The sequence below is a fragment of the Panthera onca genome, chromosome B4 (assembly GCF_046562875.1).
Source record: "Panthera onca isolate mPanOnc1 chromosome B4, mPanOnc1 haplotype 2, whole genome shotgun sequence".
Lineage (NCBI taxonomy): Eukaryota > Metazoa > Chordata > Mammalia > Carnivora > Felidae > Panthera > Panthera onca.
The window spans coordinates 113,952,818-114,096,996 of record NC_138345.1 but is presented as its reverse complement, the minus strand read 5'-3'; the positions used below and the strand labels follow the sequence as shown (position 1 = coordinate 114,096,996).

The 144,179-nt window shown below is 36.7% G+C and overlaps 1 protein-coding gene and 1 non-coding gene across 3 annotated transcripts; both read left to right on the top strand.

The window, feature by feature from the left end:
* Positions 1-3,341: 3,341 nt before the first annotated feature.
* On the top strand, positions 3,342-3,447 carry LOC132660504 (small nucleolar RNA U13). Its single transcript, XR_009601843.1, has one exon. It is a non-coding gene; the product is annotated as a small nucleolar RNA U13 (small nucleolar RNA).
* A 23,205-nt stretch (positions 3,448-26,652) lies between these two features.
* EEA1 (early endosome antigen 1) lies at positions 26,653-141,326 on the top strand. Of its 2 annotated transcripts, XM_060656786.3 has the most exons (30): positions 26,653-26,934; positions 47,693-47,785; positions 54,629-54,754; positions 59,296-59,420; positions 60,008-60,062; positions 60,155-60,220; positions 62,341-62,380; positions 63,767-63,880; positions 64,590-64,711; positions 66,090-66,245; positions 73,326-73,442; positions 82,969-83,307; positions 89,264-89,413; positions 90,682-90,801; positions 99,138-99,341; positions 102,263-102,463; positions 104,634-104,747; positions 107,612-107,767; positions 109,500-109,639; positions 116,715-117,045; positions 118,135-118,236; positions 120,017-120,211; positions 126,108-126,290; positions 131,134-131,319; positions 132,982-133,113; positions 134,284-134,469; positions 135,420-135,658; positions 135,932-136,052; positions 136,896-136,994; positions 137,702-141,326. In XM_060656786.3, the coding sequence occupies exons 1-30, from the start codon at positions 26,911-26,913 to the stop codon at positions 137,822-137,824; spliced, it is 4,359 nt and encodes a 1,452-aa protein (XP_060512769.1). In that variant the 5' UTR covers positions 26,653-26,910; the 3' UTR covers positions 137,825-141,326. The 2 variants fall into 2 exon arrangements, with proteins under 2 accessions (XP_060512769.1, XP_060512770.1); XM_060656787.3 differs by lacking the exon at positions 54,629-54,754.
* Positions 141,327-144,179: the final 2,853 nt, after the last annotated feature.

Here is a 144,179-nt window from a genome sequence, read left to right as displayed (position 1 = left end):
ATGAACATAAGGGAAGGGAAACAAAAATAATATAAAAACAGGGAGGGGGACAAAACAGAAGAAACTCTGTGGAGTTGTATGGAGAACAAACTGAGGGTTACTGGAGGGGTTATGGGAGGGGGGAATGGGCTAAATGGGTAAGGGGCACTATGGAATCTACTCCTGAAATCATTGTTGCACTATATGCTAACTAATTTGGATGTAATTTAAAAAAATAAAAAATAAAACAAGTTAAAAAAAATTACAGGCAGTTATAACAAATAGCTTTATGTGACATCATGTTCTCAACAAAAAAAGTCCTTACAATGAAAGCAATTTTTAGTCTTTACCATAATCCACTAGCCTAAGACCCCATATTTGCCCATAGCCGGAATTCCCAGTAGGGGACTCTTGCTTCTAAATTTATGAACCAAATAAAATCATTTTAAATCAATCCCCCCAATTCCCTATTCCTAACAACATCTGTATTTTAAAATGTGGGCCATTACACTGATCTATGGTTTAATGTTTTGTCAGACAGGAAAGTAGAGGGATAAGAGAACAGAGGAACTGAGGGTATCAGAAAGAAAGTGAATAAAATGGAGATCTTACGTTCCTTAATGGAACATTTGCTTTCTATTAATGAGTAGTGTCTTTGTGTTTAAATATATCTGTAACTTACGTCAAATGACTTGGAAAATGATGTTTCTAACAGAACAGATCAATGGCTTGATATTCTGGACTGTTGAATACGTTACAAAGCTAATTTGTGATGCCAGTGTTAAAAACAAAAACATAAAACCCAAATGCTTAAGATTTCTTTTTCCAACTCATGTGCTGTCAGCCTTTCCGTTGTTACCATAACATGATTTTTATTAACTTCTTAATTTTCTTTCACTTGTACAATCAGTTCTAAATACCACGTTAAACACACTATCGAAAGACCATTAACCAATTGATGCTTACTCAGTTGTTAAAATGAATAAAAACCATTTTCCCTCTCCTCCCTCCATCTTTCCCTCACTTCCTCCTTTCCTCTCTTCTTCCACAAACATTTATTAAATTCTAACATGAGGCTGGAGCTCTACTAAGTGCACACATTTTGAATATCTAATACTTGGATTCAGGCGTATTTAACAGCTTTGTCCATGATGAACATGATTTAACATGATTCAATTGGTCCATCACAGTATCCCTCCAGAAACCTCTCCTTCATGTTTAAACTTCTTATTGGAGTCTAGTCTGATGTAACAGAATTGCCCCTACACACACACACACACACACACACACACACACACACACACACACACCATCCATGGATAATGACTCATCACCATGCAGTTCTTGGTTACTTTATTGTTCACTCCTCACTCCTCCTTTGGCTGAGAGCTGAATAAAAATGTACTCAGCTGACTCTTGAGTGAGTCAGTAAGCCTCCTTTTCATTTCCTAGTTAAGGCTGGAATAAGCAGTTCTCCACCCAGCAATTCTAATTAAACCCACAATTTAAAGAAAATACACGTAAACCTTAACATGTCAATTAGAATGGTTATAGGTTGTATCTAATAAAAAATGGGAATCTAACAAGTTCTGTGTATGACATATTAAACAAGACTGGGTGTATTTAATTCAACTGAATCACTGGAGACCTGCTTCCTCGTCCTCTGCTGTTTTTAGAAATGTTTTCCTTTCCTTAATTGTTTTTGATATTTATTTAGTAGACCACCGGGGTCTTCTTGAGTAAGGACCAAAGACAAACATTTGTTAGCACTGTGCTTAATGTTCACCAACATCCCACTGACACATGCAAAAGTATCCTGGAGAGGATTATTTAAGTTTGAGTTTATCTCAATCATTTATTTTAAAATAAAGTAGGAAATTCTGTAGGTTTAGCAGAATTACTTTATAAAGCCAAGTTGAGGGTAAATGTTAATAGATTGGATGTAGATGGAAGTTTTTCTGTTGATAGTAATTTAAAATACAGCCTCAGAGGTGTAGGAGATTAGTGAGAAGCAGCCCCATATTTTAATTTTTAAAAATTTTGTTTGTTAGAGAGAGAGAGCATGGAAGTGGAGGAGAAAGGCATGGGGGGGTGGGGAGAGATCTCAGGCAAGGCTCCACACTCAGCACAGAGCCTGACTTGGAGCTCGTTCCCACAATGCTGGAATCATGACCTGAGCCGAAATCAAGGGTTGGATGCTCAACTGACTGAGCCACCCAGGTGCCCCACCTCCCATATTTTAAAGAAGGGTTCTCTATACATATACACAGGCTTTATTATGAGTCTAGCAACCATCCCTCCCACAGCCATTAGCAGAGAAAGCGAAAGATTCAGTTGGGAAGATGCATCTTTAGAGAGACTTCCCAACAAGAGAGAGCACAATAGCATTTCTTCCCTACATGCATGGGACATTGCTCTTCCAACCAGAGCCAAGAGACGGAGGCAGTGAGGGAGCCACGTAGCGAATTGTGAGTGCTAGCCAGACAAAAATGCTGGATTCTCACTCCTTGGCCAGATGCTTGCCAGGCTTAAGGAATGTGTACACCTGCCCTGTGCTGTTACAGGAGTGGAAGACAAGTGAGTTTGGGGGGAAGGTACTGAGGCTTCCCTGGAGTTTGAGGAGAATAGAAAGACAGTAGACTGGAGGCTGGCTGGAACTGCCCCTAGTGGCTGGATGAGGACATAGGGTTCTACCATTCAGCTGGATAAAAATATGCAATGTTTCTCATGGACCTAGGAGACAAGGTGGACACTGTCTACCAACTAAGATAAAAAGGCAGGGAGAGAAATGGGGATATTTGAATTAGATAAAAAATTAAAGTTAATTTAGGCCAGACTGGAATTTTCTACAGCTGAAAATGAGACTCTTTTCACATCTGAAAGTGACCCCAAAGGTAAGGGATCTGCCTGAAATGTCATTGGGGGCAGAGAAGGGAGATATTATTTAAAGATAGTGGTGGGTGGGGGCACTGGGCTGGCTCAGACAGTAGAGCGTGCGACCCTTGATCTTGGGGTTGTAAGTTCGAGCCTCACATTAGGTGTAGAGATTACTTAAAAAAATTTTTTTTAATTAAAAAAAAATAAAATTAAGGCAGAGGGGGGAGGAGAAAAGCTGTTACTAATTATAATCACTGACTCAGCACATTTAATGGAGCAGTACATAATTTATTTTAAAAGGAGACTGTTAACACCACCTATGGAGTAATCTTGCCAAAACAAACAAACAAAAATTTTGAACCTGAGTTTAATCAAACGTCTTGAACCAACCACTAGATTATGGGAAAGATGGGAGATGGAAGAACAGGCTAATGACACCGGGAGGATGCCATCAGCCAATTGCAATTAGAAATACCACAAGACAGAACCTTTTGTATTTCACAAGTGTGATGATTGGGTGTTCAGCCACTGTGTGGGATGTGCTTCCTTCAAACTTTGTCATAACATAATTGGCACCTTACCCATCGGGGGCACCTGGGTGGCCTAGTCGGTTGAGCATTGGAGTTTGGCTCAGGTCATGATCTCATGGTTCGTGACTCAAAGCCCACATCGGACTTGCTCATCAGCACAGAGCCCACTTTGGACCCTCGATCTCCCTCTATCTCAGCCCCTCCCCTGCTTGTGCTCTCTCAAAAATAAATAAAACATTAAAAAAAATTTTTTTAATTGGCACCTTATCCATCTGATGTGAAAAGAAAAAAAAAATCCCACAGGGACAAAATCCCCTTCTTCTTCAACAAACACATTGGGTAAAAGAAAAAAAGAGAAGGGGGATTGTCATAAGGTAAAAGAGACCTAAGAGAATGTCTAAATATGTAATGTACACTATTTGAATTTTTATTTGACAACTGTAAAAAGATATTTGTGAGACAAACAGGGAAAGTTGAACTTGGATCAGAAATTAAATATATGAAGGAATTTTTGTGAATTTGAGAAGGCATGATAAGGCTATTATGTTTTTTCTTTTAAGTTCTCATGTACTAGAGAAACATTCTAAGGTATTTATAGGAGATGAGATATGATGTCTGGGATTCAGTTTTAAATACTCTAGGATAGGGGTACCAGGGTGGCTCAGTCAGTCAAGCGTTGACTCTTGGTTTTGGCTTGGGTCATGATCTCATGGTTCATGGGATTGAGCCTTATAGTGACAGCACAGAGCCCCTCTGCTGCCAGCGTGGAACCTGCTTAGGATTCTCTCTCTCCCTCTCTCTCTCTGTCCCTCCCCTCCTTGTGCATGCTCTCTCACTCTCTCAAAATAACTAAATAAACTTAAAAAAAATTTTTAAATAAAGAAAATACCATAGAATAAGAGAAAATAAAGTGAATTTGAATAGAGGATTGATGAAAAAATAATGGTAAAATGGGAATAGTTGTTGAAGCTAAGTGATGGGTACACGAATGCTTCATTAATTATACCATTCTATTTTAGTACATGGAAAATTCTCCATGATGAAAAGATAAAAATTAAATTAAAAATCTGTTTAGATATCAAGTTTTTTTAAAGGTCTGTGTGTAGCAGAATGTAAAAAGTTTAAATGCAGAAGTTCAACTTGGTTTTGAATGCTAGCTACAGCTGTTATGTGACCTTAGGCAAGCCACTTAACTTTCTAAGCCCCATTTTCCCCATCTGGAAAATGAGGAGAATAATAATGCCTATTATTATTGCTGCAAGGGTTTAATGAGATAATACACATAAAACTTAACAAAGTACAGGGTTTCTGCAAGTATTAGAGAAATTAGTAATCTCTGCAAGGAGGCACAGAGTAAGTGCAAATATTAGCTTAATAAGATTTAATTTTCACTTCTCTCTCTGGACCTATAGTTGTCCTGTTACTTTTAAGTCTGAAAACTGCAGTGCTGAAGTGAAAATGTGCTTAGGAAGAAATCCTCAGAGGTAGAGAACTGGGGTCTTACTCCCTTTTGAACCTGGTGTGTCATCTTTATGACTCTCATTAATGAGGTAAACAGCTCTTTGACTCTATATGTGCCCTCTGAGCATCATGGGCTTAACTTTCTGAAAATTCTATATTAAGATATAGAAGTGATTTATATAGCTCTGATTTGCCAACCATCTTTAAAAAAAGTTTTTTTTAATGCTTTATTTATTTTTGAGACAGAGAAAGACAGAGCATGAACAGGGAGGGGCAGAGAGAGAGAGAAGCACACAGAATCCTCAGCAGGCTCCAGGCTCTGAGCTGTCAGTATAGAGCCCGAGATGGGGCTCGAACCCACAAACCATAAGATCATGACCTGAGCTGAAGTTGGACGCTTAACCAACTGAGCCACCCGGATGCCCTGACCAACCATCTTTAATGAGCAAACAAATAACTAAAATATATATGCTAAAAATATGTATGTTAAAAAAATAAAACTAGAAATAAAAAAACCTTATGGGTTGACGTTTAATATTCTCATGTTGATGGAATATTAGGCATTAAAAATGGAAATCCTGAAGACCATGGAGTTATAAGGGATGAAATGTTCTGAGAATGTTTCAAAAATATGTAGTGTTAAGAGGTAAATGGAGGCATATTAAACTTTTTAAGTTTATTTGAGCAAAAATCCATTTGAATCTGGCAATGTCAAATGAGAAGTCTCTACCAACAGGAGTAGGGGGAAACTTACATAGATCGGGTGCAAGTGCAGGAGGAAAGCAAGGGAATTATTTGATTGGCTACAGCGTAAGCATTTGCCTTACTTGGAAAAGTCTATTTGGCTGTTTGTGATTAGTTGTCCTTAGGTTTTGATTTCTTAATCTTGAAGCATTTCAGGTATAGGTTTTGGCTTGCTTGGGTAGGCTGCTGAGGTGTTAAAGTCACCTCATCAATGACCTCTTTGTTTAAGTAATTTAGGCAAATAAATAAAACATTTGAACCCTAGAATAATATCGGCTACTTCACTGGGATCTTATACCAATCCCCTAGATATTGAAGTACTTGAAATCATTAGTAGTACAGGCTCTGGAGTTAGACTGTCTGCATCTGGAGTGCGTGGGCGGCTCAGTCGGTTGAGCATCAGACTCTTGATTTTGGCTCAGGTCATGATCCCAGGGTTGTGGGATGGAGCCTCCTGTCCAGCTTCGCACTGAGCACGGAGCCTGCTTAGAATTCCCCACTCCCCTCTCCCTCTGACCCTCTCCCCAGCTCATGCATGCACGCTCTCTCTCTAAAATAAATAATAATAATAACATAAATAAACAAACAAATAAATAAATAAAAAAGACTACCCACCTTCAACCACTGCTCAATCACTTCTTGGTTCGGAAAAGTTTATTATTTATTTATTTATTTATAAAAACGTTTATGTATTTTGAGAGAAAGAAAGAGTGCGCGTGTGCCCATATGGAGCGAGTAGGGGAGGGGCAGAGGAAGCGGGAGGGAGAATCCTGAGCAGACTCTGTGCTGTCAGCATGGAGCCTGATTTGGGGCTCCATCCCACGAACCTCAAGACCATGACAGGAGCTGTTAACCAACTGAGCCATCCACGAACCCCTGGAAGAGTTATTTAATCTCTCTGTCTCGTAGGATTATCATGAGGAATAAATGAAGTAATGTAAGGAGCTCTGAGCAGTGCTAGTAAGTGCTCAATTCATGTTACCTGTAAGCTGTCTCTTGGGTTACTTTGTCCTTGAAAAGTTATGATACACAAAGCAATGTAGAACAAGTAAGTAACCATTGCAACTTTATTTAAAAACAATACACAGAGACACCTGGGTGGCTCAGTCCCTCGAGTGTTGGACTCTTGATTTTGGCTCACGTTGTGGGACTGAGCCCCATACTGGGCTTCTCACTGAGCATGGAACCTTCTTTAGATTCTCTCTCTCTCTGTCTCTCCTTCTGTGTCCCCCACTCACACACTCTCTCTCTCAAATAAAATAAAATAAAATAAAATAAAATAAAATAAAATAAAATAAAAACAATACACAATGTTTGCAATGTTTAACAGAATGACATTTCTCAATATTGAAAAATTCTAGTTACCAAATCAAATCTTTCAAATCAATATGGATTCTCATCCACCAAAATAGTCCTCTATTTTATTTTTATTTTATAGAATAACAGAACATTTTACAACCACAATTAAATGTTGTTTTCTAGTCAAATCTATGTCTCAAGAAATAGTACTTTTTGGCATGAAAAAGAAACCTCCTAAACTAACTGTTACTTGAGTAAGTGGTTGGCAATACAAACGAAAGATGAGGCAAACATTTCTTTGGAGTGTTTATGACTGAACCCACTTCTGCAAAATGTTAGCAGTTAATAATGTCCCAAACAGAATAAAATACACTCCCCAAATTAAATACAATAAAATGGAACAAAACAAAAATAGATACAGCTCCCTTTAGACGGTTGACACAATGATTCAAGCCAACGTACTAATTGGGTTCAGCAACGTACTAATTGGGTTCAGCAAATACTTTGCAGGCTGGAAAAGTAACTTGGTCTTTTCAAGTGTCTTCAACTTTCCAGGTCACAGCAGAAGACACAACAGATCCCTTGATTCTATTCTACCTCATAGTATTTGACACCCAGATTGTCAAAATCGAGGGACAGAAAGCTTGACGTACTAACAATTCCTTTAACTTTCCATTTTAAAATGGCTCCACTAAGTTGGTGACACACTACCTTAAAGGTTTTCTTCCATATATAAAAGGATTTAAAGATGGTTTTTGTCGATTATTTCTCATCACAAGATGAAAGTATTTATTATTAGCTTTCAATTTGTTAAAAAGAAACAATGGGCCCCAAATAGTCACTTTTGCTAAGCCCTGCCAAGACTTAATACCTAACCTAATGGCAGTTCCAGCCTCTCCCAGGGGTGGAATTTTAATCCAATCAGTCTGGAATTTCCTGGTTAGCACCAATGAGGTAATGTGTCTGATGCATCCCTGCCTTCCTCTGGGGGAAGGTAACCCTGCTTGAAGCAATTCGCTTTTAAACTTCCTTGTCCCACCCTCCTTCTGCCCATAAAAACTTCCATTTTCTACAACTTGTGGAGGGCTCCCCTCTCTTTGCTATGTGGGGTGCTGCCTGCTTCCGAAGTCATTGCATAAAGCCAATTAGATCTTTAAAATTCAACTTACTCAGCTGAATTTTTTTAAAAACAAATTTCATCCTAGGATGTTATAATCCAATTGTGTTATATGTAGTAGTTTGTTGAATGAACTGTAGGGGAGGAAAACTAACTTTCCCTTCACCCTCTGAGTTGTTGGCTGAGACACCCTGTAATAAAAGGCAGATGAAGAGAAAAACAAATAGAAGTGTATTAACATGTACCTTTGTGTACACATGAGAGATGCCAGGGAGAAATGAGCAGCTTCCCAAGGAGGCCTAAGCTGCCAGTTCAAAAACCATATTCAGGGGCTCCTGAGTGGCTCAGTCAGTTAAGCATCCAACTCTTGATTTCGACTCAGGTCATGATCTCACTATGATAGGGGAAAATAGGATAGACTAGGCAGAGAGAGAAAGGATTGGCACCTGAGGTCCCTGGGTGGGGGAAGACACACATTTTGGAACGATGCTGGGAATGTCTGACTACAGCAAACTGCCTGAGCAGTTTGGGACCTTATCCCTGTTAAGAACGTAACAGACACCACCTACTCCCCCTCAGGTTCCCCTCAGGAATTTGACAATCAAAATACCTAAACCATAAAACTTATGTTACATGAGGGATAGTAGGACCAGTCTGACTCCTCACACAATGGAGTCGAGCCAATCAGGAATGGACAACCCAGCACCTAGAGTTGTCAAGCCAGTAAGGGTGGGGCCTGAGAAGGAACAAGGGGGAAGGAAGGGGGCGGTGACCAGAACCTTATAAAACAAGGACCCTTGCTTATAGTCCTGGGACATTCACCTTCAAATGTCCCCTTTCTGTTAAGAGAGCTTTCCTACTAATTCTTTCTTTCTAATCTTATACTCTAATAAGCTTTTGCCTGCAGCTCACTTTATTTTGTGTCCACCTCTTCATTCTTTGAAGTGGTAAGACAATGAACCCTGGGTACTGAGGTAAAATATCCTGCAACACCACGGTTGTGAGATCTCCATGCCCTGAGTGGGGCTGCTTCAGATTCTCTCTCCCTCTCCCTCTGCCCTCCCCTGGTCACCCACTTTCTCTCTCTCTCTCTCTCTCTCTCTCTCTCTCTCTCTCTCTCTCTCAAAATGTCTCAAAATGACAAAACAAAAGAAAGCAAAACAAAACAAAACCCATCTTCAGCTAAAGATGAAAGAAAAGCGGACAGATGTGTTGGTTGCTGGTAGGTTGTGAGACTTAAGGGAGATGATTCATCTTCAGAAATACCAAATAAAAGCTGTGCTGTCTAGTTAACAGCAGGTTTACAACCTATTGGAAATATTGATGAACCCCCTCCTCCCCACAATGGAGTCCCAAACCCTTAGACACTTTACTTCCCGATTCTTCCCCTCTCCTTTTTGAGGACTTATTTTTGTGGGCTTTACAATGAGCATGCACCAAAAAAACAAAGGGAGGAGGGAATTAAAGTCTCTGCATCACCTCAAGGAATGTACATTTGCTCCAATCAGACTACTTTTTGCCTTACGTGGGCACAGGTGTTGACTAGATTAATGCTGTAATCTCTAGTACTCAGCCAATGAGGAATGGGGGGGAGGGGCTTGCATGCTAGGAGATAAATTGTCTGCTGTAACTGCCCCAAGTGTGCCTGTCCCTCAGACACTCGCTCTTGTAAGAATGTTGATTAAAGCCTTGCTTCACTGCGCTCTAAGTCTCTGTGTCCATCCTTCGTCTGGGTCGGTGGGCTTATTTCTCACTGGGTGGGGGAGGGAAGCCAGTTCTGGGAGGTAACCAGGAAAAGCCATATTCCCTCTTCCTGGTACTGAGAGAGGACACTCTTACAAATAGAGACTTCCTTACAAAATGATAACTTATACCCTTTTTACACAGCATCTCCATCGGCCACTTTTTTTTTTAAGTTTATTTATTTTTGAGAGAGACAGAGACAGTGTGAGGGAGGGGCAGAGAGGGAGTGAGACACAGAATCCCAAGCAGGCTCCACACCGCCAGCACAGAGCCCGATGCGGGGCTTGAACTCACAAATTGTAAGTTCATGACCTAAGCTGAAACCAAGGGCTTAACCAACTGAGCCACTCAGGTGTTCCTGCATCAGCCACTTCTCAAAATAATCAGTTCTAAATAATCCTTCTGCCGAAGAGGTATATTTTGGGGTGACAAATCCTGCTATCTATCAGAACAAAATTCTCATCTGGATTTCAAGTTGAATGGGGCAAATTAACCATTGTTTTTGAAGGCCCCACCATGCTCCACACCTTGAGCAAGATGTATGAGGTTGAAGGGGATCGGAATATGCCACTTGAGTGTATTAATTATTTTGAGCTAAAGGCAACTGAGAAATAGCAGAAAGAGCCAGAGACGTTGAAATAAATTTCTGGGCCCAAGATGGAGCTGCTTCTGTAGGGGCCAGGGAGGGGTGGGGACTGCCATGTAAGCAAATCAAAGCTCAGATAACCTTTCCAGTGGGAGCCCGACCAGAAACATAGCATACCCAGTTAACCAGTCCCTTAATGCCAAGGCACCCATGGGCCTTCTCACTGAAATTGATGATGTGGCCCCCACCAATCAGATATTTTCTTTTTTTTTTTTTTAATAAATGAATATTCTAAATTTTTTAAATTTTTATTTTTTTAATGTTTATTTATTTTTGAGAGAGAGACAGAGCATGAGTGAGGGAGGGGCAGAGAAAGAGGGAGACACAGAATCCCAAACAGGCTCCAGGCTCTGAGCAGCAGCACAGAGCCTGACATGGGGCTGGAACTGAATGAACCGTGAGATCATGACCTGAGCCGAAGTTGGAAGTTCCACCGACTGAGCCACCCAGGTCCCCAGATGTTTTCTACTTGTCTCTTCCTTGTTCTTTGTTCTTTATCCTGTAAAAGCCTCTCGCCTTTTGCTCCATTTTGTCATTCTCTGAAACACTGTCCACTTAATGAAATGTTAAATAAAGTTCGTTCATATACCCTGAATTGTCCAATTTATTTTATTTTTAAGTTTATTTATTTATTTCGAGGGAGAGAGAGAAAGCATGAGCAGGGGAGGGGCAGAGAGAGAAGGAGAGAATCTGAAGCAGACTTTTCATGCTGTCAGCACAGAGCCCGACCTGGGGCTCCAACTCATGAACTTTGAGATAATGACCTGAGCTGAAATCAAGAGTTGAACACTTAACCGACTTAGCCACCCAGGTGCCCCAGCTTAAATTGTCTTCTTGAATCATCTTTTTTTTTTTTCAAGATTTTTAATGTTCTTAAAGTAATCTCTACACAATCTTGAACTCACAACACAAGATCAAGAGTTGCACACTCCACTGAGTCAGCCAGGCACCCCTTCAATCATCTTTTTAGCAGAGTTCTCTGCCCTCCCTCTTTCTGCCTAAAAGCAGGTTATAAACTTTCCTCCCGGTACCAGCTAAGGAAAGCTCTCTTTACTACTTGTTAAAAGATAAACTGAGGCTTATTAAAAATTTTAAGAGTTTATTTGAGCAAAGTTTATTAGCGTCGGGCAGTTCCAAATCAGAAGTGGTTAGCATTCTACCCACCTAGCTAAGGGCAAGACTTATATTTCCTATTCTTGGGGAGCAAGATTTCCTGTCCCCTTCAAGAGCCTGCTAGCTGAACTAAGAATCAAATTGGCATGAGACAGATTAACATGAGAAAACCAAACTTAAAAGTGTTATATATGGGAAATCCACATAGACGTGGAAATTCCAAAGACAGGCAAAGGAGGTGTGTTTGAGGAGGGGTAGGGGTCTGGGACTTCAAAGGGAAGGAATGCAATTCACAGGAAGATGAAAAAGAGTAAACATTTGGTAAACAAATATTTGCCCTGGGCTCCTGAAGGGCCACTCAGATAACATTCCTCTCTACTAATGGTTCTTATTCTGGAAAAGACCTCCAATTTAGATTCTTCTAGGTGATTTAAGGAGGGGTAAAAGTTTCCTTGAGCCCTCGGGGTCTTGATTGCCTTTAGCTCAAAATAATCCACATGCTGAAGTGGCCTGTCTGGGGGCAGCCTGCCCTTTCCCCACCATTTATCTGCCCGAGAAACCAAAACTCTTTTCCCTTTGCGTAGTCGCTTCTCAAAGTCACCCTTTATTAAAATGATATATAAGCCTGAAAATCCAACCGCTTCTTTGGGTTTTTCTCTCCCTCTTCTTCCTCTTCCTCATCCTCTCCTCTTCCTCCTCCTTCTTGTCTTTTTCCTTCATGAAGACCTTATGCACATATAAATGAGTATCAGTAGAAATGGTCTGCTTCGTCTGTTAATCTGTCTTTTGTTACTTTACTTTGCACATCTTCAGGTAGTACTTAAGATGAGAAAGTAGAGGAAACGTTTTCTCAAAATAAATAAACATTAAAAAAGACAAGAAGAAAGGGTGCATGGGTGGCTCAGTTGGTTAAGCTTTTGACTCTTCATTTCCGCTCAGGTCATTATCTCACGGTTGGTGAGATCGAGCCCTGTGTTGGGCTCTGTGCTGACGGTGTGGAGCCTGCTTGGGATTCTCTCTCTCTCCCTCTCCTTCTCTGCCCCTCCCCCCTGCTCCCCTGCTTTCTCTCTCTGTCTCTCTTTGAAAATAAATAAACATTTAAAAAAAGAGAGAGAAGGGAAAGGGAAAGTTTTTCTTCTTCTACAAGGCAAAAAGGAGAGGAGATGGTATTTCCCCAAAGTTGCCTTTAATTTTCTCACCAGATTACTTTGTTTGCTTGTCCATTTTATATATTGACTGAAATCTGCCAAATGAAATGCATTTTTGGATCTCATTTTTTAGTCAACTAACCTGTAAAAAGCATTGTCCTTAAAGCATTTTTTAAAGGTGTACCTTGTATTTTTTATGTAATCTTGCAAGTTCTGATATTAAATATATGTAGAACTGACAGCATGAATGAGGTGATTGCCCTAAATTATAAGGTTGATTTTTTTTTTCTCCTGTAAAAAGAAAAGAGGTTTTTCTTTTTCTTTTTTCTTTTTTGAAGTACAGATAGATATAGAGGAAGGAGAGAAAGTGTGTGAGAAAGAGCTCCTCTTCCACCCAGAATATTTTCTACATAATAATAATTTAACTATTAATAATAATAATAATATTAAGTAAAGTACTTTATCATCTCTTATTCCTTATTCATCCCACCTTTTCTGTGGCAAGGCATTTTCAGATTAGTATATTATAAAGGATCATTTATTTGAGTCCTGACAATAATATTCTACTTTAGATTTTCAGACAATTCTAAAGCAATTCATGCTCTTAAGCAATGTAGTGTTTGAAATAGATGGCCTCTGGAATCTTCTAGCACTGAGTTTCTATCAACTCATAAGGAGAGATGGAAGTGAGGTAGGTCTAAATTCTATACAACTTATCATTCTAATTATGCAGCCCAGGGAAGGCAACTGGCTGTCAAGAGACCTCGGGAAGTTCATTTACATTGGTAAATTTGCTGTGGTACAAGCTCTGAATCTTTGCTTTGCAGGCTCAGAACTTGAACTTTTGTCAGCACATTGAAAGTAAAGTTTTCTCTTGGCAAACTCATATTATCCAAGCTCACCGAGACTGAAATGTCATTTTATTAATTTACAGTGGGCAATAAAATATTCATGCAGATTGTTACGCTTGCATCAACAGGACTGGGGCATTTACTCTTTACAGACAACACTGCCTGGGAAGCCAATTATAATTGAAAAATTGGCAGGGGTGGGGAGGGGGTCTGTATTCAGAACAAGATGAGGCAGTTGAAGGTTGATGTACCTTAGGGACAGACTTGCCCTATAGCCTAGAGTGTTTTGAGACCGCCAGGGTCTCTTTTCCCCCAGAATAGGATTGAGTACAAAATTAGGGTGCACATAGGTTGGGTAGCTTAGTTGGGGGTATGTGGTGGGGGTAAGAGTTGGGCATGAGTGGGAATTAGACAAAGGGAGGATGAACGTAGGGAACATTTCAAGCATGTGTAATGACCAAGAGTAGGGGAAAGACTGATGAATCAGGAAACTGCAATAGTTCAGCATGCCTGAATTGTATAGTGCAAGGAAAATAATGTCAAGAGGTAAGAACTCAGAGGTAGCTGGGGCAAGAGCATGTGATGGCCTTGTAAGCCACAGTAAGGGATTTGAATCTGTATCCTCAAAATCATGGGGAACTCATGAAAAAATTTAAGCAAGGGAATAATGATGATCAGATTTGTGCTTTAGAAAGATCATTCCAGCAGCACTGTAGAGAATGAATTAGAAGAATGCAGACCAAAAACAGAGATGAGCTGGCATCTCAGGTTACAATGGAATGACTCAAAAAATGGGATGATACGAGATAGAATTTGCAGGACTGGGGGGCACATGGGTGGCTCAGTTGGTTAAAGCACCTGGCTCTTGATTTCGGCTCGGGTCATGATTTCCTGGTTCATGAGAGCCCCTGCGTGGGGCTCTGTGCTGGCAGCATGGAGCCTGTGTGGGATTTTCACTCTTCCTCTGTCTTTGCCTTCCCCCACTCACACTCTCTCTCTTTCTCTCAAAATAAATAAACATTAAAAAAAAAAAAAAAAGAATTTGCAGGAGTGGGTGATTAATTGAATATGGACAAAAATTAAAAGGGAACAAAGAAGACAATTTCTGGCTTGAGCATGCCAGCACTGATACAGGAACCCTGGAGGTCACAGGAAATTGGATGAAATTGTGAGCAGAAGAGGCAGAGAATGAGTCAGTTTAGAGTTTAGACATATCGAATTGAGCTTGAGGATTCTGTAGATTGAAGTGGTTTTGTCTAGCAGGCTATTAAATATTTAAGCTTCATATTTAGAGGAGAGAGCCAGACTGCAGATTTGGGGATCACCAGCAAATAAATAGTATGTAATAGAAACCATAAAAATGTGTGGTGACCCATTGAGAAGATATAGGAGGTAGGTAATAATAATAATACCAATCGCTCTTCTGGGTGCCTTCTGGCAACCTCCTTCCAGAGTTGAGTAGTTCTAGTACATGACTAGAGGCTTTGAGTCCAGGTTCATGACATGATTTGTTTTCACACAAGGCAACCTCTTGGAAGACTTACTGAGCTAACAATCACATAAAACAAAAACATTTCACTTGTATTTGTTAAACAGCCTTAAAGTAGCCCCAGAAGTCACATTTGGAGCAAGTCACTAGGTCCCGCCCACCTTCAAGGGAAAAATGAGAGCCTACCTTTTGGTGGGAGGAGTGTCAAATAATCTGCAGATATAGTTTAAAATCATCACAGTCAGGGAAAACAGAGGCTACATGTTTTGGAGGCTTTACCCCGTAAGTTTACTGTGAATAAGTGGCCTGAAATTTAATTCCTTCCTTCCTTCCTTCCTTCCTTCCTTCCTTCCTTCCTTCCTTCCTTCCAAACTCATTTACAGAGATTGGCTACCATCTTGTCACAATAAAAAAATTCCAAATTGAAAGCACGTATCTTTCTTTAAAAAAATTTTTTTTTAAACAATGCAAGTTTATTATCTTATGGTTCTGGAGGCAAGACATCTACAGTCCACTAGACTTAAGTCAAAGGTGTCTTCAGGGGTTGGTTCCCTCTGGAGACTCAAGGAGAGAATGTTTCTCTGCCTTTTCCAGCTTCTGGAGCCTGGCTGTACTCCTTGGCTCATGACCCCTTCCTCACATCATTCCAAGACAAGGAAACTGAAGGGAATCTGTGAAAAACAAGCTGTTTTTTTTTTTTCCTTTCCTTTTCTTGCTTCTATTCTACCTAAGACTTGCACCCCTGCCTTCCACATACCTTAATGTATGTCCTCCTTTTCTTTTACTGTTTTTAAATTTTTCTTTCTTTCTTTCTTTCTTTCTTTCTTTCTTTCTTTCGTCCTCTTTATGAAGGTCAAGAAGTTAAGGATTTCTTTGGACCCTTCCAGCCCAACAGACAGAATACCTACGGAGTGATCAGCTGAGGTCATCATGTACATTTTCTAAGACCCCTGGCTCCAGAGCATAAGTGGCATATAGAGGACACCTGAGCAAGGGCTTGTTCGCTAAGTTCCCGGATGCCTGTGAGGACATGTGCCCCAGATCATCATCCTCCATAAAAGCCCTAGACCCCAAGCAAAGACGACATTCATTCTTCTTTCTTTTCTGAGTCTCCCAGACATTCGTGTCCTCTGTATCTGCTCTCTCTCTTTAGGTCTTCAAAAAACTCTGCTCTCGCTTCCTGCTGGCTTACATTCGATTTCGATCCTGCATGCAGCCAAGGACCCCCCTTGGCTGGTCCGGTGGGACCCCCCCCCCCCCCCGAGTCCTTGGACCCGGCCTGCTGGCATCAGTTCCAACCCCTTATTTCCATTGTCACACATTCCACTTCCCCCTGTGTCTCAAATCTCTCTGATTTTTTAATTGTGGTAAAACATCCCTAATGTCAAATTTAGCATTTTAATTATTTTTAAGTGGACCATTCAGTGGCATACAATACATACACATCATCGGATAACCATTCCTAACATCTATTTCCAGAACTTTTTAATTGAAAAGAGTTTTAAAATGTTGGCCCTTATTATTATTATTATTACTATTATTATCATTATTATTATTTTGAGAGAGAGAGAGAGAGAGAGAGAGAGAGAGAAAGGAGAGAGCATAAGTGGGTGAAGGGCAAAGAGAGAGGCAGAGAGAGAATCCGAAGCAGGCTCCATGCCCGGTGCAGAGGCCGACAAGGAGCTGGATCCCACAGCTGTGAGATCATGACCTGAGCTGAAAGCAACAGTGGGATGCCTCACCGACTGAGTCACCCAGGCACCCTGACCATTATTTTTATCATTACCTTCAATGTGGTATATGGGAAGAATCAGAGCTTGGTAGGCATGGACAAGTTTCCAACTTCTGATCCTCAGTGAATTCACCTATGATATTTAGATAGAGTTGTAGACAGCATAAATGAGGTGTCTAGAACTAGGCCAGGCTCTTTGCTCTTAATAGTTTATTTAGATCTAGTGTACATGAACATATAGAATCCAGTTTATTTTCTTTTTTTTAAGGTTTTTTAAAATTTTTAATTTTGAGAGAGAAAGAGAGAGAGCAGAAAGAGGGAGAGGGGCAAAGAGAGGAGAGAGAGAGAGACAGAGAGAGACAGAGAGAGAATCCAGGCAGGCTCCATGCTGTCATCACAGAGCCAGACATGGGGCTCGATCTCATAAACTGTGAAATCATGATCTGAGCTGAATTGAGCTGAAATCTGATGCTTAACCAACTGAGCCCCCCGGGCGCTCCAAATCTAGTTTATTTTCCAACACTTCTCCAGAAGGAAGATAGCTCGACTCCTATTTAACGTGAGATCTTAACGGCCCGGCTTCCGGAGACTGAACTTGATCTGCTCGCTACGTCCACTGGCTCCCTTGCTCTTTGGCTCCTTGTTTGGCTGGACCAGTGGGAAGCACCTGCGGGAAATCCTGAAGGTGGAAGGGAGAGAGGACAGGACGTATACTTCCTTGGTATCCTCCCTTTCATGTCTAAGTGTTCTCTAAATATTCCTTTACTGAAGGTCACAGCTCCTGTCCTGCTGCCGCCAGTCTGTCGCATAGTTCTCCTTGAGTTCTGGTAATGGCTTCCTCCTCTTGCCCCTTTAGGCACTAGTCCAACTAGATCTGCGGGAACTCCTTCTGTTGCTAACAAAGGTGTGCTTTCCCATTTCTTACTGGTTTTCTCAACCTCTGACCATACCCATTTAAACATTTCCCTCCTTCAAAATATTTTCTAATTTTTTTTTAATGTTTATTTATTTCTGCGAGAGAGAGAGTGAGACAGAGCATGAGCCGAGGAGGGGCAGAGAGAGAGGAAGACACAGAATCTGAAGCAGGCTCCAGGCTTTGAGCTGTCAGCACAGAGCCCGACGCAGGCCTTCAACTCGTGAACCGCGAGATCATGACCTGAGCTGAAGTCGGAAGCCCAACCGACTGAGCCACCCAGGTGCCTCCAAAATGTTTTCAATTACACTTTTTCTTTCTGGGCCCCTGATTGATACGTTCCTTTGTTTTGTTTTTGTTTTTTTGTTTTTTGTTTTTTTGGGTTTTTTTTTTTGGTAACAAATCTTACTCAGAATTCTATTGTGCAAAAAAGATAAAAATGAAGCTGCCTCAGCTGATGCAAGGATGAATAATACAGGGCCTCAACTGCTTGCTTCTCCCCATCGACCGAGGTGACTTCTGAGAACTTAGGGTTTGGAGGGACACACTTAGAAAAACACTGGACTGAGAAAATCCAAGGAAATGCCAGCCCTGACCCATGTTTGGATGGCATCTCTCTACGAAACTCATGAAATAAATTCACCTGACCTCACACACACACACACACTTGGGAAACATGTGAGAGCACAGCTTTAGATCCTGGTTCCATTTCTACAAGGCATCTGCACTGTCTCTTATAGTAGTCCATGTGCCTTACTTATTACGTTTGGTTAGCTGTTTCAGCGGGGGGGTCTACAGGTTGGTTTCTCAGTTTAAAGGCTGATAAGAATGATGATTTGGGGGTACCTGGGTGGCTCAGTTGGTGGTCTCTGACTCTTAATTTTGGCTCAGGTCACGATCTCACATTTTGTGAGTCCCAGCTCCGTGGTGTCAGGCTCTCTGCACGGATAGAGCTGAGCCTGCTTGGGATTTTCTCTCTTTGTCTCTCTCTGCCCCTCCCCTGCTCTCTCTCTCTCTCTCTCTCTCAAAAATATACAAATACATTTTTTTTTAAAGTGATTATTTGGATTTGGCCTAACATCAATTTCACTTTGATTTACTATTGAATTTTTTCTTCAAATACACAATGTAGAGAATATTCACAAGATTAAAAAAAAAAGAGTTATCCTAGCTTGCCACTGTTTGCTTAGTTCCCAGAATGTGTGGTTTTGGAAAACCCATGCAGAACGAGAAGTCTACCAGGTCAGAAATCCCAACCATAAACTTTGGATTGGATGAACCATCTCAGCACTCAAGAGTTCTGCCCTGTTATCATAAATGGGAATTTTTGTTGTGTCACCTCTACATGATCCCCTGGTTTGTTTCATTCTCCATGAACGTGTGGTTTAAATGCAATTGGCCATGGCCTATCACATATATATTAAGGGCGTCATTTTTATTACATCTTAAAATATAACTATTATTTTGGATCTTCCCTAAACCTGCCTCCAAAGAAATTCAGTGGTGACCTGATACTTTTTTTGAGGTTAATCAAGTCAACTAGAATATGGAAAAAACCAATAGAGACTTCTGGAGAATTCACGTATCTCCCACGCGTTAGAAGTCCTTGCCTTTGCCTCCCTCCTCATGATCCCCTCAAAGGCTAAAAGAAGCACGATTGATAGTAGGCTTCAATTGGTTCAGTGCTGCTAATATAATTTGTTAAAAGTGAACAATTCAGTTAAGTTAAAAAAAAATCTACTTGATGACAAATAGCTGTCTGGTAGTCCTGTGTCTATACCTTAGGATCTCTAAACTATTTTTGTCTTACATATACAAAGCCATCATCTGCATTTTGCTTATTGTGTTGTGAATTTTCATGGATTTGCTTTGCTTCTAATTGCAAATGAATTATGTGGTTGTCACATGTTAAATTGACAAGAAGAAAAATGTTCTAATTTACAGAGGGTCAGGAATAGGTTGTTTCCCAGAAACACTGGGAAATTTTCAAGAGTCAAGCAACATACATACATACTAAAGGAAAAGAAAAACAATGACCACATAGGATCAAAAGATTATTGAACTGCTCTCAAGATTGTTGGATTTGGACCATATCTTCACAAGTAGGAAGATACTAGCTTGAGGTACTTTGTAAGGGAGCCATTATAATAATTGTATACCCTTCTATCTTAGTTTGCACTGCTGTAACAAAACTCTACGGAGCAGGTGTCAGAAATGTATCGCTCACCGTTCTGGAGGCTGGAAGTCTGAGATGAGGGTGCCAGCATGGTTGGCTGAGGGCCATCTTTTGACTGCAGACTTCTTGGATCTTCACATGGAGGAAGGGCCTAGAGAACTCTATGATTTCTTTTATAAGAACACTACTCTCATTCATGAGGGTTCCACCCTCATGACCTAATTACCTCTCAAAGGCCCTACCTACTAGTATCACCTTTGGGGGTTAGGATACATGTGAATTTTGGGTGGGGGCACAAACATTCAAACCATAGCCCCTTTCCTTCCTTTTTTCCTTCCTCCCTCCTTTCCTCCATCTCCCTTTCCTTCCTTCCTCCCTTCCTTCCTTCTCTCTTCCCTTCCTCCCTGCCTTCTTTCAATCTTTCCTCCTTTCCATCTTTCTTCCCTTCCTTCCCTCCTTCCTCAACAAATATTTATTGAGCACTGTTTAAATTATTGAGGATTCAGCAGTGAACAAGAGTCAAGGTCCTTATACTCAGGGAACTTACATTCTTTGGGGAGACATAAATAGACAAACAAGAAAAGTCAGAAATGATAGTTTTCTCTGCTATGCAGAGAAGTAAAATGGGTGATGGGATGGACTGGAGACCCATTAGAAGAGGTGATCCTTGAAGATATCTCTGAGGAGGTGACTTTTTTTTTTTAAAGCTTTCAATTTTATTTTATTTTTTATTTTTTTTTATTTTTTATTTTTTTTTTAGTAATATCTACACACAGCACGGGGTTTGAACTTAGAACCTGAGATCAAGAGTCACATGCTCTTCTGACTGTGCCTGCCAGGTGCCCCTGAGGAAGTGACTTATAAGGTGCCACGTGAATGCCGTAAAGTTAGCCATAAGATCTCAGGGAGCAACATTTCCTAAATCAGAAAGGTTGGCACAAAGGCAGGAATGACCTCTGTGCAATGGAAGAATAAAAGTTCAAAGTCTGGGGCATGGTAAACCAAGGGGAGAGTGTTATAAATGGAAGGCAGAGAAGTGGGCAGGACCAGATGGACAGGGTGCGTGAGCCAGGATAAAGTCTTTGGATTTTATTGTGATTGTAATTGGAAGCTTCAATGAAAAAGGACAGTGACATTATTTGATTTGCATTTTAAAAAGTTGTTCCTAGTTGCTCTGTAGTCTATGGATGATAGGGAAGTCAAAGTGAAAACAGGGAGACTGACCAGGAAACTCTTACAGTGGTCTCGACAGGAGATGAAGGTGCTAAGACTAGGGTGATAATGGAAAGAAGTGGCAGATTTAGGATTAGCTTTGGAGGTAGACCTGTTGGGATTTTCTTTCAGATGGATTGACTGGCGGAAGGGGAAGTGATAAGATAAAGAGAGAACTCAAACTCCAAGATTTTGGGTTTGATCCACCCAAGTTCCTAGTGGAAGTATATAGAGAGACAAGAAAACTGGCAGAGAAGCATTTTGATAATAAAAATGAAGCCGTTTTGTTTGGGCCATGTTAAGTTTGAGATGCTCATTAGACATCCAAGGAGAACTATGCAGATGGTTTGTTGTGGAGGTCTGGAAATCTGGGGAGAGGTCAGCACAGGAGATATAGACTCGGGGATCTTTGGGCAGACAGATGAAATTTAAAGCCAGGAGACTGGTTGAGATCACTTCTAGGCTCTGTGGGACAGATAAAAGGAGGGACCCTAGAACAGAGCAGGGACACTGTAACATTAAATTATGCAGTAGAGAAGTCAAAGGAGTCTGGAAGGAACGGCCATCAAGGAGAAAAGCCAGAAAGTGGATTGTCAAGGAAGCCAAGAGAATAAAATGATTTGAGGAGAGAGTAGTCAATTGTTCTCAGTGTCAGTAACAAAGTCAAAGCAATAAACTTGTCTGTGGATTTGGCAACAGGTAGGTCATTAGCATTAACATGAGTAGTCTCATTGGAGTAGGTGAGAAGGAGGCTTGATTGGAGTGAGTTAGGAAGAAAATGCAAGGTAAGACAGTGAAACCACTATCGGTGTGATAGCCATTGTGGACAAAGACCAGAGAAGAGAATGAAGGTGGGGAAAGGGTAGCAAGACTGCTACCAGATCATGTTCAGTGACTCTCTGAGCTCTGTGGTATTTTAAGTTCATTTATTTATTTTGAGAGAGGGGGAGCACAGAGAGGTGCAGAGAGAGAGAATCCCAAGCAGGCTCCCAGCTGTAAGCACAGAGCCCAGAGCAGGACTTGGGGCTGGACTCAGGAACTGTGAGATCATGACCTGAGCCCAAATCGACAGTTGGATGCTCAACTGACTGGGCCACCCAGGTGCCCCCGAGCTCTGTGGCTATTAATGTAAAATGAGCACGATAGCCCCTGTGGTACATATGTGTGCACCTCTAACAACATTCAGCTCCTCCTGTGCAGCACACAGTAGATGGGTAGTTGGGTTTGGGTTCTGCTAGATGAAAACAGTGGAGGAAGTAGAGGGAGGTGAAGGTGTTAAGTATATTCATAAGGGGGTGGGGGTGGCTATGAAGCTGGATCGTGGCTTTAAGTTAGGTTTTGGTGGAAATGAGGATGCTAGGGAAATGATTGATAGTAAGAAAGTGAGAGGAGCCAATGGAGTGAAGATCTTGATGGAGTCAAAGAATTAATGGAATATTAATGTAAGAGAGGTGAATAGATAGGGGTTAGTGGCCAGAGAGAGTAAGCAGTTATGTGTGGGAAGATGCTAAATTAGTGAAGATTATTCTTACATTATTATGTCTCACCCAGTGTTTATTTACTTTTGAGCAATTACATTCTCTAGTGTATTATTCCAGTCAGATCATAAGCTGCAGGGGAGCACACAAACTTTTGAATAATCCACCTAGCTGAGCAGATGAGTCTCTTATATTATTATTATATTAATTACATAATAATTATATTATTATTATATTAATTATATATCATTATTATATTAACTACATATTATAATATTATTATATTCCACAGGAGGGGCACCTGTCTGGTTCAGTCAGAATAGTGTAAGACTCTTGATCTCTGAGCTGTGAGTTCAAGCGCCACGTTAGGTATAGAGATTACTAAAAAAAAAAAAAAAAAAAAAAAGATTCTGCAGAATTCCAGTGTAGAAGGCCTTAGCATGTGACATTAACAAACAGCTTTAAACTAAATAAACTTTTGAAAAATAAACAAAAAAGAGAAACAAATGTCACTTAAAAAAAAGAAACTTGTTGGGAATGCAAGCTGGTGCAGCCACTCTGGAAAACAGTATGGAGGTTCCTCAAAAAACTAAAAATACAACTACCCTATGACCCAACAATTGCACTACTTGGCATTTATCCATGGGATACAGGTGTGCTGTTTTGAAGGGACACGTACACCCCCATGTTTATAGCAGCACTATCAACAATAGCCAAAGTATGGAAAGAGCCCAAATGTACATCGATGGATGAATCGATAAAGAAGATGTGGTGTATGTACACACACACACACACACACACACACACACACACACACACACACAATGGCCTATTACTCGGCAATCAAAAAGAATGAAATCTTGCCATTTGCAACTATGTGGATGGAACTGGAGGGTATTATGCTAAGTGAAATTAGTCAGTCAGAGAAAGACAAAAATCCTATGACTCCACTCATATGAGGACTTTAAGAGAAAAAACAGATCAACATAAGGGAAGGGAAACAAAAATAATATAAAAACAGGGAGGGGGACAAAACAGAAGAGACTCATAAGTATGGAGAACAAACTGAGGGTTACTGGAGGGGTTGTGGGATGGGGGATGGGCTAAATGGGTAAGGGGCACTAAGGAATCTACTCCTGAAATCATTGTTGCATTATATGCTAAGTAATTTGGATGTAAATTTTAAAAAAGAAAAAAGAAAATTAAAAAAAAAAGAAAAAGGGTTAAATAAGAAAAAACAAAAAAAATATGTTGATTTCACAACTACAAAAAACACTTGTTTCCTTTCTCTACTTACAACCCTTTTATTTTTTTAAGATTTTTTTATTTTTATTTTTAAGTAATCTCAACACCCAGCATGGGACTTGAACCCACAACCCTGAGATCAAGAGTCACACACTCTACTGAATGTATCAGTCAGGAACCCCTACTTCTAACACTTCCAACACCCAATGTGCGGGGTTTTATTCCACACCAGGTAATTTGCCAATTCTCTGGATAGCAGCTGGGTGTCTGTTGGGAAAATGAATAAAATTTTACACCGCAAGATGGCCGATGGGACTAAAACAAGCTCTGGTCTCTAGTTTAGAGACCCCTCTTCCGGGTTCTTTTTGCCCTGTTTGCCGCGCGAGTGAAAACCCATCACAGATATGGAAGCTGACAACTATAAATTACCCTTCCCCCCTTCATTCGGGGCTCAGATCTTGGAGAAACAGTCTCCTCTGAGACCGCTGGTGCTAAATAAATCTCCGATCCACCAAGATCTCCGAGTGCCTCTTGGTTTTTCCGCCAGCGTTCCGGCCTGGTTCTGTAACATGTCCTACAATTTAATTCAATTCTGATACAAACTACCTGGAGCCAGTGCAGACCCTCCAGGTTCAGGGCTCAGTCCACAAGATTGCCCCCACTTCAGACACCAGTCACAAGGTTCAGGTTGTCACCTTTACTTTGGACCAGTTGGCTATAAATTGGAGGTTCCCACAACACCCTCCTCAGGTTTGATAATTTGCTATAACAGCTCAAAGATCTCAGGGAAACTCTTTACTTACCATTACTGATTTATTATAAAAGATGCAACTCAGGAACAGCCAAATGGAAGGGATTCGTAGGGCAAGCTATGGGGGAAGGGGGAGGGGTTCCCTCTTCTCTGGGCATATCATTCTTCTAGTACCTTGGTGTGTTGGCTAACCTGGAAGCTCTCCTGGGTTTAGGATCTTTATAGAGGTTCTATTACATAGCTATGGTTGATTAAATCAATGACCATTAGTGATTAACTCTTTCAGTCCCTCTTCCCTACAGGAGGTGGGGGGGATGGGGGCCCTCAAAAATTGCAACCTTCTAATCATGCCTTGACCTTTCTGGAGATTAGCTCCTATGAGAAAGCTATCTAGGGACCCCCAACCACCAGTCATCCCATTAGCACACAAAAAGACACTCAAGGGGCACCTGGGTGGCTCAGACCCTTGAGCATTCAACTCTTAATTCAGCTCAGGTCATGATTCCATGGTCCTGGGATTGGGCCCTGTGTTGGGCTCTGAGCTGAGCAGACTCAGTGTTCCATGCTGATTCATTCATTCATTCTCTCTCTCTCCCTCTGCACCTCTCCCCTGCTGGCTCTTGCTTTCTTTCAAGGGTCTTAGAAGCTTTGGTGTCAGGAAGTAGAGTCAAAGATTAAATATTAGAACAAAAGATGCTTCTAGCATCCTGCCAGTCAGGAAATTACAAGGGTCTTACAAACTCTGTGTCAGGATCTTGGTACAGAGACCAAGTATATATTTATTATGCCACATAGTTTTATCACCCTATGTTGGTCAAAGTATTTCCCATGTTGTCTGAAAATAAAGCACCCTGTGTCTGGAAAGATGGAAAAGTGTGTGCTTTGCTATGTTTGTCTGGAAATATTTAAGTGCAATAATCAATAGTGATTAATAATGTATTAGTTTTAGGTGTGACTATTTTGTTGCACTATAGACACACACACTAAAACACAGAACATGTTTGGAATAGAAACATATTATATCATATGCTTTACACTTTAGAAAAAACACTTACATTAACTCATTTGAAAAATAGTATTTGCTGCATCTTTTCAAACAATCTGGAAGTACTTTCCAAAAAGCACTCCATTCATTGCTTGGGTAGGCAAGGTCAATTGCATTACTCCTTCTTTTCCTATTTAAATAATATTAAAGTTTTCTCTTCTTCTCAGGGTAAAACTTCTGAACCTCTTAGCTTGTGAATATTAGCAGAATGGTAGGACTCTGGAGCTGTGATTGTTGAGTTTAAATGATGACATGGTGCCTGGAAGTGAATTTGAAGTCCACGTCCTTGTTTTGGCACACTGTTTATCTGTGACCTTATTATTTTTTCTTTATGAAACATACGCATTAATGTTGACTCAACTCATATACCTATTATTCGAATAGGACTTAAAATTCCTTAGGAGAATGGGCCACACATGTGCTTTAGAAAGACAAAGTGTATCATGTTAGCGACATCAGTCCATTAAATGTTGTTGTTATGGTCCAGAAAGGAGAACCCTAAACTTCTCTTGCCAACTCAAATTCCAGTTTCTTCCTATCCTTTCTTCTGATTCTATACTTTCTCTTTGGCTGAAATTGGAAGCAAAAAGGGAGTAGAGAAAGGAAAGCAGGGGTTGAAGAAGAGGAGGAAAGCCCAACAGACAGGTTAATCCTGTCTGCGATTCTCTGCTTTCACCCAGGGGCTAAGCTCTTCCAGCAGAAATGAAGATGCAGTCCAGGCTCGGCCGAGACCAGGGTCACGTTGACAAATGTGACGAAGCAGCCTGAGTTTTGGTCGCAGGTGCGCACCCCGCAACCCCTCCACCCGCCGAGGTCTGGGACCACCCCAGGCCGCGGCCCAGGTCTCTCCATCCACCTCCCGGCGGGCACGCGGTCGGCGCGCGGGCACGGCCTCTGACGGAGCGCGGGCGTGCGCTCGGCGGCCACGGCGTCCCCTTGCCCGCCGGAAGGAGCGGCGGCGCCAGCGTCCTGCCGCCTGTCCGTCACGCAGCCGCCCACGCCGCCGTCGCTTCGGATTGGTCGCAGGCCGGGCCGGGCCCCTTAGGGCCCCGCCCCCCGCGGATGGACAGGCCGGGAGGGCGTGGCGCGACGGGCGGGTCCGCCCAGCTGTCAGTTACGGGGGCGGCCCGGCCGGCGGGCGGGCGCTCGCTGGCTACCTCGTCTCTCGCTCGCGCGCGAGCTCCCTCTCGCCGCCTGTGGGGAAGTCGGGGCCGCCCGAGCGGCTGCCGCCACCGCCTCGCCCCGACCTCCTCCCCGGTCCCTTCCCGGCTCAGTCTCTCCCGCCCGCGCACCCCCGAGTAGTGAGTGGTCCCGCGTAAGGTCCGGAGAGTCACCGCGGCGGCCCGGGTGGTGTTTAAACCATGTTTAGGAGGATTTTGCAGAGGGTAAGAGAGTGAAACCGTCTTTCCGGCAGCACGTGAGCGGGAGAGCCCGAGTCCGGGGCTGCGGGCGCCGCCGCCGAGCTGAGGAGCCCAGGCGGCGGCGTGGACGCCCCTCCTCAGCGCGGGCTCTTTCCTTCTGTAGGCCCCGCAGCCCCGGGAGGCGGTTAGGCCTCGGCCGTCCTCTCCGGGGGCGGGCCGCGGGGGCAGGGAGGGCGGGTGGGGCGGCGGCGGCGGGGCGGCAGGCCGGAGCCCGGGCCGGCGCCGAGTCCCCGGCGGCCCCGCGCGCCCAGGCCCGGCGCCGCGCTCCCGCGCGGGGCTGTCAGTGCGACGGGCGGCGGGGCGGGAGGGTGTGGTGCCGGCGCGTTCCTTCCAGCTCCGGGAATGGCAACGCAAAGGGAGTTAGTGCGTCCAGACGGGTGGAGAGCGCCCCGTGGGAGATCGCGGGAGGCTTGCTCAGCCTCTGCATCCTTCGCGCCCACCGCGCCCCCCAACTTTGCACGCACCTGCCACTCTCGGCTGGACAGTATTGCAGGGTAATGTGGTTAAACCCGGCCTAGCTCGGGCCCAATCGTGGTACCGACACTTACTGGCAAAGTCAGCTGAGGAAGAAGATATTACTCACTCTTGGAACCCCCCCCCCCCCCAACCCCCAGTTAAAAATGCGTTTCCCCCTCTCAGCCCAGGACCCTTTTTGAGCTCTCCAAGAATAAATTCGCAGTAAGCCTTATCCAGTGATATACGCATACTCCTTCACTTTCTGCCAGTGCTACTATCCCTATTGGAAATCTGGGGGAAAAAAAAAAAAAACAACAAAAAACCCTTAAGATATAAAAAATAAGAACATTGGAAAGCTGTAGGTGTGTTGTTTAGAAATCAGTTCCTGGAATAATAATAGGGCATATTTTCCTACAAGAGTTACTGTACTCAAGTTTTTGTTTTGGATAGCTTTTTTTTTTTTTTTTTTGAAAGTGATGGGGGTGTGCAACAAAATGTAAATGATTGAAAAGTTGGGGCCAAACTCATTAGATGGTTGCTGGGGAAGTAGCCTCACTAGTTCAAAGGACAAAAGACATTAGTGCGTTTGTAGTATTCAGCCAAGGAATGTGCCAAAGACAGTTGAGTCATCCACTATATGGAAAGGGAGTGTTCCTGGCTCCTGCATAGCTTTGTGAAATGTTCAAGTCATGTGAAACTTGGTCATCCGTCAGGGGGAGAAATAGTTAACTTTTGAATCTACCACCCCGTATTGACATTTGATGATTTTCTGCAGTGGTTTTGTCAGAGTCTTTTAAAATCTTGATAAGCCGATGATTTTGGCAGTAGCAAGGGCATGCCCTTTACCCTTGCCGTCAGTTCCTGTGTTCCATAGTAAAGACATCTGTGCATGATTTGCTTGTAGTACTTGGAGATTTTTCTTTTATGGGACCTGGAGGAACGGATTAGCTCATGCTTCAGATTGTGTTTCTGTCGTAGTTCCACATCTGAAAATTAGTTTGCTTATGGTCTGCTTTAAAGTTTATAAATAAAACAAAGTGTTTACTGACTTACCAGCAGCTTCTGGTAGGGTTGCCTGGCTGGCTCAGTCCAGGGAGCATGCGACTCTTGAGCCTGGGTTCAAGTTGTGAGTTCGAGCCCCATGTTGGGTGTAAAGATTACTTAAAAAAAAAAAAAAAAGATTAATTAAAAAAAAAGTATTCTGGCATTTATAGATTCGTTTTCAGAAATATGGAATACTTTCCAGTACTCTTGGTTTAATGTTGTTAAGCATTACCATCATATTAGGACTATTTTTATATAAAGACCACGTGTTGATACATACACATCAACTGTGACCGAAGTTTTAATTAAAACTGCAAAATTGGAATTTATTCTGGTTATTACTGAGATGTGGTATAGAATCATCACATATGACTTAAGTCAGTTGAAGACTGACTTTCTTAACCAACGCGTTATTGACATTTGTGACTGGATAATTCTTTGTTGTGGGGGGCTGTCCTTTGAATTCTGAGATGTTTAGCAGGATCCCTGGCTTCTCCTCACTTCAGACCAGTAGCACCCTTCCCCCATTCCCTTTCCCCTCGTGACAACCAAAAATATCTCCGTACTTTACCATATTCCCCTACGGACAAAATTGCCCTTGATTGAGAACCACTGTGTTAAATATGTATACTCTTTTATACGTATAAAATTTGAATTGTTTCTCAGTTACTTTTTGTTCCCTGTGTATTTATTGAGTGTCAGTAAATGTCAGACATATGCAAGGGGCTGGGAAACACTTGATAAATGGGTCCTCCCTTTAAAACTCACAGCCAGATAGAGGATGTCGACCATTTAAAAGTAATTACAGAGTGCCCTGGGTGCCACTCTGGGTCAGGGTGTTGGGACCATCAGGAAAACTTCTGGTAGGAGGGCATATTCCTACAGTATATACTTTATTGACTCCACAGGTGGTATTCACTAACGAGTATAACTAGAATCTTTAAATTATGTAACATGGCAACCATTTTATTTTACCCCACCCTGATAATCTTATTTCTCGGCGGAGGTGATAAGATATTAAGATGAAAGTTGCTAATTTAGGGATTTGTTTGAAATGGTCTCCATGCTTTAACATTCTCTTTTTGGATGACCTTTTCATTTTAACTGCTGTTATTTTCTTCTGAATAGTGTCCTTTAAAAAGCATTTTTAAAGAAGAAACAGACAATGTGCTTGCAGTCAGTTGTAACTCTGAGTCACTGAACATCACCAATAAGGTCCCAGGGTACTTTACAGAAAATGTTTGTTTTCTTCTTCCTTTTTTTTTTTTTTTTTTTTTGTTTCCATTAGCTTACTATAAGTTGTCTTTCTGAGGCTTGAAAGGGTCTGATTTAGAAAAAAAATTCTTTTTATGGTTGCTTCAACATGTATGTATTGACTATTTCGCTTAATGGTCCTTTGAAGAGAAATACGAATTTAAAGTGCTTGATGACCATGGGGCGTCTGGCTGGTTTAATTGGTGGAATATGCAATTCTTCATCTTGGGGTTGTAGGTTTGAGCTCCACGTTGGGTATAGAGATTCCTTAAAAATAAAATCTTAAAAAAAATAATAAAGTGCTTGACCAGACAGATAGATGATCAGCATTTAGTACTTTAGGCAGTATGTAAACTTCGTTGCTATTTCTTTCTTAAGGAATTTACAGTGGTTTAATTAGAGTATTAGATTTCCTTTCGCTGGTATATGCCAATAACATTGCTAAAGAAAAAAATGGACTTAAGTATTCTAGAATTGTAGAAATAAAAGGCTTTTTTTATGGTCAGCAGGTCTATTTGATTTTAAAAATGAGGAAGTATAAACAGATTAAGTGATTTATCTAAGGGCAACACGGTTAGTAGATGTCAAAACTGAGCCAAGAGCCAGATTTTCCCAACTCAATCCATTTCTCTTTCTCTGGTACCTTGTTGCCCTTTCCACTACTACTCAATTGATATGGTTAGCACTCTGCTAATCACAGTGGAAGATATTGGGAAAATATGAGACATAACTTCTTCCTCAAGGATATGATTAAGTGCCAGAGAAATTGGTACAGACAACGAAGGCTGTAGTGGTACAAAAGAGGAAAGATCAGAATGATCCTGTGTGAGTGGGTAGTCTCCTTGGAGAAAATGAGCATGAGGTGGGGTTTTGAAGAATGTGTGTGTGTGTAGGAGAGGTCTTAGGAAGGTTTCTTTTTCGGAAGGAGTTACAGTATAAGTAAAGATGCAGAGATGGGAATGAGTTCGTTCTTCCTGCCTTCCTCCTTCCTTTACATATTACTTTTCAGTAAGCAGATATTTGTAACACTTGGCTATGTGCTAGAAACTGGGGATACAACAGTGAATAAGATACAGTCCTTACACTCAAGTAGCTTACACCAAGTGACTTTTAGAAGAGATCTGTTTACAGCACAGAGAAATTGAGAGAAATTTACAAAGATAGTGTGACACCCCATTGTGGAGATTCTTGATCTTCTAGCTCATCCCTGTTCAATGCAAATGTGAATTTCATATGTAATTTGAAGTTTCTAGTAGCCACATTTAAAGTAAGAAGAGGTGAAAAAAAAATAAAGTAAAAAGAGGTGAAATTAATTTTTAAAACATATTTCTTTTGACCATGTATCTAAAATATTCAATATAAAAATTATGATATATCTTACATTCTCTCTCTCTCTGTTTTTTAACTAGGTATCTGAAATCTGGTGTGTATTTTGTACTAACAGCATATCTCAATTTGTACTAATCATATTTCAATTATTCTATAGCCCTGTGTATTGGGTGGTGCCGTTTTAGTTGAATGCATATTTAACTTTTAACTTTTTATTTGGAACTAGTTTCAAACTTACAAAAAGTTGCAAGAATAAAATAATAGGAACAAGGAACAGCTTTTAAAAATTTTTTTTTCAAGTTTATTTATTTATTTTGAGACAGAGAGAGAGAAAGGACAGAGGAGGGGCAGAGAGAGAGGGAGAGAGAGTGAATCCCAAGCAGGCTTTCAGATGTGGGGCTTGAACTCACAAACTGTGAGATCATGACCTGGGCTGAGATTAAGAGTCAGATGTTTAACCTACTGAGCACCTAGGTGCCACTACAAGGAACATTTTTCTCACTTTCTTCTCTCTTCTTTTTCTGTGTCTTTTTTTTTTTTTTTTTCTTCTCTGACTCATTTGAGGATCAATTATGGTCTTTTACCTCTGAATACTTCAATGAAGAATAGGAATATTTATTTACATAGCCACTGTATAGTTGCCAACTTTATAAATATACTTTGGTTCAGTTACTATCTATAATTCCAGTTTTGTCAGTTGATCTGGTATGTCCTTTGTAACATTTTGCCCTCACCAGTTTAGGGTCCAGTTAGGATTAGGTATTATATTTAGTTGTCATATTGCTATAGTCTCTTTTTATCTGGAACATTTCCACGGCATTTGTTTGTATTTATGAAGAGTACAGATCCCCTCCTGCTTTTTTCCCCCTACACTGTTCTTCATGTTATGTTTATGTGATATTTTCTTGTGATTAGATTGAGATTATGCATTCTTGGCCAGGATGTTGCCTAGAAGATGTTGCCTCACATCTGGAGACCCAGGGTGTCTTTCTGTCCTTCGTAGGTGCTGTTAGATTTGATTACCTTGTCAAAGGTCAAGGTGTAGCCCATTTTTGACTGTATAATACTATTCTTTCTTCTTTTGCCATTAGTAGGTATCTACTTATAAGACCCTGCAAATATCTTGCTCCTTATCAAAAATTTCCCTTAAATTTAGCATCCATTGTTCATTCTTTGTTGTTCATTGCCTATCTAGTCTTCACCATAATGACTGCAAAATGATGATTTTCCCACTCCAGCATTCCCTTCTCCTTCACCAATTGGTCATTGGGTTTCCCATTCCTCCTTCCCTCTCTCCCTCCCTCTCCATTTCCTTTCTGTCAGCTTCCTTTATTCTTTACTAATTTCAGTTTTTAAAAATGGTTTATAACTCATCACTGTTCTTAATTATTTTGGTGCTCTAATTGTGTCAGATTTGAACAGTGGGAGCCCATTAGGGTGGCCCTGTGTCCTTTTGACATTCTCCAATAATTTTTTTTTAACCTCTTCGCTACTTTTTGGTATAACAGTGTATTCTAAGCTCATCCATTACTCTTTCGTAGCCCTGAAAATAGCCAATTCTCTGAGGAGCTCTGTTTCTTTTAGTGGGGATCCAGATCTGGGGTAACTTTTCTTCTTGTTTATTTCAGCAGACAAATCTGACATTTTGAACTTTATTCTGTAGGCATTATGAAATCAATAAGATTTTATTAAGCAGGGGTGCCTGGCTGGCTCAGTTGTAAGAGAATGCAATACTTGGTCTTGGGGTTGTGTGTTCGAGCCCATATTGGGTGTAGAGATTACAAAAATAAAATCTAAAAAAAAAAAAAAGGTTTTATTAAGCAGTGAAATATATCTGGTATGCAAGACAGGCAAAATTTTCCTCTACCTTCTTAGGGTGTGTCTGGCTGGGCCTAAGAATTTAACTGACATAAGGCAGACTAACAGGAGAAAAGCATGCAAGTTTTATTAAAATTTTACATGTATATGAGAAGCTTCACAAGAGTATGAGGACCCAAAGAAGTGACCAGACCAGGTGTTTATACCTTGTAGACAAACAATACGTTTGTGAAGAACTGACAAGACAGTGGGTTTGGGTTAGGGGTAGTAAGTGGTGAAGAAGTAGCCAAGAAGATAAAGGTTAGTTTAAGAGGTTTGTTTATGCAGATTTCTCAGTTCCAAATTCTCTGTGTCTACTGATGAGAAAATCTTTTTTCCTCCTGGTACAGCGAGGGTGCCTGTCACATGAGAGTTTTATCTCTTGCTTTCAAAAAGAAAAAAGAGGGTCAGAGTGTTCTTATACCTGCTGTTGTAGTGCCTTTAATTAAAGATAATCAATATGCTAACCGGGCATATTTTGGAATGACATTCTGGCTTTCTTCAGGCACAGAGTTGGGAGTTAAAAAGTTTGTGGAATGAGTATGAAAGGAATGTTTTAAGGAAGAGTAATTTGTCAGTGTTGCATGTGATGGATTAAAACCATAGGAGAGTATAGGTAGAGATGAGATAGGAGAGATTTTGATATTTTAGGTGCTCAGAAATTGTAATTTACATTAGAATGACGACAGTGTGTGCAGGAAAAGGTAATGTATAAGGAAGACCTTTTGAACATATCTCTTCCTCACATGCGTAGTATGGGCCCACTGTGTGTTGTGGACACGCTGATGAGTAAAAGACATAAACCCCCGTGGAGCTTGGTGTAAGAGAAACTGTTCAAAAATCCCATAGCTGTATGGTCACGTGGGTGAGTCTTAGGAAGGAAAAGCACAGGGAGCCCCAAGAGCATACAGCAAGAGGGACCTGATCTAAACTAAGATGTTAGGGAAGGCTTCCTAGATTGGTTGCACACTTAAGTTTGATGCAGTTACTACTAATTTATGAAACACATTTTAAAAAGTGGTATTATTTTCTCTCTGTGGAGATTTATTTTTAGTGTGTTAAGAATAGCGATTGAGATACAAAAGAACCAGGGCTCGAACTAAGTTTTCTCTTCTTATCCTGGTGGTCTTTTGCTTGAGCTAAAGAGAGAGTATAATTAGTGGTTAACAGTCTGAACTCTTGAGCCAGACTGTCTAGGGTGATATTGTTTCCTAGTTATTAGCTGAGTAGCTTTGGGCAAGTTACTTGATTTCTCTGCCTCCTTAATAATAATAGTACCTGTCTCATAGGGTTGTTGTGAGGGGGTACTGAATTAATACACGTAAACGTCTCTGACAGTACCTGGCACAGAGTAACTACCTCTCTATAAATGTTAGCTGTTGCTGATGTTGGTATTTTGTTACTATATACTCCAGGTTTCTTCAAGGAACACTTTTCTTATCAATCTCCTTGTGTATGTGTGTGTGTACATGTGTGTACAGTCATTCATCATACTATTGGGCATTTATTCTGTGCAAATTGCTGGGCTTGGGGATAAAAAACTCTTGCGGAGTTTTAATGAGGGAGACAGATACTTAAATAATTACAAAGTAATTTGGAAGATGTTGGGGCACCTGGGTGGCTCAGTTGGTTAAGCCTCCAACTCTCAGTTTAGGCTCAGGTCATGATCTCACAGTTTGTGAGTTCGAGCCCCACATCGGGCTCTGGGCTGACAGTGCAGAGCCTCCTTGGGATTCTCTCTGTCTCTCTCTGTCTCTCTGTCTCTCTCTGTCTCTCTGTTTCTCTCTTCCTCTCTCTCTCTCCCTGACCTTCCCTGCTCATGTGCGCTCTCCCTCTTTCAAAATAAATAAATAAAAACTAAAAAAACCCACAATGTAATGTGCTAAGTGTTAATAGATACACAGAGGAAGAGTTTGTGAGCACAAAAGAAAGAGTAATTCTGTGAGGGGAGGGGTAGGTGGAGACTGTTGAAGGCTTTACGGACACTGGCAGTGACAGGCCAAGAGGAGCAAGGGAGAGGAGCCATCTTTAGAGATGGGGGCCAAGCAAACACAAGAGCATGAAATAGCGAGCACAGCATTAGGGGAATTGTGAACATTTCTGTATGTGGATGGGGGTAGTTATAAGAGATGAGACTGGAAAGTTTTGGTCTATATACCATAGGCGATAAGGAGCCTTGGAATTTTTTAAATGATGAAATCTGTAATAAGGAAAACCCTCCAAAAATATTTTTTCCAGGTAATCTTTATAAAAAGTAAATTGGGTAAACCACTCTTTTGTCTAAAATCTGTTGGTGACTAATCACTGCCCACAGGAGATGTCCAAACTTTTTACTTTGGCACACAAAGCCCATAATGCTCTGGTCCCTTTATAGGATTTCAGGCTCATCTCCATCTACTGCACATGCTCTGCCCCTGCCTTTCTCACCAGTTGTGTTTACCCTGTTCTCTCATCCCTTCATACCTGTGTAGAAGTGCTTCGTTATGCTCACAGTGTCCTACCATCACTTGTAGGCATTGCTCAGTTCAGATGACACTGGGACTTACTTGCCTGCTTTTTTTTTTTTTTTTTTTTTTTCCCCTCCTCTTCTCCCAAAACATCCCATACTAATTAGGAGAACAAGCTTTTGGTATTAGACTGTCATTTAAGGTCTGGGCTCCTCCACTCATCAGGGTGAGATCTTGCACAAAATTTCAGGCTCTCTGAGACCCAGTTGCTTTATCTGTAAATGGAGGATTTTATATACCTCAAGTGTTGTGGAAGGATTAAATGCAATAATGTTCATGAAGCACTCACTACAGGATCTAGCATTCAGTACACATTTAGTATTTAAGAGCTATTATACTTCAGGTCTCTAGAAAAATTTTTATGTTGTTTTTGTAATTTGTTTACTTGACTATTTGTCTACTAGACTTGAGCTCTCTTATGGTGAGGATTTTGTTTTCTTTTTTAGTGGGTAGGCTCTAAGTTGGTGTTTGATGCTTGGTGGTTTTTCACTACCATACTCTGACTACTTGGTGGCTGTGTAGAGAGGATGGCTCCATTAGGGGAGAGACTGGCTAGAGAATAATAACGTTTTATTCCTAAAATTGCTGCACATTAGAATCATTTGGAATTCTTATCCAAATTCTTCCATTGAAACAGAATTTCTGGATCTCTAGTTTTCAGTTCAGGAGATGGTTAAAGCTTGAATTTAGACAATGGCTTTGGGGATAGAGAAAGAATAGAATGATTTTCAAGAAAATTAAGGCGTAAAATTGATAGGGTTTTTGGACTTGTGAGTAGTTTGGGTAACCGAGAGGATGATGGAATGGACTAAGGTAAAGGGTAGAGGAGGAAGAAGAGCAGGTTTGGGGAGGAAGATGAATGTGAACTAGAGGTGTGGCCATCCCAGTGGAGATGTTCACGAGGCAGGTGGAAATATAGGTCCAACACACAGGAGACAAGTGGAGGCAAGTATTAGATATGTACAGATGTTGTAGAGAAGTCAAGTCAAATAAGGACAGAGAAGTGTCCACTGAATGGAACAGTTGAGTCATACCTAGTTCAGTTTCGGGAGAGTCATAGGGATAAATTGAGAAGTAAGGAAGTAGAAGCAGAGAGCACAGATTACTTCCTGAGGAATATAGAGTAGAGGAAGCAGAAACTAATTTAATATTAAATGCATGAATGAAATTTGTCATCCTTAGACCACGTTCTAATAAATGATTTTTATCTTATTTTAAAGTTTAAAAAAAATTTTTTTAATGTTTATTTTTGAGACAGAGAGAGACAGAGCATGAACAGGGGAGGGGCAGAGAGAGAGGGAGACACAGAATCTGAAGCAGGATCCGGGCTATGAGCTGTCAGCACAGAGCCCGACGCAGGGCTTGAACTCACAGACCGTGAGATCATGACCTGAGCCGAAGTCGGGTGCTTAACCGACTGAGCCACCCAGGGACCCCTGTTTTTTTGTTTTTTTGGTTTTTTTTTGAGAGAGAGAGAGAGAGAGAGAGAGAGAGAGAGAGAAAGCACAAGTGGGGGAAGGGCAGAGAGAGAGGAAGAGCAAGAGAATCCGAAGCAGGCTCCACACACCCTGCCAGCGTGGAGCCCGATGTGTGGCTTGAATCCATGAACTGTGAGATCATGACCCAAGTTGCTTAACCAACTGACCCACCCAGGTACCCCTAATGATTTTTATTTTCAAGAATTATAAACTTCAAATCAGTTTAAGTTGAAAGGGGGATTTATTGTAAAATTTCAAAGTGATCCATGAATAAGAATTGCTATACAGTTGGGTCTGACGAGAATGGTGTCAGGGACAGAGGGAGTTTTTCTCTTTGTCTCACTCTTTCATGGACCACTGGCATCATTGTGTCTCTGTGTCCATCTTCCTCATTGCTGCCTACTCAGTATGCTCAAGACCCCAAATGGTCATCTGACCACATAGTTCTACTTACTTTTCACCTTAGTTTTGTGTAGCCAACTGACTCAGTGTCTCAATTCCCAAAATCCGAGAGAAGACTAAAATGTCCTCAGCATCTTTTCTTGTTGGGTTGTGCATAGGTCTCTGGCTGGCCAAAGGTGTTCATTGACGGTTTAGTCAACTGAGGTTGGAAGTGGAGTTGGTCATATGATACTTAGGACTGTTCCTTCTAAGAGTGGTATCATGAAACACACATTTTGCATATCATTCTTCTAGAAATAAGCTTTACCATGGCTCTGAAATAGTGATAATAGTTATGATTAAGTTCATTTGGTTCTAGGAATAAAGGATCCATCAGCTTAGCTCAAAAATAGCATAGTAGTGGTTATAAGGATGCATTTGGCAATAAGATGGAATTTCATAGAATTTCAAAACCAAACATTTAATATGGTGCTGAGCCTCTCAGACACTTTTACTGGAAGGCTTTGAAGGCTCTAAGGCAGTGCTATTCGGAACTTCATGACAGGGCTTTATAGATTATCACTCTAGAGTTGAGCTATTAAAGGACTCAGTAACTCTTCATATATTTGTGTCCCCTATATCTATCTACTTTTGATTTTGCTCTCAGCTAATTTTCTTACCCTCTATTCTAGTTTTTTTTTTTTTCTTCATGGCTTCTACATACTCAGAGTCTATGGTCTTTTGAAACCTTAGCTGGTTTATAGCTTTGATTTGCTGAAGTCTTTCATGTACTTTTACTTTATCTCCTGACTACACTGTTTATCTATTTAGTGCCAGTTTATGTGGCTAATTGATCACTTTTCTTCATGGTTTGCAGTTCAAAGGCCTAATAAGCATGGAACTCAGCAGTAGTTCATTCTTGGTATTGGGGTGCTTTTTTTTTTTTTCTTTTTTTCTTTTTTTTCTTTTTTTTGCCACTCGGCCATGTTATTGGCTGCTAGCTAGCTTGTGAATATTTGCTATCTGGTCCAGGTGATCACATCTTTTGTCATGGCAGTAGACATGGGGTCATATAACCTGGCTGTCTTGGACTGTATTCTCAACCTGGGCTATGGTAGGATAGTTTACTTTAGGATGGAACCGTGGCCATTGCCTGTACTATGATTGATTGACATATTTAATACAATAACATGAATAATTTAGTTGCACTGACATCTGTTTAAGTGTTGCATGGACTGTAGCAGTAGTTGAAATTTAAAACCACCCTTTCCCCCGTCATTTCAGTTTTTAATATCAGACTATGGCTAAGTTTTACATAAATATGCTAATATAAAAGTTTTTAGAGTTTCATTGATACTTTATTTGGACTTTATTGGCTAAATAATATTTGGAAAATGTATTAAGAATTTCTGTCTTTATACAGTGCTATGTCAGAATACATTGTCTTGTGAGATGGATTAAATGGTAAATCATATTGAGTCAGATCTCTGATAAGGAAGTATGCATTTATTTTGTCCTGTGAAACATTTTTTTAATTTAACCTCATATCTGCTTGTACCTTTTGAATGTTTGAAGCAATGATCTAGTTTTAAAATAAAAATATTTAAAAATAATAAAATATGTTTCTGGTTATGAAAATAAACCATGTATATCATAGAAGTTTGAATATATCAGAAAAGGAAAATTGAGAAGCAACAGGGCTATAGCATTGTGGATGGTTTAACATTAAGAGCACAAGCTTTGAAGTCAGATGGAATCCCAGCTTTATGCATTATTACATTAAAAAATACATTTTTTAATGTTTATTTTTGAGAGAGAGAGAGAGAGAGAGACAGTGTAAACAGGCAGGGGGCAGAGAGAGAGGGAGACAGAGAATCCGAAGCAGGCTCCGGGCTCTGAGCTGTCAACACAGAGCCCAATGTGGGACTCATACTTGCGAACTGTGAGATCATGACCTGTGCCGAAGTTGGACACTTAACCGACTGAGCCACCCAGGCGCCCCAGTGTGTTATTATATTTGTAAGCTTAGCTGACAATTTATTTAACTTTCTTTAACTGTATTTCCCCCCTTGGCTAAATGGGAACAATCCCTTTGACTTTATTCAAGGATTGTTAAAAGCATTAAATGATATAGTGTAGACAAAGTGCTTGGCATTATGCCTGTCATAGAGGTTATATGTTAGCTATTGTTAATAGAAAGATAGAATATTTCATTTAGCAGATGACCGATTGACATTTTTTTAGTATAAAATTCAAGTTTCTTACTTGCATCATTTTAAAAATGCAAATAATCTAGAAGAAGTAGATACTCTGAGCTTTACAATAAGATTCATGGGTTATTTTGATTTTGTTAAATTTTTGAGTATAAAAGCACCTGGGCAAGTAGAGAAATCCCTGAATTTGAATCAGAAGACTTGAGTTCATGTTCTCTATCTCTGCAGTCAGTGTGATCTTAGGCAAATCATGGAGTTTCTCTTGACTTCACTTTCCTTATCTGTCCACTGAGGGCATCATCACCTAGGCAATTTCTAAAGTGCTTCTCAGGGTAAGCCTGTTACTTGAAAACCAAAAGAGTACCAAGATTTTGAGTCTGCAGATCATTTGCAGCCCTGAGGTAGCATTTTAAGTGTTATATAACAAATCAAAATAACTTTTAACCTATTTTCTAGCATCTTTGCTAAGGAAAAAAAAAACTGTCTTTAGAGCAAGAATTCAGTGATAAAATTTGATAACTCGTGTAAGGTTACTGTCACAGCACTGCCATGTAGTAGTTTTCAGAAGATAGTAGGTCCCCTTCTCTACTGAGATCTTCCTTGCCCCCAGCATGCAGCCCTTTATAAGTATCTCAGATGCAAGTAAGGGACATTCATTACAGTAGATGCTTTGATGCAGCACCTAGATCTTCCTTTAAGATGGAGTCACATTCCCCTAGCTGCCTGGAGTCATGGCTGCCGATGGCTCTTGGCTGCATCCTTCTCTGGGAGTTGCCCTAACAGAAAGAAGCTGCCTGATCCAAGATTATGTCCCTTTCCTGGAAACAGCCTGTACTTCATTACTGGTTGATGTGGAGAATACAAAGAATCCTCCTCTTGCCTTGGTTAGGGACTTCTGTGAAGGACCATCCAGCTTTAGGACTCTTGGTGGGATTAACTAAGGCCACTGTTGTAATTGTGCTACTGATTAGCGCTGTTCGTATGCTTTCTCTGCCCCGTCATATTGCCCCTGTGCCCGTACGGGTGTTCTTGGGAGCATTGCCCAGTAAAACTGCTTGTAGTTTTCAGGGCCTCAGAGTCTGTTTCCTTGGGAGCCCAGATTATGAATCATCTGCTATTTGGATAGTGTGTCTTAGAGATTTTTGTGTCATAAAACATGATTATATTCAGGATGGATTTTAATTTTATTATCTTTGTGTTCTACTTCTTTAAACTGATCCTCTATAGATCTCTTAGAAAAGGAATCTGTACTCAGTAGATTAGAATTTGTTAGATTCTAAAGTACCATGCAAGACTATTTGCTGGGATTTTAAGTGTGGCACACTGATGCTCTGTTCGGGAGGTTTTATTATCAGCACCATTCCCAGTTCCCTCAACAGATTTTAAGACTTAAAGAATGAAAAGTGGCTTCTTCTTTTTATTTTTGTAATGTTTATTTATTTTTGAGAGAAAGAGACCAGTGTGAGTGGGGTAAGGGCAGAGAGAGAGGGAGACACAGAATCTGAAGCACGCTTCAGGCTCCGAGCTGTCAGCACAGAGCCTGACGTGGGGCCCGAGCTCATGAACTGTGAGATCATGACCTGAGCTGAAGTTGGACGCTATCCGACTGAGCCACCCAGGTGCCCTGAAAAGTGGCCTCTTCTTAAAACTAGATTTTGAACCCTATTTTGGTATATTTTTGTGTCTGCCTATCTGTATTTTTTGAATCAAAACACTTGATACTCTAAATTTGCTTCAAATATATAGCTCAATTGTGATTATATGTTAGATATTTAAAAAATGTTGGATATTAAATACTTTTACTCCTTTACTTAATATTGACTTAATTGTATGATGTCTGTAAGCCCAATTTAGTTACTAATAACTTATCTGTAATTAGTTTTAATAGTCTCAGTCTCTTACTGATTTGACTGCCTTTTTCTTTTTCTTTTTCTTTTTTTTTCTTTTTGACTGGCTGCTTTTGAGAGATGTTACTTTCACATAACCATTAATAACTGGTAAAAGTTTTAGAGTTTTGAAAGTGTCCATAAGAAAGCAAAGTATATATAGAGATTGGAAATATAGTTGATTGTTTCTGTGTTTTTCTTCCTGTTTATTTTGAGAGAGAATGAGGGAACACAGGGGAGGAGCAGAGAGAAAGAGAGAGAGAATCCCAAGCAGGCTCCTTGCTATCAGCACAGAGCCCCACATGGGAATTGATCTCATGGGCCATGAGATCATGACCTGAGCCAAAAAGGAGCTGGAAGCTTAACTGACCGAACACCCAGGCGCCCCTGGACGTGCTTTTAAGTTAGCCAATTTAGGACTCAAATGAATCATGGAATGAGAATTTTAGAGCTGGAAGGACCCGTGATCTTGTCCTGTCCCTGTAATTCTTCCTTGAAGAAGTTGAGATTAGAGAAATTGTCTTGATGGGGATCAGACAGATGACCAAGAAATATTTTGGTTAGTAGAGAGAATATTGAATTGGGACCTGGGAAACCTGTTTTAATTGCAACTTTACCATTACCAGAGTGATGTCAATCAAGTAAGCTTAGTTTCTAGGGCTAGTTTCATCATCTATGAAGTGATACAATTGGAATATAATTTCTGAGATGTTTTCCAATTTTTAAACTTTGTTTCTCGTCTTAATGATATGAATGACTACTATGTACAGTATATCTACCAAATGCTAGGCAGTGTTTTAAACATTTTAAGTGTATTATTTCATGTAATTCTTACAACAGTTCTGTGAGGCTGACATTATTAGTTCCACTTTACAAATGGGAATTTGGGGCTTAGAGAAGTTAAATAAATCTACAAAGCTTCTTAGTGGGTAACTGGAATGAATGCAGATCTGTGAGACTCCGGCTTCTGTATTCTGAATCACTATTCCTAGATTTAGGTGGACTTTTGCTTTTGGAACACTTAATAGGCACTGCTGAAAATAGGAGCCAGTTGCATTAGGTAAATATATGCTTCTGACACCCGTCTCTGGCATAGGGTAGTATTGTGTGTCAGTATGTTAGCCAGGAAAGACTTAGGATTCAGAAGTATATTGTGTGTTAGTACCTAGGAAATTTTGGAGAGGATTGAAATTAGATACAACCGGGGGATAGCCTCTTAGAAGCCCCTTTGAAAGACAAATTGAATAGGAATTGCACTCAATTTAGCATTAATAATTTAACAACATGAGTGATTGTATTTGCTTACTCATTAAAGTTGTAGGATGGTTCCAGGTTAGGTGGAATTGCTCACATTTCAGAAAGTAGGAATTGTTCTCAGTTCAAAGCTGATGAAAATGAGTTAGTTAAATGTGGTATGTTGGCAAAGAAGCTTGCCATTTTTAAAAATTATTTATTTATTTATCTTAAGTAACCTCTCCACCCAGCACGGGGCTGGAACTCATGACCCCGAGATCAAGAGTCACACACTCTACCGATTGAGCCAGCCAGATGTCCTGAGAAGCTTACTATTATTGTATGTGGTTGTATGATGGATAGAGAAGCTTCCGTGAAGTCATTGGTACCATAAGTTTTCTAGGTCATATTATTGCAAAAGTCTGAGTAAGCTTTCTTCCTTCAGGATATATTCTGTTTTAAGAAGGCAGAGAAATAAGAAGGAAGTTTCAGGACAAAAAAAAAGTAATTAGCAAAAATGAATTATGAAACAAGTTTAAAGGTGTTAGAATTATAATGGAGATGAGAATATAGAGTATTAGTGACCATTTTCAAGGTTGAAGACTTAGAGCAAGTAAGAAGGACTTAAGAGACAAATTTTACGTGAAGTTTGAGGCTGACAGCCAGGAGTTAGAATTAGGAATACAGGAGGTGTGAAATGAAAAGTAGAAGGACCCCTCCCTAGGGAACACTGGTAATAGTGTCTTTGTATTTTTCCACAATTTTCTGACGCATATATCCATTAATATTATACAGATATGATCATAGTCTTCATATTGGGTTTTAATTTTTTTCACTTAATATAGTTTGGAGATCTTTAAGTACCAGCACTTTCAGAACTACTTCTTTTATTATTTGTTTATTTTTAATAACTACGTTATATTCTATGGATTAGCAAAATATGGCTAGTCCCCTGTTCTTTCCTTTTACTCCCTAGGCTTCTTGGGCTTACTTAGGTCTGTTTACTAGGACTATTTTTGGCAAACTTGATAAAAGATTTTTTTGGTGGTGGTAGTAGGGTTATGTAGTTATATCTTTGACTTGCTTACTTTTCTGGGAAGGTAAATCCCAGAAGAAAAGCCACCTCTACTCTGGAAAAATAAAGGATACAGAAATGGGGAAAATGTAGTTCTTGGGAGGTACAGCTTTTGTTTCCAGTGCTTTTGAGGATGGGTTCACTAGTTTTAAAACCTCTTGTGGGATGAAACTGTTGAAATGTTGATGGGTCAAAAATGAATTGCTAGTTTTATACAGTTCTTTATATTAAGTATGTAATTTAAAGGCTCTTTAACTTTTTCACCATTCAGCTCCCTTCTTTTTTTCTCAGATGCAGGAGTTGTCATCAGATCCAGATACCTGACTTTTATTTATAAATTCATGTCTCAAGCATACCATTTTGGGAAAGAATCTTACTATGTTTTTTAGAGTAGGGTAGATAATAGATGATAGAATCGTTAAAACATGAGAATCTTATGGATTTTAAATGAACACAATAAAGACAGACTCTGGATAAGTTTGGAACGTTTTAGAAGGTTACATTTTGGGAAAATGTGACAGGAATGTGGATCATCTATTGAGGTTTGCTTCTTTTTTTTTTTTTTTCTTTTTAATATCAAGAAAAGTTTCACTGTAAAAGTAATTTGACTATGGATCTAAAATTCCGAAAAAAAAAAAAAAAAAAATGAGCAACACCAAAACCTGAAAAACTAAAAACCAAAATATCCATAACTGTTTTGCTACAGAAATCATTATTTATATTTTGGGATATATATCCTTTGAATCTCTCATATGAATAGTTTTTGTACACAATTATAATTACAGTGTGTATGTTTTCTTATTTTTCTGTGCAGCTTTTATAATCATTTTAATGGATGAATTTCAAAGTAGTATCACTTTTTCCTTACTTGGCATTTTATATTAAATATTTAATAGTTATGAATAGGATGTTTGCTTGTTGAGACAAATGTGTAGTGAATTGCTCTCAGTCTTGGGTGCTTACAGTGCATCTCAGTGGAGATGTCCAGCAGAGAAGCAGTATGGTTTAGTGATGATGAGCTGGTTTGCTCAAGTTAAAATCCTTTCTTCCATTAATTAGCCATGTGACTTTGGGCAAATTACTTATTTCCACACCTCATTTCTCTCGTGTGAAATGGAAATAATGATAGTATGTACCATTAATGTTTTTTGCTGAGGATTATTAAGTTAGTTGTTGTGCTCTGAATCTTGCCCAGTGTTTGACTAGATTTTCAGTTCCTTTAAGGTAACATCTAGATAGTAATGAATGATGATGTTAGAGAAGAAAAAGAAGAAGACCTTTAATCCTCCAGATTGTATGTATCATTGGGATGGAATATCAAGTATTAGAGACAGATTGGTAATGGTTGGCATGGATGGCAGATGGATGGGCTGTGTTGATCTTTTTAACAACCCTCAAATGATTGTAGTTTAGTTGGTGTAGTAGAGAGAGCAATGCAAGAGGAATCAGAAGATTAGCATTTTAGATTTTTTTTTTAAATTTATATTCAAGTTAGTTAACATACACTGTAGTCTTCACTTCAGGAGTCGAACCCAGTGATTCATCTCTTACAAATGATACCTGGTGCTCATCTGAAAAGTGTGCTCCTTAATGCCCGTCACCCATTTGAAATCCCCCCACCCCCTTCCAGCATCTCTCAGTTTGTTCTCTGTATTTAAGAGTCTCTTATAGTTTGCCTCTCTCTGTTTTTATCTTAGTTTTCCTTCCTTTCCCCTAGTTCATCTGTTTGTTTTTTATATTCCATTGATGAGTGCAATCATACAGTATTTGTCTTTCTCTGACTGACTTATTTTGCTTAGCATAATACACTCTAGTTCCATCCACGTTGTTGCAAATAGCAAGATTTCATTCATTTTGATTGCTGAGTAATATTCAATTGTATATATATATACACCACATCTTCTTTATCCTTTCATCCATTGATGGACATTTGGGCTCTTTCCACACTTTGGCTATTGTCCGTAGCACTGCTATAAACACTTGGGTGTATGTGCCCCTTTGATGCAGCGCTCCTGTATCCTTTGGATAAATATCTAGTAGTGCAATTGCTGAGTCATAGGGTAGTTCTATTTTTAATTTTTTGAGGAACCTGCATACTGTTTTCCAGAGTGGCTGCACCAATTTGTATTCCCATCAACAGTGCAAAAGGGTTCTCCTTTCTCCACATTCTTGCCAACATCTGTTGTTGCCTGAGGTGTTAATTTTAGCCATTCTGACAGGTGTGAGGTATTATCTCATTGTGGTTTTGATTTGTATTTCCCTGATGATGAGTGATGTTGAGCGTCTTTTCATGTGTCTGCCATCCGGATGTCTTCTTTGGAAAAGTGTCTATTCATGTTTTCTGCCCATTTCTTCTCTGGATTATTTATTTTTGGTGTGTGTGTTGAGTTTTGTAAGTTTTTTATAGATTTTGGATACTAACCCTTTATCTGATATATATCATTTGCAAATATCTTCTCCCATTCCATAGGCTGCCTTTTAGTTCTGCTAATTGTTTCCTTTGCTGTGCAGAGAAGCTTTTTATCTTGATGAGGTCCCAATAGTTCATTTTTGCTTTTGTTTCCATTGCCTCTGGAGATGTGTCAAGTAAGAAGTTGATGTGGCTGAGGTCAAAGATGTTGCTTCCTGTTTTCTCCTGTAGGATTTTGATGGTTTCCTGTCTCACATTTAGGTCTTCCATCCATGTAGAATTTATTTTTGTGTGTGGTATAAGAAAGTGGTCCAGTTTCATTCTTGTGCATGTTGTTGCTGTCCAGTTCTCCCAGCACAATTTGCTAAAGAGACTGTCTTTTTTCCATTGGATGCTCTTTTCTGCTTTGTTGAAGATTAGTTGACCATACATTTGTGGGTCCATTTCTGGGTTCTCTGTTCTGTTCTGTTGGTCTCCGTGTCTGTTTTTGTGCTAGTACCAAACCATCTTGATGATTACAGCTTTGTAATATAGGTTAAAGTCTGGGATTGTGATGCCTCTGGCTTTGGTTTTCTTTTTCAACATTACCTTGGCTATTCGGCATCTTTTCTGGTTCCATACAAACTTTAGGATTGTTTGTTCTAGCTCTGTGAAGAATTTTGATGGGGATTGCATTGAATAAGTAGATTGCTTTGGGTAATATTGACATTTTAAGAATATTTGTCCTTCCAATCCATGAGCATGGAATATTTTTCCATTTCTTTGTGTCTTCTTCAGTTTCTTTCATAAGCTTTCTAGTTTTTAGTGTACAGATCTTTTACCTCTTTGGTTAGGTGTATTCTTAGGTATTTTATGGTTTTTGGTGCTATTGTAAATAGGATCGATTCCTTGATACCTCTTTCTATTTTGCTTCATTATTGGTGTATAGAAATGCAACCGGTTTCTGTACATTGATTTTTTATATCCTGCAACTTTGCTGAATTCATGTATCACCTCTAGCAGTTTTTTGGTGGAGTCTGTCAGGTTTTCCATGTAGAGTATCATGTCATCTGCAAAGAGTGGAAGTTTGATTTCTTTGCCAACTTGGATGCCTTTTATTTCTTTGTGTTGTCTGCCTGCTGAGGCTAGGACTTCTAACACCATGTCGAACAAAAGTGGTGAGAATGGACATCCCCGTTGTGTTCCTGATCTTAGGGGGAAAGCTCTCAGTTTTTCTCTAAGGTCTTCTTTCTGATTTTTGTTAACAGTACAATCTTGAGAAGTCTTTTAGCCACTTTGAATCTGTTTTCTCATCTCTAGAGATAACATTTACCCTTCCTCTCTCAGAGATGTCATTATGACTAAAGTGAGTTGAAGACTATAAGGCACTATATACAAATGTAAACTTTTTATTAATTTAGAAAGACTAAAAATGAGAGAATGCATACAGAGACCTTGATACGGTATTGGGCACACTCTGCAATGAAGGATAGCTGCTAGTGGTATTTGTCTTCTTTTATGTGTAAGGCTAGCCCTGTTTACTGTTTAGATTATTAAGTAGTTTATGAATATATTATTAATACCTACTTTGATTTTTTTTTTCTCTCTTCTCTGTTTCAGACTCCTGGGAGAGTTGGCTCTCAAGGTTCTGATTTAGACTCATCAGCTGCTCCTATAAACACAGTGGATGTCAATAATGAAAGCTCTTCAGAGGTATGGAAATAATAATTTGGCAATAAAATTTGGTATTATTAAAGGAAAACGAGCAGAGGCTTGAAGTAGTGGTCAGTAATTTAAACTTTCATAGGAAAGGTCTCATCCTTCTTACAAACTGGAATATGACTTTTGAATCACACTTCTAGAAAAATACGGTGTTTAGTTCTAAGACTAAGAAAGTGTATATTAAAATTGAAAATTCATATTGTTGATTTGTCTTCATTGCTAATGTCATCTGAACTTAAGGAAGATTCTGACATCTGTTTATAAAAATTACCAATTAATTAGTGTTTGTACTGGCATGAACTACTGAGTTAATAAAAAATTAGATAAACTTATCTATAAAGTTTATACATTACTTGCTGTCTTTACAACTTTGCAAGAACTTTTATCTTTCATAGTTTATTAAAAAGTAATGGGGAAAGTAAGAAAGAACTCAATTTTTTTGAGAAGTTAGCCTTAGTATTTGCTTTATTATGATTAATTATTTTTAACAAACATTGTTTGCTCATTATAGAAAAATGAGAAAAGGGAAGAGAAGAACATAAAAACCACCAATAATGTCCTTAAGATATGGATGCACTCACATTCTGCTCTGACAGTTTTTGTCACTTGCCCCTTTCTGGGCCCAGTTGTACTGCCTACCTAGTTCCCCTTTTCTGTGCTCCCCTTTCCACACCTGTTTGCTGGTGAGTCTGTTTTCTGTCTTGTGTATTTCTGATTTTGTCTCTATGCATTCATCTTCCTGTTTTGTCTCTTTCTGGCCATCTGATTTCATGTATATGGGTATTAGCCTTGAGAAGATCTAAAAGACCATGAAAGTGAGAATAAAAGTATCAGTTGAATTTTATTAAGAGCAAGTTTAATTGTTGACCTCAGTTGGATCAAAAAAAAAAAAAAAAAAAAAGAGTCTCTAGTGCGTAGTGAGCAGTGCCTGGTGATCCTGCTGTATTTTCTTCTTAGGGTCATTTTCCTACTCTTTGAGATAGTTTTACTGTCTTCTATATCCTCACATCTCTCATGTGTGCTCCCCTCTCCCATCTTCCCTCAGTCACCTTCTATATCATAGGAAGTATTGGCTGAATGTCCAAAGCTATACTTGGCACCTTTGTTCTCTCTTTTTTAGTACACAGAAAACAGTTCCTTTTCTTATCAAATTTCAATCCATTCTCTTGTGTTCTGGATTCCATTCTCTCACATTCTCATTTTATTTTCTGTCCCTCCTGCCACTAGTTTTTACCCATGTCATGAATTATTCTTATTGGCATATAATACTGCTCTATAGGTTCATATGCCCAGTGCTTGGGTACATATTTGTCAAGGTCTTGGGTGATCTCTATTTCTCTCTCTGTCTCTCTCTCTCTCTGTCTCTTTCTATCAGTCTCTCTTTCAGTTTGTTTCCCTTTTACCTTGGCATCCACTTTGTACAAACCCTAGGTTTTAACTCTGTGCCCTTAGCAGCCATCTATATGGAATTTGAAATGTCTCTGGGACTTTAAAGAAATAGTCAGAAGAGCGCCTGGGTAGCTCAGTCCATTAAGCGTCCCACTCTTGATTTTGGTCCAGGTCATGATCTCACAGTTTGCGAGACTGAACCCATGTCAGGCTTGGTACTGACAGTGAAGAACCTGCTTGAGATTGTTTCTCCCTTTCTCTCTGCCCCTCCCCTCCTCAAAATAAAAAACTTAAAAAAGAAATAGAAATAAAGCAATGCCTTGCTTTATTCATATGATATTTATGTCATATTTTATTATTTAAGATAATGTGTAATATTGTCTTCGTATGGGCTGTTATAAGAAAAGTGCTATAGACTCAGTGGCTTAAACAACAAACATTTACTTCTCAAGAGTTCTGGAGGTTGGGAAGTTCAAGATCAAGGCAGATTCTGTGTCTGGTGAGGGCCTGCTTCCTGGTTTATAGGTGGCCATCCTCATATTGCTGAAGGGGCAAGAGAGCTGTCTGAGATCTTTTACAAGGGCACTAATCACATTCCTGAGGGTTCCACCCTTCTGACCTAATCACCTCCCTAAAACCCCATCTCCTAATACCATCACATTGGGAGTTAGGATTTCAATATAACTTCAACATAATTCCAATATGAGGATACACATTCAGTTTATATCAGACATGTAATGTGTATAATATGTAATGTAATAAGTGATTTTTTATATCCTTCAGTTATCACCAGGATGGTTGTTCAGAGTATTTAGTATAATGAATCGCCAGAAGCAAATGTCTTTGTTCACTCTTTATCCCTGTCTAGTCTGGCTTCCATCCTTAGTACCCACTAAACTACTCATTGATGACCCGCATTTTCCTGCTCCTTTGGCTAGAGAGGGCAGGTTTTTTTGTAAGCGCTCACTGAAGTTTCCAGGTTGCCAGCTTCTCCGGCACCCAGTCTGGAATATATGATGCAAAAGAAAACCCAGAGTATTCATCATTGTATCAGTGCTTGGATCCCAAGATCCTTAGCTGGTCTTCCTTCTCTTCACCTTTCAGAGTTTTCTTATGTTTGTTTTATATATAATGTCTAGGGATGTTAGGTGTGCTCAAGAGGAAGAATAGGGAAAAGTGTATCTATTCCTTTCTGTCTGCAACTGGAAATCTGACCACTTTAAAAGTTGGATTATTTCTCTTTTTATTATTGAATTGTAAGAATCATTTATCTACTCTGGGTGCAAGTCTTGTCGATAGTTTGATTGCCTCCTATTTGCCCTGTTGGCTAGGGAAGGATTCCTGTCCTGGGCTCACAGGGACGGCTGAACATAAACTAACCTGACACTGGACAGATGAAGTCAACAGCAGTTTATTATTCAAAAGACTCATGGCCCAGGAGGACACTGTATGCCATGAAGGGCCATATGAGGATTGGACTCGGGAACAAAATGAACAACCACGGGCTGAGAGAGGCAAGGTTTATAGTATCAAGAGGATGAGGTGCCCCTTGGTTCCTGGAGCATATGATTGGCTTGTTAGAATAATTCTGTGGGCTGACAGGGAACTGAAACCTGCTGTTTAGGCATATGGAGGCTCTGTGAAGAGGAGGGGTGTTTGACTGCAGGCCCCTATTTGTGGGAGCAGAGTGGGGAGGGAACTTGTAGTTAGGCCACGTGAAGCTCTCCCCTCGCCTGTTGACAAAGGAGTGCATAATACTGGGTCTCAATTTTCGACTTTACACCACAATCAGATATATGTGATGTTATGTTTTTTTCTTAGTCTGTGGTTTGCTTTTCATTTTGTTCATGGTGTCTTTCAAAGAGAAGTTTTTAATTTTGGTGAAGTCCAGTTTGTCAGCCTTTTCTCTTATGGATAGTGCTTTTTGGGTCGTTCTATGAATTTTTTTGCCTAGCTCAGTGTCATAGAGGCTTTCTCCTATGTTTACCAATGGTACTTAAAAAAATTCATTTTAATGTGTATATTTAAGTCTGTGGTTTCTTTTAAAATATTGTGTATGGTATGGGATAGTGGTTGAGGTTCATTTTTTCCATATGGATATGGAAACCACAGCTTTTTATATAGTTGTTTCAGTACTATTTGTTGAAATGTTACCTTTTCCTATTGAATTAAATTTTTGCTTTTGTGGGAAATCAATTGACCTTATATGTGTGGTTCTGTTTCTTTATGCTCTTTGATCCAGGCATACAGATTTCCCGCTTTTAAGGTGTGCCAAGTTTTTTCTTATCTCTGGACATCTGTATGCTGATCCCCATGTCTTACCTGTTCTTTTACTTTTCTGCCTGGTTAATATCTTATTATCCTTCAGGTCTCATTACAGATAATTACTTTTTCAGTAAACTTCACTTGACTCACATGTAGGATAGATGCTTATTCCATGTGCTTCTGGGGAATTGTATTTCCTATCCTTTTGATAATGATTATTCTGAGATACACTTATTTATCAAATATCTATTGTTGTCAGACGCTGTTCTGGATGCTGGAGATATGACAGTGAGTAAAATAGTCAACAATCTTTATCCTGGTAGGGGCACCTGGGTGGCTCAGTTGGTTAAGCGTCCGACTTCCACTCAGGTCATGATCTCGCTGTACGTGAGTTGGGCCCTGCGTCTGGCTCTGTGCTGACAGCTCAGAGCCTGGAGCCTGCTTTGGATTCTGTGTCTCCCTCTCTCTGCCCCTCCCCTGGTCTTGCTCTGTCTCTCTCTCTCTTCCTCTCTCAAAAATAAATAAACATTAAAAAAAAAACCTTTATCCTGGTAAAGCTTATATTCTTTTAGGTGGAAATAGGCAAAAACCCCCAAAACATACGAAAACGGACAGAGGGAAACAACTGGTGTTATTGAGAAAAATAAAGCAGGGAAGGAGGCATAAGAAGTGTTTTGGGTGGTTGCAATTTCAAATAGGATTGTCAGGGAAGACTTCTCTGAGAAGGGCATAGCTCAGGAAGAACTGAAAGAAGTGAGGAAATGAGTCATGTGGGTTTCTGGAACAACCATGTTTCATTCATGTGGAACAAGTGGAAAGTCTCTGAGGTAGGAGCATGCTTGGCATGTTGAAAAACGAGCAGGGAGGCTAGTGTGGCTCCAGCACAGTGAGTGAAGAGAGTTGGGGTCTGTGAGCTAATCAGGTCCACCTTATGCAGGGCCTTTCAGGCCTTTGTACAGACTTTGGTTTTTACTGCTGATGAGATGGGAAGCCATTGGAGAGTTCTGACAAGGGAAGTGACAAAACTTGTTTACATCTTTATAGGATACATTCTCACTGCTGTGTGGAAAATAAACTGTTCGTGGAGTTAGGATAGAAGCAGAGAGGCTGTTGAAAGGCTGTTGCAGTGATCCCTGTGCGGTGTGAGACTGATTTGCGACAGGGTGGTTAACAGTGGAGGTCCTGAGGGTCTAAATATAGTTTGAAGGCGGTTCTACTGGGATTTTCTGATTCGTGTGCTCTAAAATGTAATTACTTTCTTTCATAACTTTTTCAAGAAGCCTGTAAGCTTCCTGAGGATGGGACTTTGTGCCTTATTTTATCATTTTGTTCTCAGTACCATAGAATAATGGCTGGAACACAGTAATCACACTTGGTACACACATTTTGAGTGAATGATTGAATATTGTATGTGGAAACTTACAGTGAAGAAACTAGTAAAGTCAAAGGCAGAACAAAGCTATCATGGCAAAAAAAAAATATGCAAATGATGCATTCTTTTAAGGAATTACTATTCTGTGGTTCCAGCACTTTGGACTGTGGTTGCCTAGAAGACAACTCTTTCATCAGTAAAAAGAGAAAACAACAAAGAAAGAATTCACGTTCCTCACTTTCATCCTCTGGCTAATCTCCTTTAAGGGTTGTTAACAAAAGGAATTAATGATATTAATCATTGCTAACATTTATTGAATGTTTTCTTTGTATCAGATGCTATGATAAGCACTTTGCATGTACTATCTCATTTAACTTTCATGAGACCCCCCCCCCCCCCATATGAAGTAGGTGTTACTGTTACCCCATTTCACAGATGAGGAAATTGAAGGTCATGTAGTCTACTAAGAGTGGTGTGAATCCAGGATTCGAAGCCTAGCTCTTAACTACTGCCCTGCCTGCCCTCCCACTTCGGGTCCTTATTTACAGTCATCCTCTCCTTTGTTATATCCTTAGTGACATTAGTGACTCAAGGAACATCCAAGTCTCCCAGTTTTTAATGTTTTCAATGCTAGTGATCTTTATTAATTTTTTCTAGCTACTCAAGTTCATGGCAGTACCTTCCATCTTATGCAGTAGAATAGTTCACCTGAGATGTCAAAACTGTATCTTTCCATTCTTACACAACTACCTGTCTTCTCAAAAATTTTCTCATGTTCTTACTACTTCTTTGGCCTTGCTGAATATTTCAGGTTTTTAATTCCTATTTTCTGGTCTTTCAACCTTTCCTGGCTTCATTTCCTTTCCTCTCTAACCATACATCTAATGACAGAATATTTATTGAACAACGCCTTATGACTAGACTAAGCATTTTATGTACTTCATGATAACTCTAGAGGAATAGGTACTAACATTAACCCCATTTTATAGATGAGGAAGTTGACGTTTAGCAAAGTAAAGTAACTTCCTTAAGTCATATAGTTAGCATTGGTTGAGTCTCAAATCCACATTATTTTTGACACAAAAACTCATGGCGTTTATAACCTATTGTCCTTCACTACACTCTCCATTTTATTCACTTTCCAATACCCTCAGTTCCTCTGTTCTCTTATCCCTCTACTTTCCTGTCTGACAAAACATTAAACCATAGATCAGTGTAATGGCCTACATTTTAAAATACAGATACTGTTAGGAATAGGGAATTGGGGAGATTGACTTAAAATGGTTTTATTTGGTTCATAAATTTAGAAGGAAGAGTCCCCTACTGGGAATTACGGCTATGGGCAAATATGGGGTCTTAGGCTAGTGGATTATGGTAAAGACTAAAAATTGCTTTCATTGTAAGAACTTTTTTTGTTGAGAACATGATGTCGCATAAAGCTATTTGTTATAACTGCCTGTCATTTCTTGATCGAAAATAAAAGCTAACTTGCCAATAATGGCCCTTAGATAAGTAAGGACAGACTGTCATAAACAAAAAGAATAATAATATTCCAACTAAAGCAACTGGTAATTGTAATAAAATTGAACCAATGGGAATTTCCAGCATAAGGATGGGAGCTACTTTTAGACGTCCTACTTTGAATAGATCTTTCAGTTTTTGTATATAGTTACTACTTGAAAATTTCCCTTATGTATACTAAAAAGAGATGTACTAATTATTTTCCTGTTATGTCTGTTTTCATTGTCTGTATTTTGTTTTATAAATAACTTTTTATGTATATCCTCCTAAAAGTTGTTATTTCACAGGGTTTCATCTGTCCATTATGTATGAAAAGATGTATAACTGCTAGTGATTTGTCGGAGCATTACCAGCAAGTGCACGCTGAAAATGAAACAAGAGGACAGGAACTTCTTAATGACTCCAGTGTTACTGTGGGTCCTGTATATTTTGCTTTAGCAGCTTGGTTATGGTTGCAGAATAGCTTTGTTTTTCCTTGCCTTGGTGTTGCTTAACTTTTTCTGCTACAAAGGGAATATGGATTGCTTTAATCATGCATGCTTAAAAGAAGGTTCAATAAGGAAAGCAGGCTCTTGGGAAGTTGGGTTCATTGCTCTTACTGTTTGCAGCTGTCTTTTTTGTGAATCTGTAAACAAATATAAAAGTTTAAGTTAATATTTTTCATAAATTTTGCCATGAAATTCAAAATATAAAGTGAATGATGTCTGATTTCACCATTTGTAAGTTGTATCTTTATTATTTAGTTAATGTTTTATTAACGCATATTTAAAAATGCTTTGGGTTAAAATGCTTTATACTCGTATATAGAAAGAGGACTTTGCATGTTAATTGTTGCTGTTTTTATTTGAGAAAGTATCCAGCATTAGAACCTGGATGTACCATTGTTTCAGTCTTTGTTTTGACTCCCTAGACTTGAGGAAGGTGACAAATGGCACATACTCATCATTAACAGTGTATCATCCAAATGTCTCTCTGTAGTGTGTGGGACGGCCCATATCTAAGGCTGAGGGTGGAAGCCAGTGAGGGCAAGTATTGCCCTTTTGCAGGCTGGAAAAAGTTTCTTAGATGGTCTTGATCTATCTCTTTCTTTTGAAAATCACTGCAATAATCTAAAAACAAAGAGAAACATAGCTTTTCTGATTCTTTTGCAAGTCTCACAAAAGAATGAAACTCCTTGTATCCAGAAAGACACAAGAAAAAAAAAAAAGACATGTGTTTTTCTGTCTGGCAATTATATATATAAGAAAGGATTTCACCAAACATTCACTTATTTGGCATATTTGTAGTGTACTTCTTATGCATCATATATTTTGGTAAGTAAAGAATATAAAAAAAGATATGATCTCTATCCCAGGCAATTTCTGTGATAAATATTATTTGTAAAAAGAGTGCAGTGGTGATTCAGCCTGAGGAGAACCCCAGAAAAGCTTTACTGGGGAACAGTTAAACCAGACATTTTCTAGGGTGATACGGAAAATGGGTGCAATATAGGAAGACACCAACTGGTTAAACTAGCTACCTGGTGCAAGCAAAAAGAGAGACCTAAAAGATTCTTGGAGCTCTCCTTAGCATTTTACCACTTGTCTTTCATACCTCTTGTGCCAACTTTTCTTCTTTATGGGTTAGCCAAAATCAAAAGTGACAATATCACCTACTTGTCATTTAAATAAGAACTTTATTTTTAACTGAAAGAGCACTTGGTATAAGAAGGATACCATAAATATCAAGTTAAGGTAAGTTCTTTAAGTGTAGTGTATCTGAGAAAGGATTAGAGATCGCTGAAATCTCAGAGTAATCTTAAGTAGAGTGTGTGTGTATGTCTGTGTGTGTGCATGTTTGGAAGTTGGTGAGAAATTTGGAATAATTAAGGGAAAAATGTAGCTGGCTGTTTTTAGTGTTTTACTGTTTACTAACAGCATTTTTGTGGAAGTTATCGATCTACCCTCGAAGGTGGTTGCGAAGAAATAGAGAAGCAGTCTCTTAATATCCACAATTAGTATTACAAAGCCCATGAATGAAAGATCATGCACTGTATTCAGGGGGCATCCCTCAGATATTCACTCTGAGCTTATGTTACTTTCATTATAAATGACTGATGTGGTCTTGATAGGCTTTTTTCTTTATCCTTCCCATCTATATCAGGCTAGCATTACTAAAAATAGCACGTGAATAATATTTTTAAAACATTTTTGTCTGCGTTTATTTATTCTGAGAGACAGAGTCTGCAAGTGGGGGAGGGACAGAGAGAGGGAGAGAGAGAGAATTCCAAGCGGGCTCTGCACCATCAGTGTGGAGCCCAACACGGGGCTCAGACTCACCAACTGCGAGATCATGACCTGAGCCGAGACCAAGAGTTGTGTGCTTAACCGACTGAGTCACCCAGGCGCCCCACTATGTGAATAATTTTAAGAAATGATTGTGGAAAGACAAAACAGGGTGTAAGAAAAAACTATAAACTGTGGGTCCAGAAATTAAAGAGGCCAGAATTAATAGAGTAAAAGTCACCCGTTCAGTGATAAATATTTATGCATCTGAAACACCAAACAACAAGTTCAGTATCTTCTATTTAAGAAGGTGAGAAAGTATATATATTTTAGAAACATTTATTTTTATTAGAAATGTCCCAAAATTAAAGTGTTATTTAAACATGGAAAATTCATTTAGGTGAATCATATGGAAAATTCACTTAGGTGGAATATTTCTATGATTAAATATATATTACTGAATTTCTAAAATTTCTCTTTAGGGATGAATCAGTTCTTTCTGGAGTATTAACCTGGTAATATTTAGAAGCTTTAAGAAGGTATGGCATACCTTAATGTGATCGTTAGCTTTCTTGGTATCTTTAGATATCTAGACCCAAAATCTGGAAGTAGAGACAATAGTCAAAAAGCCAAAGTTGTAAAGATTAAATAGTGTAATTGGTCTGTGGCTTCTCTGGGGAACATTCTGTAATTTGCCTTCTAGATACTAGTAGAAGCTGACATGCAAAAGAGAAATGACCGGCTAAATAGTATAGCTGTTGCACTAAAAGCATGTTAACTATTGTGGTACAACAGTTACCGAGTAGAAGTTATAAGAATGGCAAATTAGGTATAAAGTGGAGCCGTCAAAAAACAATGGTAGATAATAGATGATTTTGAAGAAAGAGCATAACATGAGCTAGATTAACACATAGGCTGGGGACATTCATTCATTCAAAAGACAGTGCTGCACATCAAATATCTCTGGAGCCAAATGGCGTCATTCAGATGTGCAAAGGTACATCCTGAGTACTTAGTGCTACTACCTTTGCTTATTTCAGAGTTTCATAGGTGACCATTGCGTTCACTCACCTGTTGGGCCCCTGCCCTTCGCTCTACTTCTATGATCAGAACATACCTCTGTTTTCCAAACGCAGCACGTCTGTGTTTCAAACATCTTTCCACACCTTTGTTAGAATGCCTCTCTTTTATTTCTGACAAGTGACTCCTACTCGTTCTTCAGTACCTAATTCCAGTGTCCAGTGTATATACACATACATATAACATAAATGAGTTTCTGTGTAGTTTTTGTAAAACACTAACTCCTGCAACAGACAGAGTTGGATTCTTTTTTTCCTGTGTTCCTATAGTTCCTTATATTTACTTATGTTATACCATTGTCTGGTAATGTTTGTCTACATATCAGTATTCCCTAGTACTCAGTGAGCCTTCATTCTGCTACATAATGTACATAAATAAATGAATATATGCTATTTGTATAGCACCCAATGAAGGAGAAGTTTATTTTTAAGTTTTTACTTGTTCGGAGTACTTATTACTTCACTCTATTTCTTGGAAAGTTTTATAACCTGCAAGATGTTAAAGCTCTTCTGTCTTTTTGCCAAATTCTGCCCTGCCAGGTTCATTCATATTTTTGTTTTTTTATTTTTATCTATTTTTTAAGTAGGCTCCATGCCCAATGTGAGGTTTGAACTCACGACCCTGAGATCAAGAGTCTCATGCTCTAACAACTGAGCCAGCCAGTTGTTAATTTATTTTATTCATATTTTTAAAATAAATATATAACATAGAAAATATAGAGTGTGTTCAAAAATAATACAGTAGCCATTAGAGAAACATGGATGAAAAGCTCCAGTGTGTTGTGTATTATAGGGAATGTAGAAACTTGACAAGCTACTAAGGGTAGTGCTGGAGGGAAAATCAGTATATGCAAAGGCCCGGGAATGTGGGATACCGTGGTGGGTTTGGAGAACGTAGGTAAATCTGAATAGTTGAAAGTGTCAATATAATTGTGGAGAGTGAGAGGTGCCCCAGCATCAGAGTGATTATTAGGTCATTGAGGAAATATTCATGTAGGACCTTGTATGCCATAACCATATAATTCTGAGAATATTTATAAGTGTTTAATATTTTATGGGTCTATTAATTTTAGGCTTTTACAGTGTTCATCTTAGGTTAGCAAAGAATTTACTGACTAGAATACTTCTCAAGCATTGTGGATACTCTGTGGTAATTATGAGTTATTTAATACAGTACCTTTTCCCTCAGTGATCAGAATGCTTTATAGTCTTAATTTTTTGGTTATCATTACTAGGAAGTAGATTGGAACAGCTGTTATTTTACTAAGGGGATATCTAGAGAGAGGGGTGGGAATATGATGGCAGACTTCTCAACTAGTCTTCTAGGTTAGAACTTCTCAAATTAGAATTCTGTACTCTAGCCATCAATTTACTCAACCTAAAAGATAGTTGTAAGGGTTTTTTGTTTTTTTTTTTATATTTTGTAAACTTCAATCAGAATAGATGGTGATGTACTTTTGCACAATACCTGAATTTGGGCTTAACATCGTAAGTTACAATTTACTAATGGCACCATTGGTGTAAGACATTAGACCGTATTTCATAACACACAAATTGCTATTTTACAATATTCAACACAGTTTTGTAACCTTTTTCTCCCTCTTTCTATAGGGTTTCATATGTCCCCAGTGTATGAAATCCCTTGGGTCTGCTGATGAACTTTTCAAACACTATGAGGTAGTTCATGATGCTGGTAATGATTCAAGTCATGGAGGAGAGGCTCTTGCTCTGAAGCGGTACAGTACAATTGCTTTGAAGCGTAATGCTATTATGAATGCACGTGATCTTACCTCTTTCCTGTGTTAGGGCCTTGAGAGTGTGCTCACCATTCCTTGTCAGACTGACTCTTAGGTGAGGAGAACAGAATGTAAGAAGTTTGACAAGACTCAAGGAACAGAAAGAAGCCAGTGTTGCTTGAGCTGAGTGAATGAGCAGGAGAGTGTTAAGACAGGGACTAGATTGTATAGATTGTATATCCTTGTTAATGAGTTTAGATTTTATGCTAACTACAATAGGAAGGTATTGATCCTTATGGTTAGTAAATTAATGGGAGATATTTTGTTTCTGGCCTCAGGCAGTTAATGATTATATCATTTCTGTGATAAAGTGTTTTTCCATTTATGAATGAGGAGCTTTCAGAATAAAATTATTTTTCTAAGGGTTATATATATATGCCAGTATACATAAAATTCTAAGCAGCTTTTTTTTTTAAGAATTGCAAAAACTAGAAATTAATGTGCAGTCACTAGCCATGATTTATTAAGAGACCAGGTTGTTAGAGAACATTAATTATTAATTCCTTTTTTCTCCAATATATGTTTAGAGATGATTTAACACTACTTAGACAAGAGGTCCAAGACCTTCAGGCTTCACTTAAGGTAAGAGTAGAAATGATTACATTTGTGTATTTTCAGTGTTTCAGATAATAAATCTTTTGAAATTTAATTAAAAATCTTTTTTTTTTCCTTAGGAAGAAAAATGGTACTCAGAAGAATTAAAGAAAGAATTAGAAAAATTTCAAGGGCTGCAACAGCAAGTAAATGCTTTTAAATACTTGAAGTGTGTTTATTAGATGTTTATTTTCATTGTTAAAAATAAGCATTTTGTAAGCAGGTGGCCTGATATAAATAACTTCCTAATGAATTTATCTGTATTTAATAGCCTACAGTGTATATTCTTTGTAATTCTAATGAATGCAAACAAATATTTTGGAAGCTCAGATGTTATTTCTTAAAGGTGCTCCATTAAGAATCAGTGACCTGTGGGTTTTTTTTTTTTTTTTTCTTAATACCAGGCTGCATTATTCTTATTTTCTGAAAATATCCCTAAGTGGTTAAAAAATATAGGTTCAGACAATAGTGAGATTCTTCAGAGCATTTGTGTTGTGACAAATGGGAGATCACTAAATTGTCTACTAGTAAGGAAAGAACTACTATTAACTGTTTACTGTTTATATTCTTTTTAAAAGAATTTTTAAAGTTTACTTATTTTTGAGGGAGGGAAGGAGGGGGAGAGAGATAAAAAGAGAGAGAATCCCAAGCAGGCTCTGCACTCTCAGCATGGAGCCCGACATGAGCTTGATCTCACCAATAGTGAGATCATGACCTGAGCCGAAATCAAGAGTCAGTTGCTCAACCGATTGAGCCACCAGGCACCCCTGTTAATATTACTGAAGATTGTTTGAAAATATGGGGAAATGGTTGTATTAACAATTTTAGTTATTTTTTTAAACAGTATTAGGTTTTAAAAAACAGAATAAAGGTATTTATGTATATGTGTATGTATACACACAAACACACACAGCTTTATATAAAAATAATATGTAGAAAAAACGAAAATCATGGGTAACAAAAGTGGTTACTTTGGAGTAAGATTCTGTTGATACATAATTTAATGTATTTTCTAAATGTCTTAACCAACTATGATTTTTATATTAAAATTATATTGGCTTTTGCACTACAATTACATGAAGGATCATAGAGTAATAAATTTTACTAAATGTAGTTTTCATTTGTAAGAATAAAGTGGATAACCTTCAATAATAGTTCTAATATTTTTATAAAGTAATTAGTGATCCTGTTGCCTGTTATCTTAGTACATTGTGACTCTCAGTCTATCTTTTTTGCCTTTTTGTTTTTTCACCAAAAATTGTCATTTGGACTAGAAAAAAAAATCCCAAGTAAATGGATAACAAGATATTATTAGTCTTATTACTACTCAGCTTCTATATTTGAGGCTGTGAAAGAGGTTTTTAGTAATCTAAAGTACTTAAAGTTCATTTACTCTGTTTTACATAAATGCCATTAACAAATAATCAAACATGTGCTGTATTATTTTTTTGTACTTGAAAACAGAGGAAATTGTTTACCACATTTGAGATGACTATTTCACATTTAATAAATTAAATTCTCCACAGTGCAAGGTGACATTGCCTTGGTAGGAAATTTACCTTGGGGAAAATGTATTTAAAATATTGATGGTTCTTAGCAACCAATATGTCTAAATCTAATGTATAGGAAAATAAGTCAGATACACTAGGAGTTGCTTTATTAAACTCTTGAAGATATGTGTAATTCTTTAGAATGTGGAAATAATGACTTGGCAGTATAGTATTTTATTCCTAATGCACATAATAAATTAAACCTTATGGAATATATTCTTTATTTCTGCTTTTTTAAAAAATGATTTATAATCATGAATTAAAAATTTGTGCTTTTAATGCCAAACTTTATAGTAGTGATGGTTCATGGCATGTTTTCACTTTTGCAGATTTTTATATATTATAGTATTGAATCTTATTTGCTGACTTCAGTATTGGCTTTAGAATCTATATTTATAATGATAGTTTATACTATTTTAAAATCTTTACTGAATTTATAGAACTTAAGATGGTACCTATTATAAGATTCACAATAATTTAAATATATGTTAACATAAAAAAAATTCTTAGAACCAGTGACTGCAGCTAGATCATTATGCCAGTCTGCCTAATGGTACTTTAGAAATCTGGAAGATTGTGAACAGACCAAAATTTAATCAGAATCTTGCTACTTACCTGATAGAATGTGGCTTGTAGAGACTTTTTTTCACATTGGCAATTATAATAGTATTGTCTTTTTCTTTTAATGCGTTTGTTTATGTCTTGTTTCCATTGAGGAGTCTAAACCTGATGGATTGGTGGCTGATTCATCAGCAGGTAACTTTGAACTTTGCTTAAAGCAGATATTTCTTCATTTTTCTTTTTCTTCTTCTTTGTTTATTTACTTATTTTTGAGAGAGAGAGAGAGCTCAAGCAGGGGAGGGGCAGAGAGAGAGGGAGACAGAGAATCCCAAGCAGGCTCCACATGGTCAGTGCAGAACAGAGCTAGAGGCTCAAACTCAGGAACCCGTGAGATCATGACCTGAGCCCAAATCAAGAGTTAGAAGCTTAACTGTCTGAGCCACCCAGGCACCCCTCTCATTCTTCTTTTTCACTTTTTACTTTCTTTTGCTCTGATCCCTGCTACATGAATTTGTATTGTGATTATACTTTCTGGCTTTAAAACAGTGAAGCTAATAGTCATATTTTAGGTTTAGAATATTATTTGTGAACTTTATAGTTTAATCAGTTGATAAAAATCTTAGTGTTTTCTTTGTTCTGTATATTCTGAAGTTATAAACTTCTGAAATATCACATTAGTACATTTTAGTGAAAAGTTAAATCTAGTTTGAAGAATGATGTCCTCTTTTTCTCTTGAAATAAAATGATGAAGCTAGCATCTTTGTAATTGACTTTGGAGGAATGCTCAATGAATAATCAAATTTGTATTTTGAGGTTAGCTGTTGTATTTACTTTCCCTCTGAAATCTGTCTCGCCCTTTTTTTTTGAAATCTCTTTAGGAGAATGGAGTATTAGGAGTTGACTGCATATTTTAATTATTTTATTTAAGATTTGGATTGTTCTTAAACCATTTCTTTCTTTTTTTAATGTTTATTTTTGACAGAGAGATACAGTGTGAGTGGGGGAGGGGAGGAGAGGGCAAGAGAGTAGGGGAGGGGGAGAGGGAGGCACAGAATCTGAAACAGGCTCCAGGCTCTGAACTGTCAGCACAGAGCCTACTCTGGGCTCGAACTCACAAACTGTGAGATCATGACCTGAGCCAAAGTTGGATGCTTAACCGATGCTTAACCCAGGCTCCCTGTTCTTGTTTCTCAATATAATCAATTTTATTTAGAAAGCCAGAATATGTTCCTTTTTGGACAGTTGATGGTTATAGGAAAATAACTGAAATGTAAAAGCAAAATACTTTTGAAACAAATATTTATAGATTATTTGAGTATGATGCTAAATATTCCTTTAATTTGTTTTATATATTTATAAATTATGACTTGTGTCTTAAATGAATCAGATATGCTTAATTCTTGAAATATGAAGATTCTCCATTTATAACTGGATGATAGACTCATGTTGATTCTCTTTTTTTTTTTCTTTTCATGTTGATTGTCTTTAACTACAACAATGATTAGGATATAAGTAATAACAGTTTAGGAAATGTAATTAGCATTAATTATGTATTTAAATAGCTATGATACATTTTTGTAGAACTACAGTCTTTGGAACAACAATTAGAAGAAGCCCAAACAGAAAATTTTAATATTAAGCAAATGAAAGACTTATTTGAACAGAAAGCAGCCCAACTTGCCACTGAAATTGCAGGTAAATTGAATCAGATCTTTTTAGCCAATGATGAGTCTCGTTACCTTTTTGCCATTGTACATCCTGGAAATAAGGCATTGTATTTTAGTGTATTGTATTTTGGTGTGATAAAACATTTGTTATAGACTATGGTAGTGATTATTGGAATTTAATAATAGAGTTGCTGTATAAATTATTTTGTTTGTCCTCTCACCTCTTCCTTTCAAAGGATCGATTTTCTCTGTAGAATTTTTCTTCTAATTTAGAAAAGGTGAATTTTCTTTGGGGCATGCTTAAAGATTAACAAGTAACATTTTGAAGAAATTAAATAATACAGTTAGATTTAACATTTGGTTATGCTATCAATTACTTTTTCTTTAACTACATGCTTTTAGGTTAAACTATTATATGTGATTAAGTATACATTAAGATGATAATTAGTGACAGTGCTGTATGGAATTTAGACAAAAACATCTGATTATTTTAAGTTCATCATTTAATCAGAAGTAAAAGTTTATTGTATATATTTAGGGTTATCTAAGGAATGTGAATTTGAATTAATATTAATAATATGTACATACTAGTAATATGTAGTTATCCATACATAATAATATGTAATTAATACATATTAACATGTAGATATGCAATGTAATAGTTAAGAATTTATAAAACTACCCTTTCCTAGAGTTAATGTCATGAAACTAATATTTATGTAACTATCTTTAATTAGATATAAAGTCAAAATATGATGAAGAAAGGAGTCTTCGAGAAGCTGCTGAACAAAAAGTGACATATCTGACAGAGGAATTAAACAAAGAAACAACTATAATTCAAGATCTGAAGACTGAACTGGTAATTCAGAAACCTTATTGAAATGTACTTTTATAATTTTCTAAATGAAAAATGAAATATATACTCTGAAAAAATGTTAAAAGTATTGCTTGAGTAAAATGAAGGAAAGGAAAATTCCCTCTAGTTCTATCCTTTACACATATACCAATGTGATTTTTTAAATAAAAATGGAATGTGTGATACAAAATTTATTACCTTAACATTTTTGTTGTTTCTATCTTAATATCATGTGTCTTTTTACTAGTTTCCTTATCTGCGTCTCTGATCCTGACCTTTCCCTGCCCTTTAGTTTTATAAATCCACCTACTTTTAGAAAACTTCTGATTGCATTTCTAGCTTCATTTCGGATTCAACAAGTGTAGCATCAGGTCATCGTATTTCCTCCCCAACTATTTCTGTCATTGGTACTATACGTCTTCAGTGCTCTCCCAAGGTGTACAACTTTGGATCTGTCCTTGTCTCCTTTCTGTCCTGTATGTATGTATGTATGTATGTTTATTTATTTTGAGAGAGAGAGTGAGAGAGCATGAGCAGGGGAGGGGCAGAGAGAGAAATGGAGAGAGAGAATCCCAGGCAGGCTCTGTGCTGTCAGCGAGGAGCCCGAAACAGGGCACGATCCGATGAACCATGAGATCATGACCTGACCTGAAACCAAGAGTCGGACACTCAACCGACTGAGCCACCCAGGTGCCTCTCTGCCCTTTATTTAGCACTCAATAAACATATGAATAAAATCAACCATATGCATATCCATATCCATTAGCAACAAACCCTGATTATGCTTACATCTGCTCCTTTATTTTTATTTTTTTTTTTTTAATTTTTTTTAGTGTTTATTTATTTTTGAGACAGAGAGAGACAGAGCATGAACGGGGGAGGGTCAGAGAGAGAAGGAGACACAGAATCTGAAGCAGGCTCCAGGCTCTGAGCTGTCAGCACAGAGACGGACGCGGGGCTCGAACTCACGAACTGCGAGATCATGACCTGAGCGAAGTCGGACGCTTAACCGACTGAGCCACCCAGGCGCCCCTGCTCCTTTATTTTTACTATCAGTTTCCTAGGATAGAAAATGGGGCATTTATGCTTCAAAATGTGGCATTTATTAAGTGATTGTTATAACCATGGAGTGTAGTTTGTGAAGGAAAAGAAAGCAAATAAAGCACTAAGGATAATTGTGAATTTGCTCTCTTTCACATTGTGGTGATACTATTAAATATGACAAAGATTGGGAAGAGGAGAGGCTTTTTGGGAAAAAGATATCAGTGGTCAACATTTGCAGTCTAACAATTGATATTAAAGATTATTTTCATTTTGATTTCTTTGTAGTAAAACCATATTTTGATTTTTCACTATAATTTTTAATGAAAATGCTTCACAGCTTCAGAGACCTGGTATAGAAGATGTTGCTGTGCTAAAGAAAGAACTGGTCCAAGTTCAAACACTAATGGACAACATGACGTTGGAGCGTGAAAAAGAATCTGAAAAACTCAAAGATGAGTGTAAAAAGTTACAAGCAGAATATGCTAACTCAGAGGTAAATAAGTTCAGTGTGCCTAAATGTGATTGTTGTTAACTTGTTTAGTGTATACTGTTGAGTGAAGCCAGCAGTTGAAATTTTTCCAAGCGATCTATCAAAACAATACTTGACTTTCATTTGCCCTGAGTGATATTTGTGTATAGTCAGTATAGTCTGAGAGACAATATTTAATTTTGCTTTATAAAGCTAGACATTTAGAGAAGAATGTATAAAAGAGTATTGTCTATTTAATAAATGTACATATTGTGGAGAAATGATTATTTAAAGTTAAATTTGATCCAGGCTAGTCAATAAGTGGTAATTGAGTTTATCTCAGTTTGGTGTAGGGGTAAAGGAAGCATGATTTCATTTTTTTACAATTGTATTATCAATGTTGTTTAGGAAAAATATTTAGGAGAACTTATTTTCTAGTAGGCTTGTTTTTCACTTATCGATTATTGAATTATGTTGTTGAAAGAAATCTTAAAAATCTGTTAGACTAACACTTCACCCAGGACCCTCCTTTGTAGCCTCTCTGATAAGTGATCCCCAACTCCTGCTAGGTGGTATAGGGGTGCATGTTTCTTCATAAGTCAGCCGTTCCATTGAATTGACATTTGTTTCCCTAGAATTTCCATGCACTGATTCCAGTTCTCCTTAGGAATTACACAGAATAAATTGTTCCTTTTTTCCACATGAGATATTTGGAGACTGTTCATATTTACTCTGAGTTCTTTCTTTTTCAGGATAAACATTTTCAGTTCCTTCTGCCATTTGTCACATGGCTTGACTTTGACCTGTAAATCCTTGATATAATTATGTTAGTATATGGCAAGCTCTAGGATTTTTAGTGAATATATTTGCTTAAAAATGTAGCCTTTGTCTTTTTTACTAAAGTATTATAGAGGATATTTTGTTAACAGTTAACAAAATATTAATAGATATTTGTAGTTCTTAAGATGCCTTATGTGACATGGACCTCTATTTTTCATATTTTCAGTTTAAGAGGTTGTTATAGTAACGTTGCAGTTTGCTTTTCTTAGAGTTTTTAAGCTGGTGATCTTAAAAGCCATTCTATTCATAATTAGTAACATAATGAGCTATGGAGTATAAATATTATAGATAACCATGTCACCCTTTATTTTACTTCTTCCTGTATCTTTGTAAAGGGGGAATGGTGAACCTTTGTAGGTACAACATGCATAGGCATGTGAAGCTTTATGATGCTTACTTAACACTTTAGACTTTAAAGTTTATGAACTTCAGGTGCAGACTTCCCACAAGTGATCTTTTTTAGCCCAATGACACTTGACCCCACAATTTTTCAAACAATTTTAGGGGGTTCATAAATTTATTGAAGGCAGTTAAAAGCTTTTAATGTGCAGTCAGGGAGATGCTGAATCAAAGAAGTCTCATGAGGAAAAGTCCCATTCAGATAATGTGAAAGTAGAAATGCTTGAATCTGAGTGAATCGAGTCATTTATTTCTGTGTTTTAATAAGAATTACTTTTGATTAAATCTGCCTGCCCACTGGTATTTCTCAAATTTTTAAAAAATTATACTCTCTTTTGGTTAAAAATTCCTTTAATATTATATGAGGTTTCAAATCAAATGTAACAGGTTGACTAAAATTGAATCACAGCAATGGCACTTTTAGAATATATCTCTTTCATTTTTAAAAAAAAATTTTTTTTTTTTTTTAACGTTTATTCATTTTTGAGACAGAGCATGAACAGGGGAGGGGCAGAGAGAGAGGGAGACACAGAATCTGAAACAGGCTCCAGGCTCTGAGCTGTCAGCACAGAGCCCAACGCGGGGCTCGAACTCATGGACCGTGAGATCATGACCTGAGCTGAAGTCAGACACTTAACCGACCAAGCCACCCAGGCGCCCCTAGAATATATCTCTTTTAAAGTATAATCCTTTCTGACTGTTTCCTGCTGAGAATTGTGGAGTTATACATATACTTGTTATACAAATAGAATTTGAACAGGGAGAAGAAATTTATATATTTGCTTGCATTTTGGGAAAAATATATGTGGGAAAATATTTCTGAGTAATATTTAAGAATTACTTTAATATGGAGGATTTTTGTAAATTTGTATTTTTATTCGTGTAGATTGGATTATCTTCTATGTTATGGGAAGACGTCATTTAAGGTGAAAAAGTATAACTAGAGTTATAAGATTTGGGGGAAAAGGATTTAGTGACTTCCCTGTACTGTCCTGCTATCAACAAGAGTAATTGTGGGAAACAATTTTTTTTTTTCTCTCAAAAAGATGTTTCTGGAAAAGAAGAAAAATGGCATAGAAATTCATTCTTCACATCTTAACTTTTACATTTTCATAAAGGTTTATCTTTTTAAATGTTTTGAAATAAATGTTAAAATAAAGAGATTTGCTGAATAGCACTTAACATTTCATCATCATTTTAGTAAAACAAGGGTAATATTTACTTTCTAGTAGTTAACTAATAGGTGTGTAATGATTGAGACTTCAGATTATGTTGAACAAGTTTAGGAAGTGGTAGCATGAGTCAGAGTAATATTATTATTGGAAACAAGCTCTTAGGTTTTGAGCACCACCAAGTTTTGGATAATATGCCAGGTACTTTAAATATATGGTCTCTTTTGTTTCTTTTAACTCTGTAAATTAAGTATTAAGTTTGTTTTATGTGTAAGGAATCTGAAGCTCGGTGAAGTTAAATAACTTGTTTAAGTTCATGTACCTCATATAAGGAAACTAGGATTGGATCCCAGGTCTCCTCCAAAGCCTCAAGTCTTTTCTGAATCATGTTATCTCTCATATAGGGTGGTCTGATAATTGCCTTATAAGTAAATTCGTGCTATTAATTTTGACCTAATACTTACTGTTATTACTTTTTATATTTTGCCATATTATATGTTGTAATATTTATATTGAGTACAACTTAAAATTCTTTTGAGTTGTTTCACACCATTTTTATATTAAAACAATTAATGTCTAGATATTCCATCTCATTTGTTTATAACAATGTTATAAACCATTTGTTTTTAGCTTGTGCTTACTTTTTAAATATGTGGCATGTATTTTATTAATTTATTAAAATTAAATCCTATTCTTAAATTTGTTGGTGAATTATAGCACTTAATGAAAAACTTACTTTATGTATTTATTACTACTTTACTGAACGTAAATACTGGTATCTGAAACAAAATACACGAACAGGAATTAAAGGAGCTAAAAATGTAATGATTTGTTTGGTATTTCTAATTGAAGCTAAAGACATATGATGTAATATACATTGTTAAGTATGTCCTTATGTTCCATTACATTCATTTAGATATGCCTATGAATTCATTGACAGGTTTTGTTTTGTTTTGTTGTGTTTTTGGTTTAGATATTTTAGAAGGCATATAGAAAAATAATTCATTCTAAAGCATTTGAAAGTACTTTATAAATAGTTATCATCAGAAATTGAGGATTTAAAGGTTAAAATAAGTATTATTTTTAAAAATTTACATTACTGAAAATATCAAAGCTATAATCAACTTACATTTGGTGTGGTCTTTAATGTAAATGGTTTTTTAAGAATTTTATTTGAATTCCAAATAAACTCATTTTAAAAGCTAAAATATTTACAAAGATATGGAATAAAAATGGTTATACTCATGCATAGTTATTAGAGTACTTAAATATCTTTTAAAAGTGTACTAATATTAGAGATCAGTTTTAGCAGTATGTTTGGACATTTTTATTATGTGTTCAGTGTGTACTTTTGTCAGTCTTCCACCTTTCATCCATCATTTTATTATTTTTTTTTTCTGCTTTCTAATGGAGATGCTTAAACTTGAGGTAATGTGTTTTGGGAAGGCTTTTTAATGTTAGTAATACCTTTAATATAGCTCCTTCTGTTGTCAAATGGAAATTTTGTGTTTTGAGGCAATCTCAGAACTTCAAAGATATGCTTATTTTTGTTAATCAAGTGAATTTTCAATCGTCTTTAAATAATTACATACAAATTGTAGTAGAATATTATTAGGACAATAATTATAATTCTAAAACACTAGCAGGATATTTGCTCAAAATATCTCTAATTATTTTTTAATTTAAAATTTTTTCGTAAAAGTCTAACTTGAATTCAGTAACATGGCTTCAAGGAAATGGAGGCTATTTTATCGGGTCTCAGATACTGGGAACAAATATCTGTTAACTCCTTGGAGACGAATCACTCATTCCTTTAGAGAGTAGTTTTTGAATGCCTAGGGTCAGTAGCTGTTTTAGGTGTGGGGAATACAACAGTGAATAAGACAGAGTACCTGCTCTCATAAAGCTTATAGTCTTTTGTGGAAGCCAGATAATACATGAATAAATCAAATCATGATGGAAAATCAGGTAATAATAAATGCTATAAAGAAAAATGAAGCAGGGTATGTATGGGCAGTAGTGGAGCTGGCAATAATGTATGACAGTTTTAGATAGAATGATCAGGGAAGGTCTTCTGAAGGAGGAATGTGTGAGAAGTAAGCAAGAGGGTGAAGAATTGGGAGTAAGCATTCTCAGGAAGAGGGAGTGCAACTTTAAAGTCTCAAAGCGCAGATGAGTTTGGCCTGTTAAACAGTGAGGAATGTCTTTGTGGCTGGAGTGGAGAGCCATCTTTGTTTGAATTTGACCCATAGTCATATTTGAACAGGGAATGTATTTTCTTGCACATTTTGACTTTTCAATTTGTATATTCCCCCAATACAAACATAATGCATGATCACTGTAAAACATTGAAATGATTCATGATGTACAACAGAGAAAATGAACCTTATCTGTAGTTCATTCCCCTCCTTCCCCTCTCCATGACTAAAGTATACCTTTTGGTGTAAACTCTTCCCACATCTTTCTTTTTTCCACCCTTGAGTAAACTAAAAAATTTCAAATGGTTGCTTTTAAAAAAATTATAGTTAAAAATATACATATTTGTACAAAGGATAAATGATATACCTAATGTTTAATTCTTTAGGTATTAAAATATAAAGTCATTTATAAGAACATATTTTAAAACTATAAAATATAACAAGATATTGTTGAATATATTTGCTTTACATTTTGCTTGTTTAGTTTTTTCTACATGTCAGAGTTAATCAGCAAGACAGATGTTACTCTTGGCTTACTATATCTTATAAACTTTAATGTGGAATCATGGTTTTTTAATGAAATATACTCCTAATTTGCATCTTAATATGCACTATTATTTCTGTTTATTATGTGTTACTCTGCTAAATCCTTTGATAAGATATTTACAAGCCAAGATTTAAATACAATAATGTATCTTCTTTTGTGATAAGTTGGCATCTACGCTAATGATTAAAATAGGGTAACTTAAAATAGCCAAACTGTTCCTAATATTTCTCTGAACATCCATAATGTTACTAACAGAAAATGATCCTGAGATTCAAAGTTATTAGGGATAGCAGTTTGAAATAAACTCCCAATATCAATGAAAAGGTTACATGATCAGTTTAAGAAAGAAATTATTAGGATATGCCTTTAACTTGAATATAGTTAAAAATAATGAATATTTAAACATTTCCTTCTTTGAAGCATAGGATATATATGGCATATATTATATGTGTGTGTGTGTGTGTGTGTGTGTATATATATATATATATATATATATATATATATATATATATGTGTGTGTGTGTGTTGTTATATGTTGAAACACCCTGTTTAGAAGCTGTAACTGTAAAGCAATATGACAGATTGCCTGTCAGTATATCAGAATTGGTTTATTTAGATGAATGTTTTCCATAAAAGGTTAGGCCAGGAAGATATCTTAGACATGCTGCTATTTGTAAAAACTTTTTTGAAACCTCTTTTAGTTGACTTTAAACCAGTTTGGAAAACACTCAAAAAACTAGTTTCATCAACTTATGGTTATTAAAATAATATAAGCCCAAGTGTTTAATCATTCAGTTCAATCACTTACCTTCTTTACTAGATGGTTTTCCAAAACTTAAAACCAAAGCACTGTAATAGATGAAGATATACTACCAAAGAGAATCCTTAAAAAAAACAAAACAAAACAAAAAAGTACCACACATACTGGAAGGGTTTTTAAGAGAAGAGTAGCAGATCTCTTGGTGTTACTGTCAAAATAAATCAGTAGCCTTCTAAGGTTTCTCCCTTGAAGATGTATTTGTAATATTTGATGTAGATAACTACTCTTGTGTTTATTAAAAAATTTTTTTAAATGTCTTCCATAATAAAATTTATTTACTAATAAAGAATATAGACAATGAAAATGTAGCTTTAAGAATGTAAAAAGTGAAGTCAATAAGCTAAATATTAGAAATAGAAAGTTCTTTTGTTAATGTCACTTGCAAGAAACCATACTTAAAAAGCAGTACTTAGTGTCTCTCTCTGGTCATTGAAGCTTTCATGTATAGGAAGTTTCTATTTCTGAGACTTTGCTTAATTTTCTCTTACTTTTAAATGATCAAAGCTTTGTCTTAATTTCGTTAAGATGCATTAAAGCAAATTTGTGTCCAGCTATTATACCTAGTCATGGAATGACCCAGCTTAATAAAATTATATCTAATAAAACTCTGTATAACTTCTTTGGACAGATACTTTCCATTACAGTCAAAAAGATGATTCGCTACCTTTCCAAGGTGATTCTGTATTGTGTGTTTGTGTTTATTTAACATGTTTTTAAAGTAAAAAGAAAGGCTATCCTGTAGAAGTTGGGATAAAAGGTAGGCAGCAACTTGCATATGTTCTTTAAATTCAGAAGGATTAAAGTACAGAGTTTCAAAGCCAGTAAATTCAGGTTGATAGTTTGATGCTGACGCAGATACATAAAGTAGGATGCCAACTATTCATTTCATTCATTATTAAATAAATGAGGTTAAACATTTTGGATAAATTTTAAAAATTAATTTTCAGTCAAAAATGATGTGGGGTGGCAGTAGGGTGGTAGGAAAAATAACTAAATTGAAACTTCGAAGTATTATATCAATTTAACAACAACAGTGACAAAAATCTGTGTAACTTTAAAACCTTTGGATACTTCCATTCTCTTTTCCATTTTAGTTCCCTCTAATTTTTTTTTTCTTTTTTTCTTAAGGCCACAATAAGCCAGCTAAGGAGTGAACTTGCCAAAGGCCCCCAGGAAGTTGCTGTATATGTGCAGGAACTACAAAAACTTAAAAGTTCACTTAATGAATTAACACAAAAAAATCAGGTGAGTATTTAAAAACTACATAGAGTGGTGAATTGGTTTATGTATCTTAAATTTTAATCTCGTGTATGTTATTTATATATTGTCATGAGTACAGTGTGACTTATTACTCTGTTGGTTTTTTTTTTAAGTGTTAAGTACATTCACATTGTTACAGAACCGATCTTCAGAACTCTTCCCATCTTCCAGAACTAAAATTCTATACTCTGAACACCCCATTCACCACCACCTTTTGTAGAGGAAAAACACTCCTGTGTGTCTCCTCTACTCTCAGTACTTTACTACACCTTTACTTCTGACACCAGACATATGAGTGTTCCACACATCAGCAGTTCTGTGACACCAGTGGATGACCTACAGTGTAACTCAATTCTACCACCATTTACTTGGAGATAGTGGGAAATAGTGTCAGATCCCACAGGGGTTTAGCTGCCCCCTCCCCCCACAAATACCAGTTCAAAGTCCAACTTGTTACCTGTACTTCTCACCAAATGGCTGTGGCTGTAAATGGGAGGTTCCCCCAACCCTTGCCTTAGATTGGATTAGTTTGCTAGAATGACTCACAGAACTCAGAAAAAAACATTTTACTTACTAGATTAATGATTTATTTTAAAAGATTATAATTCAGGGGGTGCCTGGGTTGCTTAAGCTTCCGACTCTTGATTTTGATTTGGCTTGTGATTTCACAGATCATAAGATGGAGCTCCATGTCAGACTCTGTGCTGACGAGTGGAGCCCGCTTGGGATTCTCTCTCTTCCTCTCTCTCTGTCCCTACCCCGCTCGTGCTCTCTCTCTCTCTCTCAAAATAAATAAATAAATAAACATTAAAAATAAAAGATTAGAACTCAAGAATAGCTAGATGAAAGAGATCGGTAGAGTAAGATGTATGGGAGAGGTCATGGAGCTCCCACGCTCTCTCTGGGTGCTTTCTATGTGTTCGCCAACCTAGAATCTCCCTAAACCCTGTCCATGTGGGTTTTTATTGAGGCCTCCTTACAGAGGCATGATTGATTAATTTATTGGCCATTGCTGATTAATTTGACCTCCAGCTCCTGTCCCCTTTCTGAGGTAGGGGGTGGGGTTGAAAATTCCAACCCTTTCATTTTGGTTGGTTCCCATGGCAACCAGCCCCCATCCTTAGGAGCTTTCTAAAAAAAAAAAAAAATCACCTCATTAACATAAACTCATTGGTGGTTGAAAGGGAGTTGTTATGACTAACAAAAGACATCTTTGCTACTCTTTTCACTTAGGAAATTGCAAGGGTTTTTGGAGTTCTGTTGCAGAAATGGAGATGAACACCAAATGTATATTTCTTTTTATACGTTACTATCACACCTTTGATGCACAGAGTTTTTGATTTGATGTAATCTAGTGTCTGTTTTTACTTTTGTTGCCAGTGCTTTAGGTGTCATATTTAAGAGATCATTGCCAAATCCAGTGTCAGGCAGCTTTTCCCCTGTTTTCTTTTAATGGTTTTATACTTTTAGGTCTTATGTTTAGGTCTTTGATTCATTTTTGAGTTAATTTTTTTTAATAGTGAAAGGTAAGGGTTTAGTTTCCTTCTTTTGCATATAGATAAACAGTTTCTCCTGCACCATTTGTTGAAAAGACTGTCCTTTCCTGTGGTCTTGGCACCCTTGTTAAAAATCATTTGACCATGTATGTGAATGTTTACTTATGGGCTTTCTGTTTTTATACCGTTAGTCGGTATGTCTGTCTTCATGCTAGTACTCTACTGTTTTGACTACTGTAACTTTGAAAAAAAAAAATTTTTGTTTTTAATGTTTACTTATTTTTGAGAAAGAGAGAGAGAGGCAGAGCATGAGTGGGGAGGGACACAGAGAGAGAGACACACACAGAATCCAAAGCAGGCTGCCGGCTCTGAGCTGCCAGCACAGAGCCCTACACGGGGTTTGAACCCACAGACCGCGAGATCATGAGTTGAGCCCAAGTCAGACGCTTAACCTCCTGAGCCACCCAGGTGCCTCTGACTACTATAGCCTTCAGTAAGTTTTAAATCAGGGAATGTGAGACCTTCAGCCTTGTTCTTTATTTTGGAAAGTTGTTATTTCCCACCTTGTTTCTTTATAGATGAGCAACAGATAATATTAAGTTTGGGGGCAGGGCAAGTATTGGTTAGTACTTTTTTTCTGTGTCTTTACTTTTTTGGTCGTAGGGGAGTAGAGTCACTAAACCCTTATATTCAATGGTATGGTGAATTTGTTGGCTTGCTTTTTAATAAGTTGAACCTAATATTTTGATGAAATATAGCAAGGGAAGAACCAAAGAAAAGAACGTGGTAGAGGGGAAAAAGAAGTAAGTATAATTGGTTGGAAATATCAGGCCTCCTGCCAACAGCCAGGCGAATGGGCTTAGAAGCAGATCCTCATCCTCCAGTTCTTTTCAAATCATCAGAGACTGTAGCTCTGCTCTGGCCCACAGCTTACTACAACAGTCTCATGAGAGACCCTGAGGTGTCACCGTCAGCTGAGCTGCTTCTGGATTCCTGACCCTCAGAAACTGTGTGAGATAATAGACACAATTTTAACCTAAGGTTTAGGGTAATTTGTTGCTTGTGCCCCTGGCCAACCTCAAACCTCTTGATCTCAGGAAAGCTGTATGTTTTCAAAATTGTTATAGACTCCAAAGAGCTTTTATTTTTGGGGTTATATCTATGGATATTTAGTATATTAGAAATTAAAACATACATTTAAAAAATATGTGTTTTTAAAACATTAATTAATAAATATTAACAATACTATTTCTTATGAAAGATGACTATTTTTTAAAACAAAAAATAGTGGTGGTGTTTTATATTTTTGCAAACCTCTTTAATGTCTAGCTTAATATTAGGACAGATGGATTCTCACATCTGCTTTTACATTTCATCTGTTGTGATATGGTTGAAGGGTATGAAGAAAATTCAATCTCACATAGGTATGTAGTTGGGAAGAAGAGGAATCTCTGAATAGCTTTTTTTTTTTTTTTTTTTTTTTTTGGATAATTATAGCTATTTTTATTTGATACTATACCAAAACTAGATAAGGCATAGTTTCTCAATAGCTAGTTACAGTCTAGAATCTGAAACCATATCAATGCTGTTTATATATTTGTAACACTAAATTTATTAGTTTTTTTTGCCTTTTGAGTGGGTTTTATAACATCATGCATTAGTCAGGTGTAAAATATTGGTTATGCAGATCTTCCAAATATTAACACATTACCTTGTGCAATATAAAAACAGTGTCATTTGTCAATATCTCCATCAGTCTCTGAATAGGCTTTAAGTATGAGGAAGTGTCAAGCTCATGGTGATGGATACTGGTTTTCCAAAATTCTGCCCTTCTTTGAAAGCTTGAATTTTATTATTGGAAACAAATAGTATCAATTCTGTTTTCTTACGTGATAGGTTCTTTTCCTACCAAGTATGAATAATCATAGTTTGTTATTCTTGCCAGTAAAAATGGTGTTTTATGAAAAACAGCAACCAGCTCAGCTTGTAATTTAAGACCATAAATGCTTTTCCATGTGACAGTTCTACTATTGTTTGGTATGCAGCAGAAGTGATCTATGCATACTTCTACTTTTTCACATAGATTTTATTTTTCCTTGCTATTACAAATATTGCAGCTGTGAACATTCACATCTAAATCTCATGCATTCGTGCAAAAATTTCTTTGTTATGTCTCCCAAGTGAAATGGCTGGGGTGCAGGCTACACACGTTCAAGTTTAGTACGTGACCTCAATTTTCTGAAGTAATTATATCAGTTTACCGTTGTCCATTTCTCTGTCAACTCTTGATGCTGACTTGATCTTTTTCTGTGGCTTTATGAAAACCTGTCCATCCTCCTCCCCCTTTTGTCTCCTGTCAAGCTATATGTGGAAAACTTCTATATACAATTTAGTTTTATCTTTCTCCCTCAGTTTGATTTTTAATTTCTTAAAAATTGACGTTCTACTTTTTGGGAATTGACCAAGATGTGTACATAAAGTGGATGTTTATGATCAGTGTCATTTATTATATAATTTTGAAGCATTAAACTATTAATAAAGGACATGATTTGACATTGATAGACTGAAATGTATGGTCAGATAATGAAGCACAGATTGTATGTATACACACACACGTATTATTAAAAGAAGTACTATGAGAATTTGATAAATAGTATATAGAATCAAGATGATTTAGTGTGGTTAAGACTGGAATATGATTGATTAGGGAATAATGGCATCTTCTACTCATCTTAATAATCCTTACATCAGTGTAAGACTTAACAATTTTTTTTCCAAAATGTTTTTCTGGTTAGGATTTGCTCACCAGTTAAAGTTAAGTGCAGAAATGCATCCTTTTCTTATTATCCTTGCTATCTGCCTCTCCCACCTCTCCTCATCCCATGTCCTTGGCAAACTATGATTGCTGACAGTGGTGATATCCACGTGTTTTGAATTTGGAAATCTTTGTATTTGGTCTTAGGAAGACCATTACATGAAATGCCTTGGGCATTTATTATAGGTTATATACCAGCATCAAGGTGGATAGACAATATTTTAACACATAATGAATGGAAACAATAATTGCTTTTGCACTAATATCAAGGTATCCTCAGTATTAGACCAATGTTTTGTAATTACTGCTTTTGAAAACTTAAAAATAAAAGGGAATATTGAAAAAACTTCCTTCTTAGTTTCAAATAAGAATCATAGTCTGATATTCATTCATTCATTCGTTCATTCATTTATACACTAACATTTAAACACAGTTCTGCAACTCAATTTAATTATTTTTATGTAAATTCTGAACAAAATAATATGCTTAGTTAAAGCTCCTGGTATAGGTCATTGTAAGAGACTGAGTTATTTTTTGGGTTTTACCTCTCATCCTTTTTCCATCCTTTTATTGCTTTCCCTTTCCGGTAGTCCTAGTATTAAGGTGCTCATAGTCCAAAGCAAGAGCCAGATGTGACAAGTAGTTCTGTTGTTGTGTATGACCACTATATTTATTGCAGAGTGGTGCACTGAGGAATGGTGTATGTAGTACAGTGGTGGAAGGCATGTTTAAATCCCAGCTTTGCCACTGACTGACTGTGACAGCCTCTCCAAGTTTGTTTCCTTTCCTACCCATTTGCCTCTTAGGAGTGGTATGGGTCTTAAATAAATTAATAGATGTTTAAGTGCTTAGACCAGTGTCTGGCTTTTAGTAAACATCCCAGTCAAGGTTTGTTGTTTTTGTTTTTGTTTTTATTTGGTAAGTGTTGGTGCAGGGTTGGGTCAAGACCAAGGTGGCAGTTTTCCTAACTTACTGCCTAGTAAATCAGCAAATGCTTTTGTAGAAGACAACTGTTTAGCTTAGTCTTCAAGGATGTTAAGGAACATCCTTTCACATGGCAGAGGGGTTGATTGCATTCATTTTGAGAGTTAGATATGCAGAAGGCATGGGAACATGTAAGAGCACAAGAGAATATGAGATGTTGGAGAGCTATAGTAGTTCAATTTGTTTTTTCTCACCAAGCTGTTTTGAAGAACAAATGAGATGCCTGAAACTACTTTGTAAGCTAAAAAAATGCCATCTTTTTGCATTCATTCTCATTACTTGGGCAAGTAATAAGTGAAAACTGGAGTCTAATATAGGGAAATTGTCTCTGTAAGAAAATCTGTTGAGAGCAGTTGGTGAGGAAATCAAGAGGACGGGACAACATTTGGAAGGAAGGAGTTTTGCTTACCCAAAAGATAATTATGTTATGAGTTAGGCTTAACAATCATTTTGGAATTTAAACTTGAATAGAGTGTTTTGGGGGAAGCATGAATTGACTCACTGCGTGTCTAAATTGTGTTGTGACAATTTACTGGACTTGGAATCATAATATATGACTCTGCCACTTGGCCAGGTCATAGAGGTTCTTTGAGTTTTTACTTCCTTATTCAGAAAATGGAGATAATAATGTATCTCATGTTTTGTTTTAAGAATTAATATGGACATGTGAAAGTGCAATTACTATGTTCTTTAATGACTCTCACTATACTTAAATCAGTTTTCAAAAACCATGTATTTGCTATAATATTTTGCTTCAGATTTCATGGGAAGACTGTAGTAAGAATGAAAATTTGTAGTACTAAATATAGTTAGCCTTCTGCATGTAAAAATTATGCAGTGTGAGTGGATTAAGTCTTTTTTTTAGAATATATTTTTTAATTTATTCATTTTGAGAGAGTGTGTGTGTGTGCGTGTGCGCGTGCGCGTGCATGCATTAGTAGGGGAGGGGCAAAGAGAGAGAGATTGAGAATGTCAAGCAGGCTCTGTGCTGTCAGCACAGAGTCCAACTCAGGTCTTGATCCCATGAACTGTGAGATCATGAGCTAAGATCAAGAATTGGTCGGGGCGCCTGGGTGGCGCAGTCGGTTAAGCGTCCGACTTCAGCCAGGTCACGATCTCGCGGTCCGTGAGTTCGAGCCCCGCGTCAGGCTCTGGGCTGATGGCTCGGAGCCTGGAGCCTGTTTCCGATTCTGTGTCTCCCTCTCTCTCTGACCCTCCCCCGTTCATGCTCTGTCTCTCTCTGTCCCAAAATAAATAAAAAACGTTGAAAAAAAAAAAAAAAAAAAGAATTGGTCACTTAACTGACTGAGCCACTCAGGTGCCCCTGGATTAGGTCTTTTAAAAAGAAAGTGGTTGAGGTTCTTTTAAGGAAAATTTAATTATCTCTCATCTGTGCTATAAAGCCTGGTAGCTTCCAATTAATTTTTTAGGACAAGTGAATTTTAAAGTCTACGGTTGTTATGTGCCTTTACTTCTTAAAGGTTGAAGCTGTCTGAGGGGTCATCTGTGTATAAATTGGTGGGAATATTTGGTCACACCATAAGTAAGCCTGTGGAGAAGCCTTGCTAGCTCATTACTAGCCTTCAATTTTTGCAGCATGTTTTAAAATTATATCCTGCCCACATTCTTAGTATATGTGAGCATGGCGGCCTTTATGAAATTCAGTGACTTAGAATTTTCTTTAAAAAGATGCAGCACAGCTTTGAGTGGGGGAGGGAGGATGTCAGGGTCAGGGTGGGGGGAAAATGTAAAAAGATGCAACACAGTTATACATCAATGAATAGCCTTAATTTAACATATGAAGTCCAAAATAAATGTAATTTTCTTAAAACAAAAAAATGTAAAATTACATCCAGAAAGATCTGGAGTTACTAGCCAGTAACACAAAGAAATGTTTATAAAAACATTTTCTTAACAGATAGTTTAACTCAAAAGTTGTTTTCTTCCCTCTAGTCTTTCGACTCTTACTCTTTCTTTGTTTCTGTTGGTTGGCCAAGGCACACATCTCTTCTGGGTGCTCTTCTTACCTTTAAGTTTGTCTCACATCTTGTCTTTTTTACATATACCTATAGCATCTTCTGGACACTGCTTTTCCTGTAGTATATTCCTGCCTGGTAATCTATTTACATTAATGTACCTTTTCTCAGATGGTGTTCAAGAATCTTTACTGCTAACTTTGCTACATTGGTACCTAGATTTATTACTCCCCTTGAGGTAGTAGTGTTTGCACTTTCCCCACATGTATGTTGCTTGTCTCTTGTTCCCTTGTGTCTTTTTATGTAAATTTTTGTGTCTGTTTCAATGACATGGTGTGAGTCATGCATACGTATTACTTAACTCCTATCACCACTTTACTAAGCTCAAACTTTATTTTCAAGTGATTATAATTACTAGTTAGCCCCATCTGACTTTGCTTATTTTATCAAAAAAGAAAAATTATTCACTTCTGACACAGGTTTTGTATTCATTTTTTTAAAAAGCTTATTTATTTATTTTTTGAGAGAAAAGGAGCGTGGGAGGGGCAGGGCGAGAGGGAGAGAGAGAGAGAAAGAGAGAGAGAGAGAGAGAGAGAGAGAAAATCCCAAGCAGGCCCCACACTGTCAGCACAGAGCCCCATGTAGGGCTCAGACTCATGAACCATGAAATCATGACCTGAGCCAAAACCAAGAGTCTGATGCTTAACCGACTGAGCCACCTAGGCGCCCTGTATTAATTCATTTTTGTTTGAGAGAGTTATATTTTAACTTTCTTGGAAAAGTTTTTTTTTTCTTTAATGTGTGTATTTCATTTAGATTATTTAGAGACCAGAGGCTTTGATTGTCCTCTACTATTTCTTTTTTTTTTTTTTTTTTTTTTTTGTCCTCTACTATTTCTATATTATTCCCTTCTAGCACACTGCATATAAAAAGTGAGTATAATCAACATCCACAGCTTGACTTCTCAGATGCTTGTAGTAGCTTTTTATCCTAGCTATCGTTCTTTTAGCATTGAGTCAGAGTTCTGATTCAGGTCTTATATATAAGTGTGTTGACTTAAAATGTTCTATATTAATTGTAACAACTCCACTGAGACTAGATGTCAACATTTGAATAGGCTAGTTGATCCAGATCTTTAATTGGAGGTGTCATTTTTTTGTATTTTGTACTTGATAGTACTGATTAAAATAATAAAACATAAGGCAAGTAAATTATGTTTAGATCACTATTTTTATACACCTAGAAAGAAATTTGAGTTAATCTTAAACTTGTGACTCATATAAATGGTCTTTATCAAGAAGAGTAAAAATAAAGAATCAGTAGGATCTACATACTAAAGCAGCAAGTGGTATTGTTATGCTAAAGCTCTTATCAGCTATGAAGTTACAACACCTCAGGGCGCCTGGGTGGCTCAGTCAGTTAAGCGTCAGACTTCAGCTCAGGTCACGATCTCGCGGTCCGGTCCGTGAGTTCGAGCCCCGCATCGGGCTCTGGGCTGATGGCTCAGAGCCTGGAGCCTGCTTCGGATTCTGTGTCTCCCTCTCTCTCTCTGCCCCTCCCCCGTTCATGCTCTGTCTCTCTCTGTCTCAAAAATAAATAAACATTAAAAAAAAAATTAAAAAAAAGAAATTACAACACCTCAAATCAATTGCTGTATATTGTTATTCAAAGTAATTTTTGATGATAGAAGGTAGGTTTTTTTTTTAATGTTTATTTATTTTGAGGGACAGAGAGAGAGAGAGAGAATAAGCACATGAACAGGGGAGAGTCAGAGAAAGAAAGGGAAAGAGAATCCTAAGCAGGCTCTGAGCTGATGGTGCAGAGCCTGCTTCAGGGCTCAAGCCCACGAACTGTGAGATCATGACCTGAGCCAAAGTCAAGAGTTAGACACTTAGTGAGCTACCCAGGCATCTCAATGATAGAAGGTAGTTTTATTACTTAATTCAAATGGGAGAGTATAAATATATTGTATACCCTAAAGAATCTAGTAGATTTTAGTGTTTCATTTTATGTCAAAATTCAGTTGGTAATCCTTGTATTAGTAGAGCTTAGTCAAGTGGGCCAATAATAAAATAAGTTAGTATGTAATAATTTAGTCCTATTTTGGCCAGAATATATTCAGCCAAATGTTTTTTTATATTGCAGTGTGGCTAATTTTAGTGGTATTGTTGTAAAGATAGTTTGAATAATTAGAATAATTAGAAATATTAAGAAAGGAAATTGTTTCATCGATATTTCAGAACTTGACTGAAAAGCTTCGTAAGAAAGAACTGGAGTGTACTCAGTTAGAGGAGAAACATAACGAAGAATGTGTGAGTAAAAAGAATATACAAGCAAGCCTTCATCAAAAAGACCTAGATTGTCAGCAGCTTCAGTCAAGATTATCTGCATCTGAAACCTCCCTGCAGAGAATACAGGCAGAACTAGGTGAAAAGGGGGAAGCTACGCAGAAGCTCAAGGAAGAATTATCAGAAGTAGAGGCCAAGTACCAGCATCTTAAGGCTGAATTTAAACAGCTACAACAACAGAGAGAAGAGAAAGAGCAGCACGGGTTACAACTCCAAAGTGAAATTAATCAAGTAAGAGATGTTACTTTTATTTATTGGAATTCCTCCTGTGGTTTCTTGTGTGCTTGGTAGTTATTTGATCATAATATTGTTCATTAAAAAAAACAGTCATTTGAAAAATTAACTCTTCATTTTCATAACTGGTAGTACTGAATCAGATCTCATTTCCTTTCATTTCAGTTTTCCTTAATGAGAAAAAAATGTTAGCACCCATCATATAGTATTGCTGTGAAGTGTTTATGAATTAATACCTATAAATTGCTTAAGATGGTACCCGGCACAGGGCACTCCGCTTGTGTTAGTTACTATAATTAATTCACATCGTTGACTATTCTTTAATTTAAAAATTCTTATGTTTTGTTACTAAATTTTTGAAATATAATTATGGTTAAATCAATAATTTAAACATTAGATATTTTAGTTATTTTAAAGTTTATTTGAGAGATAAATATTTATTTATCACGTGTGTGCACACATGCAGGGGGAGTGGTAGAGAGAGAAGGAGAATCCCAAGCAGACGCTGTGTTAACAGCACAGAGCCTGACTCAGGGCTTGATCCCACGAACTGTGAGATCATGACTTGAGCCAAAACCGAGAGCAGGACACTTAACCAAGTGAGCCACCCAGGCGCCTCAAAATTAGATACATTAAAAGAAAAAACAAATTAGCCCTAATAACTTTTTAGAAGTAAATAATTGTCTATCAGATTAATCAGTAATTTGATTAATGAAAGTTTGACTTTGCCATTAACTTAAATTAAGTTCTGTATTCTTATTATTGCTTATAGATAACATTAAAAATCAGTTGAAGAATGGATATTTGGGAGGCATTAAAGTCCTCAGCCACTTTTTTGATAATATTCACCTATTTTCACTTAAATATTGCAGTGATACTTGTTTTCACGGCATCAGTCCTTCTTTCTTGGCCTGAGATATTTTTCCTGTTCCTCTTCTCCTTGGTGACCACATGGCTTACTTCAGTTGTCACTCTTCTATAGAAATCCTTTCCTGTACATTGCCACTTCTCCCACCCTGATCCCCCAGAGATGGCTTAAGCATTACTTACCACAGTACAGTATATTATCATAGTTTATGTGTCTTTCTTCACTGGACTCTGTACTCTTTGGATGCAAAGACCATGTCTTACTCATTTTTTACCTTCACTACCTGGCACATTGCATGTTAATGAGCAGATATTTTAGTGGATAACTTAGATATTTGATGTTCATTTCAGATAAAGAAATTGGGTACTTATGGTTTCTAAAAGACATTATGTTTTAGTTGTTGGGAGATACAGAACTGAAAAAAGAAACAGTACTTACCTTAAATCATTATGTAAATCTTATTGAGGACAAGGCAAGTACTATCCTGTACTAAAGAATGGGAGGATTATAATAAAATGATCCTATATATGATGGGAATTTTGCAGAGTTCCTCTTCTGTTTTCTTCTCCTATAGCACTTCATTTGTGTAATTATTTTATCCAGTATGTGATCAGGAAAAGCTTTGTGTGAGAGATAGAGGTGGTGCATGAAATTATGATTTTGGGTAGGTATTGACAAGTGGCAGTTTGAAGGTAGAAGAATCTTCCAGGCAGAAGGATTAGTGAGAAGAAACTAGTGTCAGCAAAGTATTATAAGAACCAGGAAGGGGCACTGATTTCCTCTTAAGATAGGGTGTGTGTAATAGGAATGGGCTATTGTGATTAGAAAGAGCATTTGGAACCTTATTGTGTAGGGTGTTGAATAGCAAGCTGAGGAATTTGGGCTTTATTTGGTTGTCAGTGGGAGGAGGGGTATCAGGAATTTGAGAACCTACTCAAACATATTTTTATACAAAGACTTGAGCATGTGATTAGTTGGTTTAGTCACAATTCTGTAATAAATAAAGAGGTCATACTGAAGACCTTGAAGTGACACCATTTATCTTCTTTTAGCCTGCCGTTTACATTCTACCTTCAAAATATGTCTCAAATCTGTCCACTTCTCTTCATCTATACTGCTACCACTCTTTTTTTTTTTTTTATGTTTATTTATTTATTTTGAGAGAGAGAATGAGAGAGAGGGAGAGAGTGGGCATAAGTGAGGGAGGGGCAGAGAGGGGAAGACAGAGAGAATCCATCCCAAGCAGGCTCTGCACTGTCAGTGCAGAGCCCAACTCAGGGTCCAAACCCATGAACCACGAGATCATGACCTGAGCTAAAGTCAGACACTTAACCGACTGAGCCACTCAGGTGCCCCTGTACTGCTACCGCTCTTAATTTAAGCCACCATCATTACTCACCTAGGCCACTGTATTAGCCTTCTTAAAGTTTCCCTTCTAGTGAGCTCCATAATCTATTCTCCTCCTCTTCCTCCTCCTCCTCCTCCTCTTCCTCCTCCTCCTCCTTCTCCCCCCCCCCCCCTTTTTTTTTAAGTTTATGTATTTATTCTGAGAAAGAGAGTGTGAGCGGGAGAAGGGCAGAGACAGAAGGAGAGTGAGAAGCCCAAGCAGGCTCTGGGCTGTCAGTGCAAAGCCCGCCATGGGGCTTTATCTTGTGAACCCATGAGATCATGACCTGAGCCAAAATCAAGAGTTGGACGCTCAACTGACTAAGCCACCCAGGCACCCCTATATTCTTCTTTAGAACACTTTACATTATATAATTAGTTTTTGTTTACTTGCATATTGTCTGCCTTTCCATTGGATGCAATTCCCACATTCCTTAATATGAGGAATTTGTTTTTTTATACTGTCGGCCTCTATACTTAGGGCTTTCAGCAAATATTTATTGGAAGAATGGACATGAATCTTACCTTAAACCTTTTTTCATATCCTTAGTGTAGGTATGAATCGGGTTTGTCTTGCTCTCCATTGTATCCTCAGCACCCATTTCAGTAGTGACAAAAGTAGATAGCTGGTGATTGTCATGAAAGGACCTGAAAACACAGCAGCCTGTATTCTTCATATTTGGGTTTATGACCACTTCCTAAGTAGCCACAAATGTGCAAATAATGATGTTATATAACTGAAAGCTTAGATGTCATCATTTTAATTTTAAAAAATTATCTAACATACATCTTGAATAGCATAGTGGATTTAGAAACCAGCTGCCTGGGTTCCATTTCTAAGGCTTGTAAGCCATGTGATCCAGGCACATTATTTAATTTGTGCCTCAGTTTCCTCATCTCTAATAAGTAATAGTGGAATCTTCTTCATAAGGCTATATATATATATAAGGATTAAATTAGTTAATATTTACATTTAGAATAGTAAATGTTGGCACATAGTAAATGTTAGGAGTAAAATGAATAAAGAATTATATATTATATATAGGTTTACAAAGTGAATTTATTATAGATTGTATATATATCTTAAAATGTGACTTTAGAACAGACCATTCTATTAATAATTCCAGTGTATATGATTTTTACTCTTAATTTAACCTCTTCTTTTTTAATATGTTTATACAAATAGTATAGACATCATTGTTTAAGTGATTTTGGCCTACTCCCACCATTGGACAGCCTTGATTTGAGATTATTTTTAAATTAAAGATCAGGGACTTACCAGGAATTGTGCCATAATGAATGAAAAAGTTATTTATAGTATTATCTCACCCCTTTAGTAAATCTTCAGAGCAATAGTTCTCTTTAATTCGGTTGGTTCTCAATTCTGTCTGCACATTAGAATCACCTGGGGAGATTTAAAAAATTACCATTATCAAGGCCTTACCCCTGGTCCTATTAATTCCTGATGGCTGGCATAGTCTTAGGCATTGTCATATTTAAACATTTCCCCTGTAATTGTACTATGCAGTTGAGATTGAACACTGCTGCTTTTTGAAGTGTTACTTTTTGGTAAGTCCTTTCTAAAGAGTTTCCTGAAACTCAGTATAATCTGATTCTTGTGATGAAAACATGGATTTCTGGGCTTTAGCTCAAATGTACTAAATCTAAATTTATATGGGACGAGTCTGATTATCTGTGTATTAACAATGATATCAGGAGACCCTTTTATATTATTTTTTTGGTGCACGTACAGCATAGCGATTTGACAGTTTTATACATTACTGAATGCTCACCATGGGGAGTGTGGTCACCATCTGTCACCCTACCATGTTACTATAATATTATTATTAACTCTTTGCTGTGCTGTACTTTTCATCTCTGTGACTTATTTTATAACTAAGTTTATACCTCTTAATCAGCAGGAGATTCCTATTCAACAAGTTTTAAGAACTAGATATGGGTGATGCCTGTTTGTAAGAGATCACACACATTAGATGCTTGAAATGTGAGTTTACTTTGAAGGCCTCCCTTTTACATATCAGGATTTTGCCTAATTCTTGTAATAAGAAGGAAGTTTGGGTACTTAACCTTATAGAGCTAATCCACTGCATTTTAACAAGAAGAATCAAAAGAGAGACGTCAGGATGCTGGCTAAGGACAAAGATAAAATAAATGCATTCTCTTTAGTACTGATTCTTGTTTTAGTTAGATGGAAACATGTTTTACTTTAAAAATTGACTTTGGTTTTCCTTATTAAGGATAGAATATATTCTAATAGCGTCAGGGTGTTTCACAGCATAAGAAAATAGTGGGTGTCCACTTTTCTGATAAAACTTTTCTGTTTTTTCCTGGCCAACTATGAATTTTTATGGAGAAATATGCAAGTAGAGAGCATATATATAGGAATATGACACAAAGGCTAGAGATTCTTAATACTCTCACCATTAACCTGAATAGCTTTGATTGAGAACAGTTGTACAGAATGCTTTTTATTAATTACTAATTTTAGTGAGGCACATGAATGTGTTACGAGGCTGGTGTGGAGGAGCACTCATAGTGTATAAGCCTTGCCAAATGTCTTGCAACTTTTTCAAATATCATACAGCTCATTTTTGTTTTATATTTCCAGCACTTATGCAGTAATTCTTCTGAAATTAATACAAACTTTTTTTCTTTTTTTGATAGAACTCCCCCTCTCCTAAGAGAAACCGACTGCTATTTCTGGTAGTATTAGAGAAAATAACGAATTTGAGAAAGTGATGGTTCTTAGCTCCCGGGCAAATCTTTCAATTAGTTTTAACTGGGTAGTAATTTTAAAGTCAATGAATGAGGGCCACCTAATATTAAAAAAATATATATTCTTTATTCTCTTTTATTTAGAAAATTATGTGCCAATCTCTGCTGTCAGGGCAGAGCCTGCTTTGGATCCTCTGTCCCCTTCTCTTTCTGCCCCTCCTTCACTCATGCCCTCTCTCTCTCAAAAATAAAAATTAAAAAAAAAAAAGAAATTATGTGCCAATTTGAGGATTTGGGAGTGGTTTGTGCTCTATTCAATACCCAAATGTAAGAAGTTAATTGTGGTGGTTCATAACTGTGATAAAATAAGAACCAGTATGAAATTAAAAAAAAAAAAATACTGTGGAATAGTATTGTATGTGCCTTGACTGTCTTGATTTAAAAAAAAAATTTTTTTTTTTAATGTTTATTTTTGAATGGCAGACAGAGCATGAGCTGGGGAGGGCAGAGAGGGAGACACAGAATCTGAAGCAGTCTCCATCCAGGCTCTGAGATGACAGAGCCCGACGTAGAGCTTGAACTTACAAACCACGAGATCATGACCTGAGCCGAAGTTGGATGCTTAACCGCTTGTGTCACCCCAGGCGCCCCTGAGTGTCTTGATTTTTACATTTCATTTTATTATTTTAAGTTCCTCAAGTGATTGTAATACTTAAGTCCAAAAAAGAGCCTTTGGTTCACTATATTTTTAAGAGAACAAAAACCCCCAAAACTGTGATGCTTAATCACAGTTTTATGTGATCCATCATAATTCATGTGATTAAAATTCAGCTGGATCTTAGGTTCCCCCAAAGTATATGAAAATTAAGATTAAAAAAAAAACACATTGTTTAGATGGTAGTGATGAGTGTGTGTTTGTACATAGGTAGTATACAACCTTTTTTTTTTTTTTCTTTTTTAAAGTTACATAGCAAACTTCTGGAGACAGAGCGCCAACTAGGTGAAGCTCATGGTAGGCTGAAGGAACAGAGACAGCTTTCAAGTGAAAAGTTGATGGATAAAGAACAACAAGTGGCTGATCTACAACTCAAACTTTCTCGTTTAGAAGAACAGGTAAGCTAACATTTCAAGTGAGTTTATGTTAGTAAGTTTATTGATAGATTTGAGGCATGTTAAATATTCATGATGGTTCAATTTTTTTATTGTCAGGAGCTTTAATTGGACATTTTTTTTAACTTTAAATTGTGACATTTATTTCTCCCCACTGGAAACATCCTACTTCCTATTCACTATATATGGGTCATTTTGTTGTGACTATATTCTCTAAAGTTCTCAACTAAAATGTGTTAAGAAGACTATTTTAGCTTTAGGCAAGAAAGATTCTGGGAGTGAACCTTTCATAGGCTGCTGGGAGGGAAGAGTCTCCCTACCCAGGAAGGACAGCATCCCAATAGAACAGTGAAAAATGAACACAGTTGGTGAGGATCATTAATGACACATATTTGGTGCATGTAAACCTTGAGTTTGCACTTATGGATTTTCACTTTCAATTAAAGCATAAGATTGAATGCTATTCTAATTAAAGGTGTGGTTGCTAAAAATGGTAAGTATTATTTGGTTAAAGTTATCATTAAATTATGTCTTTTACTAAAATTGAACAAATAATGAGAGTTAAAATCTGTAGCTGCATCAAGCTACATCTAGCTTCATCAAGCTAGGATTTTCTTCTAGACCCAGAATCTTGGACATGGTAGAGGATTCTGTTTTTTCCCAATAAGCGATAATTATGATTGTTTTGGAAAAAAATAAAACAAATATTGATACTGTGATTTAGATTGTTGCTACAAAAAAATTGTATGTAATTAATTCCTTGATCATATTAGTATAGAAAAAAGCAATAACAAACTGAATGCCAACCTAGAGAAAGAATTGTATTCTTAGGATGAGTCCCTAGGAATACCTAGGGAATAGTTTCATAATCATGAGATTAGGATTCTATAAGTAATGAGATATTGCTTTTAAAGTTGATTTTATGTATTGTCTGAATTTAGGGGTTTTTTTTCTTTTTTTTTTTTAATGTTTATTTTTTGAGAGAGAGAGAGAGAGAGTGTGAGTGGGGAGGGGCAGAGAGAGAGGGAGACACAGAATCTGAAGTAGGCTCCAGACTCCGAGCTGTCAGCATAGCCCAATGCAGCGCTCGAACCCATGAACCGTGTGAGCCAAAGTCAGATGTTTAACTGACTGAGCCACCCAAGCGCCCCCTTGAATTTAGGTTTTTACTTCAGACTCGAGAATTTTGAGAATTGAAGTAATGCCAGATATTTACAAATGATAGCATTATGCTTTTAAGTTGTTAACTGACAATCTACATTTTTTTTAAGTTGAAGGAAAAAGTAACAAATTCCACAGAATTGCAACATCAATTAGATAAAACAAAGCAACAACATCAAGAACAACAAGCTCTTCAGCAAAGCACTACAGCAAAACTTCGAGAAGCTCAGGTGAATATTATTTGAATTATTAGCCTTTTAAACAGGATTTAACCAGGTCATTATTCTTTTGTTGTACTAAAACTGGATAATGCAAAAAACTTGACTCTGAAGGGTTTTGATAATTTTCAGTATCTAGATGAGCAGAAAATCTTTTTCTTTTGATTGCTATGTTGAAATTTTCTATTTTAAAATTATTATAACTAGATTTGCTATTGTAAGTGTACTTATTTATATAAAATGTTTAAATTTTATTAAATTTCTTTATTTCTTTATGTAGACAAAATATATTATTGCTTATTATTTATTATTTTTAAAAGTACCTTATTTGAAAAATTAAAGCAAGTACAAATTTCCTGATTTAGTTAGCCCAGTAAAAAAGAACATTTTGTATATTCTACAGTAGAACTTAGTATTTGTTGGTCATGTCTTTCCTGCTTTAGAACCATCATAGGAACATTGGAATTGTAGGCATAGAAAATATAAGTGATTAGGTTAAATTTATACAGATTCTATAGCGTAGCTTAGAAGATTGAAAGAAGTTAAATTTTCGTTTTGTTACAGCGAGGGGAAGAGGGTGCCCTCTTTTGACATTTGTTTATTCCTTCAGTCTTTCATTAATTCATTGAATGTTGTTGCGTACTACATGTCAGGCACTGTGGTAAGCACTGAAAATAGAGATGGGTAAGACAACGTGCTTGCCTTCTAGAAAATGGTAGTCTAATGATGTGTAAACAGAAACAATGTTGGAGTTATTTAAAGGAGGCTATAAGTAAGATGTCTCTTTCCCTTCTGAGTTTGGAGAGTGGGATGAGAGTCAGATGGATAGAGATAAAACTATTGTATTCATGTACTTGTTCTTTCATTTATTCAGTAAACAAATATGTATTAATATCTACTCTTAGCCAAGGAAGTGATTTTATGGACGTGACAGCAAATGAAATAGACAAAGCTGTCTGTTCTCATGGAGCTTAGTGAGGGGGACCAACAATAGCCAAGGTAAATAGGCAAAATGTGTGGTGTGTTAGATGGCAGTCAGTGCTATGGAGATGACAAAGGAACGGAGATTAGAAATTATCTGGGGAGCTGTAGGTGGGACTGCAGTGTGAGATAGGATTGCCAGGGAAGACCTCTCTGAGAAGATGAAAGAGCCAAAGGAATAGAAAGTGTGAGGCATGTGGATATCAGAGAGAACAGCATCCATACATTAAAAAGCCTTGAGGCAGGAACATGTCTAAGGACTATTGGGAAGCTGGTGACTGGAGTGGTGTGAGACATGAGAGGGTGACAGAGTCCTGGAGATCACAGAGGAGTAACATGTCAAGCCTCGTAGATAATTCTGAGGATTTTACTGTGAGTGATATGAGAAATCATTGCAGCGTTCTGAGCAAAGGAGTAACATGATCTTATAATTTCACAGGATTACTCTGGCTGCTGTATTGAGAGTAGACTGTAGGGACATGTGATTATAAGCAAAGAGATTAGCTATGAAACAACTACAGCGATCCAGATAAAGAAATCATACGGCTTGGATCAGAGTAGAAACAGTGCAAGTAATGGGAAATGGTCAGATTCTACATATATTTTAAAAGTGAAGCTGACACATTTACTGATAGATTGATGTGGGATATATAGAGAGAGAAGTCAAGGATGATTTCAAGAAGTTTGGCCTGGTTAATGAGGAGGATGGAGGTCAAGCAAGATGAAGACTGAGAATCCATTGGATTTGGCAACATGGAGGTCATTGATGACATTGATAAGAGCAACTTAGAGAAGTAGGAATGGAAGCCTGATGTAAGGGGTTCAAGAGAAAATGGGGCAAGAGAAGTTTGATACAATGAATGTAGATAACTGTAGGAGTTTTACTATAAAGAGTAGCAAAGAAAAAGAGTAGTAAGACTGAGGTAGAGAATTTGGCATAGGTCTGCAGCCGTGGGCTTTTTTTTTAAAGTTTATTCATTTATTTTGAGGGGGAGAGAGAGAGGTGCACACAAGTGGGGGTGGGGCAGAGAGAGAGGGAGAAAGAGAGAATCTCAAGCAGGCTTTGCACTGTCAGCATGGAGCCTGATGTGGAGCTTGAACTCACGAACTGTGATATCATGAGCTGAAATCGGACGCTTAACTGACTGAGCCACCCAGGAGCCCCAAGTGTGCTTTTTAAAAAAAAATTTTTTTTTAATGTTTATTTATTTTTGAGACAGAGACAGAGCATGAACAGGAGAGGGGCAGAGAGAGAGGGAGACACACACAGAATCTGAAACAGGCTCCAGGCTCTGAGCGGTCAGCACAGAGCCCAACGCGGGGCTCGAACTCACGGACCGTGAGATCATGACCTGAGCCGAAGTCAGACGCTTAACCGACTGAGCCACCCAGGCGCCCCCCAAGTGTGCTTTTTTATAGTGTGCCCCAGAATTAAATTTATTCATCCAGTGACAGACAAAGCTGGAAATGACAGGCTTTTAACTTCTTATAGGCAGGTTGTCTCTTAGACTGAGGGGAAAGGAAGGGGCTGAATTAAACATGCTTAGCTTCTTTCTTTCTTTCTTTCTTTCTTTCTTTCTTTCTTTCTTTCTTTCCTTATTTCTTTCTTTCTTTCCATTTATTTATTTATTTATTTAATTTTTTATTTTTAAAAATTTACATCCAAATTAGCATGTAGTGCAACAATGATTTCAGGAGTAGATTCCTTAGTGCCCCTTACCCATTTAGCCTGCCCCCCCTCCCACAACCTCTCCAGTAACCCTCAGTTTGTTCTCCATATTTATGAGTCTCTTCTGTTTTGTCCCCTCCCTGTTTTTATATTATTTTTGTTTCCCTTTCCTTATGTTCATGTTTTGTCCCTTAAAGTCCTCATATGAGTGAAGTCATAGGATTTTTGTCTTTCTCTGACTAATTTCACTTAGCATAATACCCTCCAGTTCCATCCATGTAGTTGCAAATGGCAAGATTGCATTCTTTTTGATTGCCAAGTCGTACTCCATTGTATATATATTTACCACCTCTTCTTTATCCATTCATCCATCAATGGACATTTGGGCTCTTTCCATACTTTGGCTATTGTGGATAATGCTGTTATAAACATGCGGGTGCATGTGTCCCTGCCTAGGAGTGCAATTGCTGGGTCATAGGGTAGTTCTATTTTTAGTTTTTTGAGGAACCTCCATACTGTTTTCCAGAGTGGCTGCACCAGCTTACATTCCCACCAACAGTGCAAAAGAGATCCTCTTTCTCCATATCCTCGCCAACATCTGTTGTTGCCCGAGTTGTTAATGTTAGCCATTCTGATAGGTGTAAGGTGGTATCTCATTGTGGTTTTGATTTGTATATCCCTGATGGTGAGTAATGTTGAGCATTTTTTCGTGTGTCGCTTGGCCATCTGGATGTCTTCTTTGGAGAAGTGTCTATTTGTGTCTTTTGCCCATTTCTTCACTGGATTATTTGTTTGTTGGGTGTTGAGTTTGATAAGTTCTTCATAGATTTTGGATACTAACCTTTATCTGATATGTCATTTGCAAATTTCTTCTCCCATTCCACCGCTTGCCTTTTAGTTTTGCTGATTGTTTCCTTTGCTGTGCAGAAGCTTTTTTATTTTGATGAGGTCCCAGTAGTTCATTGTTGCTTTTGTTTCCCTTGCCTCCGGAGACATGTTGGGTAAGAAGTTGCTGTGGCCAAGATCAAAGAGGTTTTTGCCTGCTTTCTCCTCAAGGATTTTGATGGCTTCCTGTCTTATGTTTAGGTCTTTCATCCACTTTGAGTTTATTATTGTGCATGGTGTAAGAAAGTGGTCCAGGTTCATTCTTCTGCAAAACATGCTTAGTTTCTTATTCCAGACTTTCAGTTGGTTAAATTGAATTCCCCATTCCCTGGGGAAGAAGAATAAGAAAAGGATGACAAAGAGACCAGGCAAAGTCTCTCATTATGGAAATTTCAGAAGTCCTAAAAACTAATTAAAGAGGTAGAATCAGTGTCGTTCCAGGTGTATATATGTGTATAAAATTATTATGGTAGCACAGAGGACAGTTATCTAACTCAGTCTGGAAAAGAGCCGTCATTGGAAACTTCTTAAAAGTGACAATTTGAGTTGCAGAGCATGTGCAGATGTTCCTGGGTTGTGAAGATGGTGATAGTAAAGATTATACTCCGAATCAAGGAGTTAAAAGGGCAAGGATAGTGAAGCTGATATGAACTAAACTGAGATTGGAGAAGAGACCAGAGCATTAGACATGGGTGAGTTTATAGAAGGTCTTGTGTGACATTTGTCCTTGAAGACAGAAAAGTATTGAACGTCCTGAGAGAAGTGCCATAGCCAGATTTGATTATTGTTTTTTAAGTATTTAGAGAGAGACAGAGTGTAGGGAAGGGGCAGAAAGAGAGGGAGAGAATCCCAAGCAGGCTCCGCACCATCAGCACTGAACCCTGTGTGAGGCTCGAACTTACAAACCATGAGATCATGACCTGAGCCGAAAACAAGAGTCAGACACTTAACTGACTGAGCCACTCAGGCACCCCCCAGATTTGATTTTTAAATAAGTTATTCCTGTGGTTGTGCGAAAGGTGGATTTCAGAGTGAATATTCTGAAGCAGGAGATCAGTTAAAAGACTAATATATGCAGTAGTTTAGATGAAAAATAATAATGGCCTTAGTTCAAACAATTGTTAAAGATGTTATAGGGCAAATATGAATAATACCTGGGCAGTAAAAAAAAAAAAAAAAAAGAAAAAAAGTAGGACTTAATAGTTGCAGGGAATGAGAAAGAAAGTAAATGACTTCCAGAGTGGTAACACTGAGTACATGGTAAATGGAGGTGTCATCAACTTTGTTAGTGCATCTGAGACAAATGGCCATTTCATTGGGCAGCGTTGTGAGTTCAATATTGGATGTTGTTGAGGTACCTGTGGTATATATTCATTTAAAGCTGTGAGAAACATCACAGTATATATGGGGTAAATGGAATTATTAGAATAGATGTGATCAGCCAGGGAGGGAGTGTAATGAGGAGAATAGACAACTGGTAACACAAGACTTCTGGGAAACATTAGCACCTAACAGGATGGATGATTGGAGGAAGCGTACCCCAAAGGAAGAGCATGATCAGTGTAATTAAGGAGAACCTGCCAAGTGGAAGCCAAAGGAATGGGGAGAGTCAAAATTTCAGATTAATCAGCAACTTCAAATGTGCATGTGTCGTAGGGATGCCAAGTATGATAAGTGAAAAATGTCCATGATATTAAGCTATAATTATTTATTATAAATACATATTCTTATATATATGAAGGATTCTTATATAATATTCTTACATATTCTTGCTAAACATAATTGCAATAAAGTGATAGAGATGAAAGGCTGATTTTTGATGAGTAAATGAGAGATTTGCAAAAGTAAATTTGAATTCCTTTTGAAATTTAAATACGAATTGTATAAAGACTGAACAGTAGTGAGTGGGGCTTGGTCTGCGAAGTTTTTGAAAACAAGAGATACCTGAACATGTTTATAGTCTGGGACAGTCTGGGAGAGAGGGAGTCATTTGAAGATATTGAAGGAGAGGTGACTGAAGGAATAGGGTATTGATAAGCTGTGAGGTCATTGATACAGTGGGTGGTGGTAAATTTGAACTTATTCTCTGAAGGATATTCTTTGAAGCTTGAGGAAAAGACTAAATATGGATTTATCTGTCTGTTGTCTATCTTTATAGATAAGAGAGTGAAAAATCAAGGTGCATCTTCCCTGAAGATACCCTCTCCCTCCCTTTGTTTTTTATGGATAAAGTTGGAGATAGTTGAATGGAAGGCAGGCAGAGATTAAAAATCTAGAGAGAATATTGAAGATTTTATTTTATTTATTTTATTTTTTATTTTATTTATTTATTTTGAAAGGGAGAGTGAAAGTGGTGAAGGGGACAAGAGAGAAAGAGAGAGATAATCCCAAGCAGGCTCAACACCACCAGTGCAGAGTCTAGTGCAGGGCTCAAACTCACGATCTGCAAGATCATGACATGAGCTGAAGTCGAATGCTTAACTGACTGAGCCACCCAGGTGCCCCTTGAAGCTTTTAAATAGTTATTGAGGGGAATGTTTGAGGGTAAGAATCTTACTCAAGTGAAAGGATTGACAAGATGATTTTAAGTATATAATGGAGGCTGCGATCTAGAACTTTGTAGTGGCACCAATCTCTGAAGGTTTATGATTTTGCTCTAACAGTTCTTAGAAATGAAGGTGTGGAGTAAGAAGATTGCAACACTGATCTAGGATTGGGCTTTTTTAGGGTGGCTGTGTGGGGAATTTGTAGGTGAAAGGAAATGGAGAATGTTGAATAGTTGAGAGGATAGTTAAGTTAGTTCATATCCATGTATGAGGTTCAGGAAGAGAAATGAGGCATGTGCTATATAAGTCAGAAGAAAATTGAGGTCAGTGTCTCTTTGGCATTGCATTGAAGAACAGAAATGAGGTCATGAAATTGGAAGATGGTCAGGAAGTTGTGGTCACAGAGTAGGACAGTTGAGATTTTTCATCTGGAACAATTTCAAGTGATTACAAGATCGTACATGTGAGTGAGTGAATAGAATGAGGTCCAGGAATTAAGATGATATGACTGTTGAGGCTGTGCTCTTAATTCTTTGTGTATTTTGTATTTCCCAGGAAATTGGCAGAAATTGGGATTGAGAGAAAGACTAAATCAGGTCTCAAGTCTTCAGTGAATGAGGTAGGGATTTATAGATAATAGCAACACAGAATAGAAGCTAGAATAAATGAACGACATACTTCCCAAAGCAGCATGAAGCTTTTACATGAGGGGGAGAGTTATGGTGGTGAAAAACCAGGAAGAAGTCAACCTCCCCTGCTTGCCCAGCAGAATGGTCCTTACGTATCTGAGAGTGTTGAAGGGGAATCAGCATCTATAAAGGGTGAACTAAAAATTTCAGTTCTGACTGTTCTGGAAACAAAACTTAGGCCTGGAACTGTGGTTCCAGAAGATGAGTGGGATGTGGAGAAGAGGGTCATTAGTGGCAGGAGTAGAGAATGAGAGCAGAGAGGTAGGTTGCCTTTCATCATTTTGTGACTGAAACTTAGATGAGAAAACATGTTTGAAAGTGATCTCAAATAGTGTAATATTGGTGCAAATTTTGGAGAGTACCAGTACCAGGTGGTTGCTGACTCTGTCCGAGCAAGGTGGTATGGGGTATAAGGTTTGTGGAAGGGCTTGTTAGGACCTGGTTCTGGGGAGAAGTGAGGCAGAGCCAAAGAATGTGGGTCGGATAGCTCCAGAATATTAATGGACATTGTTCTGGATGTGGGCTAATACACCGTGCTCTGTGTAACACTAAGACCCTCGGTAAAGTAAAAGAAGAGGGATCCCTTGATGTATCGATAGAAGATTCCTCTTGGGGTATTGAAGTGAGCCTTCATGAGTATGTGTGTGTTAGAGTGCAATCCTTTATTTTTCTGTTCATTCAACAAACATTGTAGAACATTTGTGTCTTGGATACATCAACGAATAAAACAGACAAAAATCCTAACCTTTGTGGAGCATATATTCTAGTGAGGTGGAGGGAAGCAGATAAACATGAAAAATAAATAAATAATTTATTGTGTTAAAAGATAAGTGCAATGGAAAGAAATAAAATATTCAGGAGAAGGAATATTGGGAAAGGCTGCAATTTTAAATGTAATGGTCAGGATAGGCCTGATTGAGTAGGTGTCATTTGAACAAACATTTTTTTATTTGTGAATTAATTAATTTATTTTTTTGATAGAGAATGTGCACTAGTCAGGGAGGGGCTGAGAGAGAGGGAGAGAGAGGATCCCAAGCAGGCTCTGCGCTGTCAATGGGACTTGATCCAATGGATCATGAGATCATGACCTGAGCCAAGATCAAGAACTGGATGCTTAACCAACTGAGCCACCCAGGCATCCCTTGAACAAACATTTGAAGGAGAGGGAATGAGCCATGTGACCTTGTGGGAGAGGTATTCTAGACAGAAGAAACAGTGAGTTCAGAGGCCCTGAGGTGGGAGTGTTCCTGGTGTGATGAAGGAATAAGGAGAGTCCCATGTGTCTGAAATGGATTAAACAAGAGGGTACTGGGCAATGAGGTCAGAGTGTTAGAGTAAGAATGTGGTTAATTGAAGGTTTGGGGGGGGTTAAATTCTAGTTTACTATTGATAATATAGATTTATATTATTAAATACATAGTTCTAATTACTTAAGTTTGCTGTGTTAAAATGTAACGAGTAGGAAAAGACGTAAGACTCAGAATTTGAGTTGTAAAATGTATTATCAGTCATTTTCTGTTTGAGGAATAACTTTTCAAGTTCTCTATCGTTAAGGTAGTAGTTTTCACTTCTTTACAGAATGATTTAGAACAAGTACTACGTCAAATTGGCGATAAGGACCAGAAGATCCAGAACCTTGAAGCCTTATTACAGAAGAGTAAAGAAAATATTTCCTTACTAGAAAAAGAAAGAGAAGATCTTTATGCAAAAATTCAGGCTGGTGAAGGAGAGACTGCTGTTCTCAACCAGTTACAAGAAAAAAACCATACATTACAGGAACAAGTAAGCCTGTCGAATGTGTTCTATTTCTATTTTTGTTTGTTTTTCTTTTTAAATTTATTTATTTTGAGAGAGAGAGTGTGCATGAGCACAGGAGGTGCAGACAGAGAGAGAGAGGGAGAGAGAGAGAATCTCAAGCAGGCTCTGCGCCATCAGCATAGAGTCTGATGTGGGGCTCAAACTCATGAACCAGGAAATCATGACCTGAGCTGAAATCAAGACTTGGACACTTAACCAACTGAGCCACCCAGGTGCCCCAAATGTGTTCTGTTTCTAAAACTCACTTTTATCTTTCTAAATATTGCTAAGTACTTTATTTAAATGCCTCTTCATTCTGGTTATTATTAGTACTTTTTAAATATTATGTTTTTTTTGACAAATACCATCCAATTTACCTTAGAGATGGGTTGCTATTGTAGTAAAAGTAAGTTAGCATGATTTGACAAAGATCTCAGTTCATGTCCCAGTATATAACCTACTACCTGTGTGACCACAAGCAAGTAATTTCATCTTGTTAGCTCATTAGAAAGATAGAGATGGTGTTAATAATACATACTTGCCTCATGGCATTTTGTGATGTTTTGAAAAAAAAAGAATAATAAATTATATTTATAAACTAAAAGCACTAATCAACTGCTAGTTATTACTATGTATTGGTTAATATGCAGGCTTACTAGTTACTTATATTTTGGTAATTATGTCTTTGGAACACATAGCTAATAATAATTTTGATAAGTTGCTCATATGTAGCTTAAGAGAAACTTAACAAAATTTGGCTTAATCCATTTTCAAACTGAAAGAATTTATAGTTGCTTTTTTGGAAGAATTGCCCAGTAACAGAGTTATAATTATCTAAATGAGAAAATAGTAAAACAAAATATCAGTAAGTAACAACCACTTTTCTAATTTTATTTATTTATTTATTTTATTTTTAAAGTTTATTTATTTTGAGAGAGAGCGCAAGCTGGGGAGAGGCAGAGAGAGGGAGAGAATGAGAATCTCAAGCAGGCTCCACACTGTCAGTGCAGAGCCTGGTGAGAGGCTTGAACCCAGAAACCATGAGATCATGACCTGAGTGAAACCAAGAGTTGGACACTTAACCAACTGAGCCACCCAGGCACTCCTCGAATTCTTTTTAAAATAATAAATAAAAATAAATCTATGTTATTTGTGCTTCTGGCCATGTTGAAGTAACTGATACCTATTTTGTCCTCTCACCATAAACAACTAGAAAAGAAAAAAAAAGTATCAAGTCACTATTTTCAGATACTGTACAACAAGCAATGCAGGGGTTTGATTCCTGAGAGAAGAGAAGCAAGGGAAGTGAACCTTTTGACCATTCCAACTTCTGGTAACCCAGAGGCATTTTCCAGACTGGTGTAGGTTGGGGGAATCCAAGGAAAGCACAGTGGTCTCACTGAACAAAGTACTAAGAGATTAAAGTTTAGGAAGGTTGAGGAACCTCAAATTGTGGGGCAGAATATCAGAGGGGAGGGAACAGTGGAGAGAAGAAGCTCTAAAAATCTGCATAGGGATCAACTTAAGCCTTCAGCTGACTGCTAAACTTTGCATTCTTATGTGGGATTTCATGTGGCCAGGCAATGAACAATTGTTAGGAGTTGCAAACTGAAAAATTATCAGAGCTTGGAGATGTTTATGCAAGAGCACAAAGACGTGATTGAGCACTTTGGGGCCATTTAGTAGAAACCCCGGAAATGTCACACCTTGGGATAAAGGTAAACCAGCCCCTAGGGTAAAAGCTGGTGTACACCTGACTTAACAAAGCATGAAAACAAGCCTCAGAGGATCCAGCTGAGCCATATGTGGGTTAACTGCCTGCTGGGACAAAATTAAGCATTTTTGAAAGAAGGCGACAAAGTCAAGATTTGTTTCCATAAATATCAAAACTTTCTAGACATTCAAAGAAGAAAACGTGTATGGCTCTTAAAATATGCTTATGGTTGTAAAGGAAAAACTATAATGGAAATAGAAGTGGGAATGATTAAAAAAAAAGAAATAGAACTTTTCTCTCTATATATGGAATTAAAATCTCATTGGATGTGCTTAATCAACCAAATAGAAAACAAAAGTGAACATTAAGACAAGGCAATTGAAACTGTCCAAAAGGAAGCACAGAGAGAAAAAAGACTGGGCTAAAAACCAAAAAAACTATGCTTTAGTGACCTGTGGGACAAGATCATGTAATCTAACATACATATAATTGGTGTGACAGAAAAGTGGGGAGGGGAAAAATATTTATTGAAATAATGGCTGAAAAAAATTTAAATGTGATTAAAAATATGAACGCACAGATTCAAGAAACTCATTGAATTCCAATCAAGGTGCACCAAAGAGACATTAGATGAATTGGATTTCATCTAAATTAGAATTGTTTACCCTTCAAAGGATACTGTTACAAAAATAAAAGTCAAGACAGAGTGGGAGAAAATACTTGAAATACACATATCTGACAATTCAGAAATACTAAGAATATATAAGGAACCCTTATTAATTATATCCATGATTGTCTGGGGCTAGAGATGAGTGGAGAGTACTGACTGCAAAGGGGCATGAGTAAACCTTTTGGGGTTCTCTATCTGATTGTTCTCTATCTGATTGTGGCAATGGTTAAGTGAGTGTATATATTTGTCAAATCTCCTCAAGCTGTGCAATTAAACTAGGTGAATTTTATTTCATGTAAATTCTAGCTCAGTAGAGATAGTTTTAAAAATTGAATTGGTGTTTTCTTATGATTTTGAAAGATTATTTACTTATTTGTGGAAAGATGAATAAATTTTCTTAAAAATATGAGATAACTTATAGAGCACTTTAATACTCTCATGGTCCTTAAATTTGTTTTTTTTTTTTTTTAATTCTTCTTATATCATTTGTGACCTTCATAATTAGTCTTCCTTGTACAATAGGTAACTCAACTAACAGAGAAGCTGAAGAATCAGTCAGAAAGCCATAAACAAGCCCAGGAGAATTTGCATGACCAAGTGCAAGAGCAGAAGGCACATCTTAGAGCTGCACAAGACCGTGTCCTTTCCTTAGAAACTAGTGTCAATGAATTAAGTAGTCAATTAAATGAGAGCAAGGAGAAGGTCTCCCAGCTTGACATACAGGTAATTTTGAATTATTCAATTTAATGTGAGTTTTTCTGAATAAAACACCAATTGTAGGCCATCAAAAATTTAAGACTGTAGATTTTTTTTTAATTCAAATCCAAGTTAGTTAACATATAGTGTAATAATGATTTCAGGAATAGAATTTAATGATTCATCACTTACATATAACATCCAGTGTTCATACCAATAAGTGCCCTCCTTAATTCCCATCACCCATTTAGCCCATCCCTCCACCCAACACCCTGTCATCAACCCTCAGTTGTTCTCTGTATTTAAGAGTCTCTTATATAAGGTTTGTCTCCGTATTTTTTATTTTTTTAATTTTTTTAATTTTAATATTTATTTATTTTTGAGACAAAGAGAGCACAAGCAGGGGAGGAACAGAGACAGAGAGGGAGACACAGAATCTGAAACAGGCTCCAGGCTCTGAGCTGTCAGCACAGAGCCCGATGTGGGACTCGAACTCCAGAATGTTGAGTTGAGATTATGACCTGAGCCAAAGTTGGATGCTCAACCGACTGAGCCACCCAGGCGCCCCTATCTCTCTCTGTTTTTATCTTATGTTTCCTTCCCTTCTCCTGTGTTCCTGTTTTGTTTCTTAAATTCCACATATGAGTGAAATCATATATTTGTCTTTCTCTGACTTAATTTCGCTTAACATAGTGTACTCTAGTTCCATCCACATTGTTGCAAATGGCAAGATTTCATTCTGTTAGATTGCCGAGTAATATTCCATTATAGATATCTACATATATATAGATAGATATCTATATATATATCCCACATCTTCTTTATCCATTCATCCATCGATGGACATTTGGGCTCTTTCCGTACTTTGGCTCTTGTCGATAGTGCTACTGTAAGCATTGGGGTGCATTTGCCCCTTTGAATCAGCACTCCTATATTCTTTGTATAAGTACCTAGTAGTGTAATTGCTGGCTCATTGGGTAGTTTTTCATTTTTTGAGGGACTTCCATATTGTTTTCCAGAGTGGCTGCACCAGTTTGCATTCCCGCCAGCAGTGCAAAAGGGTTCCTCTTTCTCCGCATCCTCACCAACATCTGTTGTTGCCTGAGTTGTTAGTGTTAGGCATTCTGACAGGTGTGAGGTGGTATCTCATTGTGGTTTTGATTCGTATTTCCCTGAGGCCATCAAATGTTTTAAATTCTGTTTCTCCCTGTGTCTCTGTCTTTCCGTCTCTCTTTCTGTCTCCCTGTCTCTTTGTCTCTCTCCCCCTAATCTCTGACCTCTCTCTCACTCTCTGCTTTACTTAGTAGTGGAAAAACCTTGGGAACAAGAATTAAATAAAGGTGCTATCTAGACAGTTTGTTTAGCTTTCCTGTTTGCCTTTTTCCCTCTTTATCTCTTCTGGCAAACTACACCTTCTGAAACCACCAGAGCCTTTTGCTTTTCTTTTTTTTTCCATGAAGTCCTTATTATTGTTTTTGAAATTCAGTCATTTGATATTACACCATTAGATTTCTATGTTAAACACTTTTTGACTTTGATTTTTAAATTTTACTTTAAAGGTTAGGTTAAAAAAAATACTTTTATGTGCTACCATTATATATTTTTAATAACCTTCTTTCAGAGGCCAGTACAGAATTCACGTTCAATGCATCAGTGTCGGGGTGGGAATTAAAACGTGTTTCTTTTTCCATTGTCATCGTTGGTTTCCTATTCTACACTAAAGTAGAGAAAGTTATAGAAACATATCTAAGCCTTGATTTTATTTTAGGAAAACAATTCTATTGAAAGTAAGAAATATAAAATAACAGGCATGCATATTAACTTGGAGGAAGAAGATACACATTTCTTTCTAATTAAAATATAAATATTTGTTAGGTGGGTTACATGATAACCCAATATTTGGAAGTCCAGTTTAAAAGAGGGAGAAGTGTTTTGGTGTCATATAGGGACATATATATCATCATATATATCATAATAAATCTCATCATTTGTCCAAACATTGTTAGGAGTCTTTTCTCCCATGTTCATTCCTGTTTTGGGATTATTACATACTTATTTTTCAGTGTCTAAATCCTTATTTTTTTTTTTTTGACAAAGGGCTTAATTTTTAAAATAATTTGACAAAAGCAATGCATGTTGAAGCAAGAGAAAATCAAGAAATAAATACACATTAAATGACTGGCAAATTTTGTTACAGATTAAAGCCAAAACTGAATTATTGCTATCAGCAGAAGCAGCAAAAACTGCTCAAAGAGCAGATCTTCAGAATCATTTGGACACAGCCCAAAATGCATTACAAGATAAACAGCAGGTAGGTGAACGTGATACAGTCTCATCCCATAACCTAATGTTTTGGTAGATAAATTAATTGCAAACATGTATGAAAGTGATACTCAATTTTATTAATATTGTGATCTACTTGTTTTTTCCCCTTAATTTCTGCCTGAGTTCAGAACCAGTTCTAGATGCAGGAGTCAGACAGATGAAGATAAAAATATCATTTTTGTTTTTGATAAAGTGCAATTGGTGTGTAAGCATGGTTGGGCTTCTTAATTTTGTATTAGTCCTTAGTGTTGACTAAGGTGTGCAGCTGAAATATCTGTTCCTAATTGTTGAATTGTTGCTTCATTGCATCAAGTGCCAATGATTGGTAAAGGGAGACAGACTCTCACACCTGTTCTTAGTAGGTAATCTGGGCCATGACCTAGATTTACTTACCTCTTGGAAGCAGGAAAAGAGCGCCATATATTCCAATGCAGTAAGAGTTCCTCTTTTATTTTGGGGATAAGAATAAGTAGGGCTGCAGGGAATACATAAGTTACTTTTCTCAATACTTCTAATAGAATAAAGGCTTCCTACTTAAGGGCCAAGGTCAAAATGCTGATAGATTTTTCTTTCCTTTTAGCAAATGAGATTTTTTAAATTTACTTTTTATCTGAGTGGTAACACTGGTTGTTGGCCTAATTTTTTTTTGATCAATCTAGTAATATATCAAGTTAACAAAATAAAAGCTTTGTTTTCTATATTTACCCTAAACTTCAGTCCTATTTTCCTTCTTAGAGGGAATGTTTGCTCTTAAATTTGGTATGTACCTGTCCAGAGTTCTATAAGCATTGGGCAAATATGTGTGTGTATGTTCATATATAACACACACACACTAATATTTTCTTTTATGCACATAGAATTACTGTGTATGCATGTTTTGCAACTTTTTACTCATTGCTACATACATCTGGAAAATATCTAATCACAAGATCAGTGCTAGAAACTGTAATGAAAAGATTATTGATAAGAATAATCACATAAAAGTTTAAAAATTTTTTGCCAAAAATATTACTAACAAAATTAGAAAGCACATAGCAAAAGAATAATACACTTTCTGAAATATGTCCGACAAAGGATTAATATCTTCGATATTTAAAACAGATAGGAATTGCATGAAGCTACAAAAGAGTAAATGATCAAAAATATATTAGTGAATGTTCAGATTAAGAATCAATTGTAAATTAAGACAATCAATTGTAAATTAAGACAGTATGCCCTTGTTGAGGTGAAATGTGTTTGTTTAATACTGGAAGGATTGGAGATGGTGTAGAAGAGGAAGAGTAAGTCACTTTCATACGTTGCTGGTGGTAGGTAAGTTCAACCTTTTAATGGTGATAGGGAGAGCTGTTTGCCAATATATTTCAAGAACTTTAGGGTTTTTCATATTCCTTAGCTCACTTTTAGTCGTTTATGCTAAGGGAATAATCATAGCTTTTAGGATGCCATTTACATTTCTGTTAATAACATACGGAGAGTTTAGTAGCAATCTAAGAATCTAAAATAGGACATTTGGCTAATAAAAGGTCTGAATCAATAAAATGGGAATTTATGCAGTCAAATACAATATTTTAGAAAATAATGACACAATTTCATGATGCATTGTTATGTAAAAACAAAGGTTATAATAAAACCTTTGTATGGCTTACAAACCTGTAGTATGTAAAGCGAGGTTCTACCTCTATTTTAAAAGTGTAAATATAAACCACAACTTCTTTATCCATTTGTCAGTTGATGGACATGTAGGCTCTTTCCATAATTTGGCTATTGTTGAAAGTGCTGCTATAAACATTGGGATACAAGTGCCCCTATGCATCAGCACTCCTGTATCCCTTGGGTAAATTCCTAGCAGCTTGGCAATGAGAAAGAATGAAATCTGGTCTTTTGTAGCAACATAGATGGAACTGGAGAGTTTATGCTAAGTGAAATAAGTCAGGCAGAGAAAGACACATACCATATGTTTTCACTCATATGTGGATCCTGAAAAACTCAATAGAAGACCGGGGCGCGTGGGGGTGGGGGGAGGAGAAGGGGTGGGGAAAGTTACAGAGAAGGAAGGAGGCGAACCATAAGAGACTCTTAAATACTGAGAATAAACTGAGGGTTGATGGTGGGAGGGAGGGGAAAGTGGGTGATGGGCATTGAAGAGGGCACCTGTTGGGATGAGCACTGGGTGTATGGAAACCAATTTGACAATAAAGTTCATATTAAAAAAAAAAGAAATAATACCAATAGTAAATCAAGTAAAAACAAAAGTGTAAATTAAAAAATGGAAACATACAGAAAAGACTGAAAGGAAAGTTATCAAAACATTAATAGTGATTATCTGTGGGTGGTGGGTTTACTAGTGATTTTAATTCTTTCAGTGCCTCTAGATATTACAAATGAACAAGTTTCATAGATGTAGTCACTGTAATAGTTTTTAAATGTTATTTTTAAAAATTGCATCTTTTTTTAAATACGAAATTTATTGTCAAATTGATTTCCATACAACACCCAGTGCTCATCCCAACATAAAAATAGCATCTTGAAGATTGAAAACATTTAATTATAATATAAAAGTGTTATTTTATTATTAGTATATTTAATGTTCTATTGTATCTTTTGAGTCCTAAAATAACTCTTTCTAGAAAAAGTTAAGTGGTGATGCATATAAACTTAATATCTCATGCTATGTACAATTTCAGTTCAGGTCCTTTGTACTAGTAAAATAACTTCTGATAGTTCAAATAGTTTCTTAACCTTCAAATAGTTTCTTAAATAGAATTAGAGTTTTCAGTAGTACTTTGATCAAACATTTGGGAATACAAGAAAGAAAACCTTACCAAAGTTTTCAATTGTACTTTTCTATAGGAGTTAAATAAGATCACTACTCAGTTGGATCAAGTCACTGCAAAGTTACAGGATAAGCAAGAACATTGCAGTCAGTTGGAAAGTCATCTTAAAGAATATAAAGAGAAACACCTTTCTTTAGAACAAAAAACTGAAGAATTAGAAGGTCAAATTAAGGTTTGTATAAAAGATATTGAGTGTATTACTTATATTTTCTGCTACTGTAGTAATGGAAACTGATGACCTAGAAGGAATCAAAGGTTTTAAATTTGCAAACAAAGGTGAAGTTGTGTTATAGAGTTTTAAATTACCCGGAATTTTTCTGGTTTTAATTTTGAATTCCATTCTTAATTTTAATTTCTTTATTAATGAGTGGCTTTTACAAATGACAGTTATACTGGTTCCTTTGTAATGTTTCAAAAAAAACAACCAACCAGGGATTTACTCTGTAATTACAAGGAACTTACCATTTTGTTGTCATTGTTGTTGTTATGAAGCCTCTTCTGTTCCATCATTCCTATCTCCTTCCCTCCTTATTTCAGAATATATTTCACATATGACAGACCTCTTCTCTTTTTGAATTTTACATTTATATCTTTTGGATTTTGTCTTTAGTTTAATAATAAGTTTATGCTGTGGTAAACTGCTTCTTAACTTCAACTCCAAGTGAAATTGTTGATGTACTAAAGAGATTAAATGAGTAGACCTATCAGACAAGGGTTTGACCTGAGTCCTTTGTCCTTGAAATGGGATCTACTATTGATTAAACAAAGATTTCTCAAATTACTATATATATGTAAATTATACCTTCACAAACAGAACACTTCTGTAGAACTATTGGATGTGTACATGTATATGTGTATATCCACGCCAATATAACATGGAAGAAGAATTACATTTTTAATTCTATTTATGAGTTTCTTTTTCTTTATGGCCAATGATGATAGTAATGACACATTACTTTTTGTAATAATTTGAAAAGAACAGAAAAACGATTTTACTGAAAAGTATCTAATGAGAATTCTTTTTGGGTATCTTTTACAAATAATTGTTTAGAACCGAGAGTGTCTCTTGTGATAATCAGATCTTTAACATTTGGTAATTATTTTAGGGAGTATTCCATATGTTTTTTGTAATTATTTGTTACAAAATTTTACAGTTGCATCAAAATCTATTGTAAGAGTTGCATAAGAGCTATAGATACCTAGGTTGGTTTATAAAATATTTAGGGTGCAAAATTATTACAACTATGCAAGAAAATGCATTACTCTTATATATTCAAACTTTATATTTAACAGTTTGATTTTGCAAATTTGTAAAAATGCACACAGTTATATGTATATGTATGAGACAGAAACTACACTGTGAGGAACAACAGTCTCTAAACCGAGAATTTAAAGGTGCAATATCAGGAATTCAGCTGTCTTTATATTTAGCGGCAATAGGTACTAAGGAGAAGGATGATATGACAACTCCATTTTAGTTTTGAATATTTACAATTACATCAGTGTTGTTTACTGTATATAAAGGATAATATATGTTAATGAGCCTATGTATGAACCTGTTACCTAGTTTTTTCGTACTTAATAACTTTTACTCTAGCAATAGACACAATTATTTTGTTTATTCTGTTATTTAGAGTTAATTTTAAAAAACAGAAACTTGGTGACTGCCTGTCATGTACAAAGCCTGCTGGTAGGTCCTCTGAAAGATTCCAAAATAAATAGTTCCTTTACTCAGTAGTGGCTTCAGAATGGAAAATGTGTTTTTTGTTATAACATAAACATTTTATGGTTATTACTCTGTGTTATGTCAACACCAATTTGAGTATAAACAAAAATGTTATATTTAATAATAAATGGATAATTATTGACATTAACATGGTTACTGTATTCTGTTTCTTTCATAGAAACTAGAAGCTGATACTCTTGAAGTTAAAGGAAACAAGGAGCAAGCTTTGCAGGATCTACAACTGCAAAGACAGCTGAATACAGATTTAGAGCTTAGAGCCACAGAATTGAGTAAACAACTTGAAATGGAGAAAGAAATGTAAGCTAAACTACTTAAGGGAGAGGATTATAAACTAAGTATTAAAATCTTCTGATTTCAGGTGTGCCTGGGAGGCTCAGTCAGTTAAGCGTGCCACTCTTGATTTCAGCTCAGGTCATGATGTCATGGTTTGTGGGATCAAGCCTTGTGTGAGGCTCTGCGTTGACAGAACCTGCTTGGGATTCTCTCTCTGCCCACCACCCCCATTGTGTGTGTGTGTGTGTGTGTGTGTGTGTGTGTGTGTGTGTGTGTGCTTGTGTGCTTGTGTGCTTGTGTGCGTGCGTTCCCATTTTCTCTTTCCCTCTCAAACATTTTAAAAAACTCTTGGGATTTCAGTTTTGCTATCACAGTGCTTGAAGATTTATTAAATGTTTTTTCCTATTGGTTCTATAATCTGATGTTAATACTGAATGAAAAATAAAAGCATCATAGTATGGTTAAATTTACCTTCACTAGAAAGGACTGAAAATTTGGGTCATCTAGTCTCTTTTCAACAGTAATATGGTATTCATTTATCTGGGTTAAAGCAATTGTTTTGAGTTGTTCACTGATTTGAATAAATTACTCTGAAATTAACAAATAGAGGAGTATTTATATATATCACCCAAGGGCAATCAGGCTTCTGTGTTGAGGAACTATACCAAGTAGGGAATGTATACTTTCTTACAAGAAATGACTTATTTTAGCTTTGTGGTACATCTTGACAGATCGTATTTATGAACACAAGGGAAACACCAGAATCAGTGTACCTTTTAACAATTATTGAAGTAAAATTTACATACTGTTAAATGCACAGATCTTACATATAAAATTTTGAGTTTTAGTAAGTGTATACTCTGTGTAATAATATGCCCTCCCACCCACAACATTTTCATACCCATGGAGTTTCCTCGGGTGCCCTTCTAGTCAATACCTTGTAGAAAACCACAGTTCTGTTTTCAGCCTTCATAGATTAATGTTGTGTGTTTTTGAAATGAAATCATACAAGTATGTTCTTTTTTTTATGACTGGCTTTTTTTTTTTCTCAATGCACTATTTTTAGTTTTGTCTGTATAGTTGAATATTATTCCACTGAATGCATTACAGTTTGTTTATCTGTTTTCTGTTGGTGAGTATTTTTAGGTTGTTTGCAGTTTTTAGGTGTTATGAATAAAGATGCTATCCGTTCTTATACAAGTATTTTTGTGAAAGTACAGGGCTGTGGTGGAGTAGATGTATGTTTAACTGTATGAGAAATTACGAAACCTTTTCCCAAAATGGCTGTACCATTTTATACTTCTACTGGGAATGTTTCATTGCTTCATATCCTTGCTAGTATTTGGTGTTGTTGGTCCTTTAATTTTAGCTATTTATTGAATATGAAATGGGGTCTTATTGTGGGTTTAATTTGCGTTTCTTCACTGTGGAGTGTAAAAAATTTTTCCCCATTGGGTCTTTTTATTACTGATTTGTAGGAGTTCTTTATATATGCAAAGTTCTTATTCTTTGCCAGATAGCCAGTGAGTTAACCAAATAGATTATCAAGACTTTTCCTAACAGCTTTTTGTTTTGTTTTGTTTTGTTTTTTGTTTTTTGGTGATGTCTTTCAGTGAAAAGTTTTAAATTTTGCTTGAATTCAATTTGCCATTTATTTTTATTTTATGTTTAATGTTTTGTGTCATTTCGAAAAAACCTCTGCCTATCCCCAGGTTTTATGAAGAATTCTCTTATGTTTTCTTCTGGAAGTTTTACAGTTTTAGTTTTTACATTTAGGTCTAGGATCTATGTTGAACTTATTTTTTGTTAGAGGTCTGAGATGGAGTCCAGGATCACCTTTTTTCCTGTACATCATTAAGTTGTTCTGGTACCATTTGTGGATAAAACTTTTTTCTTCCAATGAGTGGCCTTTGGTGCCTTTGTCAAAAGCAGTTTACCTAATATATGTGAGTTTATTTGTGGGCTTTATTCTGTTTTATTGGTCTATGTGTCTATATGATATCCAGACATCAATACCGTCCTATTTTGATTTTTGTATCTTCTTGGTATAGGTATTGATATCAGGCTGTATCAGCCCTCCAACTTAATTCTTTTTCAAGGTTGTCTTGGTTAAGTTCATTGCTTTTTACGTATAAATTTTAGTATTAACTTGTCCATTTCTACAAATAAAATTATTGGGTTTTGATTGGAATTTCAGTGAGTCTCTAGTTCACTTTGGGAGAGAATTAATGTTTTAACAATACTGAGTCTTCTAATCTGTGAACATAGTATATTTCTAATAATTATGTCTTCTTTAATATCTCTGGTCAACATTTTGTTGTTTTTAAAATAGGGATCTTGAATATCTATTGCTAAATTTAATCCTAAAAACTTTGTTTTTCAATTTTATTGCAAATGGAATTGTTTTTTAAATATAAATTTGTGATCACTTGTGGCTAGCATAAACATACAATTGAGTCTTATCTATTGACTAGCCTTGTTAAGTTTGCATTTTTGTTTTCTAGAGTTTTTAGAATTTTCCAAGTGGACAGTCTTGATATATGTGAATTAGCAACAGTTATCCTTTTTTTTTTCCTTCAGTATGTAGGTCTCTGATGTTTTTTATTTTTTCTTGACTTACTGCTAGCCAACACCTCCAGTGAACATTTGAATGTAAAAAGATAGTAGATATCCTTGATAGGAAAGTAGATTCCTTTCCAGCCTTGAGCAGGAAACATGAAATACTTCATTGTTAATTTTGAAATTAGCTGTAGGTTTTTTGTGGATTCCTTTATCAGATTGAGCACATTTCTGTATATACTAGTTTTCTTAAATTTTTTTATTAACTTTTTTCTGCATCTATTGTCATGATCATATGTTTTTTCTCCTGTATTCTGTTAATATGGTGAATTTTATTGATTGCTTTTTAAATATTAAATAACTTTGCTTTCCTGGGATAAATCCCACTTGATCATCCTGTATTATTCTTTTTATATATTACTCTATTTGACTTGATAATACTTTGTTTAAAATTTTCTTTGCATTCATGAGGACTACTGGTTTGCAGTGTTCTTTGGAATCATGGTTATGTTGGTCTTAAAAATAAATTGATAGTATTCCCTCTTCCCCTCCTTTCTTAAAGAGTTTGTATGTGATGAGTATTATTTATTTGTTAAATGTTTGATTGAGTTCACCAATGAACCAACTGGCCTGAAGTTCTCTCTGGGTTGCTTCTTAATTTGGAGTTCAATTTATTTAATAGATACAGGGCTATTATTGTTTTCTAACATTTTCGTTGAGTCAGTTTTGGTAATTTGTGTTTTTGAAGGAATTCATCCATTTCATCTAAACTTAAATTTATTGGTATAATGTTCATAGTATCATTATACTTTTTAAGGTCTGTAGGGTCTATAGTGATGTCTTATTATTCTTAATAGCAGTAATTGGTATTCTCTTTTTCTTGATCAGTCTAATTTGGGGTTTGTCAATTTTCTAAAAGAATCTTATAATTTGATTTTGTCACTTTTGTGTTTAATTTATACCTCATCTTCTCTTTAGTAGTTTCTTCCTTAGATTTTGGGTTTAGTTTGCTCTTCTCTTTATAGTTTTTTAATGTGAAACCTTCCCTGTGAATGTTTACCTTTTGTAGTATCTGTTTCATTTTCTCAGTTCCTCACCCTCTTTGTATTTTGTCAATGCCAGATGTCAGGCTTCTGCAGATGGTAGTTACATGTCTTAGTCTAGTAAAATCAGTATAGTATGACAGTTTTTTAACAGATGGAGTAAATTACCTTGAGGAAGATTGTCTTTTTTCTATTTTGCACTAAGTGCTTAATGGGCTTATGAAAGCTCTGAGTATAAGGATGGATTAGTTGAGAAGATATTAGAATCTAAAATATTAATTTATGTATGAAATTCCAAATGTCCTTGGTGGCAGAGAGGGTATGTGCTTCCAGACATAACCTAAATAGTGATTAAAGCTGCAAAGATGAGCTATCTTTTGTTCACTACGAAGATAGAATTAATCTCTTAGCTTGCTCTTGATGTTGATGCTTGGATTGGGTCTTGCTACAAGATCTACAATGGACACAAAACTCACTAGAATTATGATGGGTAAAAACCAGTTCCACCCCATTCATCTGGATGTCTTATGGGAGGGCTTGTGACCAGTCACATTTCAGTAGACTTTGCCTTTAAATGTTAAGTAGGCCACTGTGAGTTGACAGACTTGATCTGTAACAAGGGTATGAAGAGTTTTGACTCTCAGTCCTACAGATGGAAGCTGAGAGCCTGGGAAAGGTACCCTTCAGGAAAATGAAATAAAACCCATCAGACTGATGATAATTAAGTTGTTTGACACCTTCATGGTTTTGTCTTTGGAAGTGATGATGAAAGATTTCTTGTTTTCACATCCAGTAGAGTGGATCCTGATGCTTTGAATTTGAGGATGTAGAGGTACATTAGATACCTTAAATGGCATTCCTTCTCACACCAGTGCACAGATATTTGGGGAGCACATCTGATCCTTCATATCACCCATTGAGTAGTTTGTCTTCTCTGGAACCCAGTCATCAGTCCATGAAGATCACCTCTGAGTTAGTTCTTATTCTCCTTCCCGAGGTCCCTATGGGCCCAGTGTTTCTTTCTATTTCTAATGGGTTCAGTGTAAATGCGCCCATTTCTAGTCTATGTTCTAATAATATATGGTTCAGAACTCTCTCAGAGACTTGTATCTCATTTTGAGGTAGGGAAACCTTTTAATATTAAAGGGTTTTTTTTGCCTATATACTTTATGGAAATGTTTTTTATGTGGAGTCTTGCATTTCTACTGTACTACATAGGAAAAAAAGGGCCAAGGAAACACATCTGGGATTTGACTAAACCTTATCTCTGATCCCAGGGCTCAACCCAAAGAACAGGGTAAAGTTTTCCCTTTCCCAAGGCCCACCTACACCTATGTATCTAATTCTCTTTCCAGCTCTCATCTTTTGATGTATTTTCATTACTGTACAGTTAATATTTTTTCTAATCTCCTTTGAGATTTTTTTTTTTTTGATGCATGGGGTTATTTAGAAGTATATTGGGTTAGTTAAAAGTATATTGTTTACTTTCCAAATATTTGGAGATTTTCTAGATAGCTTACACTTATTGACTTCTAATTTAATTCCATTGCGAACAGAGAACATACTCGATAAAATTCAGCTCTTCAAACTATCTTATTTATGACCCAGTGTATGGCTTATCTTGGTTAATTTTTCATGTGCGCATATATGTATTCTGTGTTAGATAAAGTGTTTTATAACTATCAAATCAAGGTGGTTGATAATGTTTAAAAACATTCTTTTTGTTTGAGTATAGTTGACAGACAATGTTACATTAGTTTAGGGTGCACAGCGTAGTGATTTAACATCTCTGTATGTTATAGTGTGTTCACCAAAATGGTAGCTACCATCTGTCACCAGACAACATTATTATAGTACCATTGGCTGTGTTCCCTATACTGTACTTTTTGTTCCCTTGACTTATTCATTCCAAGTAAAGTTGTTTAACCTTCTGTATCTTTGCCATTTTCCCCCCTCTGGTTGTTCTGTCAATTTCTGAGAAGGAGTGTTAAAGTTTCCAACTGTGATTGTGGATTTATTACTTTAGTACCCTTTTTAAAAATAAAGTTTTATAGTGACCATGAAAGCCTTTATTTCTGTTTTGCCTTCTTTAGTTTACATAATCTTATGATTTTATAATAATTATTTATGGGGAAGTTAAGTAGCATAGTAATATATATCAAGTCCTAATTTATGGTTGCTTGATAGGAATTATAACTATATTAAAAAGGTAAAATAATATTAATGTAATGACTTTTCTGATTGTTTTTAAATTTATTTATTTATTTATTTAATTTATTTAGAGAGTGTGAACAGGAGTGGGATAAAGGGAGAGGGAGAAAGAGAATCTTAAGGAGGCTCCATGCCCAGCACGGAGCCTGATGTGGGCACTATCTCATGACCAACTATGAGATCATGACCTGAGCTGAAATCAACAGTCTGTCACTTAATCGACTGAGCCACCCAGGTGCCCCAGTGTAATGACTTCTGTTTATACCTTTGAAAATCGGTGAGGTGCAGTATCCTATGAATGCACCCAACTCCCATCTTTTCTAGCCACTTAGAAAGTAAAAGTTAAGTTTCTGGGACTAAAAGTTGAAAATTTTCAAAGTGTAAATATTCTGGTATTGTATGAATACCCAACTCCACAAATATGTGGCTAGTACATCTTTTAACAACCTCTCTGTAGCATATTATTGAATTTATGCTGATTATAAAGCATCAGAAATAGTATGTATTCAAGAAATATTACTTTGCATCCAGTTTCATTTTCACTTTTAAAATGGTTTATCTTTAATGTGTTTTTCTTTTAGTGCATAATTTCATTGAATTTGGTTCATAATTCATAATTTTATCAAAACAATAGAAGTTTTTAACTTTCTTGAAGCTATATTTCCATTTCCTTATTCTTACAGCTTTTTCATTCAGGTGTAGCAAATTTATGTTAAGGGACAAATGATAACAAGTCTCTTGAATAATCTGTTAGGCTCTAGGATTAAAGTAAATCTTTTTTCTCTGTGCTTGAAATGAAATTTGCTTTATTTTTTTCTGGGTTAATCATGTTTTGAAGTTTAATACCTAAAAGACAACATAATGTGTTGTATATTTTCAAGGAATGAGGCAAAATTCTCTATATGCTTGGGGGCTAACACAGTGAGTAGATTCTTTAAGGTACCCGAAAAACTTTTCTGGCTGTTGTAGATTAGAGGGTGTGCTATATGTTAGAAGGTCTGCTATATGTACAGTTTGGGGGGGCATCTATTGCAATAGATAAGACTGGATTAAGTCAGGAGAATTGTTAGGTAGTCTTAGCTTTACCACTAACTTATTTGACTCAAAGAAAATCATCTCTGTTACATGATCAGATCATATTTAAGGTTTTTTCAGTTGTGTGGTTTTATGACATTAATTTATTCTTTTTTATTCTGAGCTACACAAGGAAGTTTCAAAACTCAATAATTATTAATTTTTCATGGTAAATTATGCATCGTTTAAAAAGTTGTTTCTTAAATATCTAGAGTATCCAGTACAAAGTTGGAACTACAGAAAAAATCTGAAGCTCTTGAAAATATTAAGCAAATGCTTACCAAGCAAGAGGAAGAAAAAAAAATCCTTGAACAAGAAATTGAAAATTTAAGTCAAGATGCAAAGATGCAGCACAAGGAATTGAATAACAAAATTCAAACAGCAGCAGCAGAACTGCAACAATCGAAGATGGAGAAAGAAACTCTAATGACAGAGCTTTCTGTGGCCAAAGAGAATTTATCAAAAGTTTCTGATTCTTTGAAGAACTCCAAAAGTGAATTTGAAAAGGAAAACCAGAAAGGAAAAGCTGCTATATTAGATTTGGTTAGTTGTTTATGTTTACTTGGTTAGGTAGAAATGATTTTTATTTAAAACGTACTTTTGTTTCTGCTTAAGTCACTGATGACTTTTTATCCTACATTTAAATGATTTTAATTCTTGCGAGGAAATGAACTGGGATTGCTTAACCTGAGAAAAAGATATTGGTGTTTGTGAGTATAATTTTCCAGAGGCCCAGGAAACTTTCAGTTGAATAAACAGTTTTTCTTTATTGCTGGTATGATGCTAGATTTGGGAGACTGCCTCCTGTTTGTCCTCAGAGAAATTTTCACAGAGAATATAGCTGCTGGTTCAGACATTATTCACTTGCCTAAAAACCAGAAAAGGATCAGAAAGATCGTGACTTTTAATTCTGGCACTGTAAACTTTCTTCTTCTCGACTGAATATTCTAAATCTCTAGATAATACCATGCCTTGGAGATACCATAAAACACATTTAAACTATATGGAAAAAAAGTCACACAGTCTCAGGAAATTCTTAATGGGGAATGTATTCTTAGAAATACTTTAACCCAGAATAACAGAGTAGCAGCAAAGGTAAAATTCTTTTGTTCTCAGTGTGAAGATCAGTGAAAGTGTTTAGTAGCACAAAAGATATATGGTATTAGTATGTTACTTTTATGTTTCTTTCTGTTTGGAGAAATCATCTCCTACATGTACATCTTCCCTCTTAAGTTATATGTGATTATTCCTTATTTATTCTTTTAATGCTTTCTTTCACAAAAATTTCCTTTTTTCCATTTTCTTAAGGATTGTTATGCTTTTAAAATAGCATGACAAGTTAATTATAATTAATTATGTGATATAAAATGTGGATTCCAGAGAATTCCAGAGTATTCTGCTGATGGTTGATGATAGAAGTTCTTAACCTTTTCCTGTCCCTCTACCCTTATTGCTGTAATATTTGCCAGTTTTATAACTGAAATGGATGATTCTATCCCATTCTAAACCATCAGTGATTCTGGTTTATTTCTATGTGTGGATCTTACTAAGTGTATAAATCAGAGTTCTTAAAGCTACTACAAGTATCTTCTGCATAATGTAGTTTTTTGTTTGTTTGTTTGTTTGTTTTAGGAAAAAACTTGCAAAGAATTAAAGCATCAGCTTCAAGTACAGACAGAAAATGCACTTAAGGAACAGAATGAACTGAAAAAGTCACTTGAAAAGGAGAAGCAAGTAAGATTTTCTTTTTCTGTAACATAAAATATGTAAAGAATAATAAGTTCTATATTTACAAAATATTTTCACACTGATACTTAAATCAAAGGAGGTTTATTTCTCTGAAACATAATGGATCACAAAAAAATAGTATAAAATTGACATTTGCGTTCTACCTACTACTAAAAAGATTTAAGCTAGTTCATAATAAAAGACCCAAAATAAAGGATTATAATTAATAAAGTTAATTGAATCAACTTACTATAGAGTTATAATTAGATAACTTAGATTTGGGTACATTATTTATGATTGAAAAAATAGATAGGCTTTCAATAGAAATAACATTTTAAGGGCTCTTTATTTCATGGACATTTATATTTAATGGTATGTTAATGGTTGTATAACAACAGATTCTTTTATGGTTAATGCTTTTATTGCCGTCCATCAAAAACAAACCAGCAAATGAGTAAATAAATGGGTATAATATACAGCTGTTATTCTCTGAAGACCTACCTCTTGCGGTTAGAACCCAGGTATATAGTTTTTCTAGAGCTATGATTTGATAAAAGCAGCAAAACGTAGTCCTGAGAAATCTTTAATGTGATTATAGTCTGGTTGTTGATGGAAAGAAGACACCTGTGTTTTAGATGCCAGCCTTTAGGTGGAAAAATTATGGTGACTTATTACCCGAGCTCTGAGTCCAGATTGTCCAGATTTCTATCCTGCCTGTGCCATTTGCTCGTTATGCTGACTTGCCTTGCTTTAGGCACATTACTTAATTTCTCTGTGTTCCTGTTTCCTCAGCAGTAAAATGGGGCTAATAAGAGAATCTGTGCCATAGGATTATTATAAGAGATGAATGGGTTAATATATTTCAAAGTCCGTAGAACACTTAACAAAATAAGCAAATAAAAGCTCAAATGTTAGCTGTCAGTTTCTCATTGGTTATCATATTATAATCATCATTATTGTTACACTACCTGTCTTCTGTTTTGCACAAAAATACTTCCCTTTGTGCTGGAGATGAGCTGAAGCAACCATATGTAGCAGTGAAACTTTTCAAAATTAACTTTGAATATAGTCAAATGCTCAAATTAGGTTCATAATATGCATAAAACATGAAAACATGACTTTGGCTGGAAGGGTGGGAGATCATAGTGGTTCACGCTGACCACAGAGGAACCTCAGTGTGACTTTTTATAATACCTAATTTTGAACAGAAATAGATCCTAGTAGACTGTAAAAACAAAGTAATAGCACAATATGCCCCAGATCTCTAAATAAGGAAACTATTGAATGGTATAGTTTAGTGTCATCAGACAGATACTAAACATACTTGCGAAAAATGATTTTAGTTTTATCATAGTTCATATGGAGCTGTTCTTTTTGGTTAACCATGGCCATCAGACTAAGTTAGCATTTTGAGAATATTCTCGAAAGTCAGTAGACATTCTAGCAGTCTAAAGATTGATGTTGATATTCCTATTTCCTATGATACAAGGTAATAGCAGTTTCGCTCATTTACAAGCTCTATCCAAATATATATTTACAAGTTAGAAAGGAAGGTAAGATTAAACAAATATTGACGATTAATCCAGCATGTCATCTAATAGCAAATAGTCTCAGTTATGAAAGCTCCGTGAGGGTAGGGATTTTTTTTTTTTTTTTTTTTGGTTTACTGTTGATCTCCTATGGCCATCAGGGGAGTGGTGGTTTCTACCTGAGTAGTGCTTGGTGTGTAGTAGGTACTAAATGTGTCTTCATGGAATGAATGCTAAACAGATTTTATTTTCTTTAGACTTCTCATCAGTTGAATTTGGAACTCAGTTCAATGCAGGGACAAGTGGCACAGGCCCAGAATACTTTAAAACAAAAGGAAAAAGAAGAACAGCAACTTCAGGGGAACATAAATGAGCTAAAGCAATTGACTGAACAGAAGAAAAAGCAAATTGAAGCACTCCAAGGAGAAATTAAAATTGCTGTTTCACAGAAGGTAGTAATATGATATGTGTTTACTTTCTATGGGAAGACAGTCTTTGCAGTTAAGATAATATAACACAGATGAGTTGCAACAAGGAAAAATTTACATGTGCTCACAATTTTTTAAAGTATTTTCTAATGTATAAAAGCACTTAAATATGTAATTAAAAAATATAAGTCTGGATTTCCATTCACTATAACCACATTTTTAGATAATGTTTATTTAAAATTCTAGTACTAATGATTTGATAGACATAAATAACAACATTTAATGAGATGGGAGTAATTTATATAACCTCTCTAGTGTATTAGAAAATTTTAAAGGAATTTAAAAATAAATTATCCTAACCAAGGGAAGATAAGAGCAAAAACCACAAAATGGTATGCATTTAAAAAATTAAGGAATGTAGGTTTCATATAGTTATAACTGTTTGATATTTTAAGTTACATCTTTAATGGTTTCCATTTCTAAACTATTCTAATTTTTTATTAAGTATCTATTTTTTTATTCTTAAGTATGTTTTAATACTTGTCCACACCAAGAGTTGACAAAGTTGTATTATACTTAATATTTGAACAAAAAGCTTTTCCCTACTGTTGGTATGTGCATATCAGTTGGTCCATGGAAAAGAGAAAAGTGAAATCTCTATTATGTAGAACAAAGTATGTCATATCATTAAGAGTTGGCTATTATATTACTAGAGAAAATAAAATTAACCTTGCAAATAGGTAATTTATGTTGACCACTGTTTTTATAACCATTATTAATGCCACTTTACAAAAGAGTAATTTTCTAATAAACAAGAGTAGACAAATTTGCCTGTGCATTTTTGGTGTTACATATAATCCTAAGTCAGGATGTAATTATCACAGTACATATTTTGTTGTACGATTTGATGTCTTGAGGTCATTCTTTTCTCCCAAATCTATTAGCCTCATATTCAGGTATTCCCCACGTCTTCATTTTTATAGCATCATAACTTCATGAATTAAAAAAAAAAAAAGCCCAACTATTTTTAACACAATTTCTCTTGAATTATTCATTACAATATGATTTCTTTTAGATTTATGATTAATGTAAGTGCCCATACTTTGTATGACTTTACTAGTTGACACCATAAGAATTATGAGATTTAAAGGAAATGTTTTTATTGATAGTTGTCTTAGTTTGGGTTGCTATAACAAAAATACCATAGACTAGGTCGCTTAAACAGTAAATGTTTATTTCTCACAGTTCTGTAGGCTGGGCAGTCCAATATAAAGACACTGGCGTATCCAGTGATATGAAGACCCATTTCCTGGCTTGTAGGTAGATGCTTTTTGCTGTAGCCTCATAAGGCTGAAAGAGAGATTATCTCTCTTGTGTTTCTTCTTGTAAGGGTACTAATCCCATGTATGAGGGCTAATGACCTAAAGGTCCTACCTCCAGGAGCACCTGGGGGCTCAGTCACTTAAGCATCCGCCTCTTGATTTCAGCTCAGGAAACCATGATCTCATGGTTCATAAGTCTGAGCACCACTTCTGGCTCTGCACTGACAGTGTGGAGCTTGCTTGGGATTCTCTCTCCCTTTGTCTGTCCCTCCCCCATCTGCATGTGTGTGCACTCGCATGCGCACGCTCTCTCTCTGTCTCTCAAAATAAATAAATAAACTTTAAAATATTTTTTTAAAAAAAGTCCTATTTCCAAATATTATCACATTGTGGATCTAGGCTTCAACATGAACTTTTGGGGAGACACAAGCATTCAGCCATGGATATAGTTAATTTATGTTAGTGTATGGATGCTAAAATAAGGAGCACACTTTTTAAATTGGGGGGAATTTTGAATGGATAGCCAGTCGCTATAAATTAGACTTTAAATTTAGAGTAACTAGGTGCCCCTGGGTGGCTTAGTCAGTTGAACATCTGACTCTTGATTTCAGCTCAGGTCATGATCTCACGATTCATGAGATCGAGCCCCATGTTGGGCTCTGCACTTCCAGTGCAGTGCTTGGGATTCTCTTTCCTTTCTCTCTACCCCTCCACTGCTTGTTCTTTTTCTCTCTCAAAATAAATAAAACTTAAACAAATAAATTTAGAGTAACTGGAGAATCACTGAAAGGCAAGTATGGTTTGGTTTTATTGAGAAGCAGTGTAGCATGGAAAGGACATATGTTGTAGCTAGTCAGATCTGAGTTTAAGTTTCATGTGACACACCTTAGGGTTATGGTCACAGGGAAGTGGTTATCTTTCCGAGATAAATGAAATAGAATCATAGAGTTGTTGTAAAGATTGAGAAAATGTATTTAAAATGCCTACTACTGTGCCCAGTGCAGTACGGAAGCAAAGTGGTTCTTGGCTATTAAGTGGAAATATAGCAAACTATGATCTAAGTGTGTCAGTGTGCATGGTCGGCTATGCAGCGATGGTCTGTGACAGTTAATCACTGGCCCACAGTGAAATAGGAAAAAAAAAGATAATGTTTAAGTGGGTATAAATATGTGTGTGTGTACACTTACATAATACGTGGCTACACACACACACACACTTTGGAAATGATTGTTTGAGAGCCAAAGATCAAGAATTCTGCAAGTAGGTTATAAGTCATTGGCCCCTGCACCAACTTTATTTGGAATCTGTTATGGGAATTCAGAATGAATAAGATACAGCCCCCAACTCTCAATCAGTTTGTAATTTAATGAGGAAGTAGATATGTAAAGAGAAAAAAAAAAAAAAACCCTAATGTATAAAGGAGAATGAAACCAGAACTTAAACAGAAATAGAAAAATTAGAACTTAATGGAAATTTTGACTGGCTTTCTAAGGAACTAGCATTTGCACTGGGCCTTTGAAGATGATTATAATTGTGAAAGCTTAAACAAGAGGAATTTAGATATTTAAAGGAGATAAAACAATATTAGCAAAGTTTGCAAGACTTAGAAAATGTTGTTATAGAAGGTTAGCTGTTGGAGTACATGATAAGTGAAGAAGCGAGGGGAGAATAAGGTGAATAAGGGAGAATAAGAATCAGGTGAAGTCAGATCACAGTAGATGTTGTATAGTTGTTTCCATTTTACAATTTTAATATTGGAATATTAAAGACTTTTAAGAAGGGAGGAGTGTGATCAGACCTGTTTTAGAGCAAAAACTGGTCGGTTTGTGAAGGATGAATTGTAAATGACTGACCCTCCTGTATCCTTCTTTGGAAGTTTGGGTGTATGTCTGTTAAAGCAATTATCAAACTGCTGCATTGGTCTGGTTTTGTTTTTGTTTTAAATTGACTTCTCCACTAATAGATTTGAGTTTCTCAAAGTCAGAGAACTGTGTGTTTTGACAAATAAGCCATTGATAATTTTTTTAAATGAATGAATCAGCCTGTCAGAGTAAAGATAATGAAGGCCCCAAGTATGAACCCAAAAGGCTTTTATGGTCATTACTGAGACTTTGCAGAGGGCTTAGTTGAGAGCCATGAAGGTGACGAAAGGGAAAGAAAACTAGATTTGTGGGGAGGAAAAAAAAAGAAAAAAATAGTATTCTATAGAAGAAAATATATAAGTGCACTATAGTCTTCAAGATGAAGAAAGACGTACAGGAATTCTTCATCATGAAAAATCTAAATTGGAGGGAATGAAAAGGAGGTGACATGGGGTGTTCTGAGATAACATACAGGGAGATCAAACCCCCTTTCCTCCATCGGCAGTTAGCACACCTCCTGTCAACCTACCTCCTAACTCTCTTGAATCCATTCCCTTTTCTCATTTCCCACTGTCACAGTCTTAGTCCAGGCCATTTTGTTCTCTTAACCAGGCTATTATAAGAGCTTCTTAAGAGTCATTCCAGGCTTTTCCACCTCCAATCTATTTGCCATTCATTCCCTTAAGAAATATTACTAGGCACCTATATTATGCCATGGCACAGTTTCGGGTTCTGGAGATATAGTCATGAACAGATAAGGAACCTGTTCTTGTGGAGCTTACACTTCCCTGGGAAAGAAACTAAACAGGGTGATGGGAAAGACAGTGATGGGACTGAGTCCTGCTAAATGTTGGGTGACCAAAGAAGCTTCCCTGAAGAGATTTGAGCTTGAAAGACAAGAGCTGTCCATACAAAGGTCCAAGGGGACAACTAGTGCAAAGACCTTAAGCTATGACAAACTTGGTATTTTCTAAAAACAGAAGACCAATGTAGGTTAAGTGTGATGGGAAAGAGGAAGAGTAATATGAAATGAGCTCAGAGAAGTAAATAAGGGCCAAAGCATATGCATGAAGATTTATAGATTAGAAGGTAACAGAGAATAATATACTTTGTTCTAAGGATAATTAGAATCGATTGGAGAATTTTGAGCAGAAAATGGTGCAGTCTAACTACAGAGAGATAAAGGAGCAAGCAGAGAAGACATTGAAAAATGGTTGCAATAGTCCAGACAGTACATGATGATAGAATGAATTAAAGTGTTAGAAGTGGATGATTTGAAAATCCATTTTGGAAGTTTGGGTCATCAGGACTTGCTGATAGATTAGATGATGAGAGGTGATGGAAAGAGGAATCAAGAATAACTCTACAGGGGCATCTGGGTGGCTCAGTTGGTTGGGTGGCCGACTTTGGCCCAGGTCATGATCTCGTGGCCTGTAGGTTCGAGCCCGCATCGGGCTCTGTGCTGACAGCTCAGAGCCTGGAGCCTGCTTCGGATTCTGTGTTTCCCTCGCTCTCTGCCCCTCCCCCACTCACACTCTGTCTCTCTTTTTCTCTCTCTCAAAAATAAATCAACCTTAAAAAAAAAAAGAACTCTACATTTGTGGCTTGTGCAAGTGGATAGATGACCATATTTATTGGAGGAAAGAAGCTTTTTGATGAGCAGCCTTGCTGTCAGGAATCAAGAGTTCTGCTTGAGATAGATCTCTGTCAGTCACTGAGGTGGAGAGGTCAGGGAAGTACTCAGTTATAATGAGCCCAGAGTTCAGGCAGAGAGATCGGGGCTAGAGACACAAATTCTGGAGTCAGTTGTCAATAAATGATATTTAAAGCCATAGTTGAGTATAGTTCAGATCTTCTAGAGAGAGAGAGACTGTATATGGAATAAAAGAAGGTCAGAACCCTGGCATCCTACAATATTGAGAGGTTAAACAGAAGAAGAGGAGGTTGTAAAAAAATTTAAGAAGGAATGACCAATGAGATAGGTGCCCTGGAAACCAGGTTGAAGAATGTTTCTAGGAGGGAACATCATCAACTGTTTGAAGTACTGCTGGGAGGTGAAGTCAGCTGTGGACAAGGACATGAATAGTGGGTTTTGGAACAAGGGGGTCACTGGTCATTTAAAAAGAAGTTGCATTGAGGTAGTGTATTTATTTTAAAAGCCAGTGCTTATTTTCATACTCTGCACACATATATTTTAATTATGTCATAATTTGTGTGTATCTTCTGAGTCTTCATAAAGACTAAAGACAAGTTTAGCGTTTAGAGGAGTCAGATCTTTGCAAGATTTCTTTTTCTGCCTTGTTGTTAATAAACACGATCTTGTAGAAATGTCCTAAGTTATTCTAGAATTTCAGGGAGTAGAAATGATGAACGCAGTAATGACTTTTTTATTTCTTTCCTATAGAAATTTCCCTTAGTTCAACCTTAAATTATATCATCTTCTAAAGCATCTAGCACTGTATCTTCCTTCAGAATGTGGTTGTTACTCTCAGTCTCCTGAGACATTGATACTTGGGACTATCCAGTGAAATGCTTTTTTCTGTATGTAATGCTTTTTCATTTTTTGGTTTTTAAATTGGGACTTGTTGGATTTTGTATTTTGTAAATCTCTTAAGTTTTTTAGGGCATAAATACAGTTTAATTTGTTCTCAGGGATCTTCTTGTGTGGATTTCATTTTGTATTTGTAACTGGTTTGTGATATGCATACTGTTCTAAATAACTATTGTGTGTTCCAGACAGAGCTTGAGAATAAATTACAGCAGCAGTCAATACAAGCAGCCCAGGAACTTGCAGCAGAGAAAGAGAAAATGTCAGTGTTACAAAATACCTATGAAAAAAGTCAGGAAAATCTAAAACAGCTTCAATCTGATTTCTATGGGAAGGAATCTGAACTTCTTGCCACAAGGCAAGATCTTAAGGTATAGTAAAATATATCATAAAAATATTAGGAAGTTGTTTATAGGCATTCATTAAATGGTTGATTTGAGACCAGATAGACAAGGTAGTGTTAGTATTTGTGGAATATCATGCTTGTTTTCTATTAAATTATTATTTTTGGAGTAATATGCTTTTTAATAATGAAATTGTTTTATATTATAACAAAATATGATATATGTTAAATATGGGCATTTAAAAATAACATCCATAACAGTAAAATTATTTGGAAATATACTGATTGCTACATTATTAGCTTATCTAAAGCTGTCTTCTTATAAATGTAAAAAGATAACTTTGACTTTAGTTTTTATGTTGGTCAGCTTCCCAAGACTACCAGAATGTTTAATGATTAAAATTAGGAAATTATAGCTCAAAGTAAACTTAACCTTAATCTAATTATCTAAACACTTTTGGGATGAGCACTGGGTGTTGTATGGAAACCAATTTGACAATAAATTTCATATATTAAAAAAAATAATAATTATCTAAACATATATTGTTTGTTCTTGACAAATCTATTTGATTAATGTATCATGTTTATTAAAATGAAGAATATGGAAAAAAGATAAATAATTTTTATGCAGTGTTATTAAAGTATGAGTTCCCTAAGATAAATGGAACGTTTGTGTTCTTTCCCACAAGATTCAGCTAGTTCTTTTTTTTTTCTTTTCTTTCTTTATTTTATTTATTTATTTTTTTTTTTGTCATCATGAAATGTTATGCTTTTTGTTTCTTTCCTTTCTGGTTTCTTTTAATTTGTTAATTTAAAGTACATTATTGAAGAATTTTGTTGAAAATCACAGGATATTTTTAGACAACATAAATATACTGTGTCTATATTTTATCATAGGCTGTTATAAGGAAGGCTTTCTGAAGGAGGTGGGACTTGAACAGGTGCTCAAGGATATATAGAATTTGAATATATAGAGAGTCCTGAGGAAGGTCATTTCACTCAGGGGCACATTTGAGAAAAGGTACTGCAGGGAACGAACAAAGGCAGGAGACAGTTACCAGTTGCTAGCATGCTGGTTTGTGTTTGGAGGATAAATTTGGAAAGATTGGGATCAAATTGTGAGGTTTCTTAGATGCGGAGCAAAGATGATTGGAATAAAATGAAGAAGGAATAAAATGAAGAAGACAGTACTTTGGACAACTTAACCAGGAAGAGGTTTATAGATAGCTTGGATTGGACCCGGGGAAACAAGACGTAGGAAGATTAGGGAAGAGGCTGTCTCCCTTCCTCCACAAATTCCATTAATCAAGGTGTGAATTGACTAGAACTGGGCTTAAAGTTCAGGAGGATGGAGCAGAAGAGATTAATGAGAGAGACAGGATGAAACAGGAGGGCTGGATGCAGACAGGCTGCAAGGGCACTGAGGGAACTAGGGGTCACTAATGATTTGACAAAGAAATAGGAAACTTGGGTCAAAAAATTTTCATGGTGCCCAGTTGTTATAAGAAAAAAAATACCACCTGACATTTAGAAAATGTCTTATTTGCTATGCTCCCTTAGTAGCTTTAAATTCTTTTTCTTTTTTTCTTTCTTTTTTTTTTTTTTCCTTTAGAACACTATTAAAAGTCAGGGAAGGTCTGTGGAAGAGTTTGGGCTTTATTGTAAAAGCAGTAGGGAACCACAGAAAAGATTTGCTCAGATCTGTAGGTTGGGCCAGTGACTGGCTGAGAGTAAGGAGTGGATTTTGGAGCAACAGGGCTGAGTGTAGAGACCAGAGAGGAGACGGCACTTGGTCCAGGTGCACACGACGGCGGTGTGGGCAGTAACAGTAAGGATGGGGAATATGGATGGATTAGAAGGGTGTTTAGCTGATCAAGGAGATGAAACTTAATGATTGATTGTACAAGTCCTATAGAAATCACACTTTTTTTTCATACAGATGTATTATTTACCCAAGAGCATTACATGGTGACAGGACTTAGATCTTTGATCAATATTCTTTCATTAAGCCAACAATGGTTTTTATTATGCTCGAAAGCTATGTTGTATACTAATAATTTTATACATGAAAACAAATCAAAGGCATGGAGAAAAAAAGAGAAGGGCAGAGAGTCAAGCCTGCTGAGGAGTTTTCCAATTGTTAAGAGGCATGGCTAGGTCCTCTATTCCAAAGCCTCCTTTTGCAGACAAGACTGAGTGAGGCCTGGCGTGGTTTGTGACAGACCCAGAATTGCACAATAACAGAACCATGATTAGACCTCAGTTCTTGTGATTCACAGCCCTTTACTCTTTTATCATCACTAGGATTTTTAAATATGAAATAGAATATTGCTAAATTCTATTATTAATGTTTCCAAAATGAGAAGTATCTGAACTACTTAGGAAGCTAAAAAAAAAAAAAAAAAAAAAAAAAAGATGAAGAAGTAAATTCCTCGAGAACTTGAAATGATATTTATGGACCAGAATAAGAGATGGTTATCAGCCATTATTTTTCTTTTGCTTCAGTGATGAATGATCTTGTTGCATGTGAGAGAGAAGGGGAGAGGTTGAGAACTTTGTAGCATGACACCTACCTAAGTCAAGGCTGCCATCTGTGGGCTGACATTGTACATCTAGATACCAGTAGAATGGAAAACAGGCTGGTCTGATCCATGCTTTTAGCCCCATCTGCTGGATTATTTATGAAATACTTACGTTTGTTGACTGTATATTGCAAAACGGCTGTGCTGTGTGCTATTCTTTGCTGTCGAAGAAAGGTAGAAGTGGAATGTAACTGTACATTTTGCACCCTGAGTAAAGTGAAAATTCTAGGATAATAAGTTTAGAATTAAATATAAATCTTTATACTATTCCTTATATCACTTAATCAGACATCAAGAAAATAATAAACATTTTAAAAGTTTATTTTGAAAGAAGAGTAAAATTGTGGAGCAGACAAAAAACAATAGCTACCAGAAAACACTGCAGAAATTTCTTTTTTAGCTACACTGCTGTAATTCGATTGTGGTATTCAGGGTCAAGATTGGTAGTTGATCTACTCAGGGATTCGCTTGTTCCAGTGGGAGTCAATGGGTTAAAGATAGGCCCACAAAACTGTTGAATGGGAGACGGGAGTTCCCCAAAGGAAGATATGCTGAGTAGGTGAAAATAAAATGGCCTATAACAAGAAAGATAAAAGGAATATTTAAAATACATGGCAGTGTATCACTGAATGGCATTGACAAATATTCAGAGACAAGGTAGAGCAGTATGTCAGCATAGCCCAGATTTTGAGCTTGACTTTAAAGATTTAGTCATTGGGTCTTGGGAGTTAAAATTTTATTGAGTATTATTTAAACCATGGGCAGTTTGGAATTCTTGTGGTCAGAGATTGGGGGAGCTGTTAATTTCAGGCTCTAGCAAGCCTTGGTGTTCTTTAGTATTAGATCAGGACCTCTGTTACCTAATAATAATTGCTATAGACCATATGGGCTAGGTTTTGTCAAATTTTATTATCTTTATTTGAAATCACTCTCACCCTTTGTGATGCTTATGTCAGTTCCCACATGTACCATGGAGCCTTACATAAACACATTTCAGGGAAAGTTCTCGCACTCACTGTTTTTCTGTGCGTTTGGCATTATAGCAAGTGCTCTTCTGCTACGTACAGCTTCCATTTTATGTGGTGGTTCTGTTTTTCGGGCTACATAGCCAGCTTCTTTAAGTTAAGGACTGTCTTTTACCTTACCAGTATACTCAGTTAATGGCTAACAGCTTGGTTAGTAAAGGACTAGATGACTTTAGGATTCTTTAAAAAGAAGCCTTGGGATTTTTAGTGTTCTCTAGAAGCCACTGGAAATCAAACTTCATTGATATCAGAAAGACTTCAGAACTGGGTTTATTTGTAAGGAATACACTGTCTCTTTAGGGAACCTTGAGAAACCCTTTAAATACAGTCTTCATTTAAAAAGTATTCATTTATTTCTTTTCCAATGGTTGCTTACTATAGTCAAGCCTAGCCAGCAGGGATCCTTCCCAAATTAGATCTTCTCCCTCCTTTTCAAAGGAACTGTATCTCCAGAATAAGGAAGAGAACGTCTTCCAAATGGTGGAAGAGTATCATGGAGTTCATTTCCTTCCCTTCTGATTCTTTGCAGTTGCAACTGAGAGTGGCAAGGTCCCTGCCAGTTTCCACTACTCACCTGTTACCATATCTACCCCAGTCTGAAATCTAAGGGGCCTAAAAGCTTGCCCTTTTCATAAGCTTTGGCTTCTCAAAATATCTGGGCTTTAGAACAGTCAGTAACTGTGGACAGTGTTAACTGACGACACTGTTTCTGCCACATCAATGGGAAGTGAAGAGGATGGGGTGAAGGCCTTCTCAGAAACAGAACCCCATGTATCTGGTGGACTTTCTTCTTTTGGTTCACTTGATCAGGTTTGCAGATGTGAAATACAGTTGTTGGTTTTTGTTTTTTGTTTTTTTCCCAAGACAAAGACTATTTATTGAGGATTTCAGCATGTCAAGGGACATATATGTATATATTTTCGCATATTGCAAATGTGTTCGATATGATCCCTTTTTATTTGATAGTCCTTAATATCACTTAGCTAGTAGTACTTACTATTTCTAGAGGTTTTGGAATTGCTTCAGTTTTATTAAATATTTTACACTAAAATGTTTTTCGTAGGCAAGAGAGTTAATGGTCTAGTGTCCTTTCTCTTTTACATGATCTTACTAAAGGGCATAACAAGCTATCCTTTTATAGTATATTGCTTTCTACTATACTTACACTGTTATGTTTCTGTTGACATTTGCTAAAAACAACAAAAAAAGACATACAATAATTTGGGGAAATTGGTTTTTTGTTTGTTTGTTTGTTTTTTGTAAGTCTGTAGAAGAGAAGCTTTCTCTAGCACAGGAGGACTTGATTTCAAACAGAAATCAAATTGGAAACCAAAATAAATTAATTCAAGAACTGAAGAGTTCCACGGCTACGTTGGAGCAGGATTTAGCAAAGAAAGAGCAACAGTTGAAGGAGCAGTGTAAAACGCTTCAAGATATTAAAAAAGAAAAGGTATTTCATTTTCTGACTGAATCTAGAATCTGAGAGTTGCGGTATCTTTAGAAATCATCTAGTCAAACCTCTTCTCCGATATGGGCATCACTTTACTTCAATAGCTCTCCTTAGATGGACTTCTAGTTTCTGATACAACACCGTGGTAATTGGAATGTTAATGCCGGGAAGTACTTCTTAACAGCCCCCTTGTCATTTCTACTCATTTTTCTTACTGCTCTTTTTAGTTTTATAAACAACTCTTTTTCACATTGTAGACCCCTGGTTATTTAGAAACAGGTATCGTAGCTCCACCACTATTATATAACATTCTTTAGATGTGTGAATGAGATTAAAAGATCTAGAAATACTTCTTATGCTTATAATTCTTTTTTTTTAATTATTATTATTACTTTTCTTTTTTTTTTTTTTTTTTTTTTAGCAATTTCTACACCCAACATGGGGCTTAAACTCACAACCCCCAGATCGAAAGTCTCATGCTGTTCCAACTGAGCCAGCCAGGCTCCTCTTATTCTTACAGTTCTTAAAATTTAGAGCCAGCTTTTTCTTAGGGAAATGGGAGTGTATTTTACATAAATTATGCTGAGTTATACGGTTGAAAGCCTTGGGACCTGGGTCACTCAGTTGGTTAAGCGTCTGACTCTTGATTTTGGCTCAGGGTATGATTTCCCTCTTTGTGAGCTTGAGCCCCGTGATGCTAACAGTGCAGAGCCTGCTTGGGATTCTCTCTCTCCCTCTCTCTCTGCCCTTTCCCCATTCTCGTTCTCTCTCTCTCTCTCTCTCTCTCTCTCTCTCTCTTCTCTCTCAAAATAAATAAAAGTAAACTTAAAAAAAATAAAGTTAAAGCCTTGTATTATAAGACCACTATGTTTAAAAGTTAAGATGCTATATGAAAGAGAAATTCAGATTCTAGGAAGCACTTTATTTTTGGTTTCATGGTTGAAATATATTTCCATTAGCTGATAAGATATTATTCTGAAGTATACAATTCCAGAAGTTTGTGGTGTATCTTAATTGTGCAATTCCGGAAAGTCTCTTTAGTTAAAAAAATTAAGGGATGTTTTTGTGGGGAGGTAGAGGTATTGAAGCTGGTATGATATTCATGATTTGTGTCTTGGGTTTAGAAAATTCTGAGAGTTTCATAGGCCTTTGTTGCAAGGGCTTTAGCTCAGTCAGAACGGTTGTAATTTTGACTATATCTCTAATAGATTATTTCACTTCTCCAAACCTTTATTCTCTAAACCTTTGTTGCTTATCACATGAGGATTAAAAAGAGCTATTTATATTTAGTATTGATATTAAATTAGGTAATATGTCACACTACTAGCTAGGCACCTTAAATAAAGGCATTGATAGTAATAATAGTAATAAGGATAATAGCGTTAAGAATAAGAATGATAGGCTAAATTTTATAGTGTTCTTTCCTTGCTTAGACACTACTTATTTCACAGTATTAACAGTAACTAATGCTTATGAAGATCTTATTAGTTGTTCACATTGTGTAAATAAGGACACAGAGGCAAGTGAAGGTAAGTAGTTTGCTCACGTTAACTTAGGTAGAAAGGGGCAGAGACCATGTCATGCCTAGTAGCAGTTATTCTCATGACATTAGTTTTAAGCTAAGTATTTACTTAAAATTATTTTTAAATTATTTTTCTACAGTCACTGAAAGAAAAAGAACTAGTAAATGAAAAGTCTAAATTGGCAGAGATAGAGGAAATTAAGTGTAGACAGGAAAAAGAAATTGCTAAATTGAGTGAAGAACTCAAGTCCCACAAGCAAGAAAGCATAAAGGTATGTGAAGATAATCATTGTCCCTCCTTCTATCCTGTATTATTGTCATTTAAATAAAAAATATGTGTATATATCTTACTGAGAATCTACTATGTGCTAGACGCAGTTTTGTTGTTTTGACAAATACTCTTGCTCTCCTCCCTGTGTTGTGTGTTATCCATATACATGTGTTGAAACTATGTTCCTTTTGTTTGCAGATTAGTGAATAAAGCAAAGTAGGTCTAAAAGTTTAGATTTGTTGAGATGATAATCAACAGAGCTGTTGATTTAGAAAATTGTGCCTATGTTGGGGCGCCTGGGTGGCTCAGTCGGTTAAGTGTCCGACTTCGGCTCAGGTCTTGATCTCAGGGTTCATGGGTTTGAGCCCCGCCTCGGGCTCTGTGCTGACAGCTCAGAGCCTGGAGCTACTTTGGATTCTGTGTCCCTGCCTCTCTCTGCCCCTCCCCCACTCGTGCTCTGTCTCTCTCTGTCTCTCCAAAAATAAATGTTAAAAAAAATTAAAGAAAATTATGCCTATGTTTAGAATTAAGATTTTCAGGGGATTCTGTTGTTTCAGTTGTTTTTCTTCCTAAAATCTTTTAATACTCTGTTCGGAACATTTTTCCTGTCATAAGTGTACCTAGGGTGCCAGCTGAAGAAACTAATTGTCTATCATTTGCTTTGTAAAAATGTTATTCATTTTCTCAAAGGTTAGATTCTCTCTTGAATGCTCTCAATAACACCTTTTATGTCTATCAGTATACTTCCCATTTTGCTTTATAACTTATTACCTCTTTATGTTATTATATTCTTACACACTGTGACTTCCTTAAAGCAGGTAATGTATATAACCTTTATCTGCATCCTTAAAACCTAACACAGTGTGTGATGCCTCAGTGGTGACCAATAAATGCTTGCTAAGTGAGAAAAGGGAAAATAAGGGATAGAGGTTCTTCACATAATTTCATCAAAACGTGCATGTAAAGTGTCACTTGAGTTTAAATGATTGTTGAGCAGGAAGTAAATAATCTTGCGTCTTTTTAACCAGTTGTTTGAAATACTGAACTTTAGGAATCTCATAAGAGAAGAGGCTAAAACTCTTTTATATTGTTAGGATAAGTTGTATAAATTTCAGCTACATTTTGAAATAGTCACTGTAAAGGATGATTTAGTTCCGGCCTTTTTCAATAGGAGGTAACAAATCTCAAGGATGCCAAACAGCTTTTGATTCAGCAGAAACTCGAGCTTCAAGGGAAAGTAGATTCCCTGAAGGCAACCCTTGACCAGGAGAAGAGAAACCAGCAAATGCTAAAAGAGCAGGTGAAAAAGGAAGAAGATGAACTAAAGAAAGAGTTTACTGAGAAGGAGGCTAAACTGGTCAGTAAGTTAATGGTGGGGAGTGTGTTTTGTAACTGATTTTGTAAGTCAATCCAGTAAGAGAGGATTTTTCTACTTGGAAGTTAGGATTTAAGTGCTCTTACCTAGCATTTTACTTTTTGATTGAGAAAGGAGATCTGATTTGTTTAAATAGCTGATATGTGATTGGAAATATTTTAGTCTGTAATTATATTTTGGTTTAGAGAAGTGAAAATTCAATGAAACATAATTCATAAAAAATAAACACACTTTTAGTGCCAGGAAAACAAACAAATCCACAGCTATGTAGATTGAGGTAAATGGCGTGAATGCGGATGATGTTAAACTCATTTGTTTGGTCAAGTGAGTGTTGATAAGGGAGAACGGAAACTTCAGTGTGGAATTTTGATGACCAAAGTCTACTTTTCCTTCCCTAAATTGTGCATGCCAAAATGGGAAGCATCTGGCTTTCCTCTGTTGAATTAAGTCCAAATATCCCCACATAACTTGAGGGCTGAATGTTTTAGTTGAAGATTTGTGATTTCAAGTTCACACAGTGAGTTGAATGGCTTGGAATTGGTTTTTTGGCAGGTTGATAGAAGAAAAGGTACATGTGGATTTTGAGACTGAAAATGCCAGCTTTGTGTCCAGGGCACCTTGCTATCCCTAACTATGTGTTCTTCCCCTGTTCTAGTGAGGAAAACGAAAACCTCAAATTGCTGTATGTTAGTGGTTCTTCTTAGAGGCTTGCTGACTCTCATTTCAGCATTATGGCCTTTGAGCCAGTTCAGATTACACAGATGTTTGTGGAATCAATTTTATTAGTATGACATGAATACATTCTCCTGCCTTCTTTCCTGAAGAAGTAGTATTACTTATGTTGCCAGTATTTTAAGTTCAATAGCTAACTGAAATTTATTTTGCATTACTTTAGGAATAGGTTTTTTCCTCACTGTTCTTCCTTTTCTCAGCATTCCGAAATAAAAGAAAAAGAAATAGGAATGAAGAAGCATGAAGAAAATGAAGCTAAACTTACCATGCAGATTACAGCATTAAATGAAAACTTGGGCACCGTAAAGAAGGAGTGGCAGTCTAGTCAACGTAGAGTCAGCGAGCTCGAGAAACAGACGGATGACTTACGGGGTGAAATTGCAGTATTAGAAGCCACAGTTCAGAATAATCAGGATGAAAGGAGAGCACTACTAGAAAGGTGATTGATGTCTCGTAAAATTAGTGTGTTTCCATTCTAAGTGACAAGAAGATTGTCTTTTTCCACATTTTTTAAAATAGAAGAGTCTTGAGAAGAGTACATTGGTCCCGCAGGTATTTATGCAGCCATTTAAAAACTAACTCTTAAAACAATCAGATAGTTGAAATTAAAGTATTATATTTGAGGTTACGAAGTAGTTTCTTATCTCTGTTCTAGAAGGATCTTTGATAATTTTTTTTAAAAAATTAATGATTGCTTTGCAATCTGTTCTAGATGTCTTAAAGGAGAAGGTGAAATAGAAAAGCTTCAAACCAAAGTACTAGAATTGCAAAGAAAGCTGGATAATACGACCGCAGCGGTGCAGGAGCTGGGCAGAGAAAATCAATCCCTTCAAGTAAGTCATCTGGTAATGTGAGGCTGTTTTTCAGTCTAGAGTTAACTCTTAGTGAAAAGCATATTTGCAATCTTTTTTGTTTTTTGTTTTTTGTTTTGAGAGAGAGAGAACCTGAGTAAGGGAGGGGCCGGGGCGGGGGGGGGGGGGGGGGGCGGAGACAGGATCCCAAGCAGGCTCCACGCCATCAGCGCAGAGCCCGACATGGAGTTGATCTCACAGATGGCAAGAACATGACCTGAGCCAAAACCAAGTGTCGGATGTTTAACCACCTGAGCCACCCAGGCACCCCAGCGTATTTTAAATCTTTAAAAAAAATCTCCTGTATTTAATAAATAACTTTTGAATGGTTGCTCTCTGTATAGCAATATTGTAAGTGTTATGGATAGTTGAATAAAAGTGATAAAGAATTAATCTGAGAGATCCCAGGGATCAGTTAGAAAGCCTTGTCATTCACAAATTGGCAGCTCTGGGAAAATTGAGAAACATCAAGGAATAGACGAGCTGCTATGTGTTAAAGAAGTGATCTGAACATGTGCTCAGGGTACTTAGGAAGGATTGATCATTAGGGTTAGAAGATTAGGAAATCACCAAAGATTAGAAATTGCCGGTGCCTTTGACGGTAAAAATTTGACTTAATTTGTCATTCAGACTTAAGAGTGTAGCAGCTTTTGACAATGGAAGCCAACCAAAGTATTTCTGATTTTTAAAATTTTATCCCATGGTGCCTATAAGTCTAAATTTTGAGAAACTTGGGCACCAAATAAGAAATTATCCATCATTCTTTAAAATGTTGAGTATTATAATCTATGCACACCCCCCCCCCCTTTTTTTTTTTTTTGATAGATCAAACACACGCAAGCGTTAAATAGGAAGTGGGCGGAAGACAATGAAGTACAAAACTGCATGGCCTGTGGGAAAGGCTTTTCAGTAACAGTGAGACGGGTAAATGATTTTGTTCATATTGCTGTGGTTCTGGATTTTATTTCTCAGTATCAATTAATGTTTTAACCATCAAAATCTTGTATTTGACAGATTTAAAAATTTTTTCTATTTATTGGTTAACTTTACAACTACATAGAATGATTAAATTTTATGCAGTCTAGTTTCTGGTCAGCATATGTATTTCAATTTTAGTTTTAAGTATAGTCCTTGCCTTCCTACTCAGTTACTCTCTGGAATAGTCATTTTCTGAACCACTGGGCCATATGTTTAGTCATTATGTGTTTAACTCATATGTTTTAGTCATCATTGGGTTATTTTAAAGAAAAAGCAGAGATGAAAAAAATGTTTATTCTGAATAATACCATGTGAAGTTTATATTCCTACTGAAGAAATTATGCCTGAAACACTTGGCAAATAGAAATGGTTTTCAGCTGGTCGAGGTGCTTTATTATCACTTTTTAAATGCCTCTGAAGGTTCTTTTGAGAATTCTTGATGAATTTTATATCAGATGTTTGGCACAGTACCTGAGAAATAGAAAGCATTCAAATTAAGAGATTAAATTGACATGTTGAAATATTTTTAAATAATACACTAATCCCTTGAAAGTTAATATACCTTCACAGTGCAGTTTGCAGTATTCTTATATCTCATCATGCTTTTGGTGTAGTTTTTATGCTTGAAATTGTTTAATTTTTGTCATTTACAGCATCACTGCAGACAATGTGGAAATATCTTCTGTGCTGAGTGTTCGGCCAAAAATGCCTTAACTCCATCTTCTAAGAAGCCTGTTCGTGTCTGTGATGCATGTTTCAATGACTTGCAAGGATAATGGGTTATCACAACTTCAGAATAGTATTACACTAACATTAGATTTTTAATAAATGCACTTAATAGAGGTCTTGGACTACTATTTGATTTGGACAGTGGTTGCAATATTAGACCAAATTAGAATTCATATATTTTGGAATGTTATCAATATCAAGTAAAACTCTTCTATTTTTGTGAGACTTGGGCTCATCTTTCATTACTTTTTTCCATTTAACCCCTGGAACAGCTTTCATGCCAAGTTTAGAATTAGCCAATGAAATGTAAATAAACTTTGGACAGAAAATAGCAATGTATTTTTTTAAATATAATTTCATTGTTCACAAATGACATGAATATACGCTTCCATAGCTTACTTTTTTCTCCCAAATTTAGTATACAAAAATGTACATGGGTGATGTTATCACATCATATATGTTGCACAATAGCACATTATATTATTATTACATTAGATACTCTCTTGGTGAAGTCATGCACAGAACTATAAAACTTTCTTTTTTTCTTATATATAGGTCCATAGCTCAGTTGCATTGTTATGTTATAAATTTACTACTCATGTGTTCTAAGTACAGTTTATGTTGAAATATGTACTAACCATGAATTTGAACATGGTTTTTGTTTTAACAATATTGATTAAATTCTCTTGGGTAGATTTTATGAAAACCTCTGTAAAATCAGTTTGCTTACTTTATGGTTATCCTGGGGTTGTATTTTAAAGATTAGGGTTAATTTTTCTTTGTCTTTTTCTATCTCATGTTTAAACTCTCACATACTGTTAAGAATTCTATAAAACTACCCACCCTCACCCCCCAGCTGGAGGATGAATCGTAAAAATTGTATAATGGTTCTATTGTCAGTTTCTTGTAAGTAGGAAGGTTTTGGAGATTAGCCTTTATGTTATACCCTCGGATTGTCTCTCCAGCATTTTGGGAATCTGAGTTTGCTTTTTTAATGGATCTATTTTTCCCTTTATTTGGTTTAACCTTTCGAACTGTAGCTCAGCTTCACTGTAATAGTTTTATAATTTTGCATCTTAAAGCCAGTAACTGATATTGCTCTAGTCTTATCTGTGAAAACAAATACACGTGGGAAGGAGACATTAAATATTCGACTTTACATCTTCTTACCTAATAGGGAAACATTTTTGAAAGTTGTGAAGTTGACTTAAATTTAAAATGGTTATGAATTTGGGGTTCCATATTTACTGGTAAATCTTTTCACTTTGCAAAAATACTGCTATGAAATTGCTTTAAAGTAACAATTGGAGAATAGAATATCACCAAAAACAAATATATTTCGGAATCCCAAAGTTATAATCAGAACTGAAACAGAATGGCTAATTAAGGGTAATTAAAAGTTAGCTTATTTGTATGCTGAACAATGGAATTGAACTTTAATTTATCATAGTCTTCTTAATTTGGGAAACATCTGTAGAGAGGTCATTAATATTGGTTTATTCTTTCTAGAGAAAAAATATAAAGTTATATATTTGTGCAGTGTAATCATCTGGTAATAATAAGGAAGAATGGGAGTTAATATTTCGTTTGCAATAGTCTATAATATGCACTTGCTTTCAAATATCATGCCGAAATAAAGTTATCGGGTTTATGCTTTACCTGTAACATCGATAAATGAAGAGATTGTCATATTCATTTAATTATTTTATAAAACTCAGTTAAGTAAATCCTGCTGTCAGTAGCTATTAAGGACCCTGATGGTGTCCCTAGACTAGGATAGACATACATCCTTGAGCATACATAAAGAAGAAATACAATGACTCTTTATTAAAAACAACAGCTGGATGATATAAATTGAGCTAAAATTATTTGTGCATTTTCATATGCTTATAAATCCTTTCAAAGAGTCTTAATTCTACACTTTAAATATAAGGAAGTTAATATGAAACTTAGAAATTTTCTATGTTGGAAAAATAGATATTCACAGTACCTTTTTTTTTTTTTTTTGAAGATAGTAAAACTTCATGAGGATTCTAGGTTAGAATATTTGTTCACTTCATCTCCTAACTGGGTGCGCTGAAGGCCTTTTCCCGTCTTATCCACTCACCCACATATTCACAAAAAAAATGTCGGGAGGGCAACAAACAAAATTGTATGTGTTTGAGTAATCACTAGTTTTCATCTAGCTAAATCTCATTTTATAGGTCCTGAATAATTTACCATAGGCTACTACACTAATGCTATCAGAAATGAACCTTTTGTGTGTGTGTGCTTATTAACTCTCACTAATTTAACGTGTTTTGGAAACAAAAAGGGTTTTCTTTTTCTTTTAACTAAAAAGTCATCTTCTGAGTTCTTATTGGCTCTACGTTTTAGATGTTTGCTGGTACTATTTGTCAGTGAGTTAGGGCTGGCACGTCCCAGCTCTTGGCTCTAATGCGAAGCCTGTTGGCATCACATGTTAGTAAATTCCAAACCCCAGCATAGAAATGTGAATTAAAATCAAGTTTTGCTGGGTTAGAGTACAATAGAGTATACCTACAGATTTTTTTTTTCATAGGAAGAAGACAAAGCTGCTGGTATAGGATTAGTTCATTTTGAAGAAAAAAGAGGGAAACACAAAGACCTCAATGCAGTGTACAAATAACATTTTGTTCAACTACCTCTTAATGTGGAATTAGCTAGTTTGATAGTTTCCTCACAGTAATGTTAAATAGTAACTGCCAAATTTGTTAGTTTCCCATCTCTCTTAGAAAGGCTTTGGATTATTTTATAGTTTTGAGAACTTTGAAGCCACTTTTTTTTAACTTTGCATTTGCATAAAAATGTTTAGCTTCTAAGTGGAGAGCAAATTATGATCATATATTTTGATATTCATGACCTATTTGACTATAGCAATTTTTTTTAATGCACTTTGGCTATAAAACCATGGATGATTTGATCCATAAGAGTTAAATGTGCCATCAATTTAGTATTCCTAGACATGAGCTTGATGAATGGCATTCTGTAATTATAATGTGCCACACATTATCGTGTCTTAATTGCCCTTTGCCTGAATTTTAATGATCAATTTGTTATTGTTGCAGATGTGAATATTGTGCATAAACTTACTAAATTTATGTAAAATTGTATAAAATAGAATTGGAAATAGCTAAGTTCTTTCTGTGTAGAAGTAATGAATTTATTGTAACATGATGCAGTTATGTATATGACATTCTGTACTTCCTTGAACTGGATCATATATTCATAGTTTCTATAGAAACTTTTGCATGAATATTTTCTCATTTAGGTTTTGGATTCATTGTTTGTATTGTGTTTACTACTTGTGATCATGTAGTTGTGCCTTATTTTGTGAGAGAGTTTAGCTCAGTAAATACTGTAATTTCTAAACTCAGTGAGTGGAAGGTTATTGATTATAAATGTAACTGATAAATTACACAACAGCATTTAAATCTGTATAAAGAAGAATGGAAGGATCCTTATTGAATTGTTGATTTTGTTTTTTTAATTTGTTAAAGATGATATTAAAAAACATTTCTTTCTAGTAGATGTATTCTGTGACTGTAAATTATTTTTTTCTATTAAAAAATAAAAGAGAGTACATGGGGCGCCTGGGTGGCTCAGTTGGTTGAGCGTCCGACTCTTGATTTTGGCTCAGGTCATGATCCCAGGGTCATGGGATCAAGCCCTGCACCGGACTCCTCACCAAGTGTGAAGCCTGCTTGGGATTCTCTCTCTTCCCCCACCCCTCTCTCTGGCTCATGCACGCCCTCTCTCTCTCTCTCAAATAAAAATAAATAAAAAAGAATAGAAAATATTAACCATTTTGTACTTATTTACAGATTGTTAGAACTTTCCACATGGATGTAGACCGTGGGTATGCTTTGATGTTCAATTTAGAATTAGGAATGAAGTTCATAATTGCAAGAGAAATCACTAAAGCCATTTTGCTTAAGACATTCCCTTCTCATTCCATTCATTATTGTGAAGAATTAACAAAACTACAAAGAAATACTAAACAATATTAAAGTCATTCCTTCTTTCATTGTTCATCTAAGTTTAGTACCCAGGTGACCATTTAAAGGCACTTTTCTGAGGGCTCAGTATACCAGTCGCTTATTACCGTGTTTTTCCTGGGAACCAAAATTCCAGAAGTGTTTTTTTTTATTTGACTCTAATGTGCTTCCCTCTGAAGAGTTCAATGTGTATATCCTCAAGAACTTCCTAGCTTATATATTAGACATGTTTTTTTGTGAGCACTATAGAATTTCAGTTTAAATATGTAGCATATTCTTTTTTAAATTTTATTTTATTGTGATCACATTTAACAGATCTACCCCCTTTGAAGGCTTTTAAATTCTAGTAGAGTAGACCTGTAGAGCTTCCTCATCTCACTTCACTGAAACTTTATGCCGTTGGCTGGTAACTTCCCATTTCTCCCTCCCTTGGCAACCTCTATTCTACTCTGATTCTATGCGTCTGACTACTTTCGATACCTCATGTCAGTGGAGTCCTACAGTATTTGTCTCTCTGTGACTGACTGACTTCTTTTAGCGTGATGTCCGAGGTTCATCTCTGTTGTTGCAAATTGCAGAATTTCCTTCTTTTCAAAGGCTGAATAGTATTCCATTGTATGTATATGTCGTATTTTCTTTACCTGTTCATCTGTTGGCGGACATTAAGGGTTTTTCCGCTTCTTGGCTATTGTGAATAGTGCTGTGATGAACATGGGAATACTAATAGTTCTTTGCATCTAGCGTATTCTTCTTCAGCTGTTTTCCATCTTGATGTTAATTTACTCAGTCTTTCCCTTTAATGAGATTTAAGGGTAAACGAGTTCTTTTTTTTTTTAATTTTTTTAATGTTTTTATTTATTTTTGAAGGAGAGAGAGACCGAGCATGAGCAGGGGAGGAGCAGAGAGAGAGGGAGACACAGAATTTGAAGCAGGCTCCAGGCTCCAAGCTGTCAGCCCAGAGCCTGACGCGGGGCTCGAACTCACGAACTGGGAGATCATGACCTGAGCCAAAGTCGGACGCTTAGCCGACTGAGCCACCCAGGCGCCCCACGAGTTCTTTATACATATAATTATTTATTGGACTCACAGGATTTTTAAAAAAAAATTTTAATGTTTATTTATTTTTGAAGGAGAGACAGAGTGTGAGCAGGGGTGGGGCAGAGAGAGGGGGAGACATACAATCTGAAGCAGGCTGCAGGCTTTGAGCTGTCAGCACAGAGCCCAGCTCAGGGCTCGAACTCATAAGCTGTGAGATCATGACCTGAGCTGAAGTTAGACACTTAACAGACTGAGCCCTTCAGGTGCCCCTGGACTTAGAGGATTTTAAAAGGAATCTTGAGAGATCACTTAGTCCCGGTCTGTGTCCTTCCTCTTAGGTTGGTTTTAAATATTTAAAAGTTTCTACAAGATGATTGTTGATTTTTTTTTTCTAAAAAATATATATTATTTTTTGGCCAGATATTTCTTCCTAAATCTTCTCTTGCACAAATCTGTATTGTCTTCTGGATGTAATTGCTTTCAATCCCATCCAGGTCCCCTCTCTAGGAACTCACCTGCAGTCTAGTCCCCATTCTTGGCCCTCCCGTTTTTTTTTTTTTTTCCCCTCATTTATTCTTAGACATTAACAGTAGTTAATTGCTTTCGAGATTCTCCTTTTAATTCAACTTATTCTTAATAAATATCTGAAGTGATTATATAGATACTGCCGCTCCCTTCTAATAGTGCTTGGCCCTTGGACAAGAGCCTTTATGCTGCAGTGTGGCGAAATCTGTTTTCCTCAAAGAATTAACTGCACGTCATGACTTTCTCAAGCCCATCCTCTCTGTCTCATCCTCCAACTTAAGGAGATCAGTTAACATATCACTTATCTTCCAGCCCAAATTGAAAAGTGCAATACGTCCGTTTTGGAAATTGCGGAAGTTACCATTCCTGATATTGAAATTTGTGGATTTCCTCTTGATCTGACTATAAGAACCCGTTTTTTTAAATGAAGTTAATAGTGTATTCCACCATGACAATATAATAATTCAAGCTACTTTTACTTGATAAAGATTCTAATGACATTTCAAGTGCTTTCTGCCAAATAAACTTGGCTGTTCTATGCCAGCACACACACCACTCAAACCAGAAAGTGGTTTTATGACAAACTTCATCGTTCGTTCCTCAAAAAATGAGGTTCAGAGAAAGCTATCTTAACTATTTCTATGAAAATCTCTCACGTAAAAGTGTTAACTGGCGAAACTGGAACAGACACTTGCTTTTTTTCCCCTTAAAATAAGGGCATTTAATCTCTGGGATTTTCTACTTTCAATTTAGGGTATTACCAAGTATACCTGAGGTAAGTAAACTGTTGGCAAATAGGAATTTAAAAACTGTTAAATATAGA

Bases quoted from the DNA above. Each gene is read 5' to 3' on its own strand.
- EEA1 (XM_060656786.3), top strand. From the start codon at position 26,911: ATGTTTAGGAGGATTTTGCAGAGG. The intron at 60,221-62,340 runs GTAAATGCTTTT...GTTTCCATTGAG, and splicing joins TTCAAGGGCTGCAACAGCAA to GAGTCTAAACCTGATGGATT. The intron at 107,768-109,499 runs GTTTGTATAAAA...TTTCTTTCATAG, and splicing joins AATTAGAAGGTCAAATTAAG to AAACTAGAAGCTGATACTCT.